Source organism: Helicoverpa zea, chromosome 15, assembly GCF_022581195.2.
Source record: "Helicoverpa zea isolate HzStark_Cry1AcR chromosome 15, ilHelZeax1.1, whole genome shotgun sequence".
NCBI classification, from domain to species: Eukaryota; Metazoa; Arthropoda; class Insecta; order Lepidoptera; family Noctuidae; genus Helicoverpa; species Helicoverpa zea.
In genome coordinates this window covers 6,658,695-6,802,873 of record NC_061466.1, presented here as the reverse complement: position 1 = coordinate 6,802,873, position 144,179 = coordinate 6,658,695, and the positions used below count along the sequence as shown (strand labels likewise).

At 36.6% G+C, this 144,179-nt stretch overlaps 8 protein-coding genes and 2 long non-coding RNA genes across 14 annotated transcripts; 5 read left to right on the top strand and 5 right to left on the bottom strand.

The window, feature by feature from the left end:
- Nucleotides 1–50,123: 50,123 nt before the first annotated feature.
- LOC124637048 lies at nucleotides 50,124–54,453 on the bottom strand. The gene is made up of 6 exons (XM_047173365.1): nucleotides 54,000–54,453; nucleotides 52,662–52,968; nucleotides 52,184–52,280; nucleotides 51,589–51,699; nucleotides 50,498–50,671; nucleotides 50,124–50,177 (listed from the first exon to the last, which is right to left on the bottom strand). The coding sequence occupies exons 1-6, from the start codon at nucleotides 54,451–54,453 to the stop codon at nucleotides 50,124–50,126; spliced, it is 1,197 nt and encodes a 398-aa protein (XP_047029321.1).
- Nucleotides 54,454–81,784: 27,331 nt separating this feature from the next.
- Nucleotides 81,785–85,604, top strand: LOC124636755 (sodium channel protein Nach-like). Its single transcript, XM_047172887.1, has 10 exons — nucleotides 81,785–81,981; nucleotides 82,353–82,431; nucleotides 82,507–82,625; nucleotides 82,719–82,830; nucleotides 83,099–83,268; nucleotides 83,609–83,714; nucleotides 83,983–84,134; nucleotides 84,337–84,461; nucleotides 84,636–84,929; nucleotides 85,187–85,604. Exons 1-10 carry the CDS (start codon nucleotides 81,812–81,814, stop codon nucleotides 85,363–85,365), a joined length of 1,506 nt encoding a protein of 501 aa, XP_047028843.1. The 5' UTR covers nucleotides 81,785–81,811; the 3' UTR covers nucleotides 85,366–85,604.
- Nucleotides 85,363–99,449, bottom strand: LOC124636754 (heterogeneous nuclear ribonucleoprotein M-like). 5 transcript variants are annotated; one of them, XR_006985149.1, is made up of 14 exons: nucleotides 99,282–99,448; nucleotides 98,971–99,165; nucleotides 98,719–98,881; nucleotides 98,523–98,613; nucleotides 98,104–98,230; nucleotides 97,839–97,985; nucleotides 97,406–97,750; nucleotides 97,065–97,284; nucleotides 96,781–96,890; nucleotides 88,645–88,780; nucleotides 88,438–88,510; nucleotides 86,038–86,172; nucleotides 85,596–85,676; nucleotides 85,363–85,440 (listed from the first exon to the last, which is right to left on the bottom strand). XR_006985149.1 is itself a non-coding variant. In XM_047172885.1 (12 exons), exons 2-11 carry the CDS (start codon nucleotides 99,151–99,153, stop codon nucleotides 88,455–88,457), a joined length of 1,572 nt encoding a protein of 523 aa, XP_047028841.1. In that variant the 5' UTR covers nucleotides 99,154–99,165; nucleotides 99,282–99,449; the 3' UTR covers nucleotides 87,593–87,829; nucleotides 88,438–88,454. The 5 variants fall into 5 exon arrangements, 4 of the variants coding, with proteins under 4 accessions (XP_047028841.1, XP_047028842.1, XP_047028838.1 ...); XM_047172885.1 differs by lacking the exons at nucleotides 85,363–85,440; nucleotides 85,596–85,676; nucleotides 86,038–86,172 and adding an exon at nucleotides 87,593–87,829 and having other exon boundaries at nucleotides 98,523–98,607; nucleotides 99,282–99,449; XM_047172886.1 differs by lacking the exons at nucleotides 85,363–85,440; nucleotides 85,596–85,676; nucleotides 86,038–86,172 and adding an exon at nucleotides 87,593–87,829 and having other exon boundaries at nucleotides 98,104–98,227; nucleotides 98,523–98,607; nucleotides 99,282–99,449.
- LOC124636756 lies at nucleotides 94,426–96,648 on the top strand. Its single transcript, XR_006985150.1, has 2 exons — nucleotides 94,426–96,005; nucleotides 96,384–96,648. It is a non-coding gene; the product is annotated as an uncharacterized LOC124636756 (long non-coding RNA).
- Nucleotides 99,450–100,118: 669 nt separating the features above from the next.
- On the top strand, nucleotides 100,119–106,927 carry LOC124636797 (integrator complex subunit 3 homolog). The gene is made up of 5 exons (XM_047172948.1): nucleotides 100,119–100,337; nucleotides 100,504–103,098; nucleotides 103,819–103,944; nucleotides 105,856–105,984; nucleotides 106,256–106,927. The coding sequence occupies exons 1-5, from the start codon at nucleotides 100,263–100,265 to the stop codon at nucleotides 106,319–106,321; spliced, it is 2,991 nt and encodes a 996-aa protein (XP_047028904.1). The 5' UTR covers nucleotides 100,119–100,262; the 3' UTR covers nucleotides 106,322–106,927.
- A 47-nt stretch (nucleotides 106,928–106,974) lies between these two features.
- On the bottom strand, nucleotides 106,975–109,149 carry LOC124636799 (hsp70-Hsp90 organizing protein 3-like). Its single transcript, XM_047172950.1, has 5 exons — nucleotides 108,732–109,149; nucleotides 108,496–108,649; nucleotides 108,295–108,395; nucleotides 108,087–108,210; nucleotides 106,975–107,488 (listed from the first exon to the last, which is right to left on the bottom strand). Exons 1-5 carry the CDS (start codon nucleotides 108,975–108,977, stop codon nucleotides 107,385–107,387), a joined length of 729 nt encoding a protein of 242 aa, XP_047028906.1. The 5' UTR covers nucleotides 108,978–109,149; the 3' UTR covers nucleotides 106,975–107,384.
- A 120-nt stretch (nucleotides 109,150–109,269) lies between these two features.
- LOC124636800 lies at nucleotides 109,270–111,155 on the top strand. Its single transcript, XR_006985154.1, has 2 exons — nucleotides 109,270–109,812; nucleotides 110,228–111,155. It is a non-coding gene; the product is annotated as an uncharacterized LOC124636800 (long non-coding RNA).
- LOC124636798 (UDP-GlcNAc:betaGal beta-1,3-N-acetylglucosaminyltransferase-like protein 1) lies at nucleotides 111,043–112,602 on the bottom strand. The gene is made up of 2 exons (XM_047172949.1): nucleotides 112,482–112,602; nucleotides 111,043–112,269 (listed from the first exon to the last, which is right to left on the bottom strand). The coding sequence occupies exon 2, from the start codon at nucleotides 112,155–112,157 to the stop codon at nucleotides 111,111–111,113; it is 1,047 nt and encodes a 348-aa protein (XP_047028905.1). The 5' UTR covers nucleotides 112,158–112,269; nucleotides 112,482–112,602; the 3' UTR covers nucleotides 111,043–111,110.
- Nucleotides 112,603–112,971: 369 nt separating this feature from the next.
- Nucleotides 112,972–124,439, top strand: LOC124636809 (arrestin domain-containing protein 17). The gene is made up of 8 exons (XM_047172971.1): nucleotides 112,972–113,191; nucleotides 113,357–113,512; nucleotides 114,740–114,951; nucleotides 115,310–115,492; nucleotides 116,236–116,424; nucleotides 117,832–118,029; nucleotides 118,379–118,490; nucleotides 123,758–124,439. Exons 1-8 carry the CDS (start codon nucleotides 113,077–113,079, stop codon nucleotides 123,904–123,906), a joined length of 1,314 nt encoding a protein of 437 aa, XP_047028927.1. The 5' UTR covers nucleotides 112,972–113,076; the 3' UTR covers nucleotides 123,907–124,439.
- Nucleotides 124,440–125,468: 1,029 nt separating this feature from the next.
- LOC124636808 (regulator of nonsense transcripts 1) lies at nucleotides 125,469–132,943 on the bottom strand. The gene is made up of 10 exons (XM_047172970.1): nucleotides 132,580–132,943; nucleotides 132,281–132,465; nucleotides 131,499–131,699; nucleotides 131,096–131,166; nucleotides 130,877–130,944; nucleotides 130,521–130,636; nucleotides 129,983–130,192; nucleotides 129,471–129,641; nucleotides 128,972–129,131; nucleotides 125,469–128,792 (listed from the first exon to the last, which is right to left on the bottom strand). Exons 1-10 carry the CDS (start codon nucleotides 132,757–132,759, stop codon nucleotides 127,041–127,043), a joined length of 3,114 nt encoding a protein of 1,037 aa, XP_047028926.1. The 5' UTR covers nucleotides 132,760–132,943; the 3' UTR covers nucleotides 125,469–127,040.
- Nucleotides 132,944–144,179: the final 11,236 nt, after the last annotated feature.

Below are 144,179 nucleotides of genomic sequence, written 5' to 3'. Positions count from 1 at the left end.
GGTCTGAAATTAGTAATGTCCGTCTTGTTTCCTGATTTAAATAGAGGTATGACTTTACTGTGTTTCATGAGGTCAGGAAAAACACCAGTGTCAATGCACTTGTTGAATGTAATCGCAAGGTAGGGAGCAATCACGTCAATTATATTACCTAACAGCTTGATCGAAATATCCCAAAAATCACCCGTATTTTTTAATTTAAGAGTTTTAAAAACATTTAGTACATCAATTGGAGTAACGTGTTCAAAACTAAACAAAGAATTACATTGAGGCACACTAGCACGCATAAGCTGTTCAGCGTCTGTCGAGGATGAGTTTAAGGAGCGAGTCGTGGTTACAGGTATATCCGCAAAGAACTCATTAAAAGCTTTAGCTACATCAGCCGCATTACTAACAAGTTTGTCATCTAATTTAATTTCCAACTTATTTCTATTGTTCACTGACTTGCCAGTTTCATTATTTATGATTCTCCAGGTTGTTTTAATTTTATTTGAGGAGTTTTTAATTGATTCACTTAAAAACGTTGATTTTGCAAAGTTACAGACCTTTTTAAATATTTTTGAATATTGTCTAACATAGTCTACAAAATTATCATCAAATTGACAAGTTTTCATACCGTATAACTCATATAGTCTCGCTCTACTTTTATAAATACCTGGAGTGGCCCATTGGTTGAATTTGGCCGAGGTACCTTTAATATTTAAGGTTTTGGTCTTGAACGTAGAATTGAACTCTTTCTGTATAACACCAAATAGAGATCCGTAAATGGCGTTAGGGTCATCGTTATCAAGAACAGAAGGTTCCAGATTTTTTGTTACGTTACTTTTAAATCTAACACAACGACTAGCTGAATAGGGTCTGCATTCTATTTTAAGTGGCTTAGTGTGAACTAACATGGGAAAACTAGCTTTTTGTCCACAGTGGTCAGACGAGAGATGGTTGATGACTAAATCATTGGAGGCCTCAGTGTCGCTAAATATGTTATCCAAACATGTAGAAGAAGTTGCGGTAATGCGAGTTGGTTCAAAAAATAAGTTAACCAGGTTAAACGACTTGAATAAGTTTAAAAGTCTTATAGTTAAAGGAGAATCTTCCAAAATGTTAACATTAAAATCTCCACATATAATTTTACCCTTGGTGCTTGATTTTAATTTATTAAGTAAATCATCAAAAACTGATTCGAATTTATTATAGTCACCTAAGGGGGGCCGGTAAACGCAAACAATAATATAGCGCTCAAGTTCCACGCAAGACAGCTCAATAGTGCGCTCGATAGAAAGATTATCTAAATCAGGGCGTTGTTTACATTTTAACAAGTTTGAAACTAAAACTAAAGACCCGCCTCGAATAGCATTCCTTCTTACAAACGCACTTTGCACAGTGTAATTATTATTATTAATAAATGAAACTTCATGTTCTTTTAGCCAGTGTTCAGTTAAGCATAGAACATGAACATTATGGTTCTCCAAGAATAAACTTAACTCTAATTCTTTGCCAGACAAGCCCTGCATATTTTGATGTACAACATTCAATAAATGAGGCCCATCCTTTGTCGCGCCTAATAGTTTAAACTACTGGGCGAATCAATAATTATGTTAGTATTACTACTAACAATATCCTTAGATACATTAGACATACCTGTGTCAGATTGTATAATATATGCTAAAAGATTAGCAATGAGTCTCCTACACCTAGCTGGTAAATACATTGAGTACTCTGTCAATTTAAAATCAAAGATATACTCGTTTATGTCAAAATATAAAATGGCGTTAACTAGTTGTAAAGTCCTATTATAAAGGAGCATATTCAAATCAAATGTGTGCCTACTTTGTTCAGTCGATAACCTATAAGAATAAGGTAGTGCACATAATATGAAATTAATTTCATTTAAATTTACTATCAAATTTACATAGTCTAATATGTCTTTTTTAGTTACTGCTAAGCTATCACCATAAATTAATATAACAGTTGAACCTGGGATAAGCTTAGACAACTTAATGTTTTGAACTAAGTGACTAAAACTGGCACCAGGTACACAGTGATTTAAAACATATTGCTGCGAACACTGATTGAAAATACTACCAATGCCTTGACCAAACTTATCTGAAAAAATATATGTTATATTGCTATTACTGCTATCACTCACACTTGTAACCTTGTCAGAAGATTCTTCACATTGAGTGGCCAGGGTTGTGACAGACTGGGGCTCTTGTGAGGGTGGCACACACTGTGACACTTTTGTGGGTGTCACACGGTGGGCCTCAGATGTTGGGAGGCAAGAACAGTTACAAGAGATATTTGTAAGCAAGTCATATTTCTCTGCATTATGTATGACTAAATCAACCAGCTCACAGGCCTCCTGCAAACGCTTTGTCAAGTCCTGCTGTGAAGCTTCATACTTATGGAAAATGTCCTTAATGGAATTTTCTTTAATACAAAGTTCTTCCTGCAAACGTTGGATGTCACTGTCATACAAGGTCCTACAAATGTCCAATTGATGTTCATAACTATTTAAGTCTTTAACTAAATTAATGTTCTTTCTTCTTAATATATTATTTGATTTAAAAACTGTGTACTTTCTCAAAGTTTTCTTAAGTTTTTTAACAACCTTACTCATTTTTAAATATTTTTTAATTTTGTTGTGTGTATTACATGTGATTTTATTCTTAATTAGAGTATCGTTGGTCAAGTCAATTGTTATCATAGGCTGATTACTATAAGAACCGGATGCACTACCAACAAGCTCATCGAACAGGCTGCAGGTGTTCGCAGACCGCTCACTGGACTTTGCAGACTCCAACTGTGTGATAGTGTTGTGGGCTCTGCTTAGCTCATGTTCAAGCTCAGAGATCCTTCTTAAAGCCAGTTCATGTGTGTCGCTGCACTCTTGCATGTTAGACACTAGTCGACTCAGATGTTGATTTTGGTCAAGTATATCCATATGTTCTATATGTAGTTCAGCTAACTGGTTCTTAAGTTCAGTGTTCTTGTCTACAATGACCTTAACTTCTACTTCGCTGTCATCCCGTTCTTGTAACAGCTGTTTGCACAGATCTTTGCTGGTTTCCAACTCTTTCAATGTATCCCTCAACTTTTCCTCAAAGAATGCAGCTCTACGGGTTATCATGATGAAAAGTTAACCCTGAGGCACCCTGGAATGTGAGAAGAAATAGCTAAGTGAAAGAACGAAGGAGGTTAAAAGTAAAGTTAGGTTTAGAAACAAAAGACTAGAGGATAATTGTTTAATGATTTAATACTTAATACAGAGTAAAAGATGCTAAAGATAATTATATGGACAAGAGTACTCTGTATTGTTGGATTATGAAGCAAGTTAATTATGTTTTAAGAAAAGAGAAAAATAAAAAAAATATATAATAATGAAAATAAAAAGTTGTTGAGGGTATATTTTTTTTTCTTAATATCAGTTGAAATTGAATGTATTGTTCAATTGTTCAATAAATTGTATTTGAAATAACTTTCTGAAAAGAATCTTTCACTGGATTTGAAATATAATCTCACAATGACCACAAAATACAGCTGATCTTGTTTAGTATAGACAATTAAACTTTTAACATATGAATTAATATGAATTATTTAGATAGCAGATGTGGTCATTTATCAATGTGCAGCGTATACAAAATTGATAAATGAGGGGACTGGGTATCTAACACATAGTAAATAAGCAAATACTCCCCGGGTTTTACGTTTATCTCGAACACTTTCAAAATTCGCCGTTGGGATGACAGCCTAACTGGCTTTCCGATTGATTTCTATCGTTGTTTCGCACCGAAATCACTCACAAACATTTGTCCTTATATCTAATCACTAAATGTACTGAATCTAAGGTCAATTACAATAATTAAAGCACTAAAACTATTTAATTTTAAAATAAAATCTAAGACATATGTTTTTGACAACCGGCCACCAGTGTTGCCTGTCGATTTCTTACTTGTGTTACGTACTTAAGTACCTTCGCCTATATAAGAATTTTGCTAAGAGACCACATATGTAGACCTATCAAAACCTTGATCTAGTGTAATACAATAAACAACTTCGCACACAAATAATAATCGAACATACTTTGTATTAAAAAACCTACACACACCTGGTAGTACCTAAATCCAGCAGGCCCACGCCACCTTACAAACAACGCGCAAATCTAAGTAAAGGCGCACAGTAATCGTCATGGCGCGTATTTAAATAAGCATGCGTTACTGAGTAAACACATTTTTCCTAATAAACGTTATTCTGGCTGCGGCTTACGAAGCAATGTTTTGTAAAGCCAGCGCTGGCTAAATGGCCCATTGCGGCCCAAATACGGATTTCTGCTGTATTAGCCTAATAGCATTCTACTTCTTCAATTCTCATTTATTGCTAGGTTCTTGGCAATTAATTTGAGTTTCGTTTCGTTGTCAGCTTAAGTATATTAAAATGATGATCTTGGTCAGGTGTAGGTTCTTAAAAAACTTTATTAATTTTGGAAGAAAAAAATCGCATGAAATTACCTCTTGTGTTATTTTTTTAAACCCACAAAAAAAAAAAATTTGTCCACTAACCAGATTTAAAATAATCTCAGTCACAATTGGTTTCTCTTCTACATTTCTGAACTACGCTTTCTTGAGTTGAGTTAATAGACCATACGTGTTCAAACTTGAATACAACATTAAGGTAACAGTGCTCATATGAAGCCTACATAAATAGACATTGTATACACAATACAATTGCAGAAGCCATCAAAGGGCGCGTCCCTTTACCGAAGTAAACATTGTACTCGAAGTGTACCTTCCTTGAACACCATGTTTTGTACAACACAATAAGAGTACTGACAGACTTCAAACTTTTAGTCGGCCGACAGTTTGTTCAGGCTTATAAATCAGTATGTAAATGAACAGTAATGAATGCAGTACACAAAAAATGATCAGGTATTTGGTTGGTATCAAGTTTTCGGATGGCACGTTAAACTGTAGGTCCCGGTTGTCATAGTAACGTGTCATAGTACGTAAAAGTTACGTGTAGTCAGAAGTAAGTAAGTCTGACACCAGTCTAACCAAGGGGTATCGGGTTACCCGGGTGACTGGGTTGAGGCGGTCAGATAGGGCATTCGCTCCTTGTAAAGCACTGGTACCCAGCTACATTCGGTTAGACTGGAAGCCGACCCCAACATAGTTGGGAAAAAAGGCTCGGAGGATAAGATTTGGTTGGTATCAGGCCGACTAAAAACTAACCGAATTCACGATTTTTTATAAAATCTTTTTACCAACCATCGGGCCAACTGTCGGTCGATTGTTTAGTATGCAGTGTGCAGGTACTCTAATACTTCACGCAACTCCTTTAAATATATTTCGCGAACAAACGTAACAGAAATAAAAGGAAAATGGAAGCGAAAATAAATGATTTATCGTAATGACGATACAATTGCTTACACACTCGCATTTCGTAAATATGAACAAAATGTTATGCTCATGCTGTTATTTTTTAATACGTGTCCAAACTCGTGAAATACGTTTAGGTTTTGTTTTCATTACTATACCGTTTAAGTTGGCAGCCATATTGAAAAGGTTTCGACAGCGAGAATAGAGAATAACAGGTTTTTTTTTCTGTTTTAGCAATATGCTAGAGGTATTTCAATAATTGCACACTGAAATTCGTTACGTTTTATTTAAAACATTCAATGAGTTTTTTATAAGAAAATTAAATACGTTGTAAGCTATTTTCACTTAAACATAATGAAACATTATGTTCATTTTATTTAAGTTCCAAATTAACTTCTTCTAATCCTTTGCGTAACGAAACAAAACATTTTCGAATGACACGTATCATACACTTCACACCACCTAAAAAAGGGCCCGACACGTCACAAAAGCATTACCGCCCTTCTTTCGTAGCTCTCCAATCTGATATGAAGGGGGGATACAAGTCACTAATTACACGATGACCGGCTCGTACTTGACCGTTTTTTTGTGCACGAGGCGCTACGACAAGACGGCTAACAAGCGAGCGCATCATTAGGCTCCAGTTCTTAATGAGCACTGCCTGACCTGAGCAGGGCACGACCGGTTTATGATGCAGCCATATGTTACGTACGTACTCACACAGACTAATTTGTCATTTTGTTCCTTAACAAGCGAAAAGGCGGTAAGTTCCTTTAACTAAACTTGGTTCTACGTAGTTAGTGCCCGGTGCATACGTTTGAACAAAGTTCTACGACGTAGCAAGACGTAATAATGTAGATGCTACGCTTGCTACGGTGTAGCTGTCACGAAAGCAAGAAAAGTCTTCGTTTTCTAATTAGAATCATTTTATATAACAATCGTAATTTCAAACTGAAATAATAAAAATATGTTAGTACATATGTTCGCACCTTTAACACTTTATAATAGTATATCGCCAACCAACATACGCAAAAAAAATATTTTTATTTCTATCTTATCTCCGTTAAGCTCATACGAAATAATATAAATTTTACACACTAAAATATATTCATTAATCGTACGTATTTAGAGCTGAAGCCAATTTTAGTATATTCATAAATCCTATTACAAAAAGTGTTACATGCCCCAAATATATTCGTATTAAAAATAAAACCTAATAAATGTGTAAAAGTCGCCGTGTGTGTGTCTGTGTGTGTGGGTGTGTGTTTATGTATGTGTGTATGCATGTATGTGTGTGTGCATGTAGTATAAATTACACGATTTGACCCCAGCAACTGAAGATCCTTGACAAACGATTTTCTATGTGGATATAATTAAAGAAGGTTGCTTCTGAAACATTTTTTGTTGGAACTTGAGAAGAGGGCTGCAGTAATTAACACCTCATCATTTAATGTCCGACGGGCTTTTCGTCTCAGATATTGATCGGGAGACATTTTTTGCTGACAAAATCCAGTGGAACTGAGAAAACTGTGATGCTGATAATGTGTAATGTTGATTCAAATGATAGTCACAATCGATCATATTAAGATAATTTATATAGGTAGGTAGCATTTATATTTGGCTTTTTAGTGCACCTACAGCTCAAGTGATGCAGATTATCCAAGCATTCAAAAAGATTATCTAAACTAAAAAGCCGACTTACAAACAGCTAAATAAACCTGAATAGGCTTAACACCTTATTAAGACTCCTTTGGTCTAGTCCTAAACACATTACGTTTGTCCATGTAATGTCTCCCAAACCGACTACTACAGCTCCATTTGTTGGACCGACTATAATCGTCGCCTTAATGCCTAGCCTAGCCTGGTAATTACATCTACAAATAAGACATAAAATTGTACTAGCGTCTTAACAAAAAACGTTTTAGCATTCCAAAATATTCGCAGCTGTGAGGGATTACTCCAAGCAAAGTCAGTTATTAATTAACATCATTTGGGGCACATTATGAAAGTTTGACACGAGGCGGGAACGGATGCTCGTATTAAAAAACTTTTTCTCTGCTTAAAACATGCAACAGCGTTGAATAATTCATGATTTGGCTCGTGTGTGAAAGGCCAAATTGGAAGAATAAAAATACTTGACAGCGTTCAGCTGTTGCGGCAGTTTTAATGCTGTGTTTATAAATTAGCTTTTCTAGGTTATTTTTATTGATTGTATTTTGAGATGGCATCTAATTATATCAAACTAAAACTGTAAAGTTTTACCTAAATATTGCGATCTGACTTTTAACCTTAAATTGAGGTTGAATGCCAAATGGCAGTTTAGATAAAATACAGACAGTACTTTGTACAAAAATACCACGATATGACAAATAATGGTCACATTCCACTTGCAACATTCAGGCACCCAGTGAAGCATAGTATCTCCGTTCTTTCTAAATATCTCTTCTGATCCACGGTTCTTTCTAAATAACTTATGTATCTAGTAATCTTACCTCAAGCAAGCCATTGTAACAGTGAATCTTCCATAAAATATATCAATAAAAACATACAAGATGTGTCACCCTTGACTTGTCATATTACAACGCATGTTACTCTGCCTACAACATCTATCGAACACTCCGTTCGCTTGTAACAGATGTAATGGCCGGCTCCACAGGGACATTAGGACAAACTAAGTGTTACACATTTTATATATGTACCTACATATATTGTATTAATAATGACTAATATACATACTTATCATGTAAGATCATTAGGTATTTAAATAAAGTGTCGGAAATGAACATCATTAGGTAATTTCTATCATATCACTAATTATATACATATGTATATCACTAATTATTTCATAGTCTTAATATTGAAACTCTAACTAAACTTTATAAAAAAACCTAATTTAAAACGCATGATAATCTTCATCATTCTATCACTAATCTTCCCACTGAAATACCAAGAACTACCTAGAAAGCCTACTGTAAACTTAACACATGTAACATACCAATTAACATTAATCACACCTTATTCACATATGAATGTTTGAAATGTTGTTCCAGTAAATTAGAACTCTGTTTGTATTACATATTTGAATGTGCTATCCGAACTTAGGGTCACATGTAAAGTGCGTACTTACCTGGTTAATTGGGACATCACTATGCTTCATGTTATTAAGTGCCCAAGGCGTTTGCCAACCTTTGTGTGGCCCACGACAACACGCTAATTCTACTATAAGTATATAACGTACTTACTGCCACCGCTTTGTGTGCGGTTACCAAGTTAATTTTGACGGGAACATAATTCATTATTATCGTTGTAAGTCGTAAACTTGGTTCTATCCGTGTTTTTCCGGAATTATAACACGACTTTCCCGCTGTTATCAAAGGCAACATAAACATAAATCTGAATAAATGTAAATGTAAATATTTATTAACATTTATATTATTGTTTCGAGAATTCTAGTTATCTTTGGTTACGGAATTCCTACTCTTTAAAGGTCAGCGCTTATTCTGTAAATATTTTTGTATAATATTGTGACATAACTGGAAAGACAATGTCTGAAAATGTTTCGTGAAAACTCCGAAGAATTCTTCATTATAAAGACTATTTAGTTGTTAAGAAAAATCCAATATTGTACACACGCCAGCCGGGAGTTAAGAGCAGGTTTTGTATTTCACAAGACCTCCCGCCGAAACTACCACTTTGGCAGGGGGTCGGCTCGAAATTTATGAAGTAGACCATTTTTTCCCCGAAATCATGTTATAATGAAAGACAAATGTCCATAATCTTGATAAACTATGTGCTCGGGCACCAGCTTAATTGAATTACAAATTTGGGCCGGAGGTAGGTGAGATATTATGCAAATTGCCAAGTCTTGCCGACTACAAACATGACATTACGGGACGTTGACGCAATGTTTACTGCGCCCACCAACTCACTGCTATAAGAAGTGGCGTTTATGCCAGGTTTGAGTTTTCTTCAGTTTCGTGTTCAAAGATATTGTGTTGGTTGAGCAAAATACTTGAGTAATCAATGCAATAGTTGCATTTGTACCTTTTTAAATAATCAATTATTATATCCGCAAAAGGCCAAACTGGTGCAAAAGTCTTACCACCTACAGATTTCTCAAAAGTCGTCAAGTTAAAATTAATGAGCAGTGTCTATAGTGCCCCTTAGACAGGACGAAGTACCATACCCGTGGAGTGTCCTTAATATTTAATAAGAACTGAAATATAAATTAATTGTGCACAATTATTAACCCACGCTACACACTGTAGCTGACAATAAATCATTTTAATGAAACGAGTAAAATTTTGTTCTTTCTCATAATATTTTGCGAAAATTCTTCTAATAAATATTAGGATCAGCGACGAAATATTACGTCCATAATCACTCGGCGCTAGTATAATATCTTTAGGTTGAATAACTAATGATAGGTGCATTTATCTTAGAGGGGCTGGCCGGGGTCACCGGGAAACGTTGGGCGCTCTTCAAATCGCCACAGATTAAGCGCCCCCAGAGGAGACGACAAATTCGTTAAATAAATTGTAAAGATTTCTTTTGTAAAAGTAGATTAATTATGCCATCCCTACGGAATATCAATTAATTAGAAGAATGTTAATTTATTCGTCAATCTGCTTCATCAGACATCATTTTTGTGTTGTGCAAGCTATTTTTTGTAAAGTTTAATGAACTTCCCAAAATAGTTAAATAAACACAAACGCTATGTTTACTGGACAAATACGTGTAATTAACGTGGGTTTATGTGTGATGCAAATATTTGTTAACTAACGCACCGCAGTCGGGAAACACGCTTGAATTAAAATGTGAATATCCTGAGTTGGTCACCGCATGCAGTTTCGTGTATCGATCACTGTTCGACCGCTATGTTAATACTTTAACACGTAATTACAGACATACGATCCATTAATTTGCGCTCATTATACGTTGCAAACATAATGCCAGTTGTGTATAATACTTGATGAATCGCTTACATTGCATCTCCAGGGATTGTTTATTTGTTCTCGCGTTAAGGAAAATATTTTTATATCGGTCGGCTATAATTTTGGTTATTGAACTCGAAATTGCACATTATTTGTTACAAAATTTCGGATAAAGAGGTTACGTATCAAAGTATGCGTGTCCTCCTTTCTGACTGAGACTGATTTTAATGCTTTAATTCTGTTCTCTTCTAGGTTTTTATTACGATGTCATTTTAACAAGAAAGCTATAAGTCTCAACCCTTGTAAACCTTTATAAAAACATTATTGAATAAATAAATGAATGAATGTACATAAATTCCAAGTTTATATCTAAAATGTGAGTACAAATGCATGTAATGTCGTGATTTACGACACTAAACAAACGTAAAATATTTCTATAGATAATTATTTGTATTCATGTTAAGCTTACGTTTGTTTACTACTAATTTTCCTAACTATATCAGTCACAATATAACAGTGATAAGACTAAGACTGTACTTTTGTATATCTAATTATCTACTAATTTACCTTATTCTATCTGTCACAATATTACAATGAAAAGGCAAAATCCAAAGAATAAAGCATTTTACGGACTTAAAATGAACCACAAAGTTGATTAAAGCTAAGTCAAGCGAGCGTTATTTGGGAGTTATATCTCATTATTTGCGTCCCAAAATTTCGTTTTATTTTTTATGATTTACGTGATGTTTCGCGTATAGGATGACCTAATTTTGAGATTTAAAAAAATATGGTATTTACTTACATGTGTCAATCTATTTAGATCCATAGAACATTCATACAGTGTTTCTAGCACGCGTTCTTCCCATGTATAGATACAAAAATATTTTTAATTCCTCTTCATTGAATCAAAGTACTCCTACTCATTCAACGCCACTCAAAGTAAGCCAAATAAAGCTGACTCCCTCATCCACTTAATTAAGTATAAATATGAAGTCCCACCATAATAAAGGTTAGAATTATGGGCAATATTGAAAGCGATTAATTTGACACGAGTCTGCCTCCCGGCCGTTTTGACCAATAAATTGAGGATAACCCCATTGATCTAGTGAATCCCGGCCCATTCACTACGCTTTAGATCCACCCTGTCCGTATGTCTTAGGACGATCGGGCTTGAATGGGAATTTGTAAAGCTGGAATATATGTGTGTGTTATGGTATCTTGAGAGGCTAAGTCTAAGCTATGATTGCGAGTCTGTTGCAGAATTTGTATGCAGGTACGGACAAAGGAATCGTTATACTTTTTAAAAAGACGTTCAAACCCGACGGACTTTAGGACTGCTCGCAAAACCCAAGTGTTGCGAGCAGTCAATCAAACAGCATAATAATCCAGCTACTTTTTACATGTAGCAGGTTCTACTTGAAATGCTACGCCGCTATTGTAGCTGAGGTACTACGCGCTACGATGATACTACGACTGTGCTACGTAATTTATAAACCTAAGTACCAAAACAACACAATTATGACGAATTTGTTAGATACAATACAACACTTACCACCGTTTATCTCAGCCATAGCTTGACTATCTCAATTAGCGTAGCATGTTCTACGTGAAGTGCTACGCCGCTATTGTAGCCGAGGTACTACGCGCTACGATTGTACTACGACTATGCTACGTAATTTAACCAACTACAGTTGAGGCGGGAATTGGCAACTTGAGGTTTCTGAGACATAAAATGACAAACTCCTTGGGGAAATAATTGCTATTTACCTGTTCATTAACTTAACACGTATGTATGTATAATCAGAACATTTAAAACAATGTCTAAAGTTTTGTCTGATTGTCTGTTCGCGATAAACTCGAAAACTTTTGTACGAATGATATAATGTAAATTCTCAATGTTACTAAAAGGTAAAATTTGAAAAAAACTGTATTAAGTCTAGAACCATTCAATTTTGCAGAAGTATCTCATTCATAAATGGTAGTTCTTTTAAAGCCACAAGAGCCACTTTTAGAGCCGTTTTCTATCAGACAACTACAATAACCTCCAAAAAAATTAACCTCCTTCAAATAAAAAGAGGTTCTGCACTCCCATATTCTATAGATGTGGAGTCCATACGTCTCCCTTACTATCAGATATGAATGTCGAAACGTCCCTGTTATCGGCCGCGAGTAATGTACGATATTTGTCTGGCTCGTCCCTCGAGGAGTTTCTTCTCTATATCAACTTCATTAGAAAATATATTAAGTAAGATGTTACTTAGTGGCTTTACGTTACTGAAAATAAACGACAAGTCTTCTTGTGGTTTGTGGCTTCTGGAAATCCCTGTGGAAATGAAAGGCTTTTAAAGATTCTTTAGACACTGTGATATTATGTCTGTTTTACTCAATTATATAACCAGTTGGAAACTAATTTGACTGATTAATACTCTTCTTCATTGCTAGTTGAATGTGATTAAGATATAGACGTGGATTTTTTTAAACTACAATCGCCTTTGTTTACCAAATCTTACGTCCACTAACAATTTAATAAAACCCAGATGATCTTATAACATCCACAACGGAACTATCACAAAACCGCAATGAAACAGAAGCCAACCGAATCACGACACTAAAACTAATTAATGCTCCGTTAACTACCTAAATTAGGTAATAAAATGCCTGTTATAATAACATTCCGTTTTATAGATACAATAACACTTAATCAAACTTTAAAGTAGGTATATAACACTTATATTACACCGCTAATTGCCATGAAAGACCACATAGACATAAAGCATTACATTTTGAGCATAATTACGCGTATTTCCAACATTAACTTGCCCATTATGAGTCTCCTTGTATCACCTTCAAATGTGTCCTCAAGATCGATTTAATTTATTTATGTGTGTAATAATAAGGTTGTAGTTACACAACGAAAGACATAAATAAAAGGAAAATGAAAAGCAAACGCTGCAAATAATTAGGATGACATTCATATGTGATATGTTTAAAAATCTTAAAAATGGGTCACTTAGGTTGAAAAATCAAATAGTAGAAACATACTGACAATATTCCCAGAATATTAGAGCAAAATAAAAATATGCATATAATATAAGTAATTTTCATATGACATATGACAACTTTTTTCATAGTTTTTCTATATCTTTGTTGGGCTCCTTAAACATAACATATGAAACAAATAAATGATAAGGAGCAACATGCACTCAACTTTACATAACTGTTTCGAAGATGGACGCTCATGCAGACATGTTCTCATTGAACTTTCAAAGTCAAACTCATATTCGTGGTTATAAAGACACTGCACGCGATATCGCGCTACCAAATGCTATGTATTGCTAATCAATAGCTTTGATACTGATTGTGAACGGAATATTAATTTTACATAATTATAATGACAGCTGTTACGAATATATAATTAAACTAATGATAATTAAAAGATACATGCGTTATATTTTAATATTATATTCATGTCTTAATGAGTAATTTGAGAAGTTATAGCTATGTTTATATACCTCTAGTTTGCGAACTCGACCCCCAATTATATTGGTCTCGGTGCAATGCCTGAATCATTTAATAGACTAACAACCGAACACGCGCGACGATGTGAGTGGATGCGCGTCGATGCGCGAAGACATGCATCGATGCACGAAGACGCGCGTTTAGAGTAGGTACAATACAGACTAAAGTCTAAATGGTCAGCCGACAGTCGACCCGATGCTTGGCAGTGCTGTTGTGCTGTGGTTTGGCTGTTTTTTTAAAGAAAATCTTGAATCCAATGACAGCTTTCAATCGGTCTGATGGCGACCAAATAGTGATCGTTGTAATGTGCGTTCTACCATCTATTCCGATACTGATTTATGTATCGGTCTACTACTAGTTAGCAGTGTGCGCGAGCCTTAGAGACATCACAGTACCACGCTTTTCCACACAATACTAAACTATAAGTCCAAATATTACAGTTCAATGATTTAAAGCAAAGTTTGGTCCGCAACGTGAACTACATTCAGTCTCAATATTAACCAATGAACAATATAATTCCAGTGCGGTAACAGAAACCGCTAGGATTACACTACGTGCAAGTAAACTGAGCAAACAAAGTTAACGTGCAACAGAACAAACCAACTTTGTTCACGTACTATTTCTTAATATTTAAGTATTAACGTTTGTTAACAGCGAAAAAGTTCGTATAGTTATAGACCAATTAAGTTAAAATATAATTAACTCCTACAAAGAAAGGCATTTTTACGAATTAGTTTTCAAGACCCAAAAACTATTGTTAATAAAAAAAAAGTCAAAAGAAACAGTGACTTGTTTTAAGCAGATTAAAAAGTAACATTGAATCAGCCCAGCAGGTGTATTAAGGTCAACGTGTCACACAAAAAATCTTAATCTTGGTCTTATTTTAATTACAAAATGCACAAGACATATAATCCCTACTAATATTATAAATGCGAAAGTAGCTCTCTGCGTCTGTCAATAAATCACTGAACTGATTTTAATAAAATTTGGTACAGAGATAGATTTGACCTTGAGAAAGAACATAGGATAGTTTTATCCCGGACTTTTGAAGAGTTCTCTTGGAAACGCGATAAAACCGAACACGACGCGTATGAAGCCGCGGGCGGCAGCTAGTAGCATATAATTAGATAATCACTTAGGAAGCAGCCACATACAGATGTATTATTAATCGCACAAATGCGTGTAACTCAAATACCTAGACATGTGAGTCGCAGTTACTGCAGTGTTAATTTACCTCTTGATCCTTGTTATTTCGCCGCAGTCATACATGCATAAGTGGCTCATGGGTTTAGCGTCGAATAGTATTACCTAAGTGGTTACTGAATTAGTAGCAAATGCGTTTCAAAGACAGCGGTCATATTCATTTGGTTAGAATTGGGGTTGCAAAAAAAAATATTTTTGCGACAAATTATGTAAAACTTAATTCGATTGGATTCTAATTATGAAAAAAACTATGTCCAAAACAAATAATAAAAGCCTCAAAGAGAAGTCAACGCTGAGGTTCATGTTCATCGGTAGCTCTAGCTTTACGATTCAGTAGATACTAAACGAAATGTTGCATTAAAATAAATCTACTCTATGCAGTACTGCGTATTTATTTTCAAAAAGACAGTTTCCACAATTGTCAGTCATAACAGACTCCCAGGAATTATTTCTACATGTGCACAACGGAACCAGAACAACACCTGAATATATTTTATTCTCCCAATTCCAAGATTACACTGAATAAATAAAACTTTAAAAGCTTCTCGGTCCCACAATGGCCACCATTGGTAAATAGAAATAAAGGTGAACAGGAAAACCGTTATGTAAATATAATGAAACCACCATACGTTTAGCTGGTACGCTGTTAACATTGGAAATAAGCATATAAAGACTGAACACTGGCAGTCCACGAATAAATGGTACATAATGAAAATATATTACAGGCTGCCCTCGTAAACGGGCGACGGACTTGAATGTTATTCAAATAAACATTACCCTGATCGAACGTCGTCACGGAGTTTCAGAAATCGTAAAATTTATAACTGTACTCATGCGAACATTTACATGTATGCGTAGGTAAAACCTCGCCTGGCTACACGAAATCAATGAGTTATATAAAAATCAATGGTGCGTTCTATAACGCCGTTAATTCTTCGTATATTTTTTTGCCTTTTTGTCGTTTTCGGGAAATTGCTTGTGCTGTGTTTCTTCAACATACATTCGTGATTTTATGAGATTCGTAACCTTTGTGTGTTTGTGCAAATCGATTTATGTAGACTGTAGAGGTATAAACATTAATATTGGTTTTTAGCGTTAAACGTTGGTTCATGAGTAACAAAATCATCGTTAAAAATATCAATTAACTTACTTACTATTATTATGTACTTTGGCGTTTATAAGATTTTGGAATTATCGCTCAAAACGAAATGGAATTTCGACTCTTAATCTCATTAATTTTAAGGGACTATTGTTTCAATCAACGCCCACATGCTGTAATATAACCTGCGATGTCAAGATACGTATTCATACTGTCTCCTATTCTCACACTGCTTTTATGAAGAGAAGAAACATTTTGGAAAAAATATTATTCTTCGCGTGACCAGAGGGCTGGTTTATTCTTTGGACAGAGAATTAGCATTGCCATTCAACGTGGCAATGCAGCCAGTCTTCTGGGCACGTTTCCGGAGGACAGTGATGCGGAGGAATACTTCGACGCCTGATCGATGCTCTTTTATATTATATTTTATGTTTATATAGATTTTGTATATAGTATTTTATTTTTAGTTTTGTATAAAGATAAGTAGTTTAAGTTTGTATATATGTATAGTGTGTACATTGTATAAAATATAATTAAGTTACCTATTAAATAAATAATTAATCTTGGAAAATAACGGGAACAAAATTGTTGGGACAAGAGCAAGAGCAACACGAAATAAATATCTCAGAAAACTCTGGCATTTCGAAACAAAGCGTTCTTTGATCTAAACGTTTAAAAAAATAAAATAAAGTAAAACTTGAAGCGATGAACTAGCGGTACGGTTCAGAGCGGTGGCAATCCGGGGAACATTCCGTCCAATTCTGTTGAACCACTCACAATCTAGATTTTTTTAATTCCATCCTCTTGGATTATACTAGCTTACGCCTTACACAAAGTAGGTTCTTTGTAGACAAAGCCTATGTGTTAGTCGAGGGTACCTATCACCTACATATCTACATACCAAATTTCAACCAAATTGGTCCAGTCGTTTTTGCGTGAAAGACAAACATACATCCATACATTCTCACAAACTTTCACATTTATAATATCAGTAGAAAGTAGGATATGTAGAATTTGAATTTTATAAGCTTTAAAAACGCAGCCATTATTTCAGTGCCTAAATGTCCCACAGCTTAGATAAAACTCTTCTGCAGATTATGCATCAGGATTTTGTTGTTCATTACTTGATAGGTTGCTCACAGATGAGCACTAAAGCAAATTTGGTCGCAGTCGGGAAAGAGGAAATGATTGATCGTGAGTATAGAGCTTGCGGTGATCCATCAGTTGGCCAGCCCAGTCCGCCCGATTATCGTTATAGCTATGTACATCAAATTTTACTAATTCATCGACGAAGCAGGAAAATAAAATGCTGCAACTTTAAAAGAATGAGTAAAAGTCTGATGCTGTATAATGTATAATGTAGTATAATGTAAACTTATCACAAAAAGCTAAGGCCTGAAGAAAATGCCATCCAAATGTTGTAAATCAACTTCAGGTGTATTATTGTTCAAGAAAAATATCTATATGTCGTGGTGGCCTAGTGGGCAAAGAACCAACCTCTCAAGTATGAGGGCACCGGTTCGATTCCAGGTCAGGCAAGTCAAGTACCAATGCAACTTTTCTAAGTTTGTATGTACTTTCTAAGTATATCTTAGACACCAATGACTGTGTTTCGGATGGCACGTTAAACTGTAGGTCCCGGCTGTCATTGAACATCCTTGGCAGTCGTTACGAGTAGTCAGAAGCCAGTAAGTCTGATACCAGTCTAACCAAGGGGTATCGGGTTGCCCGGGTAACTGGGTTGAGGAGGTCAGATAGGCAGTCGCTTCTTGTAAAGCACTGGTACTCAGCTGAATCCGGTTAGACTGGAAGAAAAGGCTCGGAGGATGATGATGAAAAATATCTATATGTTTTTTTACTTTCAAATCAATTAATGCTCGAACTACGTCTAGAAACTATCTAGACAGTTAAAATAAAAACGCAGCTCTAATAAAGTACGTCTCGCCACTTAAGAAATTACTCCATTATTTTAATAAAAAGATTTAATTTATTCGCGGCCGTTTACAGTTACGAGCACCTGATTTTGATATTCAAGATGATAAAGGTCGAGAGTTATGTACCTACATAGTCATTAAGTAGACTTTATTCGTTTATTCTTATCGTAACCATTAAATGACTCTTGTAGAAGTCAGAATTAAAATAGGTCATTCTGAATTAGTTATTGATTTTTTTGTTCATCTTTATAAGTACGGTCCGGAGTTCATTTTATATTGTAGCCAATGATGTGCGTTGACGACTACTGACGTTCTGATGACGGCTATTACAAGAATTTGGCTAACTCGTGGCCTTACCCCTTTATGAGACGTGACTGGACGCCCAAGTACCGCGTGAGCTGCATAACTCGACCCGAGACATTTACACTTACGTAGAAAAATGAGAGGTCCATCCTGCTTTTTGAACTATACCTAAATCCGTCCGTAACACGTAGTTAGGCTCAACTAGGTGGAGTTTGCGTCAGTTCAGTAGCGAGCCAACGGTTATGCTAAAATAGTTAGTGAGGCCGACATCACAAAGTGGTGTTGGGGCAAGGTGCCCAATTAGTTAGTCAACATCCGTTCAACATCCGAAGCTGCTGCAAAAGGAAATCTTCAACAACGTTGGCGGGAATTCGAGGGTTAATAAACTAGGTTTCCCTGACACCCCAATATTTATTCAGGGCTACATTTAAATAGACGTAAAACGTGATTGATCGGCAGTTAGAGAGGGTTACGTTTTAGAAGCGTATGGCTTAAATGGCTGGATCGGGTAGAACGGTCGAGCTGTAGTTGATACATCCCGATGGATGACCGATCACAGGCGCATCGGAATCCCTCCATTGCTCGCTTGGTATCCAAACTGATGTATTCAATGTTTTGAAGTCACCACACGTCAAAGATCTGACATCCATCTAGATAAAATTTATAGTTATTTTAGGTATCTATACTCCTTACCTTAAATGCATATGGCAAGAGCACACACAAAAAAAATATATTCTTAAGAATTTGTGTTTGCCTTATGGTCGCAAGGTTGAGCATGTCTAAGTTCTGATTGGGGCAACACAATCTAAGTGAACAACACTTAATGCCGCCAAAAATAGTAAGCTAAGGCACTTTCCACTACACATCCGCATAAGATATAAAGATAACTACGTACAGTACCGTGATCGTTATATAGCCGAGCTTGTTATTCAGGAAACATCGGTGTTCGCTACATAATTAGAAATTCGTTGACCTGTAAATTTCCGTTTTCCGTTGTGGATTATTCTGTTTACGATATGAGCAGCTGTGCCTACATTTGTTATAATTTCGTCATTAATTTCTATCGCTCGAGTGACCAAAGTAGAAATTGAGTACTTTATATTTCTTGCTGGGTCTGTTAAACACGTTTTAAATAGGCACACGATACTAATATTAGGTATTGTATATGAGCCCAATTAAGGAGAAATTAGCTTTTGTTAATTTTCATTGTCTAAATGTATAATAATACATTATTTATAGAGCTAATAACATTACTACGGCGGTCTTTTATACAGATTTTTCACTAGATATGGATACTTAAATCAACCCTAATTTTGTGTTATCCCATTTTATTATAAAAATAATGTTAAAACAAAAAGGCCATGGTACTTGTAAGGACACGAACGTTGCTCCTCCCGACCTGCTACCATCAGTCTTCTTCCAAAATGCCACTGAAAAGGATTATGCTCTTAATTGCGATAAAGATATAGCCCAAAACCCAATGAACCTTGTACCCAAAAACTTTTATTTCAATCAATCCTTTAAACCCTTAACCCTTGACAAGAATAAACCTTTTAAAGGACTTTTACAGTCCCCTCTTGTCAGAACGGCTGAAACTGAACCTATTAAATTAATTATCAATTTGAAATGTAGACGTTTTTAGTATTAATATTGAAGCTTAGCATACGTCAACATGTTATCGGATTAGCTGCCAATCCGAGCTTATCACGTTGAGATAACACACAAGTGGTAATTCCGCTTAAAACCACATTCAGTGGATTCTATGAAGAACAGGCTTCAAGAGTATTAAGTGAGCTGTAGTGCTTTACTTACATCTGACATCATTTTATTATACTCTGACTAATACCTGTCTGTTCTACGTGGCGCACGTGTTCTCTGAAAAGCGCGTTTTACGTTCTAGACTAGATCTTCAATTCTGTGAAGAAAAATACAATTATTATGTGAACTTTACACTTTACCATAAGTTAATTTACAACATTACCTGTATATGTACTATACACTACTGGACCATACACATGAACTGGACTATAGTCTGAAATCACCAACCCGCATTGAGCAAGCGTGGTGATTACTGCTCAATCCTTCTCCGTGTGAGAGGAGGCCTGTGCCCAGCAGTGGGACGATAAAAAGGCTGTAACAGTAACAGTAACCTGTATATGTGAAACTAATATAACGAATTGTTAATTTGTTTTAGCGTAGACGGGGTCCCAGGTTCGATTCTTTGGTCGGGTAGTTTGGTTGGTGTTAGAAATTTTCACATAGCAGCCCGAAGTCTGAATGTTTCACCCCATGACTCGGAGGGCACGTCACCGCGTCCCCGAATGCTACTTAGAAGTCGTTAGGTGATTTAACCTGCAGTGCATTCGCAAAGAAAATACTGTAGACTGTACAAGAAGTGACTTTTATTAGTCACCTAAACGCGCCGCATGTGATTGTATTAAACACAATCAAGATGTTTTAAGCTGCCTCAACCTTCCAGGTATTACGAACACAATATTTCGTCCTAAAATTCAAATTAATCGCAACATTAACACCATTTAATATACCTACTTCAATTATGATTCCCCGAACCTAAATCAGAAATTCCCAAACGCTTCCATTATATTTTTACGCTCAATTTATTAGATTCCAATGCAAATGGACGACATCAGAGAGCGGTACCCGCCGCACCTATATTGAACTTCGAATAAATTAATAGGATACTTCCACAAAAAATGCCCTGTTTTATTAAGCCTCAGTGAGTTCCCATCAAATCTGTTATAATGTGGAGTAAGTAGAATTGTACCTACTGTGCCGTTTGTTTCAAGTAGTGTCAGGACTTGCTCCTTTGCTTTATGTTCCGAATTCAAGTATCAATAGGGTTTATTGGGTGAGATGGCTGGTACAATTCAGCACAGTCCACTTTCAACTAAATATTTGCTTCACGTCATGTATGAACCAAAATTACAAAAGGTCAAAACCCTGCATTTCAGCACAGTTAATACATGAGGCTCCCTCTTTTAAATATGTGAAGATATTTATTTTGTTCTACAGATGTAGTACAGATGTAGTGCAGATGTATATCAGACGATATAAAACGAGCGGCGTTTGCATATGTTTAAGTGCAAGCATTATGTATTAGCAAGTTTATGTAGAAGCAAGATGAATAAATAGTTGAACACACACAAGCTATTGATCTATCACCGTCTCTCGTCTAGTCGAACGCTTTGTCCGCATTCTAGCGGTTGACGCGTCAACACCTTTTGAATTGCCTCGAGAAGGGACGAAACAAACCCCGACCCCACTTTCAGATTACATATCACTTTATTAACAAGTTTATTGTAATTTTTTTGTCACTGTATCCCTAATTCCCAACAGATTTGGCAAAAGTTTTTGAATTTTGTTATAATTTTTGTGCGCAGTAAACAACACACAACTTATTTGGACACTCAGTGTTTAAATTGTAAAACTCTATTATGTACAAAAAATTGCACCTATATTGTTTTTGTAAATAACAGTAATTTTTTAAAATGTTTACCATTAATTAAAACTTTATTCGTGAATGCTATTTTTGGTTTACAAAATGAAAGTGTAGTGGAGTGGCTATAGGTAAGCCCTGGTCTTCAACATTCCAAAAAGCATATTAATTAATTCAACATAAACTTCCACTTTTAAACCTACTTCGAAGTTCAGGAACTGAAAATAGAATTTAATCCATTTCCCCGTAATTTCATAATCTTCCGAAAAAAATATTTGTTCGTACGAGTATTGCCTTCTGGGTTTCCAAACAACAATAAAAGGTCATGTTTATTACAAGCTGGTAATAAATAAAAAATAGGATTAATGATTGTTATATGCCTTCTGAATAATTGTTTACTGCGGTTAAGAATAGAACAGCTAAGCGGGAAATTAGCGAATGATCACAGAGGAAATTAGAGGTTGATGACCTCTTATCTCAGTGTTCCAAGAATACTTACCGTATTTCTGGGAATGCTACGTACGGAAAGACTTCATTAGAAATGCCTTAATATCCGACGGTATTCGTTTCTCTGCACAGCAATTTATAACCTGAATTCATTTCTGCGAAGCGTACACAGTTCAAGCCTACGTCATAAACTCAAAATCAACAGAATTCACATAAACATCAATTGTGAGAGACCGCTAAATAAATTCTCGAAACTTGAGTCACGTACGACCATCACTCCTTACAACATAATGTAAAATCTGATGTTCTAAATGAAGTCGTTTAACTAAGTAACGCGTCGGGTAAGGTGGAGGGTAATAAAGTAACTACAAACAATTACAGAGCGCCACGTCACAGCTTTCACTCGCCGACTGTACGTCTGAACCCGTAATACATTACAATTTGTACAACTCGACTCATACAGAACACTCCCGTCAAAGTTAAACCACACAACTTCGTACTAATGAATGAAGACTTTGCAAACTAATTTGCCACCATGCCGCAATGACAGAGCTCCTTAAAACTATTAATATTGTCGTACGTACCTCAGGACCGAGCGTGTGAGTTCAGCGGAGCACCGACATGCTTGCCTGCATTTTAATACTAATAATATGGTTTTGTAAAAGGCACTCATCTGCAGAAATTACTTAAGTTCCCGGTAGTTTCATTTTATTAAGCTACTGTTCATTTACTAGTTTTTGAGTCTCAGTTCTCATGGGTTTTCAGCTAGTAGACGGATCAAATACACATTTGCATTCACATCATTGCCAGTTCTAACTACTAAAATTTTTAAGTCGTTATTCTTGGTTACCGAATACATATTTTTTACAATATTTGATATCTAAAAACTAATTAGGTACATTATGCCAACCACCAAAGATGGTCACGATAAATACCATTCGAAGAAGAGGTCGACTTGTAGCAAAGGATGACTTGACAACACAGAATTGACCTATAACATTTACATAAGCAATAAATAACAAGCATAATCGTTCGTAAGAACATGCACAAGTATAAATGAACGAAGGCCGGAGGGCGTCCCATATACGACTTATATCGGACTGATCTCAAAGGGTAACTCGATTCGATGTAGATAGAGTCTGTCACGGAGCCTGGGTCACATAACTTCACACTAATGAATGACAACTTCACGGTTGTCGCCTCGCGATGGAGCTCTTTGCGACTAATGAAATTGCGCTCCCACGAATACTCCGTGGAAGCGAAGTGTATTACGCCATGACAGTTTTAGAGGAACGAAGAAATCTCGTGTGACTGTCTCAGTGTTTGTACGGTCAAAGCTTGCTAATTTTGTGGTTTCTTTTGGTTGTGCTGTACATGAGGTATACATATATAAGGTACATTAAAGTATTTGTACTTAGTTGCTGGGTTTAACTGGACCTAAATGCAAAATACTATATTTTCAACATAAAAAACATTGCATAAACAACTTGGCATTTAAGCACATTTAGTGCTTATGATAATAAAAAATCGGTAAAAAAACTTTTAAGTTAAACGGTTTTATCTTATGTGCACTGAAAACTAGAAAATAAAAAAATAGTTACTTACCTGTCAACCTACGTAGGTGGTCCCGGTCATATTAAACTAAAATAAAAACGTGGGGCCCATTAACTATTGCTGTAGTACTTTCTTCTAGAGGTATAATAGGTGTGGATTGCATCGACTTACTATAATCGTAACTGGAGATTTTGACAATCAATAATCAGCCGTAGCGGCTTCACCAGCGAACGCCGAGCTCATGATCTACCAAAGTATAAAGATATGCTTTGCCATAGGTAGGATTTCACAGGGGCCCCACGTTTTTATTTTAGTTTAATATGACCGGGACCACCTACGTAGGTTGACAGGTAAGTAACTATTTTTTTATTTTCTAGTTTTCAGTGCACATAAGATAAAACCGTTTAACTTAAAAGTTTTTTTACCGATTTTTTATTTTCTAGTTTTTAGTATTTAATGAAAATGCGTACCGAATATTCCTCATTCTATCTAATTCATTTAGTGTATCATTATTACACGGTCTCTTACCTGACAATTTATTACAATCTAATTCCTCAATACATAGCCCTTCCAGATACTTTTTTTTTTAACAACCCCAAAAATCATCACATCCCACGACCTCTCCTGCTGTGGGTCAGCAGCGGTGAGGGAGTGTCAGACTCTTGACTAGAAACCGTTTTGTTCCGTCGTAGGCCTTTTATGTACCAGGGCCGCGGTAACTCTTTCGAACAATCTCGCAGCCCAGGCAGGCCTTGGCCCTGTTGGGCCCCGCTGGAGTTACTGACAGTTTTCTACTTGTGAAGCCCTTTCATTTGATACCCGTATTGGTGGGATTGATAAAAAATTGTTATCAGCCATTTGGTAGCGGCGGCCTTCTTAGATTTCAATTTTGCATAGTAAATTGTATTCTACTTGTTGAGACCTTTCATTTGATACCCATGTTGATGAGATTGATAAAACCTACGTTATCCGCCATTTTATAGCGGCCGCCATCTTGGATTTAATTTTTTATAGTATATTGTATTCTGTTTGTTGAGCCCTTTCATTTGATACCCATATTGATGGGATTGATAGAACCTACGTTATCCGCCATCTTAGATTTCAATTTTGCATAGTAAATTGTATTCTACTTGTTGAGACCTTTCATTTGATACCCATGTTGATGGGATTTATAAAACTTAAGTTATCCGCCATTTTGTAGAGGCCGCCATCTTGGATTTTAATTTTATATAGTACATTGTATTCTACTGGTTGAGAACTTTCATTTGATACCCATATTGATGGGATTGATAAAACCTACGTTATCCGCCATTTTGTAGCGGCCGCCATCTTGGATTTCATTTTTTATAGTAAATTGTATTCTACTTGTTGAGTCCTTTCATTTGATACCCATGTTGATGGGATTTATAAAACCTAAGTTATCCGCCATTTTGTAGAGGCCGCCATCTTGGATTTTAATTTTATATAGTACATTGTATTCTACTGGTTGAGAACTTTCATTTGATACCATATTGATGGGATTGATAAAACCTACGTTATCCGCCATTTTGTAGCGGCCGCCATCTTGGATTTCAATTTTTTATAGTATATTGTATTCTGCTTGTTGAGCCCTTTCATTTGATACCCATATTGATGGGATTGATAAAATCTACGTTATCCGCCATTTTGTGCCGGCGGCCATATTGGATTTACAATGTTATTGATATTACTATAGTGTATTGTCATCGGAATTAAAGGTGTATACAAAATTTCAGATTAATCGGTTGACAGGAAGAGGGTGAAATTTGAATTACTAAATTTGACCCAAGAATGAATAAATAAAACAAACGGGGTAAGCTAAATAAAACCGTTTAAAAACGCGGCCAATAACGCGATTTTTCACAGTTTTTTCATAGACTTTATATCCATCAATAACCCAATAAAGCTTATAAAAACCCACTTCAATCATATTAGCCTTTAAAAACAAACCACACGCGAAAGTCAATCGGGGAAAATCTCGCTCATCTATTTAAACCCGCTGCAAAGAGTGAATGGAACGGTTTAAATGAAAAATAAGGATTAGACCTCAAATTTGCATGCAGCACATCGATGGTAAATTATCGGGGTGTTTGGCGAACTGCCAGGCGACATTTACCAACGGTATTAAGGACACAGAATGCTCTGTTACCGAAGAGGGGGCGCGTGATCCTAATCTAAATTTTGTGAAACGATAATATAATCGAAAGGTCAGCACTGATCGCGGTGACGGCTCATTCCGTGAAAAGCTGAAAGATAAGACGCCCCATAATGAAAGAGGACAAAATTTTCTTATCTTGTTAGTCTAATAATCGTGCAAGTTTCCGTTTTGTCTAGAAGTATTTAATATCTTCTAAATTGAGTTTTGAAGTAACTTCAGACAAAAAAAAAAAACAAGATTGACAATAGAAGGATCTTAAATCTTTACATCAAAAACACGCACTTTGTTAAATCACATGAAGCTCTTACATGGCCTTTGTTTGTGGATTACTAAGGGACTTAAATCAATTATGTTTACCTGTAAGCCCCCTCTATCACAAGTACACAACAAACATCTAAAGACAATCTGAACAAGCCGTCCACTTTGCACGTCCTTACGTTTAAGGAGCGTAAAATTTATCTAGTTGAAATAATCGCGGCCAAACAGCCAAGTCGGCCCATTATGTCTGGCCAAGTGCCAGACACGGAGCAAGCGAACCACTGCCGACTATTAGTTATTGCGTTTATTTATTTAAAAATACTATTGCGCGCTGCACTAACGAAAAACGGAAAAAAACTGCGCTAAAATACGGTTCGCGGAAGTCTGTTGTCAATATGTACCTAGGTATAGCGATAGGGTTGTAAACATATTGCTGGTGCATGAATATTTAGGACTTGTGTTGAAAAATATTACTAAACTATTGGAAAATGTTTTAAAAGCCAACTGTGCGGTGCAGCTTAACAATACGATTATTTATTTGTTTTACATTAATTTCAAATTTCTTTAAAATCCACGCGTCATACCGTCGTAATTACTGGGAAAAAAACTATGTACTTTGTAACCTTCTTCTGTAAACACCTACACATTTCTTGTGAGGCAGCTAGTTCTCAAGACCCCTCACTATAATATCGCGTATTGTATTTTTAAATGCAACGAGCAGACAATGCGTCTACTAAGTTTCCTCGCAAACAAAAGCAGTCCAAGGGATATTGGATGTACTGAAAAACGTTTAAAATGTCTCGCCGGCTTTATCTTTCTTGTTGTACAAAGATTTGTAGCTGTTCACAATATATTGCTCGTTAAAACAAGTTACAATTGTTTTTCACAAAGATACTTGCATTTAAAATTCATTTCAGGTTTTAATATGATTAAGAAAAACACAAATCAGATTACATAAACATAATTAATAAAAAAAACAAGCGCTACACGAAACGTGCATATTTATTCAACATAGTATGTTTCTCCTGGAATTCGCAGTCCCAAGATAATTTACTTAATTGAAGTCGGAATCTAATGTAATTAGTCTAACACACTTATCGATATATACTCGTAACATTAATGGCTATTAATTGAATGATTTTGATTATGTTTATATGCATCGCGTGCTTCAGAGTAATATATAAGGAGTGTTTATGACGTGAATCGTTCGGTCAATTATTATCATAATTCAAAGTGTTTTGAATAAAGAATATGAAACGCCCTTTAGGTACATATTACGAAATTATCCATTGATATCCGTAAATGGTCATTTAATTGGATAAAAGCATGAAATATCCGATCAAGTATGAGGGCGGTAACCTTTCACCCGAAAAGCACTTTCGTCGCCCTATAGTAATGTGTGCGGTAACAAGAATCGACAGTACAAGTTAGAACTTAATTCAGTTATGTAGAAGTACGTACACACAAGTCATAGTGATGAAGCGGTCCCAATATTCCGACCAGTTACCCAATATTCCCCGCGTTGGATCGGAGCCAGTTAGCGTTACTTATTCCTACAAATTCCGGATTAACTACGACTTGGCCGCCACCTGCCGTTAATTTACTCTGTAGCTAATACAATATTACGCTTACTTCAATGTTTCACGTAAACAAAGTGGAAGTAGAAAACAGTAAATCAAAATTTTCATATTTTTTTTTAGGCTATGGTAAAATTTTGCTCGCTTGTTCTGGTTTCTAGTAACATTTTTAGTCTTGTTGCATACCTACGTCGTCTTGTAAATATTTACAGATTCGTGGGTAATTTAAGGAGTTTAAATTATATCAATACGGACATCGACACCACTCTTTAGAGAATTTATTTAAAAAAATATTTCTACAGATATTGTTCGATATTCTTAATTTAATAAAATTACTTTTTTCATGTTTACGCAGTAACACAGACATATCAATTCTAACCACGCCTAAAACTCTATCATACCCTAAAGTTATTGCCCAATTTCATGAACTAGGGATATTTCGGGCAGTTTAATCTTGAGTAAAAATGGGTTCGAAGAAAAATCCATTTGGGGGAAAAACGGTCCATTCTCTTTGTTGAAGTACTACATAGATAGACGAAATAAATTCAGTAAGTGTGGGATCGCCACTATCATCTCGTAACATTATATTGTCTAAATCGGTTTTCTCGTAAGTCCGAACTAAATGATGATTTATTAGTACCAAAAATGTTTTTGTGTGGGCCGAGAAAATAATGTAATATTGTGTTACAAGGATAATTACTTCAGCCGCTACCAAGTCTAATTAAGCTCCGACGATCATTTATTTGGACAAAAGAAATCTAGATTATGGTCACTGACTCATTACAATGATTGCAAGATTTGATAACATGATTACATTTTTTAATTTATATCATATAAGATCGATAAATTACGTGATGTATTATTAAAACCTTGTACCTACAGGTACTTACTAAGCCTCTTAAACTAAGCGATATACCTATTTAAAAGGCCGTCAAAGTCTATAACTAATTTAGACAAAACATAAACATACATTAATAATTCTGCATTAATTTATTAAATTCCAATATATTTACTAGTTGTATCATATTATACAGGTAATCTGAGATCTATCTTCAGAGAAATTCTGAGCCTAATATGTTCTCCGAGCGTAGCCTGAAATCTTGGCAGACTAATACAAACTAAGTATGGTACGCACTTTAGCAATTTCATACGGCTTTTCATAAAGATGAAAAGGATCTTTTCTGAATGTTACAAAAGTGACCGCTTGCTGATATTGTAGTTTATTTATTTTCAAGCATATAATTTACATTTTTAAATATTAAATATAAAAATAAAAAACATTTAAAAATATAAAAAATAAGTTGCCACCGATATCGGGCACAGGGTCCAAGGTACCGGTGGTTAGGGTCCCAGAGACAGAAACCTCCTCACAATACGTGCCGTATCAAGGAGTACTGCCTTCTGAATCAGTCCCTTGATCCAGCCGCCCAACGAGAGCCTCCTGAGGTGTTCGTCGAGGCTCTTGGCTATTAAACCATTGGCCGTAACGACAATCGGCACAACAACAGCCGTGTCGACACTCCACATGGCGACAACCTCGTGCGCTAAGTCGAGATACTTTATTTGTTTCTCTTTCTCAGCTTTCACAAGGTTCTCGTCATGCGGAACGGCGACATCGACTATCATCGCGCGGCGCGCTGATCGATCTATCACCACAATATCAGGCTTATTGGCTACAATAGTCCTGTCAGTGATGATAGATCGATCCCAGTACAACGTGATATGGTCCTTTTCGAGAACTGGGTCGGGCGCATACTTGTAGTACGGTACCTCAAGGTCTACAAGGTTGTATTGCAGAGCAAGCTGCTGGTGGATAATCTTGGCCACTTGGTTATGTCTGTGCAAATATTCACCATTAGCCAAACGAGAACAACCAGATATAATATGTCTGATAGACTCACCCGGATGGTGACATGCCCGACATATGTCAACCGTCCCGTCTTTCACGATATATCTCCGGTAGTTATTCGTAAGGATAACTTCGTCCATAATTGCACATACAAACCCTTCGGTTTCTCCAAACAAGTCACCGAAGCGTAGCCTAGATACGGACGCATTGAAGTCTACATCGGGACCATGAAGAGCCCCGAAGAAGCGTCCGTGTAGCTGTTTGCTCTGCCATACCTCCTTGCGATCATGGGTAGTTAGTACCACAGGTCTGCGCCAGTTCTCATTTGCCAACGATAGCGGGGTGAGTCCTTTGTCCACTGCTACCATATCACGATGCATACCCACGTCGCTTTTGAGAAGATATTCTCTGAGACTGCACACCTCACGGTTGTGGAGCGTCTTTGCATTTAAAAAGCCTCGGCCTCCACATTTCCGTGGGATGTACAGTCTCATCACCGACGATCGTGGGTGATGCATTCGTTCTGCGGTCAGCAGTGTGCGGACTCTCCTATCCAAGGTATCCAATTCAGTTTGAGTCCATTTGAGTATGCCGAAGGAGTACATCAGGACTGGCATGACCCAACCATTATAGGCGCGAACCTTGTTGCCGCCTGATAAGGAACTTTTTAGGACCTTATTCAGGCGGCCAAAGAAACGCTCCCGTAATGACTGTTTCATGACAGCCACATTGATGCCTAACCCCTCCGCCATACCCAAGTATTTATATGTATCGTTTGCGGAGAGTGATCTCAGGTTTATGGAATCTGAGAGTTGTACTCCCTCAGATTCCACAATTCCCCCTCGCTTTACATGCATGACTGCACATTTGTCCACACCGAACTCCATCCTGATGCAACTACTGAAATTTTCAGTGATCTTCAGTAGCTTCATCAGCTGCAGTTCTGTAGTGGCAAACAGTTTCAGATCATCCATATAAAGCAAATGGGATATAACCTGACCCCCTCTCCGCAAAGGATAGCCCAGCCCCGAACCCTCTAGCAATGTGCTCAAAGGGTTCAAGGCCAGGCAAAACCAAAGTGGACTCAAACTGTCACCCTGGAATATTCCCCGCTCGATCTTAATAGGATCGCCGGTCCCTTCAATTTGTCTACATCCTGGATAGTGAAGAACCGTTCTCCATTGCTCCATACATGACGCAAGAAAGGCGCGTAGAGTTGTATTTATTTTATACAACTCCAGTACCCTCCTAAGCCATGCATGGGGGACCGAGTCGTAGGCCTTCTTATAGTCTATCCAACATGTCGACAAATTCTTTCGGGATCGTCGAACCTGTTGGCTGATGACCATATCAGTGAGGAGCAGCTCCTTAGTAGCACGGGACCCCTTCTTACATCCATTTTGAGAAACTGACATAATTGAATATTTTTCAATATGTTGGTTTATTTTTAATCTCAAAATAGATGTAAGAAGTTTATAGACCGTCGGTAAACAAGTGATCGGTCTATAATTTTTGGGTTCCGCGGTACTGCCTGATTTGTGGAGCAGATGGGTAACTCCTGTTGTTAGAAACTGTGGGAGCGACCCGGCTTCTAAGGATGACTGAAACTGTGATGCTAAACAGGGGTGTGAACTTTGCAGCCACTTTAACCAGAAATTGTGCAGTCCATCCGGTCCTGGTGATTTCCAGTTTTGCATCGGACGAACTGCACAGGCTACGTCGGAGGAGGTAATATTGACCTCCTCCATTTCTGGTATTTGTTCACACTTCCGTTCAACATCACGTGTCCAGTCACCCTCCTCGTGAAATACGGGCGTCGACCAGAGGTTGCGCCAAAACGTGTTTGTGGCACCATCATCCGGCCGGCTCCCGTCCATCACGTATTGCTCAGGTCGCTCCCAAGTTCTATATACCCATCTTTGATCACTCTGGAACATACGATTCTGGGTGTAACGTTCTACCCGTCGTTTATACCTTCGAATACGGCTAGCCCATGCACAGACTTTTTGCTTCAGGAAGTCGATGCGCTCCGCGATACGCAGCATATATTCATGAGGACTGAGTCCAGTCCCCATGAATGCACGTCTCACAAAGCGCATCACCCGTGGTCGGGTATTACCCTCCCTGAAGCAATATAGTTTGCCGATGAGTACTCTGGCCCCCTCGATACGACGCTCAATCCTGCACTGCCAAGCTGGTACCGCTGATTTTGGTCGTGTAGCTCTGTTACTGTCAGGGAATTTGACATTAGCTACACGACATGCAGCAACAGCCGCGCAATACATAATTGAGTGTGTATCAAGGAGGTCTTCGCTGTTTTCAAAATATTTTTCCAACAGCGAATCCAGAGCACACACCAACGCCCTATTCTGTCTGTGCATAGGCAAGCGAGGTAGTCGCGGTCGGTTTTCGACGGGTGAGTACCTAAATTCCTGAATCGCATCCTCCAGAGCACTCCTCACACGTTCGTTGCACTGAGTACTTACCGTTACAACCCTATTGTCCTCATCCCGTTCAACGAGATTGGACCGCGGCGTGACTCCGCCTGAAGGTGGCGGTGGCACCGCGGCCTGTGACGAGGTGGTGACCATAGGGCTGCTCAGCATCTCTAAGCGCAGCCGATCAAGTGCGGCGTCGTCCAGTCTGTGATTGCGCTGGATAACCCGCACCTGATCCGACAGTCGTTGGGCCGATACGTTGACGGCTGGCTCAAGCACCTGGAACAGAGACAGCATCCTATCACGGTACGCAGTGAGGTTAGTTCCTCCCTCTGTGGACCCGTAGTATGCGCGCATGACGTTCTCATTCATTTTCTGAGTCCATCTCATGCGCTGCACACAACCACCGGTAGCGGGGACCCTGCTAGGGACCTGATGGTCCCCCGATCCCAAGCCCGTCGGTGGCCGGCGTCTCCCCTGCCGACGTACAGGTGGTGGCGACGTCGGCGGAGAGAAGTACTCGTCGCTCGAGCTCGACGCAGCTGCAGCCGCCGGTATCACTGGTGGTCCGGGGTCCGGCGGCGGCGAGGCGGAGCTGAGCGACGATCCCGGAGGTGGTAGTCGTGCGCGTAGGCGGGCCGCTCTCGTCAACATTATTAGTTTTCTCTCACATAGCCGATGCACATTGCTGATTTTTTAAAGAGTTTCTTGTCGTCTTTCTCGTTTCTCATTTTAGTCGTGTTACTATTTTCCTTTTTTTTATATTGTAGTTATTTTTAGATATACTCATACACTTAACTTTGTATCTTTGTTAAGCAAGTTGTTATTAAATAGGATTTCTTTCCACGCCAATACCTTATCAAGTAGCAATTTTTCTCATACCCTGTTTACCATAAGCATTAGTGTCAATCCAACTAATTTTACTGTACATTTTTTTATAATTTATTTTATAATTATGAAAGTGAAAGTTTTCCATGACTTTCTAACATAATTATTAGGGGTCGTCCATCCATTGTTTTCTCACGCACATAGTGATTCATTTCTAATGTGGACATTCGTGTATAACTATGGGTGTCCAGATGCTACAGTGGCTTGCAGAGAAACAGCTTGGCTTACTGCCAGCCTGGTCACGAGCCGGACAATGGACATACGCTGCAAAATTACAGCCCAATATTTTTATTCGTTTATTGCGTTGAACATTTTGTCTTATTGGTGCTGTAGTGTTAATGTTTTGTGCAGTCCTTGCAGTGTAGAGTCTTTTGAGTCCTTAGTCAGTATTTAACTACAGACACATCAGAGACCCATATGGGTGAATTTCAACAGGTCCAATAAAATCTTCATTTCCGTGGATTTTTTATTCTTCAACTTTAGAACAAGAAAAAATAGTGTTTATTTAAGTTTTAGATAAGATATCTATTCTTACTTAATATCTAGTAGATAGCTTAACAATCTAACGAGATATACAAGATTAAAATTTTCATGCCACGGCAATGAAACATGCATGCACGGCAATGAAACGTGCGTCCATGGCAATGAAAGAACTTTTGACGTCGTCGTTTTTTTTCAGACAGCCATAGGACGTCCACTGCTGAACATAGGCCTCCCCCTTTGATCTCAACAGATACCTGTTGGAACCGACTTGCATCCAGCGTCTTCAATCCATTATTATGTTTATAATTAGACTGTAGTAGGTATATGTGAGTGAGTGAGTGAGTAAGTGAGTGTGTGTGCGTGTGTTTGTCGAGGTGTGTACGTGTGTGTGTTTGTGTCAGTCCGTGTGCATGTGTAAGATGGTGTGTGTGTGCGTGTTTGAATGTCTATCGTGTGATGGAGTGTCAAATGACAGAGAGAGTGGAGTGGTGTGTGAGTAGTACAAATTGTTTTTTTTTCTTAATCATGCCGTGGCGATGAAAACATAAGTCATGGTAATGAAACATGTGGCCACGGCAATTAAACGAAATTGTTTTACAAGGCATGGCAATGATATTTTTTTCATTACCGTGTATTTTTTTTCATTGTCATAGCAAATTTTGACCACGGAAACCACGGAAATGAGAGCGCGGCGATGAATATCAAGGCTAAAACATCAAAAAACTAAAAATCTGTTAATAATTCACAGTAATTAACACATCACAAATAAACATAAGATAAATGGCATTGTACCGAATGATCAATTAAGAGGATAAACTTATTCAAACAGAATTTAGACCTATCCACGGCAATGAAAGAAAAAATGTCCAGTAATAAAAAAAAATAATACTTTCATTTATGGCGCGAAAACGCAGGCACGTGCACACGTCATTCCAAGTGGAACACTTGACGTCCACAAATATGCAACATTTAGCGCACAGCGGGAGGGAAGCAAACCCTTAGGAAAAGCAATATTCTCAAATATGTTTAGGACATGGCGATGAATGATAGTTCTGGGACAAACTATTTTTTATTTCCCATTTGTTGTATTGTTTAAATATTTGAATAAATGTATTCCGTAACAATACTTTAACTATTCACGAATCAAATAAAAGTAGGTTTTAATATAAATAACTAATACATTTTCATCAATAAGGTCTAGTACACATCAAGGTGACGTGTGGACAAACACGGCAATGAAAGATTTTGAGTTTTTTTTTTTTTGCAGAACCAATTAATCCTATTAACAAAATATTTAGTGTTACACATAGATTACTATTTTACCTACTTATAAAAAAATATAAGAATATTATAACAATGATTTTTAGTACCGATTTCATCGATGCCACGCAATTTTTGGTCCCGGGAAATTCACCCATATCATATATTAGTAGAAGTTCCACAATAACGTAAAAACCACTCTATTTCACAAAAACTATAATTTTTATTTTGATGCCATCAAAATACAAACCTCTGTAATCGACCTAAAAACAGCATGTGCTCTATTACCTACATGTTAATTATGAAGTTACATGATACAACATCCTCTGGTAATATAAAATTCCAACATTTCACAATACATTGTCACGCCAATCAAACAGAATTGTAATATAATGAGGGTATAGATGGGACAAATCAATATCAATTACAAATGATTACGTGACACATCCTACAAATAATTGTAGGTATGTTATTTCGATAATATAGATGTCCTTCTGACACATCAATTGACACGGAAACAAAGAATTATACTAATTTATTTAAAAAGGCGTCTACTTCATTCTATAAAAAAAAAAACTAATCATTCCAGAAAAACCCAACGACATATATTCCTACTCGCAAATCACATCTCATTCAATAATTAACTCCTATTTCCACTTTGCAAGCTCCATTCTATTACGAACAGTTAATTTCATTCACTCGTGAATAAACTAGTTTTAGACTCAGCGCTAATCATTGAACTGGGCATTCCATTCCAACATTATGTACGCAAACTAAAACACTAGAAATGCACAATTCAGGGCAGAAGCAATACATTGGTATGCCAAACTAATCTGCCGCACTAGTGGAACATTCGCGTCTGCCCGACTTTTCCTACTAGGCTACATTCAATTAGACTTGCACCAATTTGTTGGGACACGTTCGAACCGACTACGGCCAGAACACACTTTGTCCAGCCAGCGCAACAAAACTTTTGTTGTTCAATGAAAGCCAAAAAAATGCTCCACAAAAAAGGCCGCTTACCATCAGATCTGTTAGAAGTATTCCACTTTGAGTTCTGCTTTTTGAGTAGACAAGAACCGTTGAATCACGTTAATTAAAATGGCGGGCACAATGTTTCTGTACTTATATTTTCAGCTTTTATTTGAATTTGATCAATTTATCGACGCTCGAGTGTTGCCATAGTTCGTGACTTCGAAAACTAAAAATACATTTAGGCACGTGCTTCGAAAATTCGCAGTACTACAATTTTATAGCAATTAACAAAATTCAAATTTTAAACGACTTTAATTGCTAGGACTTTTTAATTCGAGAGGTTGAAAAGTAGTCATTGAACTTTAATAAAAACTTAAGAAACAATGAAAATACGATAAGCGATAAAAACTTTGCGAAAATTAATAATTTGAGTGTAGCTTAACATAACCATATCCAGCGTAGGTTGGATGGCGGCCAACTCGTTATGAAGCGAATTATCCACACGATCGGCTGCGAGCGGGGACAAGCCGAGCACACCCATCCCGCACACATGCCGCTTTCATTCCAATCCCACTAAATATCATGGACATCTCAGAAGCGCGAGTTAATTATCGCAATTAATGCCAGCCTGAATATCCAATACCATCATTATTACAACGGCTTTGATATCTGATATTATGGCTCTATTAACTGTATTCTCGGTTGAGTCTAAGTGGACTAATATCTCTGTGAAATACAAATAACCCACAACATGTGTCAGACGAGCCTAAACTTATATAAGTAGGATCGTAAACAATGATATGTAAATGATAGCTAAAGTATCTATATATCCCTTGGCAGAACCCAACCAATCCTTAAACATTCCGAAATTTATTATAACCACTGTTATATCCATCAAACAAACGTTCGTCAAAGCTCCCTGATCCATTCAGGGACCCATAGTTTGTTTAAATTAATGACATCCATATCTCACGATCCTTGGGAATTGTCCTTACTATTTATCACAAAGATTATCTACTTTTTCTGTTTACGACTCGTGATATATGTTATATTCATCTCCCTTGTCTTCTTCCCAAATATCGTAAAGTAAGGGTTATAAAAATGTCGGTACATCACCGCAGGTATGAAAAGATGAAAACAAAATTGATAAATTGGTGAAATACTTCAAAATGTTTGCACACAGTCATTTATTTCCACAGCGGGGACTTCCGATATTTTAAAACATATCGCTGTGGGGCAACGTAAAATGAGCTGTATGTCACGGAGATTAAGATGATTCGAGAATAATTTCACTTAATCGGAGCGTGGCGGGAGTTCGCGTGACGTCATGAAAAAAATTATTCCCGAATTATAGAGAGGTTAACGAGCGGTAGGTGTTCGACGCTAAAGCTGCCATAAACTGTGCTAATGTGACGTGAGGTCACACCTACAGGGATTTAGGTACGCATAAAAATGAGAAAACCTATTTTTGTTCGTATTGGAATTTGGAATATGAAAATTATTGATATTTATACTTATTGTGTGTCCGAACCAAACAAAATAATGTTTTTATTCAACTCGATATTCTGTGCGTCGACACTAATCAATTAACGGCCGCTGAATGTGAAATGTGTGCAAATAAATAAATTAATATCTGCTAATGGATAAAAATCATTACTTTTCACATAAAATGTGAAATTCATTTATTGAACAGCAAAAGTAATTATGAAAGTCATAGAAGATATATCACTAGAGGCTTTTAATTAGATTAACTATTCTGATTAACGTAAATTCCAAGAACTTTTTTTATTTCAGTGATAAAATAGATAATTGCATAAAAGTAACATACCTAATCTACTTAAAATGTTTCGTATCAGACGAAACTATTTCTAATCTAAATATCGGGTTTCGTAAATCTGCTCGAGTATTTTGCTAGCGACATGCATTCTCTCGCGCAACAAACATAAAGTCCCGGTGTCAAGGCCTCGAGCTAATTAATTTTAAGCGCAGCACTTCCCAAGTAGAAAATTATCTCCAGAATAAAATTTTAAAGTAACAATATAAACACAAAACGCTCATAAACTCACTTGGATGGAACTAAAATTCCGGGTGGCGTTCGTAAACTGCTTTGCCACCGTCAGTATTAATCCCGCAGGGGACGCAACTTTTTAATAGGTTTAAGACCAAAAATCCCCGGATAAATTGTACGAAACAAGCTTTAGATTCACCTGAGTAATTAGTTTGGAGCGTAATGAGTTTATTTTTAATGGTAACCTACGCAAGTTGTAAATATTTGTCGCCCCCGGTGTAATGGGATTTGAAACAAATATTACTCGTGCGTTAATGAGAATTTGTATTATTCCAACATGAATGGTTAACAAAATAGTTCGTCGTAAATGTTTACGTTATTCGCGTTGCCATTCAATCTGCTGATGTGTGTTTGTTTATGTTTCTGTCTGAGGACTTCTAATTAATTATCGTCTGTTCGTCTTAGAAAAAAAAGGCTTTGTGATAGATAAACGCGTAAGACAATTTTTCGCGTTTCAGAAACTGTATGTTACAAAAATGCGTGATCGCTTATAAAGTGGTGAGTAAAAAAGATAAATAAATCTTTGATTTTAACAATTTGGAGAAAAAGATTGTCTACAAAAACAAGAGGACAATTGATACTAAGAATAATAGTAGCAGCATCTCAAACAGATGCGTTGGTGCGAAATTTTGAGTAGATATTTACGATGTAACTTGAAATATATACGAAATACGCGGATATACAGTAGCGAGCGGACAGACTAGCAATATTGCAAGGCCGAACGGACGACGCCGGGGAAAGCCATCCTATCGTTATGAACGAAACATTCCACAAAAAATGCGTAACCTAGACTGCTTTTAACACATAGCCATGTGATGAAGCTTTTTGTACATGCAGTTACAAGGTTTTTTTTTTCAAAATGTTTCTAAAAATATCCAAAAATACACCAACTTTACAGGTATACCAAATACAACAATGTGTGCATCTCTTTACAATAACGTTTATGATAATAAGTTTTGCTTTTTCATTGTTACTTATATCAAGCATATTCAAATCAAAACAATAATTACGTTTGTAACCAAATGTTGACTTCGTTAAATTATTTCCAAGAACACAAAGTACAAAACGTTTGCAGAGCTGAAGTAAAAATATTGTTACTCGCGAAGCAAGTCAGTCCTAATGTATCTTAATAACCCTTAAGCTAGAAAAAGGAGCCAAAATGAAGAAGAATTTACCTTCGCAACATGTCTTTTTATTACTTAGCCACAAAGCCTTTATTTCTACTAAGAGTTATCTAATAAACCATTTGTTTGGCTTTCCTGAGCTGAGTTACAGCCAAAAGATAACTGGGTAGACATTTTGTTGCTTTAATACTAATAAAAACAAAACTCTAGTGCGCGAGTTGCTATTCATCATTCTAAAGATTTGGTGAAGGCGATCCATCAATTAGGCGTGTTCAAAACGCAAACCTGAAAAAATACAACCATCTATCATTCTTTGTCTCTGGTTGGTTTTATCTATACTTGTTGCTATACGTTAAGCAGAACTGCCAAGCTTCGGTGCCAAATTTGCCAACAGCCAACGCGATCCAAAGCCCGTGGGGTTTGACCAAAGTATACATTCAATGCGGCGCAATAACAGTCGATATAATGATATTCATTGGTAGTTCCGATCTCCCAATTTGTTGACAAGTACTTTTGAACAGTTTCAGGCGACCATTGAATCATTGCCAGAATCCAACTTGACCAAAACATTGTTTTGGACTGAAAATTATGTCAAAGGACTGATTAAAATTGTATCAATTGGATTGTTTACGGACTTTAATGATATTTGCTTACCTAATTTGTTGCTTAGCCAATTTAATACATATTAAAACATGTGTATAAATGCAGATATACATAGAATCATCTGGGGGCACGGCAGTGCCCCTGCCAAGTCTCGAGCAAAACGGGCACGGCCGTACCATCTTTTCTCGAAGCGGTTCGCGGCTGTTTCGCCCCCCCTATATCTTCGACGTGGACAAAGCTAGGAGTTTAGGTTTTCGGTGAATAATAGTAGGCATTAGAACAAGCTTAAGTTCGAAATTACACGCCAAATGAATTAATAGTTTAGGAGTTACGGTCGATCAAAGTTACACCATTTTGTCACTCACTGACTCACTGATTCACTGACAGATCATCAAAAATCTAAGGTACTTCTAGCAGACTTAGAAACTTCAAATTTTGCACCAAGATAGGTCATTAGCCACATATAAAGGAAAAATTATAAAAACATTAAAAAATTATATGCCATAGAAAACAATTTTATATTTGCGGTTTGGCAAGAACATTATGTATGGATTTTGACTGCATTGTTAACTTTGTTCGTTGTTCAAGTACCTATTCAATTGGATGAATACATACATAGAATAGAAAAGAATAATATAAATGTAATACATAGACTATCATTAATACAAATTAATACATAAAGTTCATTAAATTAATAAAGCTAAAACTCCATTGTATTGCGATAAATATTGTATGCGCGCTCGATAGATGGCGTTGTACCTGTCTGAATCGCGCTATGGTTTCGTTACAAAGCGCAGTGTAAGTAGTACTTCAAAATAATTCGATAATTTTCATTTGATAGCGCCATCTGTCTATGAAAACCCATTTCGAAACTAAATAATATTGTAGTGATAATTGATATTCGGAGAACTTTACGTGTTATTTAGTTTAGTTATAGTTTGTAAGTTAGTAGATATATATTTATTTAGTTAGTTATTTGTTAGTTAGTTTAGTTCTATTTAGTTTGCATATATATATAAGTTTAAGCCCTATTGTTATAGAAGTAATTGTAAATATAGTGTAATGGAACGTGAAATATTGTACATAAATGGCGACCTTTGTCCACACAGAGTCATCTCTATTCCTGGAGATGGGTCGTGTTTATTTCATTCGTTGTCATACAGCATGTATGGGAGTTTTCAGTCGTCAAACGATATTAGGCGTGCTGTCGTCCATTATGTAGTGGAGAATTGGGATGACATGCAAGTCTATACCTGCGACGAACGTGGAGACGTTTATATCAATGCAGATATGTATTCAGCTGCAATGCTGAAAACAACCACCTATGGATCCGTATCCGAACTTAAAGCGGCCGCTGCATTGTATCCCTTTATTTTCCAAGTTTACCAAAATGGTCGTTTGCAGGGATCATTCGGTGATGATCCTAGGAAACCAGTGAAACGTTTACGATTTACTGGGAATTTTTTAGGAGGTCATTACGAAGTACTCGTTCCCGATAATTACTCCATAGTATCAGATCTTCAGGTAGATGAAAATACTTCTGATTCTCCTAGCTCGACCCAAGCTAGTGAAAAAAATCGTAAAAGTGCGGGAAGGCCTAAAAAACTTAAACGTGGCAGGCCAAAAACCTCAAATATCTCTCGTTCTCAACAATTGACAGAAGCAGCTGCCCGTTATCGCCAGAACAATCCAGAAAAACGGAAGGAATCGTTGGTCCGGTACAGCCGTTCCCAACCGGAAATGCATCGGGCTGCTGTAGCTCGTTATAGTGCCTTGAATCCGGAAGTGAATCGAGATGCTGTAGCTCGCTATACTGCCTCGAATCCAGAAGTGCATCGGGCTGCTGTAGCTCGTTATACTGCCTTGAATCCGGAAGTGAATCGAGATGCTGTAGCTCGCTATACTGCCTCGAATCCAGAAGTGCATCGAGCTGCTGTAGCTCGTTATACTGGCTTGCATCCCGAAGTTAATCAGGCAGCTGTAGCTCGTTACAAAGATTTAAATCCTCAATTGAGTCTTGAATCAGTTCGAAGGAAAAGATCAAACGATAAACTAAAATTAAAACTGTATAATTTAGAAAAATATACTCAAGCACTATCCAAAATACTTAATGATAGATTAGAGGCAGAGAAAATAATAAAATGGACAGTGCATAGTAGACAACAAGCTTTAGGGAATTTTACTAAAAACGTAGACAAGTTAAAAGAAAAAATTAAAATATCATTAGAAAAACTCAGTGTATGCCCCCCAAATAGTACTTTGACAGACAAATTAGAAGCTTTTCTGGGAAAATCAGAGCACCGAGATAATCAAGAGCCATATTACGGAGAAAAAACCTACAAAGTATACGGTACCAAGGAAAAAGCTATTAAAATAAACGATGCTGGAAAAGCTGTCTTTGGAGATATAGGAAAACAAGGTAAAAGTCTAGTTTGGTCTTGTTGTGATGATATATGCTCGCTAGATAAGAATATTATCGGAAAACTAACAAAAATATTTGAACACTTAGCGGACAAAACTATAATCCAATACTACGCGTTAATCGAACAAAAGGTAATATTTGAATACCTAACTTACATAAATACTGTAAAATCGCATTTTCCACGATTGAGAACTATTTCAAGATATATTTATCAAGTGTTAAGTATTTGTAAACTTTTGAATGATATAGATGAATCATTAGAAACAACAGATTTGAAAAAGTTAAAAGAATACGGAATACCAAAAACAATCGGCAGTACGATTCTGGACAATGAAGAATCGACTGAAATTGTTGAAGATGACATTATTAATAAATATAAGGTCGCATTCAAATCCCTAAAACTAAAAAGTCTTGATACTCCTAACCATGAATGCATGTCTTGTACGAAACTTTGTTTCATAAGAGACGTTTCTTCTCTGAACCGCTTAAGAAATCCTATCAACACTACTGTTTGGAGTAATCTAGTTGAATATTATAACAAACATAATTTAACTCATAGTCCACAGATTTGCCATTTATGTTTACAAAAGATTAGAGCAAATCAACTGCCAGCAACCTGTATTTTAAACGATCTTTACATTAGTACTGTTCCACAAGGGATAAGCCAGTTAAATGACTTTGAAAAGATATTGATTCAACGTGCTAAAGCATTTCAAGTAGTGATGTCAATGAACCCCGTTGCAAACAAACATTTACCTCATCACCATATGGTGAAGAAAGTAAAAGGCCGAACTTTCCATCTGCCGTTGCCTCTTGAAGAAACAATAAAAAAGCTACCTACACCAGAAAATCCGCTTGCCAACCCGGAACTCTTTATCATGGTACGAGGTATGCCAACAAAATCAAAAATAGTGTGGGAAGATATAGTAGATGTAAATAAGGTTTACCGAGCATTGCAATATCTTAAATGTAAAAATGCTCTATATTCCCAAATAAATCTACCCGATTCTCCCCAACAATTAATTAGCCATTTAAATGACAATGTGCAACATATAGTTGATCGATCAGAATCTCCGGCAGATGACATGACTGTAGAAGGCAACAGTGCACTTCTTACTCAAATTACTTCTCAAAAAGAAATTGATAACTTTGAACAGTACACAATTTACCCTTTGAACGAAAGGAGAAGAAACGCTCCCATTTCGGAACTATACCAGATGCTCAAGGTAAACGCTGCTCCAATAGATTCACGAGATAAAGATTTAGATGTAAAATGCTTCCCTGACCTCTATGTAGAAGGCAAATATGGGCAGTCTCATGTCCGTCAGCAAAAGTTAACATCTAGTGAATTTATCAAAGCCAGACTAAAGTCGAAGCATTCTCAGTTTCGCCTAAATCAGCAATACCTTTTCTTTTTATTAAATGATGCAAATCTGCGTCAAATTAACTCAGGGATATTTTATAAAATGAACTGTGTCAATCAAAAGCACAAACTGACCGTAGAACAGTATTTTGATATGCTGAATAAAGAAGAGTTGGAAGGTGACCTGACAGCAATATTTGGCAGATTACGAAACACTGAACAATTTTGGAAAAAACCAAGAAACGATGTTAACTGCATGACACAAAATTACGGGCCTGCAACTTGGTTTCTAACCATAAGTCCTTCGGAATGGATGTGGGAAGATTTAGGTGAATATCTTAAGGAGGTCAATGGTCCTGAAATGGCGAACAAAAGCATTAGTGAGTTAGTTGCGCTAGATCCCGTTTCCACTTCCCGATTCATTGATAACAAGTTTAAAGCCATGTTGGATTTTATAATGTCATCCGATGAGCCACTTGGAAAGGTTATACATTACTTTTGGAGACGTGAATATCAGTCTCGTGGAGCGCAACATTTTCATTTAATGTTATGGGTTAAAGATGCCCCTATTATCCACGAGTCCTCACTTGAAGATGTTGCCTCATTCATAACAAAGTACATTACTTGTGCTATACCGGATAGAAACATTTCACCTACTTTGTACAAAAGAGTCACATCATATCAAATACATAAACACAATAGCTACTGCATGCGAAAAAAAAAGACTAGAAAAGGGTTTGTGTCAGTCTGTCGATTTGGGTTTCCGCGCCCAATCACAGAAGCCATTAGCATTAGAGACATCGTTGAATCAATAGCTGCAAGAAAAACACTATCCCCTAATAATCGACTTTACAATATCGTCCGGAAGAAAGAGTGGTCAATGGTTAATGATTACAATCCTGCAATTTTGCTAGCATGGAATGGCAATACCGACATTCAATACGTTGGCGAAAAAACAGCTATCTTGAATTATTACGTCACAAAATATACAACCAAAAGTGAAAAAACCCACACAACTGATTTATTCGAAGATTTGAACTCAACAAAATCCTTAAGAAGCCGCTTATTTAATATTGGACTTAGAGGGTTGTCTAATAGAGAGTGTGGAGCCCTTGAAGCAAGTGATACATTGCTTGGCATTCCTCTGTACGGCACTGACCCAAATACAACAATTCGATGGCTTGACGTAAATATTTATCGAAACCGACGCGTTAAATCTAAGACTGACATGATGATGCTTGAACCAGAGTCTACTGATATATATTATGAGTCTTGGATTGATGACTATTACCCAAATAGGCCTAAAGAGTTAGAGCCAATTAATTTATACAGTTTTGCCCAAAATTACGACATTGTTAGATCACGTCCAGTTTCTACCAAAGTTGAGTATTATGAGTTACATGACGGTAAAAAATTCTTAAAAAGGAGGAATAGACCATATTTGATTAATCACTATTTGTACGACGTAGAGCAGACACCAGAAAAATACTTTTTCTCATTGCTTCTCTTGTTTAAACCATGGCGCTCCCTGGATGAACTTAAGATGGGATGTGAAACTTATACGGAGGCTTTTAACGTATCAAAAGATGATCTCAAAGAGGGAGTCGACTATGGTAACGCAAGATTAGAATCGAGGTACAAGATGGAGAAAGCTTTTGAAATGATAGAAGTAAAAGTTGCCGAAATAAACCAGCACAAAGAAAACGTTGATGATGACGAGGGCCCCGAAAACCCATTACATTTTGAAGCTTTAGAGGCAGTTAATGCAATGGATGACTTTCAACGAATCAACCTAGTAGAAGATAAGCAGTCTGATGAAAATATTGAAAGTATGATCGCAAAGCTTAACGTTGATCAAAAGAGAGTATTCGACATGGTAACAAAAACAATAAATAACGCTAATGATAACGGTAATATTCTACGTTGCTTTGTAAGTGGAACTGGTGGCACTGGCAAAAGCTTTTTAATAAAAACTTTAAAAGCCTGGGTACAAAGCTTCTTAAATAAAAAAGTCGCTATTAGTGCTCCTACAGGAATAGCTGCATTCAATGTGAATGGCTTGACTATACATCGTCTCTTGCAGCTGCCTGTAGAGCACAAGCAAACCCCTCAATATAAACCACTTTCTGACGAAGTCCTTCAGGTGTTGAGATCAGATTTGAAAGATGTAGTGTTGTTTATAATAGATGAAGTGTCAATGATATCAAATGTTACACTAACGTATATTCATTTACGCTTGTCTGAAATATTTGATAGCGGGGAAGACGAAAATGGGTGGTTTGGAAAAAAACACATGTTAGTTTTCGGAGATCTCTTACAACTGCCTCCAGTAAGAGAAAGTTCTCCTTTTACAAAACTGACTGTCGCCGAAACTCATAAACTCTTAGGTTCTCTGAGTATGCCTAATCTCTGGGCTGAGTTATTTAACTATGACGAACTCACTATCAACATGAGACAGCTCAATGACTCTAACTTCGTTGAAATGTTAAATAGAATAAGATTAGGTGTTACTTTACAAAAAGACCGTGATTTATTAACTAGTCGATTAATTACTCTTAATTCTCATTCCAATGAAAACAGATTACGTGAAATTATCCAATATTTATCGAATCTTCCTGATGATACAGTTTGCTTATTACCTACCAAAAATATGTGCCAACAATTAAACAGTGCTATGCTTAATTCCCTTCCCACCCCCGAAATACAACTTACTGCCAGAGATAGTATAGATTGTCCGAAACATCTATTGAAAAGGGCTCGCGAATGCATAAGAAAATATGAAGATGATGCCTCTATGACAGCAGGCCTAGAGGAGAATATAGTTATAAAAATAGGAGCAAAAGTGATGCTAAGAAGAAATATTGACGTTAGTTTAGGTTTAGTAAATGGTTCCATCGGTATAGTACAAAGTGTAAAGTATGATCCTGAGGACCTAAAGAAAGTAAAAACAATAGTAATCAAATTTAGTAATGACCACTCATATGAACTTTGTGCTGTTAAAACCAAATTTGAAATTATATCTAGAGCGTATGTTCATCGGGAACAATTCCCCATATGCATAGCTTATGCTATAACCATACATAAGAGTCAGGGGCTAAGCCTAAACAATGCAATGATGGATATAGGTTCTTCAGTTTTTACCTGCGGTCAAGCATACGTGGCCCTTTCAAGAGTGACTAGTTTGGGTGGATTACATTTAATAAATGTGAATTTTAGTAGTGTCAAAGCTCAGGAGACAGCAATAGCTGAATATAATCGACTCCGAAGTATATATCGCCCAGACTTGTCTACCTTAGAAGTAACGAAGCCTCAGAGAAGAAACAAAAGAGATAGAGATAGAGAATGGGTTCTAAGCAAAGCAGTAGCTGACGTCCAAGAAATTGTGAGGTCACCTAAAAGTAAAAGAAAGAAACACACTTACAAAAAATAAATGAGATCCCACCAAAAACATTAAATGTAAAAAAATGCCAAGTCTCTCGATGCAGTCTTTCCATCGTAAAAAGTTTTGAGATCTCATAGAAGCCAAGTCCTATTCAAAATATTTTGTAGTTATAAATCAACATTTAGTAATTGTATCAATAGTTTTCTTTATATTATAATTATAGTGACTTGGCAATGAGCACAAATTAAAAGCTGCTTGCTGCCTGGAATTATGTGCAAATGTTACTGACGAGACCAGTGATCAGATTATTTGTTATGTGTGAATCATGATGGTCACTACCGACTACATGCTCCAATACAATAATTAAGAATACCTTATGCCATCGCTTTATGAAAGTAAATGAATCGAGAGTGCACTAAGAATGACTGCCGTTGCCGAAATTCGGTTGGGACGACACGGATAAACCAAAAGAAAATTAATTTTGTGATATTAATGTTTACGCATGCGGTGTGTGTAACTTTCAACTCCTCCAAATATGCCGTTTTATTTGTTTCTTCTTGTGCTCATTGCCAAGTCACTATAATTATAATATAAAGAAAACTATTGATACAATTACTAAATGTTGATTTATAACTACAAAATATTTTGAATAGGACTTGGCTTCTATGAGATCTCAAAACTTTTTACGATGGAAAGACTGCATCGAGAGACTTGGCATTTTTTTACATTTAATGTTTTTGGTGGGATTAATTTTACCATGATCATAAATTATTATTGAAGTTCTGTTAGTCAAAATTACATTTTCCTCCTCCGTATGTGCAACTCTGTGTCGCGGTACACCGTAAGTCTTGACAAAAATAAAATTGGAACTTCATTAATATTCATAAAAATCAGCGCAAGGGTAAAGCAAAAAAAAATACTGAAAAAATAAAACTGCTCTCATGATTTTAATCAAAATATATTTTGGCCGTATTTACGATAAAAAATGTGCAATAAAAATACACTCACGAAAAACGCGTATACATTTTTCAAGTAATACCGGTGCTGATTTTCGCCCGCGCTCGACGGTCGTGGTCGCCCAATTTTCAGCGCTGTAACCATACGCCCATACAGCGTAAAAGCGCCTAAAGGTAAGCAATAAACAGAACATTTCGACTTGGTCGTTAATCACAGTAACAAACGCGATGTCTGTCAACGTAATCACATATTTTTCGGAGTACGCACTTATATAGGAATCGGTCTCAATCATTTATAACTCAGCTTAACCACTTATGAGGTTTTCCATTTTAAGAAACAACAAGGGCAATTAATAAATGGCTTGTCTTCAAGTTGTAAGGATAGCGTAGACTTGCATATTGCGTTACAGAAGGGAATGTAAGGACTATCTAAAATGAATGGCAAATAAGACAAGATCTGTACTTAAGTAGGTAGGTACTTATTTTTTTTTTTACTTTCAAAATATTTGGACGAAAATTACTCCACAAATTAATAGCCTAACTACAAAGATTTTATATAAGAAGTCTCCAAACATAAAGTTGTGATGTAAATTCAGGCGGCAACAATCTGAATGGTATTGTTCGCTCAAAGCATATTGATTTAGGTGGAAAGTGGTACTCAATAACCGCTCTATCTAAAACTGAGGTTCCAATGAGGCGAAGTTAGCTATCTATTGCAAAAGTTTAGCGTAAAATTACATCTTTACCGGCGATATTAAATTTCTGTTGTCTCATATGATTTACGATGTCATTGTTCGCTTATTAACGAGTCCCTCTATAACATATTGATTTTAGAAAATTTTATATTCATTAGATGCTCGAGGCCTTCGCTACCCTCTAAAATGAATTAATTTGTCACTAATTAAGAGAGCCCTTACAGACCTTATATGCCCAGCTTTTAATAGGAAATCGAAGCGTTAGGGTACTCATTTCTGTGAACAAAATAAACTAGAGGAATACTTCACTTTGAGATTCATCATAAAGATATTGCTAAATATACCCTTAGCCATTAATTTCAACGTTGAATATCAAATATGTATATCTTCTTGTATATATCTTCCAGGAATTAATAAATAACTTTTTAACTGTTTACGGTATCTTCGACAGGTGCCTGAGAACTTTATTAATAAAACTCATTGTGAGCGTCAGTCAAGGCTTGCATTTGATTTATAGACAACAGATGAAATCTTATTTATTTCGATTACTTTGCAGTTTTAACTATTTTATTTATAGATTTTTATTTATTTTTAAAATACAATAACACTGTCGTCGCTCTCAGAGGATAAAGAAAAGTTATTGGAAAAATAATATTATCTCTGAAAAAATCACACATATTTAACTTATGCCTACATTTATTTTGCAATAAATTATATACATACTTGAAATTGCGTAATTTATAATAGTTATCTCCTTTACAAACCGTGCAACTTTCATAATTCAACCTGTTTGATAAATTCCGGATATTTTCATTTCACATCAGTTCCACATGGAAATGATTTGTGTTACGCCAAACGCATAAACGGCCATTTATTAATTTAATGACAATTTGGATTCAATGTAATATGGCGCGCCCGTAATTTAATTGCGATTATAAAACATTTGTCACTATAGCGTGTCAAGTTAATTTTGCTACCACTTCAGCTTACATTTATTCTGTAATTTCCAATACATTACTGTTACAGTCTTTTTATTGCTGGGCACAGGCCTCCTCTCACACGGAGAAGGATTGAGCATTTATCACCACGCTTGCTCAATGCGGGTTGGTGATTTCAGACTTTATAGTCCAGGTTTCCTCAAGATGTTTTCCTTCACATTTTTTATCAGCAATTGGTGTCCAAGATATACTTAGAAAGTACATACAAACTAAGAAAAGTTTGCATTGGTACTTGCCTGACCTGGAATCGAACCCACACCCTCATACTCGAGAAGTTGGTTTCAATACGTTATTGAAGTTCAAATACCTAAAAAAGTAAAAAAAAAAAAAACAAATAGAATTTTAAGTATTTTAAATAAATTGGGCACGTGACCTTTTCGTACCTACCCAAGTCCACTGTCGTTAGAAACGCCTAAAGGTCCATGTGAGGATTTATCAAAACTTTCTACGACGCATAATGTGGACCCTTTGAGAAGGGAATACTAATTTTCAGGCTCCGTAACGCCCTCCCTCTAACATGTTTAATAGTCAGTTTAAGGCCGTTACTATTTGTTTCCATTACGTAATGAACAGAATAGTGTTAACAACTGCTTGTTTCGGAGTTATTTCACTTTCACGAAGTCTTAATTAAAATAATCAAAAAGCACTCGAAATACCTAAATAAACTTTATTTTACTAAAAAATCCCTAATAGCACTTCAACGTATTTTAAAAGGAATGTGTACGAAAATAAGGACAAAGCGCATGTTTTCCAATGGTTCCATTTAATTTCCGAGTGCTTAAAATAATATTACTCGCCTCTTTGGTAAAACACAGCGAATATTGAGTACGTCATTCTTGCTACCTGCAATTTGAAAATGTGAAATTTTGAAACGATTTCTACGAAATATCTCATAATTTACTCCTCTGTTGAACCTTAAAATAATATATCATAATATATTTCAACGTGAGATTTATCTTTCAATAGCTCGGCTAATATTACCTAAATACATACGGTTTTCCATGGTTGCATCCACTAGTTATATAAAAAGTAGCCCTTTCATCCTCATCAGTAAAGTCGTTCTATACCCGAAGCGTAGCAAACATTAATAATATTAAACGGAAATATATTCCATATAGAATGCTGTGTTTTCTAACTATTAATTATACAGCTAGCTTACTTACAGACACGAATGTTTCGTACGACAAATCCTGGATTCCAAAAGCTTTGAGTATAAGTGGTTTCTGCGCCTGCGTGCAACCGATTAGGACCAGTCTTCGAATATCGCGATGGTTGTCCTTCTCCAACTCGCAAAGATGCCAGCCACATTGAAACATGGCATTTGATAGCAGGGATGCCTAGACGATGAACGAGGATATTGTAAATATACCATATAAGAAATGCAAGTCATGTGGTGAGGAAGGTTTTTAGCATAAACATGGATAGTCGTAGAGAACGACCAAAGAAACGATGGATAGATTGTGAGATACCGGAAGATAGAAGAGTATGGAAGGCAAAGACATGCTGCGCTGACCCCAAATAAAATTGGAATAAAGACAGGATTATGATGACCTTGGCACACATCATCAGTGCATTTGACGAGACGGGATAAGCAAAAGTATGTAGCTCACGTGCAGCGCCAAGAGAGACAACGTGTGGGCCACACGTTCGCGAGATGTTAACACTACATTGCTTTGGATATTTGAAACGAGTGAACCTTCCCCAGACTCGAAAATGCAGCACAATTTTATGAAAAATATAAATATAAAAAGAGGCACACACAGGCACAATTTAGATGACTAAATTATTATTTTTTTAATTAATACTCAAGCCCGGAGACACAGTGTTATGGGCTAGAATATTCTTATTTTTTTTTTTTGACAAATAGAATAAAAATATATCTTTATTAAATATCTGTAGTTCTGTACCTAATGGAATGTAAATGCACCCACACATATTTTAATGAAGAATATCTTTATATGAGACCACTTCAGACTCATTTCAACGAAACTTCTATTCCAAAAGCTGTTTCTAATACTTACATGTAATATTCAAGACATGTATTCACTTGCCCATTTCGTAAAGAGTCAATAGCCTGGCTAAAAACGACAGGATTAAATCTTTGCAAGCTTGAAAATAAATCTTTTTGTGTGTTGAATTTAGTGGTACCCAATATAGGACCCTGGGGAACGCCTTGATATAGTGAATTTATTTTAGGATCGACAGCAGTCTAATTTGTTTCTTTTGTAGAATTAATTTAAAGATTAATATTTACCTGATAAGTAACTTCTCCGGCGTTCCATAAATTCAAGGCCAGCAGTAGGAATAGTGAACAGACAAACGTATACGTCATGAACGCATTAGTTAGATCAAGATGAGGTGACAGCTGAAATTAACAACATGTATTATAGCGAAGCTCAGAGTAAGTGATTAGTATGTACACTAGCAAAGATTAATTGCTATCAAATAGGCATAATTTGAAGGCTAAGTAGTTACATTTGTATCAAAATTTTGAATTAATCCTCTGTCAGAATCAACAAACAAGATAATTAAATAATCATTTATTAAGTGATCATTAAGACTGTAACAAATACGAAACATTCTGACTACCGTAAAAAATAAACTTGTAAAAAATTTATACTATAAAAATACACACTAACAGCCAGTTTCTTCATCAAAACTTAAAGCCAAAGTAAAAGTCAAAGTAATGTCTAAAGTAAAAGTAACGGTCAAATTCAATTTTTCTATTAGATTTGCTGTCACCAAGGCCTTGAAAAAACGTATTTGACCGTTACTTTTACTTTAGACATTACTTTGACTTTTACTTTGGCTTTTGATGAAGAAACTGGCCGTAAAAGGGATTTACGTACCGCTAAACGCAGCAAAAGTAACACAGCGACGGCGGAACTTTCGCACACTTGGAGTGACATTATTATTCCGAAAACACGATGTATCTCGTCTGCTAAACTAAACAAAGTACATTAACATGAACGTCTCTGCTTTGTAAAGAGCACCAAAATAAAAATCCTATTTATGTAAACAGAAAGCTAAAAAGATTGAAACACATTTATAAAGGCATTATCCAAGAATTTTTGAAAATCGACGTTATACGTTTATACAACGTCGAAGTAACAAAAAAAAAAACAAAATATGATATGTAACAAGTTCGCTTTTATTTTGGCCTTTTCACTTATTTACTTTGTCAATAAAATCTACGCTCGAGAACATAAAAACAACGATACAATCTTTCCCTTGAATCACATTCATTACGTCGCCGGTAAATCCTGTTTATTTCTTGTTGGCTAACACAATACAATAGTGCAAACAAAAGCAAATAAAAGAACTTACCACAAAAGTTTCTGATGCATCCTAATACCTTCCAAACATCCAGCTCTAAGTTTATCGATAGCTTCTCTTTTGTTCATTATTTTCGTATCCTCATCAAATTCAGTCCGTATTCGTTCGAAATGATGGCAAAGAGTAATAAACTTGTAAGTCATGGTGATCAAATGCGTGATTGGCATGCAGTCAGCAGACATCATCGGTAACATCATGTAAAGCCATGTTATGTAGAAAAATATTCGGAAAATCAATGCCACGACTGAATTGTCATCGTAAAACGGTAAATATGTGACCACCGTATAAAAAGGGGCCCCTGGAAGGAACAGATAAAATGAAGAATTTATGATTATTGCTGATCTAGTAACCCGGATGATATCATGAACATGGCTTTAAGCCGGTTGCATAGTAGTAATAATAAAGATGATGAAATGCATCGACTACTATATTGTATCCATATCTTACAAAACTTAACATAAACGGAAATTGTAATAGTAAAATAAATGTATATGATATTTTGTACACAACCTGATAAAATAAGGAAACAAAGGACAATGCTCATGAAGTATGAGAAAAAAACCCAGGCCCGGCGCAAAAGAAATGTAACTCAAAATATAGGTAAAAATAAGTAATTAAATATTACATAGGGGGCATTATCGAAATCAGTGGCTATATGCGTGAAATTGCTATTCGAATTTTAACATCTGCGGTACATTGCTACTCAAGATTTTAGAGGTAACATAATGTATTAGTAAAAGGAACAGCAAACAGATACAGTTGTGGTTTAAGAGCAACATAATGACATGTTTATAGCAACTTCTCCACTATTCTACCTACTTTTACAAAATAATAGGATGATAGAACTAAAACAGGATATGAATGCACTTTTCATTTTAATATCTAATAACGCTTAAAAGTCATCGATTCTTTATTTCTAACACGACGAGATCCAAAAATGTTGCGGGATGCGCGAACTGTTCCTCATGTCTAGCCCACCCTAAGTAATGTAAAACGCTCATGACGCGATGACGTGGGCGCTGCAGCCTGTATTTCGGTATTGATTTATCTTTTTGGAGAAGCTTATTAACTACTTGCCATATTACTTGTTTGTTGTTTCAGATAGCACTTTAATTAAACTATAAGCCCCAGCTGCTCATGTTATCCCTTTAAAAAATCAAATAGCAATTTCATACATTTAGCCATTGATTTCGATGATGCCTCCTATGCAGTATTTCATTACTTATTATTACCTATAATTTGAGTTACTTTTCGTTTGCGCCGGGCTTGGGTTTTTTTTGAGCATTGTCCTTTGTGTATGTATTGTTGAGCCGTATTCTACGTACTAACCTTCGACGATCGACCTCCTCGCGCTCTCGACCCCATACGCTCCGAGAGACAGGTAAACGGAGATGACATACAACCATATACCTACTGTCGTTTTCAGATATTGTTTCCTCATGACATGATCTTCTTCGAAACTCGAGCCGACAGTAGACATTTCGTAGTTTAATTTCCTTATAGATTGCTTATGGTATAAAAGAAGAAACATTTTCGTGAGCACAATGTCGTGTATGGCCGAGAACATGACGGCTGAATTCTTTTCGACTTCAGGGAATTTCCCGAACAATGCGGCTACGTTCTCCAGGAAAATCATGATGGTATAGATGGAGAATGTTACTATACTGTATAGTTTGTAAGGTTTCGTTTCATGGTAAATGTCTTCGTACCAACAATTGCCGGCACCAGCATAGTATACATACCGACAAATCTTTCTGAGTAAAGATCGAGTATTTGGTGGCATAGCTTTAAACGAAACTGTACTTTATTCAATGCTAGGTAAAATACTCGCCTTTTATTCAACGCAAGTTCATCAGTTGAAGTTCAAACGTTAAATGAAAAAAATGTTATATCTAAACTCGTTAATTAATTCGACCTCTCAAAGAAATAATTAAATTAAAAAGGTGTAATAAAGAAGCGAAAAATATTGAACTGAAGTAATATTTTATATGAAAACAATAGAAACGAAACTGTTAAAGTTACCTTTAATTAGTATCGTCACGCTATATTGAATAAAAATATTAAAATATTCATTGTTATTAATGAGCTTTCGCATAAGCTGAAAATTGAGAAAGTTCGCCGACATTAATAACATATTGTGTATGTATTAATTAACCCACCCAAAACAAAAATGTGAAAAACTGCCAAGTTCGATAATATGGGAATGCTTCGCCTATAAAAGAAGTGAGATCTGAATAAGTATCAAGTTCCATACACATACCTCAGTTAAAAATAGTTACTTTTTAATGATGTTACTTGGAAAGTTTTCATACACCTTGTTATAAACCTACTAAACGCAATGAATCAAGTATTTAATTTTCTATTAAAACTTGCCAAGTAACATCATTAAAAAGTAACTATTTTTAACTGAGGTATGTGTATGGAACTTGATACTTATTCAGATCTCACTTCTTTTATAGGCGAAGCATTCCCATATTATCGAACTTGGCAGTCTTTCACATTTTTGTTTTGGGTGGGATTTCATTTATTTTTGTAAGGTTGTTTATTTTATTTTTTTCTTATGATGAAGTTAGTTAAAGGAATGTCTCATTTATACTATCTTTTAGATTTTTTAATATGCACTATGTTTCTTACAAAGAAATGAACTAGATTAACTAAATGGACTAGATTTACCAACTGACTGACATGACATGTTATCATATATTATGTTCGTGGATCAAAGTTACACATTCGTTATTTTCGAAAGTGATTCACACTTGGCCGTTTTCAGATTTTTATTTTACTTCTAACTACACTATTTTACTTCTAACTAAACTAAATACAAACCATTCGAAGATATATTATATAAATACAGATAAATTTAGTTCGTTTTAGTTCCTTAGGGGTATAAATTTACACCGGGTATAAAACACCTTCATTATTTTGAAACCGACTCACACTTGGCCATTTTCAGATTTTTCCTTTTACCTTGACATAAAGACCTACCTCTATGCCAAATTTCAAGTCAATACGACCATTGGAAGTGGTCTAGGTTTTTGATGAGTGAGTCAGTGAATCAGTCAGTCAGTGAGTGTATAGTAAAAATAGCGATTTTCTGACGTCAATATCTCAAGACCTACAATAGGTATATTAATGAAATTTTGTATTTTAGATAAGTGAGGGGGTCTCAATAGATACTAGAAATTTGATACGCGTAAATAAAATAGATTTTGAGTTACAGGGGGGTCGAATTTGGCCCGAAATGGTTCGTGTAATATAACCCACGGCCGGTGTGTCGCTTTTTTTGCTCGAACTTGGCGGACACACTGCCGTGTGTCTAGATTACCAAGGTAATTAATATGAAGAGTGTTGTAGTTGTATCTTTTATTCATGGCTTATGATACAATAAACGTCAATTAGGTGGAATAAAAAAGAAACCTATCCTTTGTGCTTTCGAAAATTATGATAGAACTGCCTCACAAAATGCTGAATCTATAAAGATTTTTTCTTAATCTGATAAAGATACAACATTTTGCAATATAAACGTGTATTTACGTAATTTATTCTTCTATCAATACCAGATAGAAGATCGTGTTTTGTACGTATATTCAGTGGAGATCAAAAATTCAGAATGTCAGCTGTCTTGTTAACACGACAGTCGGCAAAGGAAAAAAATATATCATTTGCGTACGATAACACTTTTACAAAATGTAGGTTACATAAATAAATGTGTATTTCTTTAGGGTTCGTATTGTATCCATTGTTTTCTTATACTCAATTGAATCCATTTTAGGTTGACTTTATTTCATAACTTGTTTCAGTCTGATGCGTCTTTTGTGTGAAATATGATGTCTGAATGTAACAACATTTCTATATAATCTATTTCATTTACAAATTCTGTGAATTTATTGGGACAACAAAGGGGAATACTTTTTGATTTGTTTTCAATATCATTGCCTTCAATATCGAACAACGTGTGTTGGGTAACTGGAATCAATCCAACTCATGATTCAGGACCGTATTTAAATTCAGAATAGTATCAAACCAGTTCTAGGGCAATTGTTAAACCGCTAGCAACTTGTAGGCACACTTACCTTAATTTAATTTCCTTTCGCTAGCATTAAACACTTTAATGTGCATATAATATCAGCTTTGCGATTACAATGTGCTCACTATTAGGCTCAAGACGCACCGGCACTTTGTAGACTGTTGGAACTTTAAATAATTTTACGTAACATTAAACTCTGGATTAATCGCAGCACGAGCAACAGAACCTAAATTATTTGAAATTCAAAAAATATAAACGTTGTCTTTTATATCCTACGATTCACGCGATAAAACAAAAGTACAAGATATTCTTTATCATTCAAAATTTTCTTACACGTGTACCCTCTTTACGAAAATGTAATACCCAAATCGGTCAAGCGGATACTTTGATCGTAAATTCTTAACAAATCAATAGATTGGGAAACTGTGTGGAGAGCCAAACAATACGCGTGTAACAAATAATAAAAAATTCCGTGAATCAACGCTATCGTAGTCCAACTAATATAAACATGAGGTAACATCTAAAAGTCACATACGGGAGAAAGTCTCTATCTGGCAGGATGACGGCACTGAGTATCCCAGTGTTAGTCCAACTTTAATATAATCACGCATATAGCTCTTGAATTCCAACGTTCAGCACACGGCCTCATTACGTCCTAACTCTACCTGAGTGTGCCTAAAGCCTAAGGGTAATTCAACTAAACAGAAAATGTAAAACGACCCTTTAAATACAACGAGATGTTTTCCTACTGTAAAATGAATTTATCCACTTAAATAAAGCAAGTAACGACCTTCGCAAGCGACCTTCACTTAACATTTGCAGTAAAGGGTCTTTTAATTAACCCGTTACGAAACCTCTAAGTATCCCTATTATAATACGCTCACATGGAAAAACACTTAGTATTCGACACTATATTAAGGTACCTGATCACGTAGGCGGAAATCTGCCTGACCAATAATACACCTTTACCCTTTACCTAATTTGTATTCAGGGCGAGCACACGAACCCGGCAAGGATTACAAAACTGTGTTCGGGAAGAGACTGTAAACAGCTTCGGCGCCTTTATTGGTGTTAGGCCCAGTTTTCGAGTGGTGCTATATTGAAAACTATGTACGCCTTCAACGAGACTTGCCTTTATAAGGATAATAATCTTGAGGTGGATGTTCACAGCTAAGCAGGATCTTCATAATGTAGTTGGTCTAGTAGTTGTAAAGAGCGAGTCTCAGTTTTGATTCCCGGGTCGTCCCGAAATCGCTTTCTGGGTTTTAAGAAAATCAACATTTTTACGTTATCAACGGAGCTATGAACAAAAACAAAATGATCCTTTAAGTAATTGTTATCAACGCCTACGCTTTATCTGTAGTCAAATATTGTTTTCAATTTACGTCGAACCCTGAAAATATCATTATTTTTAAATAATTGTTTCGAGGTAAACACTATCTCATTCTTGGTAGCGTTATTTTCTTTAATAATGTAAACAAATTAATTTTAAAGCAAACATTCCAGCTGTCGATGACAGAAGCATAATATTTCATATTTAAAAAACTTTTTTACAAAAAAAGTAAACCGACTTCCAAAAACACTAAAAAGTAAAAAAAAAAACTAATTTTAGGTGCATTGGCCTAGAAGTCGGTGTCTAATGGATGTTACTAAGTTAATTTTGCCACCGACTTCTAGGCCGATGCACCTAAAACATTTTTTTTTTCACTTTTTAGTGTTTATTGAAGTCGGTTTAATTTTTTTGTAAAAAAGTTTTTTATTTACAACTTTTCAGTGATACGAATAGTTGTTACTATCCATATAAGTGGAAAGTTCTCATCAATACAAAGAATATAAGCCCAAATACGAGGTATTTTACATATTCAGTTGTCGAATTCCCTCGACCTTCTCTGGTCTCCATCATCAGGTCAGCTCCAAACCTTCACTGTTGCAAAGGTCTCGTCAATACAAATAATATAATCACGAACACGAGATAGTTTACATATTCAGTTGTCGAGTTCCCTCGACCCTCTCTGGTCTCCATCATCAGGCCAGCTCCAAACTTTCACTGTTAAATAGTGCTTTCAGTGTCAAGTTTTTACCCTATGTATGCCTACATCTTTCGAAGGTTGCCCTCGATTTCTCAGGGTTTCCATCCTGACCTGATGACTATGGGACCAAATGGCAGCTATTCCGCGTCGAACAAAAAAAGAATCATGTAAATCGGTCCATAAATCTCGGAGTAATCGATGTACATACATAGAAAACAAATATATGTATGTTACCGTAAGATTACAATCTATCTCGAGAGATTGTAAACTGTCGAATTATTGTGAACCGTAACATCTGATTGCAATTTAACGCATTATTTTTCGCTATATTATAATCTATCGATGAGAAATTGTCAAATTGTCAACTGTCCGAAAGCTCTCTCTGATTGGTCAGTCTTTTTGTAAGATCGACCAATCACGACCAGCCGTTCTGTTCCCATGGAGTTCCCGTAGAGTTAGGAATGAAATAGAGGTGTCAGTTAAATCAAATAAATGCTCTTCAAAAATTCTTCAAGTATTAAATTTATATAAAAATCACTCTTATAAAAATACAGTTAGGTATTTTGTCTTCAAATACAAACTAATATTTAAAAATAAAATAAAAGGGGTGCTTTTTAATATCATTATTCGCCCCCAAAAATGTATGTTGCCTTCTAAATTACTAAGTCAGCCACAATTAATAAAGCGTCGAGCATCCAAATAATACTATCTTAGCCACGAGTTATCTTCCACTCTAAATACAACTCAGCATGATGGTTATTTTTTTGCATCTAAATTTATAGCATGCATTCTAACAGTAAACTTCTTAAATACTATTAAATGACATCATAAAAATATTTATTTACCTTCTAATTTTTTAACTCGTACCTACTGAGTTTTTTGTTTAAAATATAACACTTCCCATATTAATTGACCCAGCATGGAAGTAAGCATGCAACATGCAGCAAGCATGACTTCTGTCACGGCTCCGGCGCTGCGGGGCTCCGGCGGTCCCATGCGAGCTTATCGTCGCAGATGGTTTTCACGCTCACCACCGCAGCTTCGGCTTGCTGGCCGGCAGAGCCGGCCAGCCTCAGCCGCGGCGGCGAGCGAAACTACCTGCGCCTCAGCTCGCAGGCCGCCTCGCCCCTCCGCGCCTACGCGGTTTTGAATTGCACTCTAGGGGTAGGGCAGACAAGACTACGTGGAGTCGGTTTTGCAGCGATTCGTTTTCGTCACTAACTTCAATTTTTAATACAATGTTTTTAATTGAAGGTTATAAATGGCAATATGCTAAATGTGTTAGAAGATGTGTTACACACACACAGATGTGTTAAAAATTAAATTCTACCAAAAAAAAAAACGAGCCAAGAAAAACACTGATCTCGTTTTTCTTGGCTCGTTTTTGGAAAAATGAGGCCGAGTTAGTAATATAGATGACAATGTATAAATAAGAAGGACAAGTTACAATAATTGATGATCTTTTATTGAAGCTTTCTAGTAGTTGGCGTTATAAAAAAGACGAATTAGTTTATTAGAGGCTATGTCATTTCCCCGTTGCTTAGTTATAAAATTAGAAGTTTAATCATGTGTCCAATAAATAATTTTGTGGCTACACTTATTATTTCCCAAATAAAAGCCTCTTATGTAAAAAAGGTAATTTTGGCCTCAGGCAATTTAAATTGGACAATTATAAAAAAAAAGTTAAAAAAAAAAACAATTATTTTTTCTTGTAACACAAATTAAAATTAAAAACATAAAAACCTCAAACGCAAATTAAAATAATGTTACAAATTTGAGTCTTAAAAATTAAGTACAATTATTTTTATAAAAAATTGAACCGTCACTTATTTTTGCACGTCAAAGAGCTGTGGCACCGGGAGTTGCAAAGAACATTGGCTTTTTTGACGTTCTACCAATCAGCGCGCAAGATGCATTCCGTTCTACGCCAGTTGACAATTTGACCGCTTTACATTGATAGATTATAATATAGCGAAAAATAATACGTTAAATTGCAATCAGATGTTACGGTTCACAATAATTCGACAGTTTACAATCTCTCGAGATAGATTGTAATCTAACGATGTTTGTAATCTTACGGTGACATATATACCGGCCGAATTGAGAACCTCCTTTTTGGGAAGTCGGTTAAAAAATGCGTAATAAATAACATCAAGAAATGTTGTAATCGAATAGTTTTGCACCGATTCTGCCCTCGTATCGCTAGTACACATTGCTCTATTGAGCAATAACAAAGAGGTTAAAAAAACTGCATTTAAAATTCACTAACTAAACCACGCACCGAAATTCTATTGGGACTATTGGAATTCCTCTATATTTTATCTATTACTGCGACTATCGAACGAGGCTAAGCCGACTACCCACGCCATGTGCACTGGCACTATTTGAAGCTGTGCGAATCAAACAGGACGGAAAATAAACCTATTTGGATATTTATACCAACATGCGTTTGCAATGGATTCTACTGCATATGTGTGGGAAGCCTAATTGATCGAAACTAAGTATTCGAGTTGATCTTTCATTACCAAATTCGTAGTGTGGATTTATATTTCTCGTTCTTTGATCTCGCAGATGTTTATGAATTTGTGAGTTCCCCATATTGAAATGTTATTAGATCAGAATGATGAATAGGTATGTATCTTGAATTTTAGCTGTATTATTCTGTTTTCACTTTTGTGTGGATACGGCTTATATGACGCTGGACGAATACCTATCTGACAAAGACAACCCTTTTTAACCAACTTCCCAAAAAGGAGGAGGTTATCAATTCGGCCGGTATGTTTTTTTTTATATGTATGTACATCGATTACGCCGAGGTTTATAGACCGATTTAGGTGATTCTTTTTTTGTTCGACTCGATATAGCTGCCAGTTGGTCCCATAGTCATCAGGTCAGGATCTGATGATGGAAACCCTGAGAAATCGAGGGCAACCTTCGAAAGTTGTAGACATACATAGAGTAAAAACTTGACACTCAGGTGTATGCTTGAAAGTACTATTCAACAGTGAAGATTTGAAGCTGACCTGATGATGGAGACCAGAGAGGGTCGAGGGAACTCGACAACTGAATATGTAAACTACCTCGTGTTTGGGCTTATATTATTTGTATTGACGAGATCTTTGTAACAGTGAAGGTTTGCAGCTGACCTGATGATGAAGACCATCAGAGAAGGTCGAGGGAACTCGACAACTGTATATGTAAAATACCTACCTCGTATTTGAGCTTAAATTATTTGTATTGATGAGAACTGTAAATCACTGAAAAGCTGTAAATAAAAAACTTTTTTACAAAAAAATTTAACCGACTTCCAAAAACACTAAAATGCCAAAAAAAAACTAATTTTAGGTGCATCTGTCTAGAAGTCGGTTTTTTTTGGCTTTTCAGTGTTTTTGGAAGTCGGTTAAATTTTTTGTAAAAAAGTTTTTTACCTTTTGAAAACTACCAACGTTAAATCCTAAACCAAAAATCTATACAAAAGCAAGTACTTAGAAATAATAATGAATAATATTTTGGAACCATAATACTGAATTTCTGCGAACACACCACGTAAACAAGTTTGACAAAGACTAAGCCCCAGCCAAATTTGCTTCGCCGACTTGTTGTTTCAATAAGATCATCTACATTTTTATTCGTCTATTTTGTATACAATTTACTCTGTTGTTTGTATAAGATCTAAGTACATAGAGGGGTATAGTGTTCGAATTCGAGCGTTGTCGGCTAGGGATTTCAATTGCGAGATATTTAGCGGTGCTCCGTCGACATATCCCAGTCGGGCGCCTATTCATTGTAAAGTTATAAATCACCGCGCACCTACGGGATACAGGTTTAATTCTACCGGTGTCCGTGGAGCTACTACCTATTGGTCAGACGATTGATTGCGAAATGTACCACAAAAGAAAATATTTATCACGCCTGAAAGGAACAACTATACAATGTAGCTAGCCAGCATTATTTGTTACCCATTTTTCTTTTCAAAAAAAGTCTCACAGATTTAATAATAGAAAGCTGGTTATTTTTTTACAAACAAATTAACTGTAGATGTTCAAAATGAGATTACAAGATTTAGCAGGCACTTAAAATAAAATTAAAGGCTTTAAAAACAATTTATTTAAATAACATTTGAAACACATAAATTAGCATTATTGCCAGCGCGAATACTTAAGGACTAAAGTCGTTTGTTTAGCATATTAGACTTTCAATGTAATCCCTAAGTTAAGTGGGTATTTATTTTGTAAAATATTTAAACGACTCACCGTAGAGTGTATGATTAAGTTTCAGAGATGGAATTTTAATTGAATTTGTAGATTCCTTTTCATTGGGCAGTGATAACTGTCACAACACTGAATTATAAAATGAATAAAGTATCTACATGCTTCAGGACAGCAAAACAAAAGAAGGTACAACCACAACACAGCCATCAAAAACCCAGGAACGAGCAAAACAAGCCCTTAAAACCTTCCAAATAGGTTTAATGAGCGATAATTCTCCGTACCACTAAGATTTACACACTCCGCAAGAATAGTTAGGTGAGATAGGCCCCGCTCCATCCGATACTATACAAAACATATATCAATGTGAGGTTCCCGAAGGATACAGTGTTGGGTCACGTATCAGAAGTGTTTTTCTACGAACCCAGCATTATCTCGAGGTGAGAAAAGTTCAACGTGTGAAACTTATAGCGATATATTCGACATTATTAGGATTAGATGATGTTTTGGGTTCTTAGCGGTTTATGGTGAGGGGTTGCGTGATCTCTTTTTTATACGCTTGTTACAACAATTCTAAACTTAATCTAACTAAAAATAGTACCAATTACTATTTTTAGTTATAATAAGACAATACTTACAGTACACTATCGCGGTTTTGTTAATACTTCTGGAAATTAAGAAAAATATATTTAAAAATGTATCAGTTCTTAAGTGTAGAAAATACAAAAATTGAACAGAAAAATATCTCAATAAATCAAACCCAAGAACTCCAATCGCACTTTAATAAATACTGATATTACACAGAAGCCATTTATTACCATGATGGAAATTAATATCGATTAGCCTGAGCAAACGGCATGGAAAATTAACAGATATTGGTTCTAATTGCATTACTATTGAATGAACGAGACAAAGCAAACAATACGATGTGGTGAACCGGACGGGATTCCAGGAACGACTTGCTTTAATAAAACTACAACTGTTGGCATTCCTGACAGCAATCATGCCAATTGAATATTAATTGAATACGATTAATCACTAAATTGAAGTTATTAATGAATTATGCGGTGTTAAGTTGAAGCATTTATAATCGTTTTGCCCTCTTACTTTCAACAACTTAAGGTGATACTGACACCGCTTGTTATATCTATAGATATCGATGTTAATCGGGTTGTTTTCAATGCTAATTCGATTTTGGAAAAAATCTTTTTAGGCCCTTCTGTTACTCTATAATTCTTTCAAGCTGTTTCTCAGCGTTTTGGTTACTGCTAGCTATAAACCAGACATCAAAGGAAAATGACGTAGACGTCATTAGCCGTCAAACGTAGATTCTCTTTTCCCGTGGCAACAACTAACAACTTCTTCAATAAACGATTTCAACCTAGCATCGGCAAGATATGTTGAAAACAAAACAAACACAAAAGTTGCGTTAAACTATATCTAGAACGGGAACTTTTTCCCAGTTCATTCAAACTTACACAATTATACTTGTTATTGTAGAAGTTTGGGGAATGAATAACACCTACTTACTTTAGATTTTACAAACTCAATAGTTCTGTTGTCGGTGTTTCGGGTGCTGTAAAGTGAGGCCATGACGTCATATGCACTTTCTATTGCAGTAAACTTAATATTGCAGTAAATGTTACTGCTGCATTGAACAATAGTGATATTATGGAAGTTTTTGGTCATAGCTTTTACCTTTTTGTCTTTGGTATTGTTTAAGTGAAAAATAAACAAAAGAATCCCATCTTGATACATAAGCCATATCACGTAGGTATATAGGTACCTTTCTGGTTAATATATGTAGCTAACGGCCGGTTCACACATGTCTCCGTTTTACTGTTCCGTTTTATCGTGTACGTTTTTTTTTCGTCGATGGCGTATGTAGTTGTATGAGTGACTTCACACATGGCACAGTATTCTGTATACAACTACATACGCCATCGACGAAAAAAAAACGTACACGATAAAACGGGACAGTAAAACGGAGACATGTGTGAACCGGCCGTAATTCAAATCAAGAACTTGTCTCTTCAAATCAATTAATTAATGCTTTCAAACATATCCAAAAAGTGCTTATGAAAAATTTAAATTGTTTTCCCCTTTTTTTCGTATGAAAAATCAACGGTAACATAATGTGTATTTTCTCAACACAATACCATATGTCTTATATGGCTATAAGTAGGAATGACACATCAAGCTTAATAGATCATTCTCCACTCCTGTTTCCACTGAAAGAAACGTCGATACCTAAACATGTTTCTAAGTGAAAGGAATCATATGTATAAAAATACAAAATGCAAATTCAAAATGTTAGTCTTATGAACTGTATTTAATATGTAAATCTAGTTTAAATTATACCTTACATGTTCAGAGGTAAAATCCTTTATGTCTGTTTGATGAGGCTTCATGCCAAAACTACCAATTTAAATGTGTGTACATGTTACCGGCCGAACCCGATTTTAGGACAAACCAGTTTTGCCTAGGCTCAACTAGTTCTTCCTATAGGCGTTAGGATTAACTAGTATAGCCTAGTCCAAACTAATTTGTCCTAAGCCCGATAGGACGGACCAGTTTAGGCTAGGCAAAACTAGTTGATCCTGATATCAATACGCACACTCTAGGATAAACTGGTATAGCCTAGTCAAAACATATACATATCTAAAAGTGTAAATAAATAGATGAACTAAATAAACTACTCCGTGTTTAGAAAAATAATCATCTTTATTAAACTACTAGCTTCTGCCCGCGACTTCGTACGCGGATCCTGTCCCTTATGCCAGCGACTACGGGATCAGCAAAATCAAAGATCTGAATCGTCTGATATTGAATTTTAAGGGCCCGTTGACTTGAAAACAACGGAATACGCATAATCATTAGAAACGTTCCATATATTTAATTTTTGTACTTACTTCAACGGCAAAAGCACAGCAGACTAAATAAAACGCTGAGAACTGAACCGCAATAGACGTGACCATAGGGACAAAAGTAGTGATTCTAATTAGTCCGCATTTACCTAAGTTGTGTGTGGCAAAAATATTACACGTATTATTACGTAAAAAAACATTAAATATTACTGAGATGACAAAGTCGTGGTGACTTAGTGGAAGTCGTGGTGGTTTAGTGGGTAGAGAACCAATCTCTCAAGTATGAGCGTGCGTCTTTGATTCCAGGTCTGGCAATTACCTGTCAATGCAATTTTTCTAAGTTCGTATGCACCTACTTTCTACGTATATTTTGGATACCAATGACCGTTATTTGGAGGGGATGTTAAACTGTAGGTTCCGGCTGTCATTGAACATTCTTGGCAGTCGTTATGGGTAGTCAGAAGCCAGTAAGTCTTACCAAGGGGTGTTGGGTTGAGCGGGTAACCGGGTTGTGGAGGTCAGATAGGCAGTCGCTCCTTGTCAAACACTGGTACTCATTTGCATCGTGACTGGAAGTCGACCCTAACATAATTGTCACAAAGGCTCTTGAGATAATAACGACAATAATAAAATGAAATATAAGCACCGCAGGACATCTGAGGCTGATGACGGGAAGTAGCGACCCCGCGGGGCTGTATATACTGAGTTCTCCAGGGAGAGTATACTGTCCCCCATGTTGCTATTCAGTGACTGATTCCCGGGGGCCCAGTAAGTGAGCTGGCGAGTTTCCACCTGCCATTTTTACATGTATCTAATACATTGTCATCGGCAGGTGCCATAGTTCCCGTAGTTTCCCCATTCCTAGTCCATTAGCATCCCATCACAATAGCCCAAGTAGTTTTCATCCACAGTTAGCAATAGTATAGCACAGAACCGGGGATTGTCTTTTTTTTAATGACGTTCACCGGGGATTGTCCTTGGGTTCATTTCTATATTGTATAAAGGGATCGATCGTCGGTTTTGTGTCACCATTTCATTAAAGTTGTCTCAAAAGGGCTTCAGCGTTTTGGCTTCGGCCCCACGTTTACCTCCCAAAAATTCGGAACTCTGTAGTCCCGAGGTCCGGAAGAGACATAAGTAAAAAATAATAATGAGATAAAACGCAACAAATTCGGAGAGTGGGGGCTCGTGACGCCACATCTAGGTATGTAAAATTTGTACTAAGCAGTGATTTAACACAAAATTCAAGCGTGTTATATCTTCGTTATTATTTGTTTGTGAGAAGGAGAAAAGAAAAAATACGTGTCCATTATTTTAGGGTTATCTAAAAGAGGAACCGATTACTTTTTTTGATTCACCATACTTATTTAATAACATTCATTTCTATACATTTCAAGTGTAGTATTGCTCTTGAAGTTCCACATCAGGTGTTCCAGATCTTCGATTTTTATACGTCAACAGAGAGTGCTTATCAGATTGAACAACTTTTGCTAAAAAGTCATACCTCTATATGCTATAGTCTAGCTGGGCCCCTGGAGTTCCACATCAGGTGTTTTAGATCTTCAATTTGTATAAGTCAATAGAAAGTGCTTATGAAATTGAATAACTTTTGCTAAAACGTCATACCTGTATATGGTACAGAGAAGCTGGGCTCTTGGGGTTTCACATCAGGTGCTCCAGATCTTCAAATTTATTATTTCAGCAGAAAATGCTCATCACAAGAAACAATTTTTGCCATGGCACCATTTTTGTATCTCTTATAGTTTTGTTGGTCTGTTGGAGTTCTGCATCAGGTCTTCAAGTTTCGAAGATAAATTATAGCCTATATGTTGACCAGGCTTAATACTGATACAACAAAGAAAAAATTATTGAAATCCGTTCAGTAGTTCGGAAGATTAGCGTGTACAAACAAACAGACATACAGACATACAGACATACAGACATACAGACATACAGACATACAGACAAACAGACAGAATTTTTTTTTTGGATTTGTGCTCCACTACTGTTTCTAAACCCCACCCAATTATTATTTTTTTAATATACTCAATGTACAGACACAGTTTTTTTACAGATTTATTATATGTATATAGATAATGATTCGTCGTTATGGATAAATTGATAATACGAACAATCATACGTGTGCGTACTTATATCAGGATCAACTAGTTTTGCCTAGCCTAAACTGGTCCGTCCTATCGGGCTTAGGACAAATTAGTTTGGACTAGGCTCTACTAGTTAATCCTAACGCCTATAGGAAGAACTAGTTGAGCCTAGGCAAAACTGGTTTGTCCTAAAATCGGGTTCGGCCGGTAACCAAATAATAGGTAAGTATTTTTTTAAATTAACTAAATACGTTATTAGGCGCGAGGCGTTCGGGGCGTGTACGTTATGCACGGCTAGCAACTAGACGCTAAATGCGTTTAAAACCACGCGACAAATGACGAACGGGGAGCGAGCGGCGTGGGACGTTCGGAGCATTCCCGCATGAACATGTTGTTTAGACTAGGCCATACCAGTTTATCCTAGAGTGTGCGTATTGATATCAGGATCAACTAGTTTTGCCTAGCCTAAACTGGTCCGTCCTATCGGGCTTAGGACAAATTAGTTTGGACTAGGCTCTACTAGTTAATCCTAACGCCTACAGGAAGAACTAGTTGAGCCTAGGCAAAACTGGTTTGTCCTAAAATCGGGTTCGGCCGGTAACATACACATGTATATTCTACAGCCTAAGAAAGGATAAGAGGTACTATTTATTTAGTTATAGAAAGCATCCACAGTAGTCTTTAAAAAGATCTTTCTGATTATGAAAAAGTCTTTAATTTTTTATACAAAAACTAAAGTACATATATTCCGTATGAGCTTTATATGTACCTACTAAAATAGAGCGTGATTAAGATTCATTTTTCAAATAGCATTACAAATATTCACAAGAGAGCAAAAGGCGCCATGACCAAAAGGGCTACTAACATATCCCAGCTCGGGCTCTGGCCAAATGTGAAGTATCACGGTGGGCCCCAAACTGACTGATTGCTCTAGTGATTGCGAATGGTTGTCTGAGTAATTGCAAAGTTAATGAACATGCTCAATATTGCTCAACTCATCTGCCGAACGCAGTTATTGCTAATGGTACTGCTGGCAGCATAATGTAGAATTCTCATCATTAGTTTACAACCTTTGAATTCATACTTTTAAACTAAATATTCTTAAAAAAAAAAATAACTACTTACAGTTTAGGAAAGGACTCGTTATAGGTCCAAGTATAATCTCGCGTAAAATATGCAAGCCATTTGACATTTTGCGGTACGATGTGTCGCCCCGACAGAACGGCAGCTTGCAATCGAAATGTGCAAACTTTCAACTAATTTAACTTTAAAATAGCTTTTTCCAAACTCCAACGAAAATATGTTGACACACAATACTTACACTATTTGTGTTTCTAATATTACAACGTACAACATTTGTTTAGAAAAATAGGTTGTAATTTATTTCTAAACATTAACTGCGTTTTTGTAATAAGATTGTTTTTAAACAAAGGCAGCGTTCAAAAATAATCATTTTTTCATTGAAATGTGAAGGTAATTTCGCATGTTTGCTGAGAGTCGTCCGCCACCAGCCAGTCAGACTATAACTCAATAGCAGTGTACGAGCATTTCGGTTTATGTTTCGGCCACACATTCGGCTCCGGGTGATATACGGCCGAAGCTTTGGCCAAATCCCCTGTCATACAAAACACGATCGCGGAAGTACGTCGACTGAAAACAATGAAAGTCGGATTTGTGTGATCAAGAAAAATACTTCTGACAAAATATTAAGGCGCTTCTAAACTAGCCGTATTTTACCTTTTATTTCTAGAGTCCAGAGTATGAGAGCTACGAAATGCTACGACGTTTGACATTCGTAGCATTTGTAGCGTTAACGCTACGACAATGCTACGCACATTGGACGTCAGTTTGTTAAAATAGAATTTTGCTGAATTCTTCTACAGCAGCGAGTGATATAACTTTGTAATAAAACAATTCTTTATGTTACTAACGTCTTTCTCTTGTCAATAATTAACCTGCGTTTCTTCTGTTTTCATATACCAAATTCGCGATGAAATATTTTAAACCTCATATTATTATAGTGTTACGGAAACAAGACATTCAAGGAACCAATATATTAACGGAAAGGGTAGGTTAAATGTGTTGATCATAACTTTTGGAATTCGGAAGCTCTTACCATCACTTAATCGGTACCACGAGTACCAGAAGATAGGTAAATTTATTCCTTACGATACCGTAAAGATCGTCGCTTACGATTACGATATTTATTCGGGTAGCCATTTCGTCCATCATGCTTTCATCCCTATCTACAAACCTTATACGGGCTTTATAGTAAGTGTAGTAACTGCCTATTGTGTACATATACAACCGCAGAACAAGTTGGTGTATTTAATTTTTGTTGCTGTTAACTTTAAGACGTGGAGGCGCCATGACTTAGTACATATATTATTGCTCATCATTATCATCAGACTTTATATCATTCCACTGCTGGGTGCAGGCCTGCTCTGTCACAGAGAAGGTTTAAGTTATAATCAAGACCAGGTCATCAAAGACGCTTTCCTTCACCTTTTGTCAGCCAATAGTGTCCAACACAAACTTAAAAAGTACACACAACCTTCTATTAAATATTATAGCTGTCAATATAAATCAAAGTATTACTATTCATTTGTGCTCGTAAATTGGATCTGTATAAACAAATGTGGGAATTACTTTACAGAGTGGAAGCTGCGAATGCGGAATGGGCTCGGTATTGGATAGCCGACGCCAATCCACTGCCGAAAGCAAGAACGGCGCAGATTTATTCCGCCAGTTATTGCACATTCCCAGCAAATGTGCATTGAATATGCACTCGGCCTGAATATTTCACGCCTTCAAGCGCGCTTAAGGTAGAATTCCGTCCATCGCGACATCGTAGGACGCGCGTGGCTTACGACTATCGTCGGCCGCGCGCGACAATAGTCAACCTATGAAAATGTATGGCACCGTTGCCGAGGTCCGCGACAGTCGCGCGCGGCCGACGAATTTCGTCAGCCGCGCGCGGCATTGTCTTGAAATAAGTAGATTTTGTTCGTCCGTTCCCTCTAGTCAAAGTGCTAATCGATATCCTTGAAGAAGAGGAGGATGAAGTGCTGCTGTGTCCTTTTTATGTAAATAGATTACCAATCGACCCTATCCTTAAAAAGTAGAAATGAAGAAGGATACTACCAAATACTGATTCAAAAGCATTTGTATTGTAATGAAAACAAAAAGAAGTTTTGCCGACTAAATAAAAAACAATTAAATTCTGGTTTTACTAAGATTCTATAGATGTTATTAAGCGCTAGACCATGTTGAGAAGCGTACGGCCGCGCGCGGCTCACGAAATTCGTCGGCCGCGCGCGACTGTCGCGGACCTCGGCAGCGGCGCCATACATTTTCATAGGTTGACTATTGTCGCGCGCGGCCGACGACTGTCGTAGGCCGCGCGCGGCTGCGTCAGCCGCGACCCACGGAATTCTACCTTTAGCGCCAAATAAAAACTTCGGCCTCGTTTGTGTTCTCTAATTCTCGACTAAACTATCCGCCAATTATTTTATTTTGGTACATTTGCTTTTAAATATTATCTGTAACATTATATGGTACGTGTAATTTTTATTGCCGTCGGCGTTTTAGTCATCAAAAACAGTTAACGTTTGCGTATAAACGAAATCAAAGAGAATAAAATAAACGAAAAATAGTACATCATCATCCTCCGAGCCTTTTTCCCAACTATGTTGGGGTCGGCTTCCAGTCTAACCGGATTCAGCTGAGTACCAGTGCTTTACAAGAAGCGACTGCCTATCTGATCTCCTCAACCCAGCTACCCGGGCAACCCGATACCATTTGGTTAGACTGGTGTCAGACTTACTGGCTTCTGACTACAATGACAGCCGGGACCTACAGTTTAACGTGCCATTCGAAACACAGTCATTGGTGTCTAAGATATACTTAGAAAGTACATACAATCTTAGAAAAGTTGCCTTGGTACTTGCCTGACCTGGGATCCAACCCGCGCCCGCACACTTGAGAGGTTGGTCCTTTACCCACTAGGCCACTACGACTTTTAACGAAAAATAGTACAACAAATAAAAATATAACGTGTACGTTCAATATGTTTATTAGTTCAGTGAATAAATACAGTATGTACAAACGTCGATACCTACAATAGCAAACGATATGCATCACCACAACGCTAAAATAAATACATACGCACGTAAATCCAGATAAACAGTTTATTATGTTATTACATTATTTGTTCTAAAATCCACACACACATATAAAACTAAATTAAGCAATGTTTGTGCATGACTGTTTCTCCGATAGAACAATATTTATTTTATCGAAACCTGTATTCATTTTTATTTTCTGTTTATTCCATTTTAAGTACTATTTAGAATTTAGCGTATCTAAATTGTAAAATATTTGTTTGAATCACGAACATTTAATATTTCAATGCTTTACCTACTAATCCTCACCAATACCTTGTTGAAAAGTTACACAAAGTTTGCAGACATTATATACCTAATAACAATACACAGTAAATGGTAAACATAGGATTAATCCCTCAGTTTCTTAGAAGAACCATGACTTGACTAAACAATGAATAGAATTGTACGTAAAGAAATAATTCCAAAACACACATAAGTGTCTCGCGTCTTTGCAAACACATTGTTGAAGGTTTTGCATCACTGGCACAAATCTGAAATCCAAATAAACACGAACAAACATTTTAGTGACATCAGGGTGACTTTGAATAGAGCCTTCAATCGGCTGTCGAATAAAAAAGTACACGTCAAAAGCCGCAATCAGTTTATAGATCCGAATGATTCCAAACAAAATATATACTACACATATTTACATTGGTGTTCACCTAAATATTGAAACGAGGTGTCAGGAATACTCGGTCCGGAAATTGAACGTGAGTGCCTCAAATATTTACCCATCACATAACTGTTTTATTTACAAAAATGTTTATTTACCATTCCAATAAAATTATTATGTATGTTTTACATTTACATAGGCTTAATTTAATATTTATTTGGCAAGAAATCTGAATAAAACTATTAATTGTTAAGCTACAAGCAATCTTTAACATGATAAAATAAAGGTGAGCTTCGACTGTTTCAATTAGGCGGTAAATCAACATTAATTAAAACAACGAGGGTGTTATCCGAGGACCTATCGACGGAGGTAGTTTAATTACAGCCAGTAAACAAGGTCACGTGTATTGATTGTCGAGATTCCAATAGCGTGAGCTATGGAAGTTTGCACCTTGCCGCGACTGAGGTGGTAACTGATTCCTAATTTAATCGAATTTTCGAGTTAAAACCTCATTTGTATAGCTCTTGGCTTGTGGGTATAGATTATAGAACAGATTCCACTTATAAATAATTGCACATAAAAAAAGGGAGCTTACTTTATTTGTTCTAGTAAATGCTCTTATCGCTTTCGAATATACAGAACAACTTAGGATGTAATGTTCAAAGGAATTAGTATGATATCGTATCTTTAAATAACAAAAATCTTCTAACAATATCCGACAAACTGTCAATTTAGATGAAGGGATAAACCTCTTCAAATATTTTAAACACAACTTTAGTACTAAAACGTCCTTTCACTGCTAATTAACAAGTCTATCAGCCGCTTTGATACAAATCAAGTAAGCTGTAAATGTGACCCCAACAGATATGTTTTCACTTCATAAACTATACATGATACAAGCAAATTACTGTTAAAGCGATAGCCTCACACGCAATGCTGACAACACACAAATCCCTAGTAATCTGGGATCCAATTACATAAAACGAATCCCTTTAGAGGTTTTAACACTCAATGTAACGCCCAAATGCAAATCAGTTAGTTGCCATCTGTTCTAAATTAATTCATTCAATTTATAAATGTACCCCAACACGAGAATGTTAAGGGTCAGAGATGGGTGATCTTGTAAACAGCTTCCAATAAATAAATTGCTAATTTCTTTCTGAATAGGCCTTTGAAATATGTCGTGGGCTGAAAATAATTTATGAAATAACATTGGAGTTTATTGAATAGGATTAATTGAGTAATACTCCTCGTTTTACCTTCCGCAAAGTCGTTGGTATTCAAAAGGTTGTATTATCTTCGGTTTGTTTCACATGTGAACATGTAAATGAGCTTTGTTTGCTTTTGTCTGTTAGCGAAAGCAAACAAACCAAGTCTTATTTGAGATCCTCTCAAACAGAAATGTGTAAACTTACCTCAATTAAGTAAATATTACTTTCTTCAGTCATAATGAACGAAATATATCAGACAGTACCTATGTTTTCTTTGTGCATTGAAAATGTTCAACCGCAAAATAAGGTCATATTTTCATTTTATCTCAACCATTTATTTTATCGTAAAAGATCTAAAGGATCACCCAACTTGGTAACTGGCTGCTTAAATGTATGATTTGAAATAACAATCAGTTTTATCTACTTTCAGATAAAAATCTACCTATAAATTCAAAACTGCAAGTATAGAAGTTAAAAGTGGCCTGCCAAGCAAATACTATTTTGATAAAATTTCGTGCTTGCCAAAGCTCTTTTCAACCGCGAAACTTAGTAAAAACTTCATCTTCTTTCTTCAGTAAATTCTGAGCACGTTATAGCTGGCTCTTCAGGTTTTTCTCAATCCTAGCACAATTATAGGTAGGTATATTTTTTGCAATACTGTGAGCTTCATGCCTATTATAACCTATACATTTCATAAAAAAACGCAACTAAAGGATAAGAAACGTAAATCCAGAGGAAATTACCCTAAACCCAGCTATTTAATTTGAAATGACATCACCATTTCCAAACGTAATCAACAATCTTGACTAACAGTCTGCATATCAGGACGGAGCCTACTAACAGTTGCTGGCAATTCTTATTTAAGTTTAAATAGGTTTCGCGATGCAGCGATCCACGTTAATGCTAGAGACCGGAGATTGAGCGCGGGATCGCGGTGAGCGACCGGCCAAGTTTGACAATGAGTAATGATCCGACACGATCGGACCGACACCTCCTGCCGTAACTATGCTCAGGCTCACGATTTTACCACAAAAGTAATGTTTTCTTAATAATATTTGACCTGTCTTTTGTACTTGGTTCCTCAATCATTCTAGTGGGTAAATATCTAAATAAAATATCCTATAAATTGGTCTCTCCACTTTTGGAGAAATGCTGATCTTCGCAGAAGAGAAGCTTCGTAGAAATTCTTATATTGTGAAGATAGCAATTCTAAAAGTAATGTTTATTCTCTAGTCGAAGACTTAAGTTATTGTGTACGCAGAACGAAGGACGGTGCCATTTTATCGTTCGATAGCGTACCATTGTATCGACGATCTTCGAAACGAAGTTGTTATCTTGGCGGCTCTCACGTTTTGTTGAATTAGTAAGAGGGTACAGACAAATGGCCATGTAAGAAACACGGAACGATCTCCAACTCGGGCCGAAAGCGATAGTGCTCCACTAGTTACGATAATAAATAGGGGCTTAACGCTAGCAAATGGCCGATTAGGGCATTCTTGACTACAACACGGGCATTCTGATAAAGTTAGCGTTTGCTTAGCAACGAGTCTCGTGGGTTTTATGGCTAACAAATAGATTGCTCTGCCATTAAATCACTCACATGCCACGCTCTATAACATAAGTGCAAGTAGGTACAGCGGAATTTAAAATTCACTTTTTATATTTTTTGGAGCTGTTAAAAATAAAAGATAACTCTTCGTTAATTAATTCTCCCTTCCATAATATATACCGTACCTACCTCATTAAACCACCGTACTTCAAACAGAATAAACAGTTAATAAATACTAATGCAAATCATTCAATTGTTTAAATAAGGCTAGGTACAACATGAAATACGTTTTTGCTAAAATTAATTCAACCTCATTTTAACGAGATTCAACCATTTATACCTTTTATTAAGGCCAATTCGACAAATTGAACGCTTAAGGTTTAATTAAGTTAATTTCTAAGTCCATTATGGTCTCGTCGCTTATTTCGATCGCTGTGTTTGATATTTTATTTAACATTTCACACTGTACCAAGTTTTCAAACATAACGAGACAGGAAAAACGTAGCTTGTCGCTTTTTTTCCCTTTGAAACATTTTAGTAGATTTTCCTTAATGTCAACAGTAAACAATAATGGCCCAACCATTATTAGGATTAGTATCTCAATTGGCTATTATATTATAAATTATGTTCAACGCCATTGTAAGGACTATTATACAGGATCACTACAATAGACCTATTCTTTGGTTTACAAAGAATACAATTTGTACCAACACAACAAGTTACTAACAACACTGTAACATAATAAAAGTACTTGTAATCAACTGATAATACAATATTTAAAAGTAATTTTATGATATACATATTAAAATAAACACATAGTAGATACACTATACAGTAGGCAGGTACAAAAATTGTAACTCTATCTTGAAATCTTCAAAAACAACAAACTTTATACTAGCTAACCAACTTCTAAATTAACATATCACACAGATTCATGATTAAATTAATCTCAACAAAGAAAATCTTCTGACTGGTTAAGAAAAAAATTAAACTGACTTCCAAAAACACTAAAAAGCAAAAAAAAAAAAACTAATTTTAGGTGCATCGGCCTAGAAGTCGGTGTCTAATGGATGTTACTAAGTTAATTTTGCCACCGACTTCTAGGCCGATGGACCTAAAATTAGTTTTTTTTTTTTGCATTTTAGTGTTTATGGAAGTCGGTTTAATTTTTTTGTTATAAAGTTTTTTATTAAAAGCTTTTCAGTGACACGAATAGTTGTCACTATCCATATAAGTGGAAAGTTCTCATCAATACAAATAATATAAATATTCAGTTGTCGAGTTCTCTCGACCTTCTCTGGTCTCCATCATCAGGTCAGCTCCAAACCTTCACTGTTGCAAAGGTCTCGTCAATACACATAATATAAGCCCAAACACGAGGTAGTTTACATGTTCAGTTGTCGAGTTCCCTCGACCCTCTCTGGTCTCCATCATCAAGTCAGCTCAAAACCTTCACTGTTGAATAGTGCTTTCAGGCATACACCTGAGTGTCAAGTTTTTACCCTATGTATACCTACAACTTTTGAAGGTTGCCTTCGATTTCTCAGGGTTTCCATCATCAGATCCTGACCTGATGACTATGGGACCAACTGGCAGCTATTCCGCGTCGAACAAAAAAGAATCACGTAAATCGGTCTATAAACCTCGGAGTAATCGATGTACATACATAGAAAAAAAAAACATAGCGGCCGAATTGAGAACCTCCTCCTTTTTGGGAAGTCGGTTAAAAATCATGAACCACATAAATTGACTAGCCAGTACCTACATACAAGCAGTTTCCACAAAATCTTACATTTGTTACTGGTGAGTGTAATCCGTAAACAATGTGAGCTTGATCCTCTTTTAAAAGCATCTTAAGATTTGTTCCAAATCTTCTAGTATGAGAGTCGAAGCCGGCCTTATTTGTGGAAGCTCCTCAGAAAATCACTGTTTTCTACTGACAGGATTACAAACAGCTAATACTTTGTGTACACAATTTTTGTTTGTGTGTACATACATGATTAACTAAAGACATGTTTTTATTCCTTAATTTCTTGCCTCTACGACGAAACTAAATGTATATGTATTTATAAATATGTATATATGTAGCTATATATAGTTTATCAGTTGTGTTAGCACCCATAACACAAGTTAATAAATAACTTACCATGGGGCTAACCGACCGTGTGTGAAAAGGTGTCGCGACATTTATTTATTTAAAAGGGTAGGTAAAATATGATTCATTGTTGCATACTCGTATTTAATAAAACTACTGAGTTTTAGTAATAAGATACGTACAGTCAGCACCAAAAGTCGATGAACAGAATCAACATGACAAAACACCTGTTCACAATAAAATGCCATAAGTTATAGTCGCAACTAGGAAACAAAATAGACTGTACACCAGAAACTTACAAAAGTCGTTAAACACGAGTATTTCAAAAGTATCTGTGCACTAGTATTCCTAAAGTCGCTGTACACCATCAATCCAAATGTCGCTGAACATCATTGTATCAAAAGTCACTAAACAGCAGTAAATACAAAATTAGGTTAACAAAGTATATTTTTAATGTTGCCGTGTGTTAATGTACTTTTGACGCTTATGTTGTTCAGCTACTTTTGGGACAGTACTTGCATGACCTTAATAATGTATGTTAACACGTTAGTATCTATTTCAATAATTTTAATAATTATTTTGGAAATACACTCTTTTGCAAAAAAAGCGGGCACCTAGTTGCGAAATCTTAGTTTTAAGGACTTTACGTGTATTTTAAAGGGTTTTAATGATTGTAGTATGTTTCTAGCATCAAAAGGGTTAGCCAAGCATGCGTGAGAGTGTATTCTAAATTTGAATTTTGTACAATTGCTAAGAAATTGGTTAAACCTTGTTTTGGACTAATTGCTGGCAGAAAGTTCGTCGGTGTTTTGAAAAGTTTTTGAAGTGATTTTCAGAAAACTGATAATGCAGTTTTAATTAATGATTAATGTACCTTTTTGTTAGATAAAACATTTTTGAAAAACTATGCGTATTTGATAAAATTTTCACCTTCTCTAAATGGGCTATACTGATGATTGAGGGCAATGTTAAGAGTTTCGGTATTTTAGTGTAAAGCGTTCTTCTGTTTAGATATTATACCCACGTGTTTTAAAATATCGCTTTTTCGTAATTAAACACTATTTAGAGGAGTATCAGTACATAGGGCTGCGACAAAACCAATTTAAAGTAAGCAGTGCCGATCACAACTCGTCTCCTTTCGGACTTTAACATTTTTAAAAATCTTGAAATTCTACAAAATACAGAAAATAGCGCATAGACTGTGAGCACGAGGTTTTAAGGTCTCGTAATCACTGATTTTCAAACAACCTCGTCTCTTGGGAAACTCCGTAGACCTCCGAAGATCTATGAGTCTGAGCGTTCAAATAGCGTGTTTTCATCCCACTGACATTTTATTAAATAAACTTGCCTGCACCGAGATTTCCTAGCATCTACAGCACTTTACTGCTTAAATCATAACAATAATTGGTTATCTGCTCATTTCTTAAGAAACATACGTTTGGTCAATACTTTTGAATTCTTGACTCCCTTTCAGCGAAATCATCGTTTAGTAACCCGATACCTATGGAGTTATAGAGAGCTTCAACGCAGCGATAATTAGACTTTTTAGAAGCTTAAACCCTCCTCATCATTTTTCAAGTGGTTAATTGTAACATTTATCACAAAATTTGGTATTTTTTAATGTCAAAGTACGATAGGAGACGAGTTGCGATCGGCACTGCTTACTTTAAATTGGTTTTGTCGCAGCCCAATGTACTGATACTCCTCTAAATAGTATTTAATTATGAAAAAGTGATATTTTAAAACACGTGGGTACAATATTTAAACAGTAGAACGCTTTGCACTAAAATACCGAAACTCTTAACATTGCCATCAATCATCAGTATAGCCCATTTAGAGCAGGTGAAAATTTTATCAAATACGCATAGTTTTTCAAAAATGTTTTATCTAACAAAAAGGTACATTATAGTTCGGCCGCTCAGAGAATGCGTTTCTGACACATCGCGATTGAACTGACGACGTAACTTTGTAATGGCGTTGCAGTACGATAAAAATATTTTTGCTGGTTGTTTATCGTTTTAACAATTGTTGAGCATTAAAACAACATTATTATATCAATAATAATCAATGAATGTTGTAATTTTGTGCCAAATTGAGTGTCAAATAACTTGGTAAACAATATTTTTCTAAATCTATACTGCGCTATTACAAGGTTATGTCAGCGCTTTATATTTGTAGTGCTGTGCTAAAAATAACAGGCAAGTATCGTAATCTGTTCTGGTTGATGGTTCTTATACAGTTATACTTATAATATAAAATAATACTTTTTGTTTTTCTTTTTAAGAATTTGAAAATAATGGACTATAGGATAACTTTTATGAAATATAAAAATAAAAGTATGATCAAACTGAACGCGCGAAAGAAAGTAGCATTTTTATATTTAGGTTGAAATTGGTAACCCCAAATGGCATCATGGGCCGTCATTTTGTGACGCTAAATAGTCGTTTGTTGTCGTTTCGTGCGCTAAGACTAAGTGCCCTGCCTCATTAGGACGCCAATGACGACGTCGCCGGCTACGTATCCAAGCAGTTAGTATTGAAATGTATGGAACGTCGCAACGTCGCCAAATTGGAGGCGTGGCCACGAGCTACAGTTCCCTATGTGGCTTCTGGCTACCGTGGCAACTTGGCGACGCGACGTGGCCACAGTAGCCACTATAATGTACACGGTAAAGCGCACCTCCCTCACACAGTCGCCAATGTGGTCGCCAATTAGCTTGCAATTTCTTGAGCGACGACGTAAACAATTGACTGTCGAGACGCCATGGCCACTCGACTTGGCGACATTTGGATGCCAGAAGTAGCCAGACCTGTGCCGCTTGCGACGTCGCCATGGCGTCCCAGTGAGGTAGAGCTCTAAAAACCTGATTTTGGAAGGTTTTGACCGAGATATCAGGATTGATTCTGTTATTGATAATACCTAATATAATTATACACGTAGGCGAAGATGATGATGAAGACACCACCTCCTCAAGCGAATCGGAGTCTGATTAATATTCTGTACGCACATTCAATTCAATGTACTTACTTTATTGCATAGAAATACAGATTGTAACTTTGTAACAAAGAATAAATAAAACGATTTTATTATATGAATATTACCTTTTTTTGGTTTCCACTTAAATAACTAAAATATAAATTTTAAATGATTCCGCCAATTTAAAACGAAAATAATCTTAAAATAATGCGGCGGTTTATTTTGGGGGAACGGTAACGAACTCAGTGTTATGTTGTGCCCATCACTAGTCCTGACTAACTGATAGGTGTCAGGAACGCATTCTCTGAACGGCCGAACTATAATCATTAATTAAAACTGCATTATCAGTTTTCTGAAAATCACTTCAAAAACTTTTCAAAACACCGACGAACTTTCTGCCAGCAATTAGTCCAAAACAAGGTTTAACCAATTTCTTAGCAATTGTACAAAATTCAAATTTAGAATACACTCTCTCGCATGCTTGGCTAACCCTTTTGATGCTAGAAACATACTACAATCATTAAAACCCTTTAAAATACACGTAAAGTCCTTAAAACTAAGATTTCGCAACTAGGTGCCCGCTTTTTTTGCAAAAGAGTGTATTTCCAAAATAATTATTAAAATTATTGAAATAGATACTAACGTGTTAACATACATTATTAAGGTCATGCAAGTACTGTCCCAAAAGTAGCTGAACAACATAAGCGTCAAAAGTACATTAACACACGGCAACATTAAAAATATACTTTGTTAACCTAATTTTGTATTTACTGCTGTTTAGTGACTTTTGATACAATGATGTTCAGCGACATTTGGATTGATGGTGTACAGCGACTTTAGGAATACTAGTGCACAGATACTTTTGAAATACTCGTGTTTAACGACTTTTGTAAGTTTCTGGTGTACAGTCTATTTTGTTTCCTAGTTGCGACTATAACTTATGGCATTTTATTGTGAACAGGTGTTTTGTCATGTTGATTCTGTTCATCGACTTTTGGTGCTGACTGTACCTAAGGTAAAACAGATCAAGTGAAATATGATACTTATGTACATAGGTAGTCCATAGACAACACGGAAAAAAGAACGACTATGGTAAATAATAAAGCCATCATTATAATCACATTAAACCTAATAATCAACACGCACGACATTATTACCGAATAGGTAATCTAAATTATATTTGAGTGTGTACTTCGGCAAAGCTTTGTAAAGCAAGCACTATACCAGTGAGCATACCGAAGTTTCTAATAAAATACTCGTAAATTGTACAGAAATAATCTCATTCTTACTTAACATGTTAAAAATAACAGTGAAAGAAAAACCCACGTTTAAGAGGAAACGTGATAATTACGCGCGAAAGTTGAAGACTCAGAAACTAATCAACTATTTACAAAGCGAGTTACGGAGTTCCACTACTCATGGCCTGCCTTACATTGCTAACACTGAAATACATTGGTTTGAGAGGTAGGTCTTTCATTTCTTATACAAATATGAGAGGCAGCTTAAATAATTCAGCGGTAGAACCTACCCTTTTATTTGATGGCACCTTTTTATAAAATTTTTGAAAAGGAATTTGTACCTAACTCCATAGTCCACAGCTATGTATAGCTTAAGCTTTTCGTTTGTTCTCTTCCCAATACCCTAAGAAACTGACACTATTTTCTACCTTCGTGATGAGAGCTAAACAGAGTCTGGTTAGTTTACATTCTCCAAATATTATGCCTTGATAACACGAGTGCAAATAAATGAACTTTTGATGGATTTTGTGACCTACCTATGTTCTAGATTTAAATTCTAGAAAGCCAAATTAAAATTCTCTTAACTTTATTTTGCAGATTATTTTGGGCTGCTTGCTTCATCTTATCCTGCGCAATCATCTTCGTTCTTTTAACTTCTCAGTACACCAGACTAGTGGTACCTAAGTTAATAATTTGCCTACCTTCTGCTGCGATAATTTCTTTTTAATGTTAACGCTGATATAATTTCCAGGAGGCACCGATTGTCAACAGCGTTGAGAAAGACTATTTGAACTGGAACGTCTCGTATCCCGCAATAGTTTTGTGTCCAGTTACCAAAATTGACGATGAAGTATTTGCTTATTATATCAAGTACGTATAGCTACGTTTTACTTCCTAAGTAATAATGATGTATTTATTTATTTGATTAGCTAATTTTAACACGAATATAATTATATTTTTTAGCGAAACCCTCAACAGAACCGGGTACAATTTGGAGGCATACTACTCTGCGATTATGTCAGTGTCTTTGGAAGCATTAAATGTTTTGGATCTACCACCTCCAGAAATATTAGAGGTACGTTATGAACAAATAATAGGTAAGAATGGAAAAGATGTCGGCTTTGGAAATAACTTTTCCTATAATGAACGGACAGCCGGGTTCGACTATGAATGGGAAAGAATTGCGAATGAATGCAGAAATACATAATTCAATTCTTCGTTCATTTTTAGGAGGACACTGTTAGTGTTGCCCCACAACCTACCAGGAATTTTTATGCAATACTATATTTTACCACTGTCTACATACATACGTTCTCTTAAATAAGTATTTTAATTGTCCACAGCTTATAAAACCTGAAGAGTACGCGACTATCGCAGTGGATTTGTTCAAAAAGTTCAAGAACACCACGCTACAGCTACTCCTCAATTGGCCCATCACTGTAGACACCACTATGACGGAAATGGGATTGTGCCATATTATAAACTCTAATGTTGCTATACTCGATGACCCTACGTAAGTATAGTGGCCTATCCATATAGGTTGGGCCTCCCGTGGTAAATTTATTCCGCGAAACTCCGCCAAGCAGATATGTCTAACTATGTAATAAGCGCCAGAAATACTTTTTTAAAATTTTTACATCGAAAAAGACTTCATTTCGCAACAAAGCTTAAAATTGCGCTAATATCCTCGCAAATCAATATTAATTTCCCAACCTAACCAACCTAAATCGAATCCAATTTTAACATTCGCATTCCAACAGCTTTTTCATTTGTAGGCAATGCACTTACATTTGCATGACGAAGCACCACACGAACCGTGTTCCATTAGGTAACATTCTCGTTTTGTATTGCAGCAAATGGAGTGACAGCAGTGTGGCATACGCCAAAAACAACATTGAGCTCTCTGTACACGACATTGACTTTTTTGTTCAGTTACTCAACTACACCGACGTATTTAAGGTTGGTACAATTTAAAAGTAGAATCCATAAAATATGCTGTGATGGGTATTCGTTATTTTCTTTGCATGAAACGCATAAAGAATAAGTAGGTAGAACTCCCTCTCTACTTGCAATCTAGAAAGATACGGTCATACGATCTTACGATGTACGGTCAGCATAAAATCTATTAACACATAAAAGCCAAAGTCCTCCAATTCATACGATATATCGCTAATGTCGCTGTAACGGATAATGTTATATTCTTTCTATTTTTGAATTCCCTTTATAGATTTACACCGTGAGCCCAGACGAAGTAATTCTGATTGGCACGCCGGCGTTAACTTTTGAAACCGAAGGGTTCTTGTCTTTTGGAGTGCAAATTACGAGCACTAGAGCTTCAGAGGATATCAAGGATATTCCTTTGCAACTTCGTAAGTGCAGGTAAGGATGACGTCATTATTTTTCGAATACGCTCACGTTTTGATTGATCTTTGTTTTTTTGCTGCTCTCTCCACCTTTCTGTGAAGGTTCTTCTTACATCGCTATTGAATGAAGCCTGCTTTATAAGATGAAAAACTCACGTCTTCGTTGTAAGCGAACAGGAAAATCAACGTTAAATTAACCTTTGTAATGAAAATTACAGATTCAGGAACGAAGTTACGAGTAATAGGTACCCAATCTACTCGTATAATCGCTGTTTAATAGACTGTCGAATTAAAATGATATTTAAATTGTGCGATTGTATACCACATTTTTATAAACCATTGGGTAAGTCAATAAAATTCTGTTAAGTAGGTACCTTGCCTGTACACTATTAGATATGTATACAGTGAGTGCGTGGCATGATAAACTAGATCCGCACGTATTGAGCGTACGTAGTTACATGTGCTTATGTCTGTAATTAGGTACTTGACGAAGTAACTGTAATATTTATAATTTCAGCTCACGAAAGGATTTGTAACTTAGCCGAACTGGAGTGCCTTCTTGAACACAAAAAACAAATCACGACACTATCTACTTACAATGAAACTATGGGCAGATATGAAAATATAGACGACTTGCCGAGATCCTTCCGTGATTGCGGTTGTTTGGGAAACTGTGAGGAAGATGTGTTTAAGAATGACCGTGAGACGTACTTACCTCAGGAAGCTATGAACAGAGTGAGAGTTAGCGTATCTGCGTTTCCGAAGGTGCGGGTCATGAGAGAAATTATATTTAGTTTCTATGACCTCTTCTGTAAGTATTCCAGATTTCAGCTTTGCTAGTCCTTTGAGTCGGACTAAGATTAGTAATGGCCGCTGACGCTTTGAATTCTTGAGCTAAGGCGTAAAGGGGCGCAGTTGGTGCCGAATTTTTTAGGCAGTTTGCCATTTGGAGTTTAGGGGTGCCGCCCAAAATTTTGCAACTCCTGGCACCATGCTTGCTTTTAATTATGGTGCAAATTTTTCATATCTGACTGATGTATTGTGTAATGTTAATCTATTTTTTCGCAGTGCGAAGTGGAGGTGTAGTGAATCTATGTATCGGTGCATCAGTCATTTCAATAATGGAGCTATTATTAATTGCATTGAGGATCCCCATATACGAGATAATGCAAATTGTAAAAGGAATTTGGCGTCGGTACAAAAAGTCACAATTACCAAGGCTGTCAAACAATAAAAAACAAATGTAAATAAAACACGATTTATTTAATATCTCCAGATACATCGCTTTCTTAAAAATATTATTTTTACTTTCTCGAAAGTACCTGTAACAAAAACATAGAAGTTACACCTTGAAAGACTCCAAGTAAATTACAGATAAATCTTTCTTAGAAAACATCTGAATAAATATCTTTAGGGAAAGAGATATAAAATATACATTAAACTTAGAATGCATTCCCTTTGTCTATGTAATGCTTACCTCTTCAACCGAAGCCTTTTCGCTTAGTACTGTCTCTCAAGTGCGCCGTCCTAGTTGTCGTTCTGACTGTATTTGCGTTACCTAAAAGTTAGTTTAAAGTGCATTAGAATTAAAGACGTTGTTACTTTACCCTGTATGTAACTACCTAAATGTTGAGTAATTATTAGGCAAAGTAAATGTTAGTCTTTTCCTTTTTTAGAAAAAATAATCAAATGTTTATAGCATTCCCCGTTTTTGATTTTCTTACTTCCTTCACCCATCGGTTTGACCCACGTCGCATAGAAACTAAATAATATATCAATAACCTTCGTCTTCAAAATTCCACTCTCATTCTGCACTAATTTTAAGACTAAAGAGCAAATATAAATCCAGTAATTGCAATAATTATTCGCAACACCCGATGGTAGAAACGGAATTAATGCTAATTACAAATAAAACGTACCTTGCATCACTGACACCTCTTTGTGATAGACGCTTCCAAAGCGGCAGGTAGCGCAGCAAGAATATTTTATTTTAGGAATTTGATCCTTTCATCATATCATGTATTCTCATAGCATCATAGCTTGATTTTTGTCACCTGAAATAGACTTATATTATAACAAAAGATTTCAAACACATTTTGAGGAAAACTTAGCATTTACGGAAAGATCCAAATATCAAATAGATATCCAACATGTCATGAATCACGCAACCTTCGAATACCTACGGAGTACCAACGTCCAAATAGTAATTAGAAAGCCGAGTCGATTAGATTTCGCCCGCTAATGTAGAAAGTACAAACACTTTGGGCAGCGGACAGTACACGGACCGACCAAACCAATCTTCCCGAGTTCACCGATCACCAACATGAGTGTTCTAAAGTCGATCCTTGAAACGCTGGATACGCCGAGACTTGTAGAAAAGTTAATGATAGTGTTTAAAAATTTAGGGACCGGGTCCGACAATATAAAAAATACCTGTAAGTTGTAATGCAGAGTGATTCAAGTATAGACATTTTTCTAAGTAGCACTGTTCTATAAAACCCCATGCACACCCGAAACAAATAACAAAATTCCAAGTTCGATGAGAGAAAACTTACCATTCGAGTCGAAGAAGTCTGAAGACGTATTTCATAGCAATTGCGACGCATCACAGACCCAACTTTTGCAATCTTCGAAAACTTTTCTTGGTGAGTGAGACAGCTCAATGTGCAATATTTAGCTACTTTTTGCGAAGTTAAATACAGAGATTACTATATGTCTACGACTCCAATATTAACAAACAGTGGTCAAGAGATAATTATTAGATAAAATAAATTGTTTGTGATCATAAGAACTTATAGCTCATTGAACCATGTTAATAATACGATGAAATATTTACCTCTCTTTCACGTAACCAAATGACGAGCATGTTACGGCAGCATAAGCAAATACCGAAAAAATTTCAAATGTTAAACAGCACTAAATAAAATGAGTCCATGTAAATTCATTACCAGAGCTAGATACATTAACATGTGTAACCAGCAAACAGTGAATATTATCAAAAAAAGTCATTCGTTCTCGACTACAAGATAATTCGTAAGTGACTGAACCAAGAAATCAAAAGAAATTCAATATTCGGGCTCCGTCGTATGCAGATGCTGTGGGATTATTCAAGACTTGTTCATAAATGAGTGCCTTCTGATTTCTTACTCTGTATTTTCGGAGATGAGGTCGGTTAACCGGAGGCAAAAGCGTCCCGTTACCTGTTTACTTGTAACACACGTAGATGAACAGAACCTAAAGGTGACTTACAAAATTTAACAAATTGCTTCGCCGATCCACGATCACACGCCTCAACGACTAAGCGTTTGTTTACATACGCACTTAGCGACATCACTACTTGCACAATGACACCATTTGCCTGACACCTCGAAAGAGCATGAGACGTAAACTATTTAAAAATTAAGAAGGAACCGATGCAGTATCAATATTTCAAAATTGGATCAGTCAAAGATTGTGAAGCATAACATAACAATATTTTTCCTCAAATGAAATTTATTAAGTTTTAATTCATAAGGGCTACATAAAACATTCAGACGCTTACATTAACTTAACCTAAAATACAAATTTTTCATCGATAAAAGTGAACGTCAATCGAGACAAAGTTTTGAGAACACACCACCGAACAGAATTCAAGACGAGGATGGGAAAGCATTTCATTTCCAGGCAGCAGAGTGTATACAAACCCCAAATCAGACCGACTTCAAGACTTTCCTGAAATCACAAAAATTACAACATTTAGATGTTTTTTCGAGACATTCGTGTGCAATTAATTGCATCTTTAAGGCGCCAAAGTATTACGATGAGTAGATTTTTCAGTATATATCCTAACACTGTGTTTTTAGAATTTCAAGACAAATAGAAACGGGGAGCAGGTATCCACATATCCAGTTCCTAGGTAGGACAAAAAGTGCAGGCCGGACGAACGACTTTCGCAGGAAAAACATGCTTATTGCTAATGACGGAACCCAGAAGCAGATAGTGCACATGTCACGAAATGCACACTAAACTAATGTGCATTTCATTTCATCTGGCAACACGGCGATAAGTACATAGTTATGAAAAGCTAAAGATAAATACTAAGGTCTTCCAAAAAGGCAAAGAAGTAGAATCACACGATGTAGGCGCGGAAATCTGGGCATTGTTAGAAAAATCTACTCATTGACTGTTAAGCCCTAAGGCATGACTTGAACATTTTAGTCTTAAGGAAGGACATAGCAAGATTATGCCTAAAAGCAAGGATATCAATTTTCTCTGGAATAAGTCCGACGCATTGACAGTACGACGCAGGAAAATGACCGTAAGTAACAAAAAAAACTCACTCTTCTTGTTTCAACTGCTAGAAGAAGCGAACATCTATTGTTCTACCATCGATGCGGGTCCGGTCAAACATTTCTGAATACTGTGCTAAGAAAATTTACCTGCACTGAGCTTACAATAAAAACATTACAAAATTCATAAACTTCCTCAACAAGTAGCTGTCTGAGGAGTGATTAATTTGATGATTTGTCGTATTTTAAAAAGGATACTTATTGCCCTTTCTGCATCCCATTCTTTGTGGAAGCGTACGACCGCTGTGTCAGGCGCGGTCATTTCAGCGAACTTCACATCGCCGCATTCACTGAACTTCTCACGAATCAATTGCCATGTCACTGTTTGTGGCAGCTAAATGAGAAAAAAATACCTATTAAATTAAATGCCGCTTGATGAACGGCCTAGAGAAATTTGCCTAGACTCTGGCTAATAATGAAAGTGGCTAAAATATGTATGCTGTAATATATGTATAAAGGTGAATAAGTATGCTGTTATATACGTATACCACTATACATTGTAACATTAATTGTTACATGTCTTAATTCTTTTTAATAAAATGTTGAGTAAAATAAAATTAACAAAACTATTTACAAAACTAAAACTATTTACAAAAACTAAACTATTTACAGTAGCAAACTAAACGCATCAAAATTTCTGGCCAGCTACATTTTATCACCACGCACGTATTTAAACGAGCGACATATTAGGCACCCGGACCGCACCAGCGACTCCTCGCTTCCACGTCGCCGCTGTCACGGCTGCTGCCAGTGCGAATCTGGATATCGAGGCGAACGCACGCCGGTTTTTTGAACACTAACTTTAAGTTATTATAACCGCCATAGCGATTAAACTTTTTAAGGGCGTCATTACCGTTCCCTCGACTATATATCTCGACATATAATAATACTCAGCATATTCAGTGTGTGTGATTTAAACCCCGATTGGGTAAGTGCTATACAATTTTAAATTAGCCAGAAGCTAAGCAAACCATAACGGTTTCTTTCGCTTTGCTTTAGCTGGGTAATCTCTTTATTTGTGTTATCGCTTAACTTTATTTCTATTGCAAGCTTATTATGTGTTTTTGCATAGTAGTTTACCCCACACTTTCTTAATAATGTAATTTTTGCCTACTTGCGTTTTAGTTACCGTTAAAATTTTCAAATTTTGAATTGGCTAAGTAACCGACTTATTGTTATCTCCGTATCTGATAGTGAACATCCACAGCAACACATCTACACTTTTAGCGCTTCCCTATTAAGCGTTGCTGTGGGTGCTCACCGTCTACGGCCAGTGTGTAATGCCTTCGCTTATTGCGCATTACAGGGTTTCACGTACACCTTAAATCTCCTGCTTCCCCGCGGTGGACTGTAGCGGGTTGACCTTCGAACCCTACACCAGCACCTGAACCTGATCTCGGCGCGCGGCCACTTGTTCCTGCAGCGACCAGTGACGTCAGGGAAGTGCTAGGCTAGTGAGGAGGTTAATCACTGTAAACTTGTATGTATGGGCTCTAACCCATTGTTATTTCTGCCGACCGAGCTATACTGTATTTTGTGTGCGGTAAATAAATTGTCCATCTTGCTACCTACCTTTTTTTATTTAATAACCCCTGGGAGGGACAAAGTAGCGTAGCAGAGGATAAGACCGGGACACTGGCGCCCTTAAACGTGGTAGAAATACAGTTGATTACTCCTCCTCCTTTGGTTGTGGGTTGTGTATGTTAGTGGTTGTCTGTGTAAACGTCTTTTATATTTTTTGGTTTTTTCCGTTACTAATGTGTACGTCACAAGCTTTCAATTTCTTTGAGCAGTTAATGTTGGTCATAATTTATTAATCTACCCTACATTAATTTTTATTAATTTAAAGTCGTTTAGTTGCATAGTTTGTGCAAATATTTCTTGCTAATGTTTTTGTCTCGGGCACCTAAAACGACGCTTTCTTAAAATTGTTTTTTTTTTTTTTCATTATAATTTTTTTATTGTGTTCACATTTAAATAAATATCATACTAGTATTGTATTATTAGTTAATTAAGGTACAGTACACATTAGTAGCATTTTTTTTTATTTCTTCTGCTTCTTTCTTTTATGATTTTGTTTTTTTTTATAATTTGATTTTTTTTTTTTCGTTAAAAAAAAACCAGACGTTCTTAAATTTTAATTGTAACAGAACGGAGAACGTGTTGTTTTTTTTCTCTTTTAATTATTGTTTTTTTTTCTCTTTTAAGCTTTGTTTTTTTTTAGTTTTGTCATTGTTTTTTTTCTTTTAAATTTTTTGTTTTGTGTTGTGAGTAGTAGCGCATGCGTCATTTATCCTTCTGTTTTTAATTGATCTTCAATATGCTTCCTATTAAGTTCCTGTCTCTTCAAAAATCTGAGTTGGAATATGAAGTTCGTATTAGAGGCGCGACTCCTGCACCTTCTGTTGAGGAGTTACGAAAACAAATTATAAAATTATCCCCTGATTTACCTTCAGAATATATATTAGAGTCACCTCTTGACGCAAGACAGGACCTTAAGGGTTGTTTAGAAGTTTTAACGAAAATTCAATTAAATCTTGACGCTAGCGATCCTAGCGTTGCTTCACTATTGCGGACACAGAATATGTTGAATCATTTATACAATCGTGTCGAGAGGATAACGCGTAGTGACGACATTAAAAAGGAATATGATGATATTGTTAGCGGTTATAAAATGTTCTCACAAAAACTTTCTACTTTGTTAGCCAAGAAGCCTTCTACTAGTACTTCTTCGAATGCGGCTAGTGCTAGTTCTGTCAAAGACTCAGTATCTACTGTACCGGAACTACAGAACATGATTTCTGTATCTTGCGATCGTACATCATCCAATTTAAGTAAATTAAAATTTACTGGCAAAACTTGTGTTCGCTCGTTTATACAGCGTGTTGATGAATTTATACTGGCTAGGAATATTTCTCAACAAAAAGTCCTAAGTTTTGCATCTGAAATTTTTCAAGACGATGCCCTTCATTGGTATCGTGCTGTAAAGGACAAAGTTAGTTCTTGGCCTGAATTAGCGCGGTTATTAAAAGAGGACTTTAGTCAAACTGATTATGATTATAGACTCATTTCGGAAATCCGTTCTCGTACTCAGGGAGAACGTGAGAATATTACCATTTACTTGGCAGTTATGAGTGGAATGTTCTCGCGTTTATCCAGCCCTCTTTCGGAAGTAGAACAATTAGAAATTCTCTTGCATAACATCAGACCTTGCTATGCTAGTACATTAGCGGCTGCACCTCAAATCACAACTATAGACACTTTGCGTTCGTTATGTCGTAACTACGAGGCATTTCAGACTCGACTGTCACAATTTCAGGAGCCTCCTAAGGTTACTTCCGACACGCTTGCTCCTGAATTTGCGTACACTAAGGATGTCCATAAATCTATAAATAAAACTAATAATAGTAATTACAATAAATATAATCATAACAATTCAAATAATAATTACATTAATAACAATCAGTATAGGAATAATAATTTTAGTAATAACAATAAATATGTACATGCAATTAACGTGGCTAAAAAGGAACCTTACTGTCCTAGGTGTCGTAATAACACCCACCACATTCGTCAATGCAAGGCTCCACGGGATATCGTTTGTTTTAAATGTGGTATGAAGGATGTGAAGACACCCGACTGCCCTAACTGTAGTAAGACAAAAAATCAAAAAAACTAATTAAGCAGAGTTGTAACAATTTTAGCAAGCAAGACTGGGATGCTTGGCTTGATTTTATAAGAAAATTTTCCTCGTCATACAGAGTTGCTACAATTCTGCTATCAAAACCACTAAATGATTCTAGGCCTTATGTAAATATTAAAATAAATAACATTAATGCTGTTGGGTTACTTGATTCTGGAGCTGCAGTTTCAATTCTGGGAAACAATTCTCATTTACAACTAGTAGACTGCACTTTAAACCAGGATGACCACACTAAAATAATAGCTGCTGGCGGTCAGTCATTAAACACCTTAGGTTCGGTTAATTTGCCAGTTACTTTTGAGGGCCAGTTTCACATTATTAAGGCATATGTTGTTCCCGAAATTGAGACATCAATTGTATTAGGAGTGGATTTTTGGCGCGCTTTTCGGATTTGCCCGAACTATATAGGTAGCATCACGATGTCGAACGTCCCATTAGCGGAAATAAAAGATAGTAGCGGTGAACCTTTCATCAACTCCTACGATAATTTGTCGGTGTCACAGAAAGCGATAGCTGATAATGTGATTGCGCAGTTTCGGACTATTTCTACAGAGGAAAAGGGTCTCGGTAGAACAAATTTAATATGCCATCGCATTGACACTGGTGACGTACAACCGATTAGACAGCGTTATTATAGGATGTCCCCCGAAAAGCAGCGCATCTTAATTGAGCAGGTGGACGAAATGCTGTCACTTGACGTTGTCGAACCTTGCGAAAGCGCCTGGTCTTCACCCGTGCTCATTGTCAATAAAAGGAACGGACAGCCGAGGTTCTGTTTAGACAGCAGGAAATTGAATGCAGTGACTAAGCGTGATGCTTACAATTTGCCTTATGTTTCGGAGATATTAGATAACCTTCGCGATGCTAAGTACCTGAGCAGTATCGATTTGTCCAAAGCTTTTTGGCAACTGCCTATAGCGCCAGAAGACCGCGATAAAACCGCATTTTACGTTCCGGGCCGTGGCACTTTTCGTTTTAAAACCACTCCGTTTGGGTTAACGAATGCCCCCGCAACGCAACAACGTCTCATGGATTTATTATTTAGCGACATGGAGTCTAAGACCTTCGCTTATTTGGATGACGTCATCGTAATAAGCTCTAGCTTTGATGAGCATGTTTCTCGTTTGTTGCGGGTTTTGGACAAATTGAGACAGGCAAATTTAACCGTAAACTTCGAAAAGTGTAACTTTTTTCGAAGCGAACTAAAATATCTAGGTTACGTGGTAGATTCTCGTGGTTTACGCACTGATCCGGACAAGGTGGAAGCCATTATTAACTTTCCGACCCCTACCAATAGAAAGGAGTTAAAACGCTTTCTCGGCACTGCTACGTGGTACCGACGTTTCGTCCCTAACTTTAGCACAGTGGCTGGTCCACTTAATAAGCTCACTGCTAACGGGAAAAACGCTCCTTCTTTCAAGTGGTCATCGGAAGCTGACGCGGCTTTTAATTCGTTGAAGGAATGTTTGGTTTCCGCTCCTGTTCTTTCTTGTCCGGACTATTCCAAGCCCTTCGAAGTGCACACCGACGCGAGTAGTTACGGTATTGGTGCTATGCTAACGCAGACTATAGACGGTAAGGAACATCCGATTGCGTACATGAGTAGATCTTTCACCAGTCCTGAGAAGAACTACAGCATAACTGAAAGGGAGACCCTTGCCGTGTTAGCTGCTCTCGAACATTGGCGGTGTTATATAGAAAACGGACAAACATTTACGGTGTACACTGACCACTCCGCGTTAAAATGGTTTCTGTCGTTAGAAAATCCCACAGGACGATTAGCTCGATGGGGGGTAAGACTGTCCTCATTTAATTTTGTTATCAAACACCGTCGAGGTGTCGACAATGTTATTCCTGATGCCTTGTCTAGAGCTTTTCCGGTAAATGCAATATCTCTGGCTAATGCCAACACAGACGACATCTGGTTTAAAAAGATATACAACGGCTGTCTGACTACTCCTTCAAATTATCCTAATTTCACCATTAAAAATAATTCATTATTCCGACTCACAAAAAATATTAACACCCAATTAACTTCAGAATTTGACTGGAAGGAAGTCGTACCTAGCGAGTTCCGTGAAAGCATCATCGCCGAAAACCATTCCGAGCCAACTGGTGGACATCTTGGTATTTTTAAGACTTATCGGCGCTTATTATTAAATTACTACTGGCCAAATATGCACCAGGATGTCGTTAAATATGTAGGTTCCTGCTCGGTTTGCTTATCTTATAAGGCGCAAAATCACACTACATTGGGAGAAATGGGTCGTCCGAAGCAATGTTCGAGACCTTTCCAGATGATCTCAATCGATTTTGTGGGTCCTCTTCCCACTAGTCGGAAGCAAAATTCTTATATATTAGTTATAATGTGCATTTTTTCAAAATTTTGTCTTATTTTCCCAGTGCGTCGCGCTACTGCGGACATAGTTATTAAGATTTTAGAGGATTCTATATTTTTGGTTCACGGAGTTCCACAAACAATCTTCTTGGACAATGGGACACAGTTTATAAGTTCAGCTACTGACGCGCTATTTAAAAAATACAAAATCCCTAACGTTTTTTTCACGCCGAAGTATACACCACAAGTTAACACGGTAGAACGCTACAACAAAACTATTGTAACTAGTTTGTCTACGTTTGTTGGAAACGATCATAGATCCTGGGACACCTCCATCCCCAAGGTTCAGTTCGCGATAAACAATTCCGTAAATGAAGCTACCGGTTATACCCCGTCATTTTTAGTTTACGGTAGGGAAGTAGTTTTATGCGGATCGCACTATACGGACAATGACCTGGGCGATGAAGTGTTATTCCTTCCTCGCGATTTATACGCTGAAAACTTAGGGTGTCTGCGTTCAGTTTTCAATGATGTGCAGGCTTCGTTATGGCATGCACATGAGAAGAATACTGCACACTACAACCTACGTAGGAAGCCGGCGGAGTTTAATGTGGGAGACATAGTTTATAAGCGCGCATTTGTCCTAAGTAACAAGGACAAATATTTTAGTAAAAAGCTTGCACCTAAATTTGTCAAATGCCGTGTAATTGAAAAACGGTCTCCACTTATCTATGTGTTGGAAGATATGTCAGGGAAAAATATAGGTGTCTGGCATATCAAAGATTTTAAAAACACTAAGTCTAGTGGTTAACAGATTTTTTTTACATTTTTTTAAAATGAGTTGAGACAAGTCACCTTAAATTAACATCTTACGACTAGCATTGGTTTTCTGTGCGATAATCACAGATAACTTGTTATAGAAGGTCGCGTCAACATGATTTTATATTGTTGAAGCTATTGTGTAAGAGAGTTTGTTTGATATTATGAAAGGATTTTGATAGTTGATAGTATGAATGTGTAGTGTTAGTAGTAAACTATAGACGAGTTTTTTTTTGAGAAAAAAACTCTTTCTGAAACGAGGGGGGTAATGTAACATTAATTGTTACATGTCTTAATTCTTTTTAATAAAATGTTGAGTAAAATAAAATTAACAAAACTATTTACAAAACTAAAACTATTTACAAAAACTAAACTATTTACAGTAGCAAACTAAACGCATCAAAATTTCTGGCCAGCTACATTTTATCACCACGCACGTATTTAAACGAGCGACATATTAGGCACCCGGACCGCACCAGCGACTCCTCGCTTCCACGTCGCCGCTGTCACGGCTGCTGCCAGTGCGAATCTGGATATCGAGGCGAACGCACGCCGGTTTTTTGAACACTAACTTTAAGTTATTATAACCGCCATAGCGATTAAACTTTTTAAGGGCGTCATTACCGTTCCCTCGACTATATATCTCGACATATAATAATACTCAGCATATTCAGTGTGTGTGATTTAAACCCCGATTGGGTAAGTGCTATACAATTTTAAATTAGCCAGAAGCTAAGCAAACCATAACGGTTTCTTTCGCTTTGCTTTAGCTGGGTAATCTCTTTATTTGTGTTATCGCTTAACTTTATTTCTATTGCAAGCTTATTATGTGTTTTTGCATAGTAGTTTACCCCACACTTTCTTAATAATGTAATTTTTGCCTACTTGCGTTTTAGTTACCGTTAAAATTTTCAAATTTTGAATTGGCTAAGTAACCGACTTATTGTTATCTCCGTATCTGATAGTGAACATCCACAGCAACACATCTACACTTTTAGCGCTTCCCTATTAAGCGTTGCTGTGGGTGCTCACCGTCTACGGCCAGTGTGTAATGCCTTCGCTTATTGCGCATTACAGGGTTTCACGTACACCTTAAATCTCCTGCTTCCCCGCGGTGGACTGTAGCGGGTTGACCTTCGAACCCTACACCAGCACCTGAACCTGATCTCGGCGCGCGGCCACTTGTTCCTGCAGCGACCAGTGACGTCAGGGAAGTGCTAGGCTAGTGAGGAGGTTAATCACTGTAAACTTGTATGTATGGGCTCTAACCCATTGTTATTTCTGCCGACCGAGCTATACTGTATTTTGTGTGCGGTAAATAAATTGTCCATCTTGCTACCTACCTTTTTTTATTTAATAACCCCTGGGAGGGACAAAGTAGCGTAGCAGAGGATAAGACCGGGACAACATATAGCATTCTGTAATATATGTACCTATAGTGGCGATTAAGTATGCTGTAATTGGATGCACTTACGTTAGTTATGATGACCATATCAGAAGACTTGTCACGGCTTGATTGTTGCACGCCCGGGTCCCGCCCGTATTGGGCTGACACTGTCACACCTCCCATTTGTCTGTTAGTGCCTAAAAATGTACACAAGTCAATAAAAATAATTAGGAATGTTTCTTGTCAGATTAGGAAGTATGTATCTCAGAAATGGGCAGATGTCACCCCATATCTGAGATATTTCCAATACAAGTTGTTATAGACTGTGAGAGTCTGATCTATGTTATCTAACCCTTAGAGTTTTTACCAACCTGACAGAGGTCCAGAACTGAGTGAGTTATTTCCCATCACACTGTTGGTCAAGCCAGAGTTGCTCAGATTGAGACCTGATCCCAAATCTGTGTTGCCAAGTGCCAAGTTATTCTGATTGGCATTTGCTTGTGCTGTGAGCACTGTTGCCAAGTCATTAGCAGTTAATCCTTGCTGCAGCAACTGATTTTGCAGAGCCCCTAATCCTGTTAAACTTAATGCCTGAAAACAATGATACATTTTATGTATGCAATATTTGAATTTCAAAGTCAAACAAATTGATGTATGATTAATTAAATGTTCAGGTAAGTATAGAGCAAAGATAATTATTTGATAGTCTTACCTGAAGGCCTAGATTCCCTCCCAAAGCTGTGTTGGTATTCAGAGTATTTGCTGATAATCCTGCTCCCAGACCATTCAAGGTGACACCAGCAGTTGGCACAGCTCCCAAAACTCCAGCACCTAAAGCCGTGCCAGTGTTTGCAAGGTTCAAGTTAGTGGTAGCCGGAGTCTGAGGTGGTAGGTTCCTTGCTACATCTCTCAATGGTTCCCCATTTGGTCCTAGACCAAGACCAATGCTCTTAAGTCCTTCTGGGAGCCTTACTTCACTCTTGTCTGTGACACCCCTGTCCATGCGAACTGTCATTCTTCTGTCATACAGCATTTGTTTATCAAACATTGAAATGGCCTGTGGATGGGAGAGAATGATTATTATTATATAACAAGTTATTTACATAAGCATTATTTGTTAAATAAGTTACGATTATGGTATTTACCTGAACAGCTTCAACAGGATGATCATATTCAATGACAGCAAATCCTCTGCTGTTACCATCCTTGTCTACTGCCAGATCAATGTTGCGCACTTTACCCGCCATTTTGAAAACCTCTTTTATTTTAGCCCTGTCTGCTTTGTAATCAAGCTAAAAATCACAACAAATAATAAAATATGTAATCTGAAGGCTAAAATTAATGATTACATAAATTCATAACACTAGTATGTTATACAATTTATGTGTCTTTAGTTATGTAAATACTTACATTGGCAACAAAAACTTTTTTGACTAGAGGTGGCTGTACATTGATAGATTCAAGGAACTGTAGACTGAGTCCATAGGTATTATAATTCTCTGGTTCCCTTGGTTTGTTGATGCCCCAACTGAAACTACTTAGAAATAAAACAGAAAGTTATATTAATAACTATGGGTCAAACAAAAATTAATGAAGTCAAGGTGATTAGTGTTTTATCAGATGATTAAAGTTTTAAACCTCAGATAGCATACTTGAGTGCAAAAATTGCATAAAATGGAAAATATATTGCTACTGCAAACTGCAAATTCAGCAGTTACTATTTCTTTTATATGAATAATAAAGCTTAAAGGTATCTTCAATGATAATAATATGCATAGGTTATCAAGCACTTATAAACAAATTAATTCTGATCTGTGTACTAAACATACTCTTTATCATCCCTGTTGTTTCGGTTACCACCGCCGCCGCCGCCACCGCCTGACCTTGAAGAATTCATTCTGTTCCTATCATTCCCTGAAACTTAACACAAAATAATTGTAATACACTCAATTTATTCAACACACAAGTCAAATGTGATGTAAAATACAAGTTTTAAAACAGAAGAGGATAGTGTAGGTAATTTACCTGTTTCTTCCTTCAAAACAAGTTTGCGACCATTCAGCTCATATCGGTGCATAACAAAAAGAGCTTTCTTCATTGCTTCAGAGTTAGTGAATTCGACAACACCACATCCTCTAGGTTTCCCGTTCTCGTCATTGAATAACTCAACATAGGCCACATCTCCAACCTACAAAACCGGGTAACAAGTAGTGAGCTAATTAACTTAGGTTATTGAACTTATAACTTCTGCAGTTTTAGGATAACATGATAACGTACCTTCTCTTTGAACAAATCTTTTAGCTCTGTCCAGCGGAACTCATACGGAATGTTAGATACAAACAATCTTTTCCCTTCGGTTCGGTCGCGGTCGCTAGATCGGTCTCTGGTTGCATCAGAGAATCTAGATGGCCGATCTCCGCGCCGCGATCGATCACGCTCTTTTTCACGCTGATTATCCATTGCAGGTTACACCTGATAAGAGTTATAATGCAATTAAAATGAAACCTAAGCCGGAACCGGCTAGAAATTATAAATTAGATTTTCAATCATGTAGGTCAACATCAAACTTGTCAAGTGTCAAAACTTACCAGAACTTGGGTGCTTTATAACAAAATCACAAATGGTATATAACTGGTGATGTTATTGATCAAATACAGAAAACACCGCAATCGCAAATCACAATTCACCGAACATAATTACAAAATGGCGCTAGCTAAAGTAAAAAAAACGCACGCATGACGCAAGTGAAAGCCAGCAAGGTAATGTAGTTGCCAGTAACAAAAATTCCACAACATGATTTTTAGTAAGGCTCTCTCTAGACGATCTATAAAATGCGTAATTGTTATAAAAGCAAATATATAAGTTTATTGTTGTAGCGACCGTCTTATTAGCAAAGGAAATATCTCACAACTTATCTATGTCACTACTTATGTTTTTATGACCATAATTCACGTTCCCATTTTTGATTCTCGAGATGTAATCCCTATCCAAACGGTCTCAATAGCGCTTTTGGTTATTCCATCTTTACTAAACTTTCCTTACAGATAAAGAAGTATACATCATTTTATTTCTGTTACATACATTAATAAAGGTTTGGAAATACTGTTTCCAATGCAAAATATATTTTTTTTCATATATGTTACTAGTTTAATATAGTAGATATCGTATTACATTTATGGCAAACAATGAAGCAAATGGCGAACGTAGTCTTAATCGTCCAATCAGGGACTAGAGCAACGTCAAAACAACTTTATGCAAACCAATCAGAGATAAGATCTTTTTTATTCTCTTTAAATGTTACCAGCATCGTGGTAGTAATACTTTGCGTTTTTGGCATTCGTACCGAAAGATTCTGAATTTTTTAGTCGACTCATCAAATAACTACAGAAGCGCTATCTGGCGGCGTTTTCTAACTTTTGTTTGTTCCTCACGGTCGGTGACATATACACGCACACATTCATGTTTGTGATTGTATTGCTTCATAAATATTTTTCGCTTACGATAGCCATGCAGGAGGCAACCTGCGCTAAATTTTTATTAAAATAAGTAGTTTTAATAATCTCCAAATTATGGAGCAGAGCAAATCTATTTCACCTAGACTATTTGTGTGCACCGCCATAGAAAACAAGGACGAAGTTGAGGAGGTACTGTGTAAAATTTCGCAGTTTCCCAACAAAGAATATCTATATAGTCGGCCATGTACAATCGTATTTTCTAACACTAGTAGTGGTGGCGCTGCAGTGTGCGTGGCGCGAAATTCAATTTCTAGTGAATGGTTTCAGTTATCTTATAAGATTTTATCGTTTTCAGAGGTACGAGAGGGCTTACAACTACTTCCAATCACTTGTGGCCGACTGCAGCGAGAAAGAAGCTCACGATGCACTCAACAATGCCGTATGTAAGAACCATGAGGACGTATCTTTGGGAATGCTCATGTCCATCCTCACAGAACCTCACAATGCAACCAAGTGCTACAGGGATCTTACTCTGGTGACGAGGGATGGCCTGACGTGCGTGCTCAATAACCTATCCACCCTGATCCTAGAGAGGTACTTGAAGTTTCATGATACTACTCGTAACCAACTACTGTGGTTGATAAAGGAAATGATAAGAAATGCAGTCACTGGTGTGGACAGTGTTTGTTGGAACTTAATGCGATATGCATCTGGAGGAGATATTACTCCCAAAAACATAATACTGGTAGAATCTCTTTTAGATATTTATATTGAAAATCGGGCATGGTTAGACAAGTTTCCTGTACTTATTTGTATGGTGGTGTATACGTATTTGAGATTGATAGAAGATCACAATATTCCACAGTTGATGGGCTTGAGACAGAAGGAAGTCAATTTTGTGATCACTCTCATAAGAGAACGCTTTTCAGACGTGTTAACCCTCGGTAGAGATCTGGTACGATTACTACAGAATGTTGCTCGTATTCCTGAGTTCAACCAGCTGTGGCAAGATATTTTGTCAAATCCCAAGACATTATGCCCTACTTTTACAAATGTATCACAATTACTGCAAACAAGGACATCCCGCAGATACCTGCAGTCAAGACTTACTCCTGACATGGAAAGAAAACTTGTATTTCTGACATCTCAAGTTAGGTTCGGTCATCATAAGAAGTATCAAGAATGGTTTCAAAGACAATACCTGGCTACTCCAGAGTCTCAGTCACTTAGAAGTGATATGATTCGCTTTATTGTTGGTGTAATACACCCTACCAATGAACTCCTTTGTTCTGATATCATTCCACGGTGGGCAGTCATTGGATGGCTACTTACTACTTGTACTTCCAACGTAGCTGCATCAAATGCAAAACTAGCACTCTTCTATGACTGGTTGTTTTATGACTCCGAAAAAGATAACATAATGAATATTGAACCAGCAATCCTTGTCATGCACCACTCAATGAGATCACATCCTGCTGTAACTGCAACATTGCTCGATTTTCTGTGTCGAATCATTCCAAACTTTTATCCACCATTTGCGGATAAAGTCAGGCAAGGCATTTTCAATTCACTTCAACAGATCATAGAGAAGAGAGTCCTTCCAAATTTACACCCTCTCTTTGACTCTCCTAAGTTGGACCGAGAACTTAGAACAACTGTGAGGGAAACTTTTAAAGAGTTTTGTACCAATGGAAATGGTGAAGGTGTTTCAGGGATTCGTGAAGAAGGAACTGATGACTTACCAAGAGGTGGTCCTGATGAGCCTGCATTTTCTGATGATGAGGAGGAAAATACTCCTAATATTGCTGAAGACACAGATGATGACGATTTGCCATTGTCAGAGGTCCGTGCGAGAGAGCGACCCGAACTGGCAGCTGCTATGCCTCTCATGTTGCGACCTCTTGCAGAGACTTTATTAGATGACCGCACTTCCGCGGCAGCCACTGCTCTCATTAACGCGTGTAGCTCGCCGATGCCGACTCCTACTGCTCTGGCTGATCTATTTACCGCTGCCGTGCAAGAAGTTCCGCCTTTAAAAATAAGCCGAACTCCAACTCAAGCAGAGATCGATGTTGCTCTAAATTCACCAATCTTTTCCATGTTCACTTTTCTAACGAGCAGTGACGAAGCCAAGCGTAAACTTGTATTAGAAACATTTAAAGAAATCCAAGCTCAAAATACCCTTCGTACTGTTGGTTTCTGTTTGTTGTTTTATTTAAAAGTTTGTTATGAGCGGGATAGGCGCGGCGAACGCGACGCAGCCAAAAGGAGAAACGTTAAATTCAAAGCAGATGTATATAAAGAGTATTGTAGCTATTTAGAGATAAAGCTGTCTGAAAGTTTAGCTGATGACTTCGAGAGGTGTCAAGAATGTGATGCTAATGTTTTGGTGTGGTTGATCCCTGATGTGTACAGAGAGTTCAAAGATCAGGCTCAAAACCACATACGACTGTTACATTCTATTGTTTCAACATTGGACGCTGGTCAGCTACAGCGGCTCGTATGCTTGACCCTACAGGGCACTCTGATGATGTTCAAGTCAGATGACATAACATTAATGCTGTCGACAAGCTTGGGGTGGGAGACCTTTGAGCAATATTGCCTTTGGCAACTTTTAACAGCGCATGATATATCTGTTGAGGACGTTTTGCCGATCATACCCAAATTACAGTATAAAGAACATGCTGAAGCACTTACATCCGTGCTTTTGATGTTAAAACAGGAGAAACCCACTGCTGATGTAGTGCGACAGTTATTCTGCCGAGCTGTAGATGACGAAGATACATTTGTTGTATCAACTTTAATGTATTGGTGCCAAGACTATGAGGACAAAGTCGGCGATTTACTTTCAGTTCTTTTAAGCACAAGATATCCGGGTACCAGTCCCAACAAGAGAAAACGTCCTGGGAAACATAGCATTCCACCTAACGCTCCGCCTTCTGCAGAACTGGTAAATATTTTCACTTCATGATTAACTAACATTTTCTTCTTTAAAAAATATTTTATGTTATCGTCTTAAGTTTCGTCATAATTCATATTTATGCTAACTCTACTTCACTTACGGGACTAGAACTGCAATGCAGAAAACCACATGTCGCAGGCTCGTGTGAGTTTCAAAGATAATATTAGCCTATGAGCCTCCATAGAAACCAACCTCCTTGATTGCTTTATCAACATGCACAGGAGCAAGCTGAGAACCTCTTGACCACCAATGTGACCCACTTTAGTTCACTTCAAAACTTGTAGCACTCCTCCCTAAGAAATTGACGCACCGGAGACTTGATGAATTCGAAAAAAATACTCTGTTATATATATATATAGATACACTTGACGCAGCATGCAATGATGAGCAGCTAAAACACTCAGCTTTTATCATAATTTAAGGTGAACCTTACTAAATATACCTTTGCCTTTTACCTCATCACTAATTACTGCAAAAAGAAAATGAGACTATTTGTTTACTTTTGCTAACTCCAAAATAAGGACCTAACGTCTCAGACTGGTGGCTATCCTAATATAAATGTATGAGAAACTGCAACCTATAAGTATGCATAATAAAATATGGTGACCACATGTTCCTTACATCTGGTGCAATATAGGTACTTAGGGAACGCAATGTATTTTTTTCTTGTACCAATTTAATCGCTAATTTGTGTCCAATGTTTTATAGGTGCTTGGCCACTTGGAGCAAATGAGAGTGTGCTGTGTGGAACAAAACGACATGTCAATTTTTAATATGGAGTGTATGCAGAAAGCACTTCAACAAGCGCAGTCGAATAGTAGTGATAGTTTAAGGGTAAGTTCTATCCAGTTTTATTTTCTGCTTTATGTGTCTTCCAAAGTTGTTTCTACGATTGTAGCAAAAGTAGGTCCCTAAACCCACTTCGCACAGAGGTCGTTAGCATAGTATCGTTACGACGAAACAAATCGTCGCGTATTATGTAAGTATTGTTCGAGTCTACTGCTACCCGAAGCCTTAGGTCGTATAAAGAGAGAAAGCTAGTAGCCGGCACCGCTCTAACAGCGCTTATCGGCGCTGCCTTTTCCACTCTGGTATGTTATTGCTTCAACCTGCTTACTTAACTGTGACCAGAATGGACCACCTATAAGTGCTGCTAAATCGGCGCTGGCTACCACCATTCCTGTATACAGACTTACACCTCTGCGGATCCTTCGGCTAGCTAGCGATCGATATAGTAACAGCATAAAGTAAATAACCACTAGAGAGCGCACTCGCCAATTTCTGCTAAGAACACGACTCACCACTGCGGGCCGGGGGACGCGGCATAATTCGCGGCTACTATTGGTCAGTTCAAGGTCGAGTTGTACGAGTACGCTCAGCAAGGGATTGCTCTCTCTCAATTAAAAAATATCGATGAAATTTATTTCATCGTAGTAATAAATACTCAAAAAAATCGTATAAGAACATTTAATAAAAATCAGCCTATTACAAAAAAGAAAAAGAACTCGAACTCGAAGAAAATTATTGATTCTCCAAATGTATTAATTTAGTATAAGTTTTTCGAATTAATGTTTTAGGGTCCTGATTGTTTTTGGTAAAAAAACGATAATCGAGCGTCTACATATATTTTACTTGTTGGGGACCAATTTTCCCCGTTGATAACATATCCACTTCTCTTTTATTTCTGGAATCTTCAAAAATCTTCTTTCGATTTCATTAAAAGTAATTTGTGGAGGCTTCAGGAACAGCTGCCTCTAACGTCGCTATGGTCAGTTAATTAACTCATTAGCCAAAATAAAACATATTTTTTAATTAATGTAAATGTACTATTATCGATATCCACTTCATCTTTAAAGGTAACAGCCCAAATTTCATCGATAGGAATACAAAGGGTAAGAAAGAGATGGACATATTAGAATTTCTTAATGACAGAAAGGGACTTTCCCAAAAGACATCAACGAGCGTGAGCGCGGTTCACCAACCACCAATTTAAATAGACCCTTGTAGTATTTCGTAATATAATTAAATCAAAGCCAAATTTTGGTATTGATACTTGCCAATGCCATCCTTTTTGTAACTAGATATCCTGGATTGTTTCCCGCACCATTTCATCGCGCATGTAGGCATTTTTTTTATTTTTTACTAAATAAAATCCTCAATAATTTAGCGTGTTCGAAGGTCATAGACTTGGTCTCTACTAAAGGATTGTACTGATCGTAGCCTTATAGTACGCGCAAAATCCCTAACGTTTGGCGAGCGTCGGGGCACTGTATGCGCAATCAAGTGGTTTTATAGTCTTTGAGTAACAGACATATATGTTTTCTCTGACTTAATTCAGTAAAGGAAGGTCGTTACCGTTAGGACTTTATCGTAACGAATTGCAAGTGCAAATGAAGACTTATTTACTGGATAACATACCTACAAATAAACATTTAGTTGAGGAAAATCGATTTCATATTATTATTAGAACAGGATAAATCGACACGTACGTGATAAACTCGTTTTAACATCTGGGTTATCTCATTAGTAGTGCCTATGTCAAGATATCAGATTGTTATATTTTGTGCATTTAATTTGTCCAGCGCTATTAAATGTTAGGGATAAAAGGAGTTGAATAAAAAAAAACTACTTTCATACAGTCCGGTCATTCAACCCTTTCCTTGAACAAAACATTCACGGATCTGATTTCCGTTCATTTGTTTTGATAATCATGTTTAAATTATGTATTTTTCTCTATCTTTACAGAGACAATATAGTGATTTACTTGCTTTGGCGTGGGAGGACGAGTTGCCTATATCAAGACGAGCCCGGAAATTAGTTTCAAATTCATTACCATTAAACCAGAATCTGCATTCATCTAATGAAGATAGTGAGGTAAATATTTGAACATCATGTATTTATACACTCAACTGTTTTTCGTTCAGATAGGAACTTGAATAAATCATGCCCTCATGTAGTACTGTGTAATTTATCCTTTCAGCTGTAGAAATGATTCTAACTACCTATTGTATGATGTGATAACTGTTATTTTTTTTATTCTGGCTTTCCTGCTAATATTGCGTGTTTTTTACATTATGAATGGAACCCGTGTACATGCAACTGAATAACTAAATGTTTTTTTTTTTTATCTGGTTTTGTTTTCTAGGAGGAAGAGATAGTAAAACCGAAGCAGGCTAAGCGAAGAAAGAAGGCAATCTCGGATAGTGATTGACATATCTTTTGTAGAAAGAACGGTAATTTTAAACACCAAAGTGCAACTCTACAATACAATAAATATTAGTAGTATGTGTAATACATTGTTTGTTACCTTATGTTATTACACAGGTGCAATTCCAAGAATGGTACCTAGTTCACTGTCGCATAATTTTGCCTTGGTACTGTGTAAAAGTAATTTATCGTGAGTTAAATTCATGGTTTATCAGATATTTTTTGGTGAAATTGTTTTTTTTTTATTTTGAATTCTTATTTTTTTATTCCCAACGGCTATGGTAGTAGCATGTTGTGACTCAACAGAACAAGCTCATTTACAATATTGTAACTGATCAAACCACCATGGACAGATTCTTCCAATAGCCACATACTTCAGAGCAAACTTAGGAAGTATCTAGGTCAAACATGCACTGTAAATTTTGCCACAGTAGTCATTTATTGTAAATGTAGGTACCCTATTGTTGTACAGATTTTTTTATTCCCCGTACATGTTGAACTTATTTTAAGTATAAGGTATGAGACCAAGAATTTTATTCAAAGGATATATTGTATTCTGGAATTTTCGAAATACATTTTACACTAGGATCAATAAAGTATTTCCCCTTTATTTTATGTTTTAATTGACCTAATTGTGTGTTTGATTAAAACAAAATCTTGTATTTTCGTCTTATATTTTTCTTTTAAAACATCCAGAATATAGGGATACTGATTGTGAACAGATTGTTTAAATATTTCAGTATTTAACATAAATTCAAATATGTTCTAAGTACAAAACTAACATAACTATATAAATATACTAAACATGGATTAAATTTTTAGGAAATGGTAAATATTTTATTATAAACCTTAATTGTTATTCCAACAATGATTGATGAATAATTGTAGTTTAAAAAATGTCTTTTTGTTAAGTCTTTGAAAAAAGGATATCTATCATTATTTCATTGGACTAGCAGAACCTTTAACAACACAACACCCTAACACCCTCACCAAGCCACTGATACATGCTTACAACCTAATAAATCTTATAAAAATTGTATCCTCAAATATAAAGAATATTCTTAAAACTAAAGTTTTCCTTGCTTATATCTTTGTCTAGCTTGGGCCTTACTGTACTTCGTTTTCTTCTCAGGTACTGTTGTATCTTTTTCATTTGAATTGTCATTTACACCTGAAAAACGCAAACACATTTATAAGAGAGTGCATTAAAAAGATTAAAGTGCACAGATAATGCCCTAAAAATAAAGAACAGCTTCTACGTTCCACCGGAGCTGAACATGAGAAGAACAAGATAGAGGGACACTATCACTGATTTCTCACAATATTATCATGTAAAATTATTATCATCTGTAATCAGCTAACAGGCCAAACTCTTTTTAAGTCAAAGTTATCTGTTGAGATTTTGTATGAATGATACATTTGTGCTGTGTAATGATGATGATATTTTATAACTCAAGATAAATCAGTTTATTCAATGATGAGCAATCTTAATGTAAATGTTGATTTTTAGAGTTAAATCTATTAAACTATTTTAAAAAAAGAATAACATTCTACATAGTCATATTATTTTTGTGATCTTTCCACAAGTTTCAGAACTTCTATCACCTTATTTGTACAAAAAAGCCTGGGAGTAGTTGGACAGTATATTCATACATGAGTTAAATTAGTCCTATTATTTCATAAGTAATCCATTACAGAAAAGGATTGCACAGAATAAGTACTACTATGTGTTCATATTTATGTATTTCACATTTTTTTTTTAATCTTACCTAAATCATCTGGAGGTTGTAGAGATTTGCCAGCACTCCATGTACTCATCAGAGTAACACTCTTTCCTATTGCCCAGCCCATTCCTGCCAGAGCTAAGGAAAATGCTAACATGCTAAAGGGATGCTGAAAAGGAACACAAAAATATTAATTTTATAAAACAAATGAAACTAACGATGGATAGACACCTATTATTAGAGGTGTACTTACTGCTAATGTTGGATTGGTAGTTAAACTATAATCCAACACCACGATGCCTATTCCGAAGATAAGCCCCACACAAGTACAGATCCATATTATATTCTGGCTATCTGTAAATAGACATTTAGATATTTATTTTTCAGCTGCTAAGTGCTGATATGCTAAAAAGAAACAGCATTATTTAACTCAAAGTAGGTACTCATAATTTACCTCTAATTTTCTTTTTCTGCATGTCTGTGATATTTTTGATAGATTCCATTAGTTTCACATTGTGAGGGTCTAACTGCAGTGCTCTTGTGTATGATATTATAGCTTCGTCAAAAAGTTCGCTAGCTGCTTCCACCTCCGCGCGGCGAAAGTATCCCTAAGTAAAAACAAGAGTTCAATTTATTTTATTATTACTTGACAATAAATTTAGAATAACAACGCCGAATGCCTGAACTTACCTTAGCCCACTGAGGTTGCAACCTAACTGTTTCATTTGCATCTTGCAGTGAGAGGTAATGCTGATCCAACTTCAGAAATGCAAACGATCTATTGCTGTATAAGAGGTAGTTATTAGGGTCCATCTTAATTGCTTGAGTATAATGTAGGACAGCTTCAATATATTTTCCTTCTTTAACACATTCATTGCCCTTAATTTTAAGATCTTCCACACTTGTTGTTTGAGTACCTTTCTTATTTTCCTCCATGGTGATGTGTGTTAATTAGTTTGTAATGACAATTAATTAAATTGTATTATGACTTGTTTACTGTACCGCAATCTTAGTATTTAACTAAAAAATATTATTTTTATAAATATTTTTTCGTAATAGAACTCGTCTCACATCTCAATGACAGTGACAAAACGTGACTGACGAAAAATGACAATAAATTAATGAAATGGAACACAGACAAAAAAGGTAATGTATTACACCGGTAATCATCGGTTTTTCCTGTTTTGTATCAGCGTCGAATATATTCTGAGCTTGAAAACTTATGCCTAAACAGAGACAAAATCTTCACTATTGAGTATTCTATTAAGGACCAGATGGAGTTTAAAAAGAATTGAAAAGACCTGGAAGTAGAAGCCGAACCCACTGGTCTGACAAACGACACAAGAAGGAAGAGGTGCATACAAGCAACATGATGGTATACCCACTTTTTGGATGAGATTCTATAAACAATACAGTGTACAAACTAAATTGGTGATCTACTTTTCATCCTGCGCTTTTAGAAGCACGTTACCAATCTAGCATGTGCAAGCTACCAATCTAGTGGCATTCCCGTGCCGTGAATAATGTAAACCGGCCATAAAAACGTCCACGCCTCTGTAGTTCAACAAACCTTTTCATTCATTCACGCTTCCGTAACATTCACTCACTCGGGGATTTGTAATTATTGTAGCGATTTATATTTTATTTTGTAGTGTTAATTTAAATTTTGGAAGATTTTAAAGGGAACCGAGGCATGGCATAGTTATATTACCTGGGCTGTATAACAGCAGCTACAGCAGTGCTAAAACTGACTGGGAATAAGCGTTACAAGGTATATTTATTTACAGTATAGTATTCAGTATCTGTAATTCATTATTTTCATCAATAATTTAAACCTGCAATTCTAATTAATTAAACTAGTTCCGTCATCTATTTCTTTGATTGAAAATCTACATTCATCTCAATCTACAGCTGTCGTATTCAATTATGTCCAATGAGCGCAATAAGCCGAAATATTTATAAAAATTAAATGAATATAGCTTGGATCAAATATCCATATCAGTCCCAATTTTAACATCTATTCAACAATAAGTGTATGAATTTTATTGCCACAGTTTGTGTATATTTAATAAGATCTTTTTTGATAACAAATTATGTGATTAAAACGTATAATAAACTAGAAAAATCATAAAAACTCTCACTTACTTATTAGAAAAAAGCAAAGTAATATTTTAATTTCTTTTTAGTGTTCACAAGACTATTGGAATTGGTATCAAACAAAGATCTGCAAAAATGTCTCGAGTAGCTAATACTTTGGATATGCAGCAGATTGAATTTCGTGCTGTCATCAAATTCCTTACAAAACAAGGAAAAGGACCTTCAGTCATTTTAAGTGAAATGAAAGCAGTATATGGTGATAAATGTCCTGGCAAAACTATGGTATACAAATGGATTAGCATGTTTCAAGAGGGAAGGGAAATGATTGAAGATAAACCTAGGGCCTTGACTTTTAAGCGCCGTCGCACAGAACCTACCCCTCTATTCAAAGAGATCCCACCACCAAAAGACTATAAGGAAATTGATGTTATGGACAGCGCTTTTGATGATGAAGCTTTCATAGATGAGCTACAGAATGAATACCTTGATTCTGAGCCTTAAATGGCAGCATAGCACAGGTTTTAGAGTAGTATCTTGACCAAATTTGTAAATAAAAACTGCACCTCAATATGCTGGACATGTAAAATGATGGTAACAGATTGAAAAATGTAATGGAGAAAATGAGTGATGATTGAGGTGCATACAATGCACAAAAATCCAGAAAAAAAGGCCTAGGCCAAAGGATGATCTTTAGAATTTAACAAAAGGCTCAAAGCATTGAATATCTGAAATTCTAAATCTTTAATTTGGAGACATAATATGACTTCAAACATTATTTGATTCAGTGTTGATGTGTGGTGATTATATTAAAATTACTCTTGTAACAAACAGCACGAAAATAACATTTGTGTGTCTTTATAAGTAGTTTTAATAGGTACTTCTATGATGCAAAATAATGAAATGCTTTTTTCAACAGTAATACAGTTTTAATATATTATATGTAATACATTGTCAAATCTACATTGTAAAATATCAACTGAATAAAACATAATCATTTCCTTCAACGAGATTCAATGATTCGAGATTTTTTTCAAATTCCCCCTTACTTAGATCTAGTTTAATACATATTAATAAAGGCGGTTTTGCCTCAGTAAAATGAATTACAGGCAGTTTTATAATTACTTTTCTTTCAATAGGACAATACAGCTCAACACAATGACCTATTTTATTTTTGTCTACATCACAGAAGGCAACAACTTTATTCAAGTTATTAGGGCTCAATGAGCGAACTAATCTTCTCCCAGCCTTTCCTGCATTCCATACTGTAAAATGATCCCAATCTGGTAAAACATGCTTTTGTATTCTGTCAAGTTGTATTTTCCAGATCTGTTCTCTTTTAACAGAAAATGTAGCTGCACCTTCATGGTAAACATAAACTAAAAGTTCTTTATCCACCCTTTGTAAATCTCCACCAGCATCTAAATGTTCATAAAAAAATATCAGATCTTCGGGTGTTCCACGTCCAGTTTCAACAAAACCTCCAACCTTATCATAAACTGATCTATGGCAGAACCAAGTTGGCATTAGGAGAGTAGGCCCATTAGAAGTATATATTTGTTTCTTCAGCTGAGTTTTGGTAAGACTATTAGCCCAATGAGAATAGCGAGGAGTTGAATTTATAGGTAATCTAGATATTCTGCTTCCAATAAGCGCATTATGATTAGATTTTGCAGCTTTCCACTGTAAATATATTCTGTGTGGATGCATAATATCATCAATATCTTGAAAGCATAGGAATTTACCAGAACTTATTTTAACAGCACCATTTTTTGCAGCTCCAACTCCTTTTGATGTTATGCCTCCTGCTATCATAAAGCCTACACCCCGTAATGTAAAGTAATCTTGCCATTTCTCTAATAGTTCTTGAGTTCTATCAGTACTGCCGTCATTGTATACAGCAATTTCCAGTCTCTTTGTAGTGTTAAGAACAGATTGGCTAGCTATTGACTTCATGCAATCATCGATCCATTTCTCACCATTATGGATAGGTATGATTACAGAAATATCAGCCATTTTCATAATTAAAATCTATATATGAATCCATTGAAGCTATCAAATCCTAATTTTAAACAGCTGCAGTTAATAAGGCTCATTTTGGTTGTTTTGGTGTAGCTTAATCGTCAGATCATTACTAAAACAATAAGGACAAGAATTAATGTCGCATAATTCAAAAAATCTATCTTATAACTAAATAAATTATTTTTTTGTTGATGAAAAGGTAAACCCTGGATTCATTTAAAATTTGTTTTAAAAAGTTTTGTATCTATGAATTTTCAAGTATCACACCTAACAAAAGACTTCTGTTAGTAACTAATAAATAAGACTGTTTTAATGAATACTTACTAATTAATATAATTCAAAGATTCTAGATTTTATTCGAAGATCTAACATATCATAACCTTAAACAACAGCTGACATGAGCTGACATTTGTCATGCATCGTGGTGTCAAAAGTTCGATAAAGTGCGTTCCAGTGCGTTCGAATATGGTTCGAATACTTGGGAATGATGGGTTAGTGAAGTTTATTTTCTCACTCGCAGGGGTTATATATTATGTACGATACAAAGCTCTCTTTGTTACGTTTAAAATAATTTCAAATCAAACACGTAGTGCCATAAGCCGTTATCCCCTCTAGCAACATCTCCATTATCGAGACGGCAAGAAATCAAAGGCCAAAGGTTTATCATGTTAAATCAGTTGAAATACATTTAATTGCCGTCGATTCTGGGTTTTCATTGCATGAAAAAGTATTCCATTTTATTTTATTATTTAGTAGATTACTATTTCTACCTTTTCTTTTTCTCGTTGACAAAAACAAATTGACAGGACAGACAGGTGACTGACAATGACAGCAAATTAATTTAGTGACATGTTTGTTACTGTGCTGTACGGTACGGCTTCGAGTTTTTTTATTTAATATTTCTTAATAGTATCTTAAAATGGGAATCAAAGAAGCGAATATTTATTTGGATAACCAATGGAACACGTACTACGCCGGGCAAACTATTAATGGAAGAATAGAATATGTGTTCGATAGCCCTAAGAAAGTTCGAGGTATGTAATAGTGATACAATTCGTTTTTAAAGTCGTCTCTGACTCATCCACAATAAGAGCACAGCAAAGCGGAAATATTAAACTTCTAGAAAGACTTAAATAAAATAGTCTGGTTTTTGGTAAACATCTTGTTCTTGTATGATTTAAGAAAGTTTCATTTCTCAGGTATTCATGTCAAGATCAAAGGAGAAGCGCACACTGAGTGGCGTGAGAGTAGAAATGAAGAAAATTCCGAAGGGAAGACAGAATCTACTGATACCATGCACACAGGTCATGAGGAGTACTTCCAGGTCTCCTACTATTTGCTGGGCAGCAATTCAGGTAAATATGAATCTAAATTGAAGAATACACTATGATACATTTGAGGGATAGTGACCTATGAATAAATATTTTACCAAGACATAACATCAACATTGAGGTTGGGAGCCTTATTTACTACTAGCTTCTCCCAGTGGTTTCACCTGTATCATGTATTTCACCAAAGCCTTCTTTGGTAAATGGGTTATCTAACAGTGAAAGAATTTTTCAAATTGGATCAGCATTTCCTGAGATTAGTGCATTCAAGCAAACTTCAGCTTTATAATTAGCATTAGGCTTATTTAACATTAGGCTTGCATTATTAGCTTTATACACTAATAATGAATCATAGCACACTAATATAATCCTGTACCTCAGAATAAAAAATATTAATTTAAAAACCTAAAGGCATTTTTCCTATAATGTAAAGTTATACAGATGAATTCATTTTGAAAGCAATACCTAAAAAATCTTTCTGAGAAATGAGAAAAAGGTTTTTCTAAGTTTTTAGAAGATGACTAATACTTTTTTATAACTGCTGCATCAAGTGTAAAGGCAAACATGTATGTTTATAATTTTATTAGACAGATAAGTGTATAAGCAGCATATTCATCAAAACAAACAATGTGTTATAAAGTTATTTTAATAATACATAATTGGATAAATGAAGGTCATTTTACACAGGTATATTTTATTGATATTTTCCTGCAAATCTCAGTAGACATTACTCAATCATCAGTGTGAATAATGCATTATGCATCTATTCAAAACAAACCTAGAAATTTTAAGAATAAATTGTGACTGTATGAGCTATCTACCATGTAGGTAGGTACAGTAGACTGCACATCAGTGGTAACTGTCATGCACCTTAACTCAATAGAGATATTTTACTTTATAACTTCTAGACCATGGAACCGGATGATTTATTAAGTAAAAGATCCATCTTAAAAGTGATAAACTCAATAATTGCCCACTTTATCACTTGACTATTACTGTACCAGTCAATTAGTATTGTACATTTATTTATGTCTGTTATATAACAACTGTGTACTGTAAATCTTTTAAGTTAAGCCATTATCATTGGCTGGTCAATTTTTAGCAGTAGATGTCACAATTTCATGCCAAGGGTTGCCAAGCTCATAAGCCTAAGGCCTATTGAGCTAAAGAACTACAGCATACCTGATAAAAGTCAGGACTTTATTGCCAATGTATTTTCACAACAAAATACTAAGTAAAATATTAATTCCCTAGGCAATGAAATAGAAATTCCCGCTGGGAAACAAGTCTACAACTTTACTTGTACTCTGCCTCCCGTGCTGCCTTCGTCATTCGAAGGTCAATATGGCTACATCCGGTATACAGTCAAGGTCACCCTGGATAGGCCTTGGAAGTTTGACCAAGAGACTAAGATGGCTTTCACTGTGCTTAATGCATTTGATTTGAATCTCAACCCGTCTTATAAGGTAAGAAAGGATAGATGGTTTCTACTTTTTTTTTCAGCTTAAATTGACCTTGGATTTGTTATTACTTATTACATACAACCTGCTTCCCACACAATTGTTAACTTAGAAAATGTCAATATTGTAATTCACATGAGTAAAAACTTTGAAAACATTTCAATGATCCTGGGTGGTCTCTTTACTCTTTTAATTCACGTAACTTAACTATTTTACCAAAACACTGGTCCTGCATCCAGTTAGACTGGAAACTGAACCTCAGCATAGTTGGGTCTAAGCAGATGATGATGACCAGTATAGAATCACATTGATAATTGAGTTCATATCTTGCAAGTACATTTATCCAATAACCACCTTTATACAGGAACCAATCCATATTCAACTAGAGAAGACATTCTGTTGCTTCTGTTGTGCGTCGCCGCCGCTGTCGGTAGACGTGCGAGCACCAGTGTCCGGCTATGTCCCCGGTCAGAAGATACCTATCAGAGTAGAGATTGATAACAAGAGTAATGTGCAGCTGCATCTTGTTAAGATGTTCTTGAGGAAGGTGAGATTTCTTTTAGTATTTATGTAATATTTGTACCTACTAATATTATTAATGCGAAAGTACCTAACTCTGTCTGTCTGTCTGTTACGCTTTCACGTCTAAACCACTGAATTGATTTTAATAACATTTGGTACAGAGATAGAGTTGCCTTTGAGAAAGAACATAGGATAGTTTTTATCCCGGACTTTTGAAGAATTCTCTTGGAAACGCGATATAACCGAACTCAACGCGGGGGAAGCCGTGAGCGGAAGCTAGTATTTGTAGTATTATATATTTAAAGCTACAAATCCAATTTAAAAACGATTTGTTAAAAAAATAAGCTACATTTTTATTTTGTTCCACAAATAAACTTGCGAAAAGAACGCAGATGGAACAGCAGGAAATAGGGTAGAAGATAATCTTAAAAAGTTTATTAGCATAGTGGCAGACACATAAAAACTAATAGGTATAATATAATTCTGTAATTGCAGCATAAAATACAAACACAATGTAGGTAAATGCCAATTGAAAACAATAGTTTACTCGAGTTAATTGAGTTCTCATGCCCCAAACCACTATGGCAATGAAACTTGTTTTTATATTAGACCTTCATTTACGGACCTTTTTCGTTATTTAGCGTTGTTATATCAATATTTATGTACTTACAATAGCTTCAGAAATAAATAATTTGTTTAACATGTTTCTAAACCAAATTCCTCAACTTAATTTATGCTCATTATCATATTTTATCATAATTATTTTAGGTGGTGACATACAGGGCTACATCACCAACAAACCAGACGAAGAAAATCAAAGATATAGTTCTAACAATACAAGAAGGTCCCGCTCCAGCAGGCACCACAAAGAGCTGGGACTTAGTTATGGAAGTGCCCCCCATTCCGCCTTCCGATCTCGTCAACTGTAACATTATCGATTTGGATTACGACTTCAAGGTAAGACCCGTCACACCAAGGTCTGACATATCGAATTACTATAATAATGTCTGCTTTGCGCAATTAAGCATTATTTTCAGGGTCGTCATAACCGCACGCATACCATGTAAAAAATAACGGCTTCCTCATTTGTCGAAACTGCGCGAAATCAGTATAGGATATCGAAATTTTATATCTCTGCATGCGGTGCGATTGTTTAGCGGCGAAAGTAGTTAGCGGTACATATATGTCAAATAGAAGTGCGCTGCACTGAAATGTCAACTTTAACACTATTGACATAAGGTTGATCTTACTATGGCAGCAGTATCAAAACATATTTTAGCTGCAATGGAAAGTAAATACCTCTCATACGTGTGCATAATGTAATGGAGGTTTCGAAACCATGCACCGAACGTGATAATTCTAGAAATCTCTAAAGTCGGTTATCAGTCAAATCTGAGTAAAAATATTTGTATAATTCGCTTCAGAATTAACACAGAGAAGTGTATCATAATGGTTTATTTGAATGTACTCAATTTGTGAGGTAGTGCCAAGGTAATTTTGCTATGTAATAGATCGGCTTATCTCGCGCCACTTTTGGTATGATGTCACGATGATGTCATACTTGAGCCCAAACATAAATTCATTTGGCAGGTGAATGAAATTAGATTTGGTGATGATGAATTTTTAAACGGAAATGATCTTAAGTTTTTAATTAATTCTGTAAACCCGTTTTAGTGTCTTGCTCACTTTCTTATCAAGATCTTTGATCTGAATTATAGTTTTTTTGCCATAAGAAGAGTTCCCTGTCACTTCATTTTACATTAAATTTATGAATTGTAAAATGACTTCAAATGATAATAATTTGAATAATAATAATATATATAATGAATTGTCAGATGAGTATGAATATCGATTAAATTTCGTAAGGTCACATCACTACATTTGTCAAACAAGAACTGTCAAGGAACTCTTCTTACGGCAAAAAAACTATAGATGACTTGTTTATTCTTAGATCAACATTAGAGGGTAACCTAGGATTTTTTACAGACTCACCTATAGAGTAGCATTTTGTTGAAATCACAGGAATACTCGTAATTTTTTTTTTAATTCTATGTATCTGAAAATGCTAACGAGAAACACGTTTTAGTACTTCAGTCTTTCTTATCAGTGGCACACTTATCCACGGGAGACACAGCAATCTTTTAACTAAAATATTGAATCTTTTAAAAATAAAAGAGCCCTCATATCATCATTCAGGCACGAAAAATCTCGATTGAAAAGACAGAAAAGACAGACAAGTTGAACAATTGCTAGGACGGGGGACTGTTCTATGAAACTTCTGCTTATCGCGCTATCAACCCAACTGCGAAAATTAATTTCCTTTTTTTACATTTATTTTATTCTAATCAAAGACCCTTTCTGCAGGTGGAATGTGTAGTATCAGGCATGCATTTGAACATGAGCGGCAAGAAGTACATTGCCATCGGTACGGTACCACTAGTCGGCATGGTGGGACAAGCCGTGCCATCCGCCCCGGTGGCTGATGCCGTGGCGAATGGAGACTCGGGACCTTATTCGCCGAGCCAACCAGCTGTGCTGCCCGTTAGTCCTGGACAGCCTTACGTAAGTAGATAAATTGGATGTTGATTTAAAATGTGATGATTAAAAACTTTTTGGATGTTGCACCTTTATTGACACAATGTAAACACTGCCACGTTGGTATTAGTCGCATAGCGCGACTGCTCGCATAGGTAGCATCTCGAGGTCTCGGGTTCGATACTCGGGTCGGGCCAATTCGTTTTATGGGTTAAAGAAACTTACACAAAGTAGTCCAGGTTCTGGTCAGGTGGTCAGTGATTGATACCTACACCCGTGCAGAATTATAGGGATGATTATACCATTAGGACTTTTACTAAAATATCTAATTAATATTACCTACCGATAGCTCAATAAATCATGTTCTCATTTCCAGGCACCCTCAGCCCCGGGCGCTCCAGGCGGTGATGCGGGTGCACCGGGAGGGTGGGTCGTGCCCGGCGCCCCGCCGGAACAGCCGCCGTACCAGTCATTGTACCCGACTTTATGTGAGTAATACCTGAGCTTGAGTCTTAGTGCATCTTTCATTTACTGATGACGCATAGGGTGTTCGTCAATATTATAAAAACCCTCCAAAGTTGGCTAACAGTAAAATAAAATATAGTAGATAAAATGTACAACTACATCAAATTGCTGACTTCAGAGAGGCAAAGTTATTTGATGTGAGCTGTACTTTCATAGAGGCAGAAGCTTTTTTTTTTACTTTAAATTAGGTAATAAAGTATGTTTTCTTTACCACATTTCAATGGACTAATAGCCACAATCTAGCGGTTGATCACCTCTGCTACAGTCGTTTAATTACATTCTAGTTGTATGGAAGCCAAAGCACTCATAATTAATGACTTGATAGTAGCGCCAAGTGCAATGAAAGATGATATCATTGATCACGGCAATTACATTCTATTATACAGGGTGTTTGGCGCATGGACCGACACAATTTTTTGGGGGATTCGTGAGGCCATGTACTAGTTTTCACTCATAGACCCAATGTCCTATATGTCACTGTATTCGAGATACGATTTTTTTTGTTTGTTTTTAAAAATTACCGGAACTATCACCTTTAAAACGCTATAACTTTTCAGTCTGTTGTCGAATTTACACCAAATCACTTTCATTGCGTTCTCTGATGTATTATTATTCCAAATAAAACATAAATTCATAGCACTAGATGGAAAAAAAATACTTGTTGAGCTTCCAAAGTCTTAAAAATGAAAAAACGTATGAAAAATGTCAAATTCAAAATTAATTATAAAAAAAAGTAAAAGCTTTTATGAACTTCATTTAATAAAAAAAAAATGCCTACTTAATACCCTTTCCAACGATATGCCACATGGGTGTGAAATCATTAATAATGTCGTCACAAACCTAAAGGTACACATTAACCAGTGCCAGGGTAATGAAAACACAAAAATGTTTTAAAATGTTTTAATTAAATTTAAGTTATAAATTATGTTCAAAATGACTGCCTCTGTTGCGAATGCATGCACGGCATCTTTTTCTAATTTCTACAGTCGTCGTCCTCAGTCGCATTTCTGCTTTCATAATTTCAAAGGCGCAATTTATTCTTTCGATTAAAATTTCTCTTGTGGGTACTTCAGTCGCATACACAATTTCTTTTGCACGGCCCCAGACATAAAAATCCAAGGGCGTCAGGTCTGGTGAACGTGCAGGCCAAGGAATTGGGCCGCCTCTTCCGATCCATGAATTTGGAAAACAGTTGTCCAAATGTTCTCGCACGTCTCGCTGGTAATGTGCTGGACAGCCATCATTTTGGAAAATAATTGGTTCTCCATCTAATACTGGTAATACCAATTCAGGTAAATCTTCGAGTAAAAAATTCAAATAATTTTCTCCGGTCAGGCGCTCTGGTAAGAAATGTGGACCGATCAGGTGTCTTCCAATAACCCCCGCCCAAACGTTTACACTAAACTTAGTTTGAAAGGAACTTTGTCTTTTCTTGCGGGGATTTTGTCTTTTTTGCGCCCAATGGTGAAGGTTGTGGAGATTCACAATTCCCTCGTGATTAAAATTGGATTCATCAGTCCACAAAATTCTTTTTAAAAAATTTGTATCATCTACGTCCGTATGCATCATAAATCGGCAAAAATCGAGCCGTCTCCTGTGATCATCATCTATGAGACCTAGAACAATCCATTAAAGACTGGTAAAAATTCACTTTTTGAATGGCAAAAACTAACATAAATTTAAAAGATAAAATTAGAAAAAATAAAAGTTACTAGGTATTTATTTGAAAAACGAACCAGTAAAGCTACAAGGATATTTGTAAACGTTTAAAATAAGTGTATGGTTAAAACCATTTTAAAATACAAGTTTTTTGGGTGCAAAATTTCAGCACAATAAGGTCGAAGATAACTGGTTCAAAATTTAGTTTTACGATTTCGCCTGATAAAATAAATAAAGTACTTAACGTACCTTGAACAGAAGTGTAGTGATACGCATGCTTTCCATTTTCCCGAAGAACTGACCAAACTTTCCAAACCGACAAGTGAAGTCTTTCAGCTACAACTCGAATACTTGTCGTTGGATCCTCATCAAAAGCTTGCAAAATGCTTTCATCAATTACAACATTATGTTGCCTCACATTAACGCGAGGCTCTTGGAAATTTATGTTTCCAGTCTCCCTCAGACGTCGATAGGTTGTAGCAAACGTCTCGTGGTGTGGTATACGCCGGTTAGGATAACGCTGCTGGTAAATTCTACGCGCTTCACGAGCGTTACAATTAGCGCTGCCATATGCCAACAACATGTCAGCATACTCTTCGTTGCTGAAGTTAGGCATTGTAACAAGCACGGTGAATACACCAACAGTTTAACAGAAAAGTTCAACAAACAAAACTTAACAAAAACAAACTTTAACAAAAAACAACGAAATAGGAAAACGTGAAATACACGGACACTTCCGATAGCAGAGATAGTCAAATCTCGACTAAACAAGGATCACATAACAAACTCCAACCCAATGATAGACAAAGACAAGAGATATTTTTCATGCGTAAGAAAGAGACAGGCAGTTTACCTGCCAATTACCTGCTTACCATTGTTCTATCAAACGGGTTCGTTGTTAGAGACGTTAGAGTGCGTGTTCGTTCCTGCTCTGATTTTGACGACATTATTAATGATTTCACACCCATGTGGCATATCGTTGGAAAGGGTATTAAGTAGGCAATTTTTTTTTATTAAACGAAGTTCATAAAAGCTTTTACTTTTTTTTATAATTAATTTTGAATTTGACATTTTTCATACGTTTTTTCATTTTTAAGAGTTTGGAAGCTCAACAAGTATTTTTTTTCCATCTAGTGCTATGAATTTATGTTTTATTTGGAATAATAATACATCAGAGAACGCAATGAAAGTGATTTGGTGTAAATTCGACAACAGACTGAAAAGTTATAGCGTTTTAAAGGTGATAGTTCCGGTAATTTTTAAAAACAAACAAAAAAAATCGTATCTCGAATACAGTGACATATAGGACATTGGGTCTATGAGTGAAAACTAGTACATGGCCTCACGAATCCCCCAAAAATTTTTGTCGGTCCATGCGCCAAACACCCTGTATAATGAAAGTAACAGTTTTATATATACTTTAAACCACAAACCTATTTAAGCTTGATTTCGACTCTATAATTGTATGGATTATTTCATGTTTTGGTATAATTAGATATACTGATTTTATATCTTTGCTATGCAAAGTGAATGTTGCCACCGGTATTAGACGAATTGAATTAAAAATATCTATTCAATATGTCATAAAGTAAATAACCACTAGAGAGCGCACTCGCCAATGTCTTCTAAGAACACGACTCACCACTGCGGGCCGGGGGACGCGGCAAAATCCGCGGCTACTATTGGTCAGTTCAAGGTCGAGTTGCATGAGTACGCTCAGCAAGGGATTGCTCTCTTTCAATTAAAAAATATCGATAAAATGTATTTCATCGTAGTAATAAATACTCAATAAAAATCGTATAAGAATATTTAATAAAAATCAGTCTATTACAAAAAAGAACTCCGTACAAGAAAATAATTGATTCTTAAAATGTATTAATTTAGTATAAGTTTTTCGAATTAATGTTTTAGGGTCTTGATTGTTTTTGGTAAAAAACGATAATCGAACGTCTCATATTTCTTGATATATTATAAATAGGTACACGATGTAATTATTCCAAAATTATGAAGTTTATAAAAACTTACTAAGATAGGCAAAAACATTGTTGGAATCGCTGAACTAAATAAACGTCGGCATTGTTTTAAATATTCAAAACAATTGGGAGTGAAGTGCCTCGAGCAAACAACATTGTATTTTGTTGGGGACCAATTTTCCATATTTCTGGAATCTTAAAAAATCTAAAATGATTTTTTTTTTTAATTACATTAAAAGTAATTTGTGGAGGCACCAGGAACAGCTGCCTCTAACGTCGCTATGGTCAGTTAATTAACTCATTTGCCAAAATAAAACATATTTTTTTATTAATATAAATTTACTATTATCGATATCCACTTCATCCTTAAAGGTAACAGCCCAAATTTCATCGATAGGAATACAAAGGGCAAGAAAGAGATGGACGTATTAGAATTTCTTAATGAAAGAAAGGGACTTTTCCAAAAGACATCAACGAGCGTGAGCGCGGTTCACGAACCACCAATTTAAATAGACCCCTGTGGTATTTCGTAATATAATTAAATCAAAGCCAAAGGAGATGGCCAAATTTTCATAGAAAAAAAAACCCAGAATCGACAGCAATGAAATGGTTACCAATAGGTTCTTTATGATAGACCTTTGATGGTGCCAAAAAATCCAGACTGAAATCCATGGGGTATAGGAGCTATTTCATATTATCGCAAAAATAGGTTATGTTGAATATATGTTGATTTTAAAGATTATTAACATCAAGGGACATAAAAAAGCAAAGTAAACTAACATTATACAAGCCACTAGTAACAACCCCATAGTTTCAGAGTTGGCCTGGTGATTAAAAGGTCTTGTATTTAACCACTCCAGATACGATTAAGCACCGACCTTACCTACTTGGAGAGGTTTCGCAGTTACATGCAACCTTCACAACTGGCTATGAAATGTTTTTGGAGAAATTGTCTTTGAAAATCGCGCCATGTGACATTGTCAAATATAACAAATGACTTAGCAATGTAAAACGGTCCAATCACGAGTCTGCATTCAACTTCTAACGAACATCAAACAGTAAAAGTAAACTTTTTTGTGAACTAAAATCTTGATCGAAAAAACGTTATAAAAAGAGAACCCCATGGTTTTTAGATGTTTTGAAATACTTTTTAAAATCCACAAATTATACTGAATCCAATCATACATATGAAGTTCCTGTCGACTCTGGGTTTTTTTTTGGCCATCTCCTTTTGGTATTGATACTTGTCGATGCCATCCTTTTTGGTACTAGATATCCTGGATGTTTCCCGCACCATTTCATCGCACATGTAGGCATTTTTTTTAGTTTTTACTAAATAAAATCCTCAATAATTTAGCGTGTTCGCAGGTCATAGACTTGGTTGCTACTAAAGGATCGTACTGATCGTAGCCTTGTAGTACGCGCAAAATCACTAACGTTTGGCGAGCGTCGGGGCACTGTATGCGCAGTCAAGTGGTTTTATAGTCTTTGCAATATGTATAGAGGCTGATTTGCCATTGGTTTGGCTTTTTGTGATTTTACATTTAATTTATCGTACTTTTGGAGCGTTTTAAACTAATATCCATTTTAATTTCCAGCCAACCCAGTTTACAAAGAATCTCCATACACTGCTCGCACAATTCAGGAACGGGGTGAATCTAACCACATGATGATAAGAGGGCCGACCAACTTCGCTCCGTACTATCCTACTTACGCAGCCGTCCAGCCTCCGCCATTACCTCAGTAATCAGTTCAAACTCTCGAATATAACAGCAGAGCTTAGCATTTTTATACATATTTAATTTTGAATTCATTTACAAATATTTATATAATATATTCCTTATTAAATTAGGCCTACAGCCTTTTGGCAACACACTAGTTAAGTTGTGAAACTAACATTGATATTTTATGCAGAGGGAATGTATGCAATTTATATTTATGAACTAATAAAATATGTGCTATATTTGATAAGCTATAAATGTGCACAGCCCTACAATATATTGTGTCTCAGTATGCATAAGAACAATGTAATCTCAATCGATGTAACGATAGCACAAGCCGAATTCGCTCAAGTTTATTACTTTTTGCCGCAAAGTAGAAAATTAAAATGAATAAAATAATAAAAGGACTGTTTTATTGTTCAATAGGTAGGTACGCCAAGATTGAAAAACATTGTAAAGTACCAGCATGCTCTGGTTTCTGATAAGCCACATTTTATAGATGGCTACTGCATGTTAACAGTCATTCGATCCTAAGCTTTGGTAGTATGAAATAAATTATTAAAATGAGTATTATTATCTTGTATGTCTCTACCAGACCTCGGGACTATAGAGTCCCGGATTTTTGGGAGGCGAACGTGGGGCCGAAGCCAACACGCTGAAGCCCTTTTGAGACAACTTAAATGAAATGGTGACACAAAACCGACGATTATCCCTGTATACACTATAGAAATGTACCCAAGGACAATCCCCGGTTCTGTGCTAAACTATTGCTAACTATGGATGAAAACTACTTGGGCTATTGTGATGGGATGCTAGTGGACTAGGAATGGGGAAACTACGGGAACTATGGCACCTGCCGATAACAATGTAATAAATACACGTAAAAATGGCAGGTGGAGACTCGCCAACTCACTTACTGGGCCCCCGGGAATCAGTCGCTAAATCGCAACAAGGGGGCAACAGGTACATGAGCGGCTGAAGGGTGAGGATACCTCGGCGAACTTTAAACGCAGATCACGCGCTCCCTGTGGGTCCAGCATCACCGGCCCACTCGCCACTTACCATTCCCGACCGAGACCGTTATTATTATAGTCGATTTACTGATTGGAATGTTTCTTCAGACTGATAAAAAAATGTATTCTGTTGTCACACATAACCAGTCATTATTATGTACAGGTATTATTAGGCATAACCTTATTGGGTGTGTCGCAAAAATAAATACTTATTTTGCCTTTGTGATATTTGTTTTGGTAGCTTGATTCTCATTATTGGATTTACATATTTAGCTTGTTTTCAAATTGATATTGTGAAAGGTGAATAAAATAAGCAGCCAGTTAGAAAGCTTTAAAGGTCGTGCCAATATTCCTGGTCAATATTTTGTTACCACTGTGCCACTCAATAAAAACTGTTCAAACTTATCGCTGAAATAGCAATTTTTTTGTTTAAATTTATAAAAGTTTAATTTTGTTAACTTAATATTGCTACACAAGTTATCGTCATCTTTATTGCATTGATTAAATAGAATGAGGTACCTAATATTTTGGTTTTGTATTTGATATTATTATATTTTATAAATAAAACTGCATTATACTTATGGCATTCTTTATTGATTTTCCTTCACAAACAAAAATGTGTAAAAACCATCTAAGACAGTTCATTATAAACATAACAACATGAAATGGATTTAACAGACTAATATCCACGAAGAAGCTTTTATGATCACATTTTTACGGATTACAAACAGTTTTGTCAGGTAACACTAGTTTGATATCCTATTTATAACAAAGAAATACGAGGTAAAAATAAGAAGTTTCAAAAAGTACCACAAGGAATGTTTAGAGCGCATATTCACAGGAAACTAAGAATTTTGACTTAGTATTTCATAGTTGAAACAAAAGGAAAAATATAAAATCATATAATTTGTACATGTAGCACAATAAATATATTTTTGGTAAAGTCGCCAAACATGGTCGATACCATTCTTTAAGTTCATCGTGTAAAAGTTGGATGAGAAGGAAAAACAATATAGACCCGTTTAACATTGATACTGGTTGTCTAACATGTAGATCTGACACTGTTTGATATCGTCAATGATAATGAAGTTAAATATGAACATTGTGAATTTCCCCATGACGAAAACAAACCATTACTAGAATTACAATGTGTCGCCTAATAAATTATAAACTGACTAAATGGCTTAACATTTTCTTTTTTTTTAATGATAAAGTAAAATATAATTTAAAAGTCTACTATGCGAACTGAGGTGGTATGCGTTCGCGTACCCGCATTTTTATGGTACATTGAGATTTGCTAATACACCTAGAAACGAGAAAACAAGTCTTGTCTTTAAAACTGAAATAAAAATTTAAGAATGATTTTAATAATACATCTATATACTATTTTATTGATTTTTCGGTATAATAAATTGACCCGCATAATCCTTCCAAAATAGGAATTATAGTTACCTCATAATTTCATGAAGTGTTGTTATAACATACGTTTTTTTTTATAAAATTTATACATAATTCATCCATCCTTGTTCCTTCGTAAATTTGCATCCTCCAAGCCTTCGAAACCCGTTCCGAGCCATCTTGATTCTTCCCTTAGACATGTCATTGTCTACTCGTTTCTAATTGTTTCATAGTAACGCGTGTAGTTATAGAGGACAGCAACAAGTTTATAGCAATGTCGATTTGGTGCATGTTTCTAATGGAATTACATTTAACATTTACAACCAATTTGCTCATTGAGCCTGTATTATTTTAGTTAGCCCTTGCAGTTGAGTAACATCAGTTTTATTTCAACATCCTATACAAAAATTCTATCCCTGTAATGGAACGGTTACATTTAACTGTAGGCAACGAAACTTGCTGCTCAAGTATGCTCCGCGCGTGACACAATTTCTAAGTTTGAGTTTTCACTCTTCAATACGGTCGATGGGCGAAGACTAACAAAGTCGCGGTCGGATCCCGCCGCCGGCGCAACCGATTCAACCCGCGGTAGTAACGCACCGCGGGGAATCCTCCGTCTGAACACCCGGCTGAAGGTCGTCGCAGCGGGCGTGCGGTGCGCATCGGCGTCTGTCGTCAGTACCGTGGACCCGTCCCTCGGGACAGGTCGGCTGTTGCGGCGCGGCCCCGCGGCGGTCCGCCCGGCGCTCTCAGTACTGGCTGCAGCGCGCTCGGAACCCGCCCTGGTACGTGGAGTCCTGCGACAGCAGCCCGTCGGGCTGCGACGGGCAATCGGGCGCCGCCGACTCCTGGCTGAAGTCCGGCTGCGACGCGCCCTGCGACAGCGACAGCGGCGGCTGCTGCGACAGCGGCTCCTGCGACAGGCGCGGCGGGCGGCGGCGGGCGGCGCGGGCGGGCCCGAGCGGCGGGCGCGGCAGGCCGCGGTGCGCGGCGAAGGCGGCGGGCGGCACGGGCGCGTGCAGCAGCGCGGCGCGCTCGGGGCCCACGTAGGCCAGCGGGTCGCGCAGCGGCCGCGCGCGGTCGTACACCGAGCCCGGCACCATCGCCTCGCGCGCGTCGAACATCGACGTCGACATGAAGTGTGAACCCGGGTTTTGAGCATTCACCAACTTCTTTGGTTTCGCGAATTGAATCGCAGACTCTTTTAGGTTGGAAAGTGGTCCCTCGGTGAGAACTCTACGTTCTTTGTAGAAAGCTAGCAAGTGGTTCCACAATGGCTGTTTACTTAATACCTTAGGGTTGCCGACCACGATAAGCCCATACTTGGCGCGGGTGAGGGCTACGTTGAGACGACGTGGGTCGCTCAAAAATCCGATTCCTTGATGTTCATTGGATCGTACACAGGACATGATGATTATATCCTTTTCTCTGCCCTGGAAGGCATCTACACTGGCTACTTCTATCTCTTGGTAAAGTTTAGCATGTAAGCTACCTTGGTACTGCATGTGCTGTACGAGATACGATCGTTGTCCCTCGTAAGGTGTTATGATTCCGATCTGCTCGGGACGCACGCCCGCTTTCAAAAATCTTGTTGTTAGCTTTTCCACATTAGCGGCTTCAGTTCTATTCAAATAAGATGTACCTGATCCAGCAATCTCCTCTTGTCCTTGCGTTACATAGAAGAACATAGGGCGGTCAGGTCTTGGCCAGGGGAAGTCAATTTTATGCAAACGACGTTCCTCTGCACTCACTCCGTTTTGCAGAGACCCCTCATAGAAGAAATCAGAAGGGAAACGAGATAGTTCAGGGTGCATACGATATTGGACTTCAAGGCGGAATGGACGGATGCCAAGGACAACCAAACGCTCGAAAAGACTCTGGCTGAGTCCGGCCTTAGCCGCTTTCTTGCACATGACTACCGGGCCAAGCTGGCAGTGATCTCCGACGAGGATCAGCTGTCTGGCGCCCAGCACAACCGGCACCATGCACTCAGGTTCAGTAGACTGCATGCCTTCGTCGATGAGGATGGACTGGAAGCGCATGCGGGCGACGCGCGGGTCCCCGGCGCCGACGCACGTGGTGCACACGACGTCAGCCGCGTCGAGCAGACGTCGCTCAGCGGCGCGACGTAACGCACGGTACCTCCTCTCATCAGCGGCGGATAATTCTCCAGCTTCTTCCTTCAATCTGGTCAGTTTCCTCAGCTCGCTGTCTGCAGATCCTAAAGCTCTAGCTTGCTCGTGCAGAGCCAAGAACGAAACAGAAGATTCCATGGCTTCACGAGATTTGGCGCAAAGTCTGACGACTTTCAGGCCGGTTCTATGAATCTTTTCCGTGAGTTGGTCGACAGCAGTGTTTGATGGAGCACAGACGAGTACCGGGCCACTATTCTGCCTAACGAGTTGGTACACAATCGTAGCTGAGGTCACAGTTTTACCTGTCCCCGGCGGGCCTTGGATGAGCGAAAGAGGACGCTGCAGAGCGTGCTTTACGGCGTATACCTGAAAGAATACATAAAAATAGATTGGTGGGCTCGCCCTTTTTACGAAGGGGGTAAGTGTACCGACACACCTATCTAAATTAACTAATTGACATGTACATTGCTTTATATTAATTAGATGTAAGTGGTAAAGTGGTAATTTATAATTATAATAGCATGATAATTTAGAGGTCAGTTTACCTGAGATCGGTTGAGGTCAGGCAAGTTAGGAGCGCTGAAGTGCTTCGGCAGATGAACACGGAATAGGACCTCTTCAACTTCATGGCCTAGCAGACGGCGGTAAATGTAGCCTGACACTGATGAATCATCTACGGCAAACTTGCGCAGAGCTAGTTGCATCCTAAAACAAATAATTAGTAAAGTCAAACTAGCAATAATTTTCAAATGTTCAAGATTAGGATTTCCAATTACCAACATAACAATAGTAACAGTATGTTAACGTTATCGCGCAAGTAAGTTTTGCACCTACTTTGATTTTTATCGAAATTCTACTATAGCGCAACTATTTCTTGACAAGTATATATAGACAATTTCAGGTAGATATGTATTTTAATAATCAGGCTAATCTATTGGTGCAAAGTGGATTATTTCGTTCTTGATTTACTGAACATTTAATTTCAGACTTGCCAAGAAAGGTGTCTACCAGTTAATCTATGTAAACAATTTCCATCTCCCAAACCTGTCAAAGGAAGTGCTCTTCCATATAAAATCTACTACGAAGTTGGAGGTGCAGTCTAGAGGTGCGCCGGCGCCGCTCTTGAGTTCTAACCCGACGTCATCGCCGTAGTTATCCGGCACCTTGATCACGTGACCGACGCCCGACCACGCTTTATGCAGCTCGCCTACGTATCTGTAAAAGATTTCAATATTTTATAATAAATAATAATAAACATGTAGGTACATTTTTGCCATACGATGTAATATTAGACATAATGATGGCTGCATTTTTACTTGAAATTACGACGTGCCGTTCATCATTATGCTATTGTTTTCCGATGTCGTTTCAGCTAGTAGGTACATTATGGGCGGATGGTAACCAGTTTTAACCTCGCCAACCATTGATCGAATTGGGGATTTCATTGCTGAAAATGCACCCTTGAAAATGCACTTAATTTTTTTGCATAATTCAAAGATTTAAAAGCCAAAGTAGGTAAGTATTTTGTTAAAAAAATGAAAGTTTGATATAGTTACCTCAATCTCAGCTCATCACCATGCATCAGTTTCATATCGCTATCAGTTTTAGCGAGCGTAAAGTATGCAATGGTCTTCTTGTTTAGCCCCACGTCCCAGCGAACTTCAATGCCCTCCTGAGTTTGAGACTCTTTCAGCCTCTTGTCATAATCAGCTTCAAGCTTCACTAGAGGGCCGAAGATGTTTTGGTATTGGTAACCATCTTCGTATCTGAAAATAAAAATAAATAAATTAATGGTAGTCAATATTTATGATTTTATACTACAGTTAAATATCATTGAACTGAACTGAACATTTATCTTCAAATATGCTAGGTACGATTTGTCTCGAAATTCACGCTACATATTATTTACATTTTATGTCACCAATTTACGCAAATTAACGCCTGATCTGGTAATCCCTTGGCAAAACTAGTAGACTATTTGGTTTCTAAACAACCTTTTAAGACTGCTAAAGACATTCTAAAGTTACCGGGACCTACCAATTTAATGTGCTTTCCGAAACACGGAAATTTAGTAACTCATAATTAATAACTAACCTCAACAACACTTGATGAGGTTCCTCATCGACGCCAGGTTTCTCCAAATCTTGGAAGGTAGCATCTACATTGTCACGCCACAATTCTTCCAGGCGGCCAATTTGCTGCGGAGTCACCTACAAAGAACAATAGTACAACTTCTTGAAGCTATCTCTTACATATGAATTAAAAAATATATGTCAATATCTTGGGTATTGTATTTGTGACCAGAAAAAATGCAATAGGAAGCAGAAGTATGTCTTGTTACATTCAATTTATATTACTATTTACATTTTTGTTGTACTATGAGTAGAACTATGGTCAAAAAGGTACTTTTCATTTATTAAACTTGCATAGGTCTGCAGTAAGGGTCTTACCTGACGAGCTCTCATCTGCTCAGCCTCAGAAGGTACTTTCACCAGCCAGGATAGAAAGGCTCGGTCAGCTGCAAAATAAACATTTCCATTATTATGTAATAATTATGTCGCTCTAAAATCACCTTTCGTAATAAAGTGATAACATAGATATTATGTCATAACTTATTTGACTAATCAAAATCAACAAGCTTTTAATATAAAAATAAATATGAAACCTACATATCAATGGTTTCCATTGCTCCTGATCCCAGTTCATATCCTTCAAGGAGCTTTGAGCCGCACAGGGTTGTCTGAAAAGAGAACATTTTACTATATGTACATCTGTACACAAAAACAATGCTTCTATCTAATATTAAATGGTTGAAGATAAGTATTTGTGCCAGTTTCACTGATTCAGGCATTACGTATACAGCAGATGACATTTTACTATGCTAATTAGCTTAATTAGGATGTTAATTATTAGGAGTGGTAAAATATAAGTATCTTTCTATTTTGCTGTCAATTTGCCAGCGTATGATAAACCAAAGTTTTTGCATGATACAGTCAATATAATGCAAGACACTCAACAAGATTAAGCTGTCATTTGGAAATGTTTATAACAATAAATGATAGGTTTTCTTACCTGCATAGCAACACAACAACAGAGTCCGCCTTAGCTGGTATGAAGCCAAGAACGAACACATTCCTGGCACCGCAAGAGTAGCATTCAAGCAATGTCTCTCCGAGTGGACCATCTCTGTGCAAGGCGGCTTCCTTGTGCTTGGCACGCACTAAATGGTTGATAATGTGCGAGCCTGACGTGTTGCCTCGTCCATTGCAGAACCTATAAAGATACAATCTTAGTATAAGTATGTTTGAATAAATCAAGCTATAATTTATCTGTTTTTTTTTAGTACCTTAATTAATATAATTAGTGGTTGAGTAGAATTTTATATTAAATTGCACAGTCACTGCATTACAAGGTCACAAGATTGTACCAGAATTATCTAATTGACTTGCAACCTGAATTGTGTTTGATTTCGAATCCTATAATGACAGCATTTAAAGCTACTTGCATGAATGAAGCAATGTTATTTACAAAAGTATTGTGGAAATATTACTAAAACTTGGATGCATACATTTTGTTAGATATTGCAGATGTTTTATGATAAACAATACATAAATAGTGATAAATTGCATATTGACCTTCAGGTGTGAGTAAGTTCATGTTATGCAGAATACCATAACAAATATGTGTAGGCTGTTAAATGGGAAATGACTAAGGTTGTGTATGTTATCACTTTATTCAAGTACCTCTTCAATCTAACAGGTAACTGAGGAGTGTGTAGGAAACCCCAAAAAATAATGACGTGACACTTATCATACAGTATTCTTATATGTAACAAATGTGGGAAAGTGACTCACCACTTGTTGCAAATATTACACATGACAACAGTGGCCGGATCATGTATGCCACAGTACTTGCACGCGTGGTCAGGCAACTCCTTGCTGTACAAGGCCTCATCTTCTTCCTCAAATTGCAATTCCGCGATGGCATTAGTCACATTAGAAATTTTGGATGATAAATCGGAACGACCCAAACCATTCACCTGAAATCAAAACAAAGCACAATAAACTACTATCCTAGACACTTTACGCAGTTACGTATTCATCAAAATAAGGTTAGAGGGAAAACAAAAATATTGTACTATGTTTTCACTAACCTGATTTGAAGATGTCAACCCATGGTCATGTTGGGAAGCCTGTGTTTGGCTTTGCGAAGGAAGGGTGAAGTCAGTAAATTCGAATTCGGAGCCCTGAGTATCAGCCCCAATAAGATCCGCTTCCTCAGTGTCCAAAAACGTGAGTGTTTGTGAGCTCGGGCCATAAGCGTCCACACTCATTTTTTACTCGATATAATTATATTGAACAAAACAAAGAAAATGTGTCAAAAAGATAAAATATTGCACGATTAAACCAAATTCCCATAACAGCCACGCAATAATTATCAAACGACATGCGAAGAATGATGAAAAATCGCCATGTTAGCACATGGTTTGTTTCCGTTTACAAACTAAATGATTATTGGTTCAATTAAGGTTGTAGAACGATAACACCAATCAGCACCTCGCATTGTTGCAGGTAATAAAATGTAACCAATCGAAACGAAAGAAAACAAGGATAATAGACAAGTGTATATTTTTTTTACAAATGTTTTGAAAGATATTTGCTTAGACACTTGCGTATTAATCTATTATGCAGATAATTTGATAATATACAGCGAGGGAATGACTGTATATATAAGAATACCCAAAAAATATTGTAAACATTTCTTTTTCATGTTATTATCGTATGTATCAATACATACAAATTGTAACACCTATTATGTTTTTAAAAAGAGTAACCATGGAGTTTCTTGCCCGTTCTTCTCCATAGGAAGCTACTTTTGGAATGGGCAACTAGAAGCAAACTTATTTATAATTTTGACGTTCATAAGTGCTTGTAAAGGCCTACATGAAATAAATGATTTGATTTGATTTGAATAGAAAATGTTAAAAATACTTTATTTTATTTAGTAAAACTCATTGCCATTTCATTATAATACAGCACCGCACTTAATTTGGTTAGAGAGCCATGGGCATTACTGAGTAATTTACAATGAAGTATGTACTTAAGTTTTGTATAACTTACGTTAAGGTACATAGTTGAATTCTAAAATAGAAAATAGTCGACTTTCTTGGACCCTTGTACAAATGTGGGGTTAGTATTTGTGCCATCTCAGTAAAAGAAGTTCCGCAATTTTCCGCAGGCTTTTTCGTGGTGCGCAATCGCGGATTTTAAGAAGTATGAGTTTCAAGTAGACTTCATAATCAAGCTCTAAGCTTAATGGGTATCTCATAAGTTACTGATAAGCCCAGAGTAGTACGAAAATAAAATGTTTACTGAGTACATACCTAAAGAAGGAAGGAAGCCGACCCTAACATAGTTGGGAAAAAGGCTCGGAGGATGATACCTAAAGAACTTATACTATATTCGTCATTCGTGGGTCTCATATCATTCGATATTAGAAAGTGTGGTTGATATGGCCCTAGATCCAAACCAGAGTTTTCTCAGATCCGCCCTGACGTGGAATTTTAACGTCGTCCGCTCCGTTAGGTACCGGGGCTAGTACCTATCACAGAATACATTTGATGCAACGCTAGGTGACGCTAGTACCTACCTATCAAGTTGAATCAGTGATACTGTAATAACTTTGGCAAAAGTTAAAGAAGACGGCCCTAGTCTGGCATGTATCGTTGTTATGGTCACCAAATTCCTATCCACGTGAAATGGACTATATTAAAAACAAAAAGTATTATATAAAATGATGTTACTATAAATGTGTACGTTTGTATTGTAGTGAGTAATACCGGCTAGTAATAAATAACAAAAGTTTTGATATTCAAGAGCGAACCCGGCAAGCGGAATAGGCACTTGAGTACCTTCACACAGATGATTTGTCGAGTCTGGCTGTCTGGTTCTAGTTTTGTTATTCTATTTTCGATTATATGAGTAAGTCGGAGCCTGCGAGAATACGAAACATAAAATGATATTATGAATCCGTTAAGACAAATAGCTTTATAACTAAGGTTTTTATTGGTAAGACCTACATTCTAGTTAGACCATAGAATAGTTTTAGAAAGGTTCAATCAATTTCAGAAAGGTTGACGAACTCGTTTTTTCCAAAATATCACATTATTTCTAAGACCTATTTCATCAAAAACTTAATTTTGTTGTTTGTAGGAATCGCAATTGAATTTTTGATTGGTTTGTTCATTAGGTTTCTTTCCTCTTGTTAATTTACGAACATAGCTGTTATTGATAGGTTTATAATTGGATTAGGAACCTATCAGTTAGTCATTTTATTATGACCATGAAATCGATTAATTTGCTGGAATATCGGCTCCTTTGTTTCTATAAAACTTATAATTAATAGGTACTAGTCTTAAAATAAGATAAAAACAGTTCATCAAACATTCCTTTTTAGGTATTTGCGAGCCACATTATAGATAGGTCTTTATTTTATATTTCAATGGTATTTTACCTCCTTATCGGCAACTCGATTTCTTTTTGTTTTGGGTGCCTATACGTATTTGGGTAAACCAAATGTTTTATTTACTTCTGAGTATTAATATTATCGTTTGTGAGTATTATAATAACGATGTAATAAAATCACGATATCTTCCGCTTGAACGATCGCGGCTACTGGAGCATAGACCGCAAACTATCTACATGTTGGTTATTTTTGACTGATCTCAAAACGTCGGTCGACACCGTCGACACTGAATTTAGAAAAAATAGACCATACTGCCGCAATGTATCGACATCCGAATGATGTGGGATCTCTTTGACAACACGCCAATATTTTTAATTGCATTTCCAGTGAATTTTGCGGTGACAAAGATGTGGAGTGCCTACGCGTCTCGGAGCGTTGACTCTAAGATGTGAATATTTGCTCAGACAATTTTTGCCAGCAAGAGGGCCGATTCGGACGTGCACTTTTGTTGTTTGATAATGTTAATGTTTGTTTTCATTTAGATAATTTAACATTAGATATAACTATAATTTCCTAGACGTAGAAGATTATTCCTGACTTGGTTCTTCTAGTACGTAGTTGCTGTGACTGGTCTATTCAATACATCTCTCTCTCTCTCTGTAATAGTTGCCCACCCAGAAACATTTCAGCGTATTGAAACGCTTGGTAAGTAGGTATTAGCCGTGTACCTATTGGCATTGTGTATCCTTTTTGGAAGTCGACTGTATTTTTCCTTGTAATTAGGAACTTTGTTTCTATATTTGGAAATAGCATAATATGATTGGTATCTCTACCTTTATTAGTTTTATTTTGAGGATATCGACGTTAAATCGAGGAAAATCTGACCTACGAAATCAAAAGAAAACGACCTAAACAGTGTTTTTTCCTCGAAGTACCATGAAGATCTTGATGCGTTTTTAATATCTCGCTAATATTATTATGTGACCATTTACCTTATTAGTTATTAAATTACATAAAATTGGTTGAGTGAAGGCTAAAAATAATAAGACATGGAAGTTTTAGCGTGCAGACAGAACTCTGGGAACATCAGAATCTGCTTAGTAACAACTATAAACATGCTCAAATGTGGGTATCTACATAGCAGTTTTATTAATGCAAATAGATACAGTGCATTTTCGTCTAATTTAGAAGCCCGTTTCTTTGGCGCCTGTCCAAGTCTAGATTATCAACAGTTTTAGTTTTACTAACGCGAATTTGCATTTCTCGAGACATGGTGGCTCTGTGTCTATAACCTCTAGTGATGTATTAGGTCAATATTTTTCCCATTTACACCATCAATTTTCCTTTTTGGTTTTTCACCTCGCAATACATTGCTGTCCAGGGGTGGATTCACATATATTAAATTCTGGTACATATATGGAAGGTAGAAAATAGGAGATTACACCAGGGAGAGTACATAAGAAACTGTATAAGAGCATACGTAAGAATTACATAGGTAAGAACTTCTTGTACAAATGATCACGATAAAATAATTGAATTTAAGTCCATGATGGTACGTAATTTAACCCTAATGAGAATGAAAAAAAACTCCTTACATTAGGTAATACATAGGTATATGAATTAGACATAATAACTTTCTATTTGATAAGAGTCTCGTGAATCTTGCTAAACAGTACCCAAAGCTGAGTCACAAAAGAGGCGCCTGAGTTCACATAAAACAAATATTAAACGTTAGGCATTCACACAAACGTCTGAAAAGGTCTGTAATGATATTTTTATTGGACGTTGATGCATCCTAAATTTCAAAATAATGTTTATGAGGAGTGCCTGAGTGTTTGTGTATCAGTTTGCTGGTGCTAATGGAAATAAGATGCTCCTAAAACTGCTTGCACCATTCCCATTATGGTGAATGTGCTTTGATGTGCTTCCTTATGCAAAGTGCTGTTCAACGCAATTATTGTTTTGGAGACAAAACGATTTTGTAGCGACGAGATAATGTAGCTTCTAAGGGTTATTTTATTCCGAAACTGGAGTGTTAGTTGTTGGATACGGTATGGTACTTAGGTTCTTGATCGCAGATAATTTGCTTGTAATAACAACTTTTTTTACTTTTTTGCAAAGGCGGTAGCTAGCTAATATTTAATAATAAGTACTTAAAATTAGGTATTAATATCTGTGAATACGTAAATGTCATATGTTAATTTTCTCTCACGAGCAAATTATATGCATACTTATATTATGTTTATTCTTCAGATTATATTCGACCCATTTCGACTGAAGGTCGTCTGGATCCTTTCCGTCTACAATCTCTCATTTTATGCTTTATTACACCTTTAGTCAGTTCGCGTGACGACAATTATCCATCCGAGAAATTCTCGTTCGTTTGACCACCCGCGTAATCAAATCGAGGCCCATAAAGTTCTTTATCTCCATTAGAATAAAAACAAAACTTCAATAGCCTCTCAAAATGTCATGTACATACATCCAATTAAGGGCCCGCAAGTGGGTAATGTTCAACAATATGGGAGCATATCAGATTACGCTGCAGTCTTGCAGTTAACTCTCAAAAGCTAATTGATGCAAACGTCTTGATTGATGAGAGCGACGACCTTCAGTCGTATTTATTTATAAATAAAAACACAAGGCGACCGGTTATGTCAATTAACGTTTTACAACGCCCTTATACAATGGGAGTAAATATAATTATTACTGTGCAATGATTTCATTAGGTCGTTTAGCAAATTGTATGTGCGACATGCTCTAGTAGGACTAGCACGAGACAATTGCCGACAATTGGTGCGCAGCGGCGCCACTCGTGATGTCACCAGCACTTCACAACCACTCTAAATCTTAATGTAATAACATTTCAAACTGTTACTCATATGTATTGTCCGTATAGTTCTAAAGTCCTTACATTTCCGCAATATGAAACGAGCAATCTAGCGCGTTCATTTTGTAAGGTTCGTGAATGTTATGGCCCTTCCACTCCAGTCCTTAATTGGAAGGTATTATGGATATAGCTGTGCTTTCGTGAATTCAAGCGACGTTAAGGGTCTACATATCATGTTTGGAGCATTAATGTCCATTACTATCGTCGTAAAATAGTGTAACATGAGTAGTAAATGATGTCGTATAAGTCGGAACATTATTATTGAATGATTGTAATGATTAGCTGCTGATTAATGACCACATTTGACTTCCTGCTTGCTGTCTAATGACATTCATATGCAAATCTGTAGTGAAATCGCTCCAGAACGTCGTTTTACTATGTCAGGTATAAAACATAATGACGTGATGGCGACATAGCCGGTGTTCTAACTTCTTAGTTGTAAATCTAGACGTGTGGCAGGACGATGAATTTGTCGCGGTAAAATATACTAGTACTCAGTATGAGAATAGATCTTGATTGATGGCGGAAAGTTTCACTTTCTCATGTTGGCAGCTTATGTATTCACTTATGAATACTGAAACATACTTTTTAGTGGTCATAAAACAAGTAAAAGTGGCGTGATTTAAGATAACGTAGAACATAATACAGACTTTTTTTTAACAAAAAAGCAATTTATAGAGGTTGAGATTGTAAAGAAAACTTCAAAAATTCCGATAAGTAACTGTTCATTAAATTGATTTTGTTATATCTTCTTAGAACATATTGACATAGAGTTTGCGCGGAATAAGCAAGTACCTACATGGAAGGATGAACTACACGGCACGTTTTAAATAATTAGCTATGCCTGCTTCATACTAATATGCAAAAGTGGCGCCTCGTCTCATCGGGATTCATGGCGCGCGCTGACTCTAGTTCGTCTCTCAAACTTTATAGGCTTATGACCACGTGAAGTGTGCTGTCCTATCAATAAAATATTTACTACTAATGCATACCGGTAATGTGAAAATAGGTATTTGTTTGTGATTCGGAATCTGCGAATGTTTCTATTTGATGGCACACTGGTTGAGCATTCCTAGTTTAGAACTAAGTTACTTTTATTGATAACTGACGAAACTGTTGTTAAACACATGTTTCACTTACACATGCAAATCGCAAAGCAGGAAAGCTTAGATAAAATAACTTCATCTTCTGATTACCTGTTATTCGAATAATTAATCCGATTCTTTAATAAAAATAATAACTATCAGTTTCACAAAAAACCGGCAGGTAAATTCCAATATGCATAATTTAATGAATGACGCAGAACTTAATTCTGTGAATTATCATTTGTCCTATCAGGGGATTTGTTGCACTGGTTGCACGTATACCTACCAGTTTCTCTAAAAGTCATTTTATTTAGGAACCTTTCCTCTTTATATTAAGATTTTCCTTAACCGTCCAATGGCTGGTTACTGAACACCTTTGTCGGAGAATTTGCAAAGTTAGAAGACGCTAAGTAGAATTTTGTGTCGCTAAAACTGAACTAATGAAAAGAGTATGACCCGATTCAATTTCTAAACTTAAGAAAACTTCACCGCGGAATGCAATATATTATATAGTATTACGCAAACTATCAGACGTTAACGAGTAGTGTAGAACTCGGTCTAGACACTAGACAGTACATTCGTATTTACCTAGACTGAATTAAGAACAATTTACGATATGGTTGTTTTATGTATCCAGACAATTTGGTTCACGGCTCATTCGCAACTCTATTGCAACAACTAACTCTGCATTCTTAAATGCAACCTAAATACCGTGCTGTGGTTAATTTTGCTTACCGACGAATAATCTCAAATCTAAATCTAAAATGTTATGACAATAATAAAATTGCATCTGTTTGATGCAGCTTCTGTGCGTCGCGTCGTCTCCCAGTAACTAACTACTTACTTATTTGATTTTTTACGATGCATTTATATATTTTTATAATCTTCTTAGTTTAATGTGTCTATATTGGCGAAAAACCTTTCAATACATAAGTAGATAAAAAAGCTATTGAGAGTATGTAAACGATCCTGAAAAGGTGCTGAAGTTCAGGCCAAAGATCATGCCAAAGATACGAGTACCTAATCAAGAATTGTAGATTCCGAGTTACGATTCGGTCTGGTTCGAATTTTCGATAATACCGTAAGTAGGTAGGTATTATTACATACCAATAAGAAACAATGTTGCTCGCAGAGCAGATGGCCGATGGGGTCGAAAAGTGCTGGAGACCACGGACAAGCAAGCGCAGCGTAGGACGACCTCCAACAAGATGGACAAACGATCTTATAAAGGTCGCCGGAAGACGCTGGATGCAGGTCGCCTAACAGGTATCTGTGGAGATCTAAGGGGGAGGCCTATGTTCAGCAGTGGACGTCCTATGGCTGAGATGATGATGATGATGATGAAGAAGTAATGTTGACCAGAAATTGTTTTTAATGAAAATCGTTTCACACGTGTTTCTGATTTAACAAATCGCTGTCAGCACCCATTTGTTTGGTAATTCAATAACTTTATTAGATCAATTGGTAGACATCGATTAAGAATAATTGTAACACACATTGTGTTCCAATTATTTGATTCTGGCTGTTCATAGTTGAAGTTATGATTAAACTGTTTTCCGATGTCACTTTAAAAAATTGCGGTATTGGATTAAGGATTTGTAAATTATTTTGATTAAATTATTATATTGAATTCAATTTAATTGATCAACCACAATCATTCAAAAATTAAAAATAAAAGTTAGACACGAAAACTGAAAAGCTTATTAAAAAAATAATTCTAATGGAATTTTGAAATAAAAAATAGTATACATACTTAGTGCATAAATTTGTAATACTGCCATTTAAATAAAATAGTTTAAGTTCAAGGAATGCTTACTATCCTTTAAATAGTTACGATGATCATCAACTGGAACTATGGAATTTTTATTTACTTAACATACCAGCACACATGTGGGATTAAAGAATTAAAGTACCTATAATACAGTCCGCCCAACGCAAAACAAAGGCGCCAAGCATTTTGTAACCACTCGCCGTCTTTATTTCATCAGATAACTTACATTTTTTAACCCACGGGCTTTGAGAACTATGACCATTGTTTCAACTTTAATCACGATTGCATTCGGCGAGCAAGCGAGAATAAACTCCTTACAGGAATGCGTTTAGTCGCGTACCTCAACGCGTTTCTATTTGAAATACACTTATACCTACTTCAATTCGATTCACATATACTTTGAACGCTACCGCACTTTAATTTTAAATGTCAAATTAGTCGGGGTTCTTACTCGTATAATGGTAAATTAATTGCGACCATTTGGTCGTCATTTTTCTCGAGCGCCACTCATTTATTTTCTCGGTTAGCCGTATAAGAACTCGCTCAATTCTATACCATTTTAGTTTAACGAGACCTTGACTGCCCTTAGTGGATAATAATACAATTATGTTTTGTAAACCATTAAAACGTGACGTGTGGGCCCAAATTTATACATATGACGTCTCTGGAGTCAGTTTGGATACCATAAAGTACATTTTAGATCCCAAAGTAGAAGGAACTGAAATAGATAATTGCGTGACGACAATTTGAAGATCGATTTAAAGTTTACCGGACATGCATTGCCTTTCATAGCATATTGTATTGCAACAATGTATCTCCGAGGTACATTTAAGTAGACAAGTGCTATCTTAAAAATAATTAGCACATAGTAATGCAAATCAAGCACTTAAAAGCATAGTGCATAGGCAAGATTGGTTAACGACGTTGTAGGAAGTGCGTCACGGCGCCACTGGACATAAATGTGCCTGTATACGTCAAAAAGCTTAATGCAGTATTATCTTGGTTGGCATTGGGTAAGTAAATTTTACAGCTTTATTCGTATTCGAGTGTGGTACACTTTGCTATACGTGACGTATGGGTGTAGCATAGCCATAGGTAGGCACTGACGCCCATCGGTTATGGTGGCCTTAAAATTGATTCGTCACTGGATGTCCGCTGGTCGGCCTTCACCGTCTGCGAGGCGCGTCGGTCGTTCACGCATCTCCCTAGCTAATTATAGAAACATTGAATGGGTCGTGACATATTCTCTTTCGGACTTCTTTGAAATTGTTACCTGGGTATGCATTGTTGTCATTCCTTCACACTTTGAATCCTAATCTTAAATCTTAAAATTCGGGATCGATTATTTGTTAGCCTGTCATGACATAGCGATTATAAAATTAAATCTTTAAAGGATTAACCCACATCATTTTATGGTGCTTAATTTAATTTACACACCGCAAGTACCTAAGCTCGTTAAGCACCGTGCCAAATCATTTAGTCAAGGAAAACTGTGAACTTTTCACGTAGGCAAACCCATGGGCGTAACTAATTTTGTAAGGTACCTATTACATTGTAATACGACCATTGTTTCAGGCCTATTAAATGTCGTTAAACTTGGTAAAACCAATGATGTTGATAGACGTTAATAAGTGTCACGTACATTAAATCTGTATCGAAGAAGGTGCTTAATAAATGACGTCTTAGGAAAATATCAAATACTAGCTGTTGCCCGCGACTTCGTCTGCGTGGGCAATTTGGAATTGTCAAAATACTACTTATGCCGTAGCGTAGGTGTATTCTTTTACATAACAATATAATTAGGATTACCACTTAGCAGCAGCACGGGTTGATCAATCAAGGTGGTGTCGACGGTGTGTGACTATTTATCTAAACAAAAGAAGTAAAGTTTGTGACGTTGAGGAAATCTCTGGATCTAGTCAACCGATTTGGAAAATTATTACGTAATTCTCACATAAAACAAAGGTCTGACAAAGTTGTCATTTGTACATTTTCTGCAGCAGCTGCGACAAATCAGGAGCCAGAAAGTCTGTCAAACAGTTTTACTTACCACGGATAACGCGGTGTCTAGTTCACTGGGTTGAAGAGATCAGATAGGCACTCCAAGTAAACATTGGTACTCAAAAAGATTCGGTTTGACTGGAAGCCAACACCCACACAATTGAGGAATAGCTGGGTGGTTGATGACTGAGTCATCAGGCAAGCGCATAGTTTCACTACTTGTATTTTGGGGATTTTCTGTGCACTCACTCACTATGTTATGTTGGAATTCCACCGAAATGTTTGCATTAGTTCACGATCAGGTAAAGTATACGTCCGAGAGAGTAAGTCCAATTCGTGTGTTGGCACTTGAAGCCTGCAGTTCTTCCAAGATTTTCAAAATGTACGCTCGCAATTTGTCATTTCTTGGTGGAGCCAGCAGATCAGAAGAAACATAAGTGCTGTGTATACTGTGCGTCACTACTGCACAACGGTAAAATTTCGTCTTTATAAATAGCACAAACGTTCGCTCTCTTGCGGAGGACGTTTAAATACCATATTATGTGTCACACGTAGGTAAACAGGACAACAGTATATTATCATCGAACCGCTTTCAAAGATCTGATGAGCGAACAGACCAGAACCAGAAGAAAAAAAAAGACACATATATTTGCAAACAAATTGAAAAAACTTCTCCTAAGCAAATGCTACTATAGCGTCAAAGAATACCTTGACGATAAAAAGATAGTCGAATGAATAACTTGTGTTTTCCTAATCTACTATTGCATCTACTACTGTAATTAGACTTTCTAGCCTTCTTTTGCTGTACCCTAACAGGGTCCATAATATGTACCTAGCTTTAAGCCCCTTGTAACATCTTTATAACTTTATGGTATGCAAATAAATATGAATATGAATATGAATATGAACTGACTTGATCGCCTCGAGAAAATCAGAGCTCTATGAAGCGATCATTCGCTTTGATTCCTACTGCTATTGTGGTTTCTGAAAATGTATTCAATTAACCAACGATGAATATAATTCTTAGCCAGCCGACTCTTTTGACTTCTCGAAAATCATAACGATGGTTTTTGTGCAATGCACAAACGGAAATTCGATATACTACACATTCGATATTCACACTTCTACAGAATTGATATTAAAAGGTTTGACAACGGGCTATAGTAGCGTAGTTAAACTAACTGAAACAATTTTAGTGATCCTTCAATAAAGTTAGAGAAGCGGGTGTGCATGATGAACATTAAGAGTTGGTAAATACGTGATGATGATGACCTAATTCATTACTATTCTAATTTGTTCATGTACCACAAAACTCAAGTTAAGGTGGAGAAAAGGATTACCAAGCTCCCAAAGGCCTGGGCATTTGAAACACGTTGCATGGCATCCTGGAAAGTTACGTAATTCTCAGCCATCAGTTTGAGCAGCGTGAGGGAGTGTCAGGCTTTGGCCCTAGTGGGCCTCACAGGGGTTTGCTGAATCTCCTCGAGGGGCGCGTGAAATAACGGGTCTCCCAGAAGCCGGAAGGTCGATGACCCACTCAA

Bases quoted from the DNA above. Each gene is read 5' to 3' on its own strand.
- LOC124636798 (XM_047172949.1), bottom strand. From the start codon at position 112,157: ATGAAAATGGCTGATATTTCTGTAATCATACCTATCCATAATGGTGAG.
- LOC124636754 (XM_047172882.1), bottom strand. From the start codon at position 99,153: ATGGATAATCAGCGTGAAAAAGAGCGTGATCGATCGCGGCGCGGAGAT. The intron at 97,986-98,103 runs GTAAGTATTTAC...TGTGATTTTTAG, and splicing joins AAAAAGTTTTTGTTGCCAAT to CTTGATTACAAAGCAGACAG. The intron at 97,751-97,838 runs GTAAATACCATA...TCCCATCCACAG, and splicing joins ATCCTGTTGAAGCTGTTCAG to GCCATTTCAATGTTTGATAA.
- LOC124637048 (XM_047173365.1), bottom strand. From the start codon at position 54,453: ATGCCACCAAATACTCGATCTTTACTCAGAAAGATTTGTCGGTATGTA. The intron at 51,700-52,183 runs GTACGTAAATCC...TGTTAATTTCAG, and splicing joins TACTTTTGCTGCGTTTAGCG to CTGTCACCTCATCTTGATCT. The intron at 50,672-51,588 runs GTAAATATTAAT...TTCATCGTCTAG, and splicing joins CCGGAGAAGTTACTTATCAG to GCATCCCTGCTATCAAATGC.
- LOC124636755 (XM_047172887.1), top strand. From the start codon at position 81,812: ATGTTAAAAATAACAGTGAAAGAAAAACCCACGTTTAAGAGGAAACGT. The intron at 83,269-83,608 runs GTAAGTATAGTG...TTTGTATTGCAG, and splicing joins GCTATACTCGATGACCCTAC to CAAATGGAGTGACAGCAGTG. The intron at 84,462-84,635 runs GTAAGTCAATAA...TTATAATTTCAG, and splicing joins ACATTTTTATAAACCATTGG to CTCACGAAAGGATTTGTAAC.
- LOC124636799 (XM_047172950.1), bottom strand. From the start codon at position 108,977: ATGGAGGAAAATAAGAAAGGTACTCAAACAACAAGTGTGGAAGATCTT. The intron at 108,396-108,495 runs GTAAATTATGAG...GTCTATTTACAG, and splicing joins GCAGAAAAAGAAAATTAGAG to ATAGCCAGAATATAATATGG. The intron at 108,211-108,294 runs GTAAGTACACCT...GTTCCTTTTCAG, and splicing joins CTACCAATCCAACATTAGCA to CATCCCTTTAGCATGTTAGC.
- LOC124636808 (XM_047172970.1), bottom strand. From the start codon at position 132,759: ATGAGTGTGGACGCTTATGGCCCGAGCTCACAAACACTCACGTTTTTG. The intron at 131,167-131,498 runs GTAAGAAAACCT...TTCTCTTTTCAG, and splicing joins GTTGTTGTGTTGCTATGCAG to ACAACCCTGTGCGGCTCAAA. The intron at 128,793-128,971 runs GTAAACTGACCT...GTATTCTTTCAG, and splicing joins CTGACCTCAACCGATCTCAG to GTATACGCCGTAAAGCACGC.
- LOC124636809 (XM_047172971.1), top strand. From the start codon at position 113,077: ATGGGAATCAAAGAAGCGAATATTTATTTGGATAACCAATGGAACACG. The intron at 115,493-116,235 runs GTGAGATTTCTT...TAATTATTTTAG, and splicing joins TTAAGATGTTCTTGAGGAAG to GTGGTGACATACAGGGCTAC. The intron at 118,491-123,757 runs GTGAGTAATACC...TTTAATTTCCAG, and splicing joins GTCATTGTACCCGACTTTAT to CCAACCCAGTTTACAAAGAA.
- LOC124636797 (XM_047172948.1), top strand. From the start codon at position 100,263: ATGGAGCAGAGCAAATCTATTTCACCTAGACTATTTGTGTGCACCGCC. The intron at 100,338-100,503 runs GTACTGTGTAAA...TATCGTTTTCAG, and splicing joins ACAAGGACGAAGTTGAGGAG to AGGTACGAGAGGGCTTACAA. The intron at 105,985-106,255 runs GTAAATATTTGA...TTTGTTTTCTAG, and splicing joins CATCTAATGAAGATAGTGAG to GAGGAAGAGATAGTAAAACC.